General features: G+C 38.2%; 9 protein-coding genes, 1 long non-coding RNA gene and 1 other non-coding gene across 11 annotated transcripts in view; 9 read left to right on the plus strand and 2 right to left on the minus strand.

Moving 5' to 3' along the window:
• Positions 1–19105: 19105 nt before the first annotated feature.
• Positions 19106–37111, minus strand: LOC134679854 (epidermal retinol dehydrogenase 2-like). The gene is made up of 7 exons (XM_063538766.1): positions 36985–37111; positions 36673–36876; positions 32912–33135; positions 32309–32414; positions 32046–32175; positions 22813–22930; positions 19106–19926 (listed from the first exon to the last, which is right to left on the minus strand). Exons 1-7 carry the CDS (start codon positions 36985–36987, stop codon positions 19734–19736), a joined length of 978 nt encoding a protein of 325 aa, XP_063394836.1. The 5' UTR covers positions 36988–37111; the 3' UTR covers positions 19106–19733.
• A 2528-nt stretch (positions 37112–39639) lies between these two features.
• LOC134680494 (uncharacterized) lies at positions 39640–40657 on the plus strand. The gene is made up of 2 exons (XR_010100455.1): positions 39640–40055; positions 40220–40657. It is a non-coding gene; the product is annotated as an uncharacterized LOC134680494 (long non-coding RNA).
• Positions 40658–44268: 3611 nt separating this feature from the next.
• On the plus strand, positions 44269–46788 carry LOC134680495 (BLOC-1-related complex subunit 8 homolog). Its single transcript, XM_063539621.1, has 3 exons — positions 44269–44451; positions 44578–44755; positions 45243–46788. Exons 1-3 carry the CDS (start codon positions 44400–44402, stop codon positions 45526–45528), a joined length of 516 nt encoding a protein of 171 aa, XP_063395691.1. The 5' UTR covers positions 44269–44399; the 3' UTR covers positions 45529–46788.
• A 161-nt stretch (positions 46789–46949) lies between these two features.
• On the minus strand, positions 46950–87268 carry LOC134680428 (ABC transporter A family member 4-like). The gene is made up of 33 exons (XM_063539559.1): positions 87252–87268; positions 86121–86269; positions 85944–86083; positions 83295–83459; positions 82293–82475; positions 74484–74639; positions 73696–73912; positions 73037–73226; positions 71852–71999; positions 71450–71560; positions 71180–71303; positions 70012–70184; positions 69530–69703; positions 68917–68982; positions 68524–68659; positions 68110–68210; positions 65409–65566; positions 64700–64782; positions 63930–64045; positions 63228–63415; positions 60455–60530; positions 59453–59557; positions 58661–58813; positions 56027–56140; positions 54902–55055; positions 53080–53202; positions 52430–52624; positions 51302–51589; positions 50895–51136; positions 50269–50419; positions 49576–49786; positions 48839–49040; positions 46950–48241 (listed from the first exon to the last, which is right to left on the minus strand). The coding sequence occupies exons 1-33, from the start codon at positions 87266–87268 to the stop codon at positions 47921–47923; spliced, it is 5130 nt and encodes a 1709-aa protein (XP_063395629.1). The 3' UTR covers positions 46950–47920.
• Trnaf-gaa (transfer RNA phenylalanine (anticodon GAA)) lies at positions 75296–75368 on the plus strand. Its single transcript has one exon. It is a non-coding gene; the product is annotated as a tRNA-Phe (tRNA).
• A 1914-nt stretch (positions 87269–89182) lies between the features above and the next one.
• LOC134680496 (spidroin-2-like) lies at positions 89183–90320 on the plus strand. The gene is made up of 2 exons (XM_063539622.1): positions 89183–89276; positions 90033–90320. Exons 1-2 carry the CDS (start codon positions 89216–89218, stop codon positions 90317–90319), a joined length of 348 nt encoding a protein of 115 aa, XP_063395692.1. The 5' UTR covers positions 89183–89215; the 3' UTR covers position 90320.
• Positions 90321–94274: 3954 nt separating this feature from the next.
• Positions 94275–95883, plus strand: LOC134680497 (filaggrin-2-like). Its single transcript, XM_063539623.1, has 2 exons — positions 94275–94381; positions 94726–95883. The coding sequence occupies exons 1-2, from the start codon at positions 94309–94311 to the stop codon at positions 95838–95840; spliced, it is 1188 nt and encodes a 395-aa protein (XP_063395693.1). The 5' UTR covers positions 94275–94308; the 3' UTR covers positions 95841–95883.
• Positions 95884–108118: 12235 nt separating this feature from the next.
• On the plus strand, positions 108119–112644 carry LOC134680499 (uncharacterized). The gene is made up of 3 exons (XM_063539624.1): positions 108119–108186; positions 111392–111778; positions 112609–112644. Exons 1-2 carry the CDS (start codon positions 108120–108122, stop codon positions 111775–111777), a joined length of 453 nt encoding a protein of 150 aa, XP_063395694.1. The 5' UTR covers position 108119; the 3' UTR covers position 111778; positions 112609–112644.
• Positions 112645–130167: 17523 nt separating this feature from the next.
• Positions 130168–131539, plus strand: LOC134680235 (heterogeneous nuclear ribonucleoprotein A1-like). Its single transcript, XM_063539323.1, has 2 exons — positions 130168–130476; positions 130902–131539. The coding sequence occupies exons 1-2, from the start codon at positions 130410–130412 to the stop codon at positions 131537–131539; spliced, it is 705 nt and encodes a 234-aa protein (XP_063395393.1). The 5' UTR covers positions 130168–130409.
• Positions 131540–132334: 795 nt separating this feature from the next.
• Positions 132335–133646, plus strand: LOC134679859 (fibroin heavy chain-like). Its single transcript, XM_063538770.1, has 2 exons — positions 132335–132434; positions 132844–133646. Exons 1-2 carry the CDS (start codon positions 132365–132367, stop codon positions 133539–133541), a joined length of 768 nt encoding a protein of 255 aa, XP_063394840.1. The 5' UTR covers positions 132335–132364; the 3' UTR covers positions 133542–133646.
• Positions 133647–142913: 9267 nt separating this feature from the next.
• The window catches only part of LOC134680500 (uncharacterized), a 2360-nt gene continuing 1094 nt past the window's right edge, over positions 142914–144179 (plus strand). Inside the window, exon 1 of the mRNA XM_063539625.1 lies at positions 142914–143148. Within this exon, the coding sequence (XP_063395695.1) occupies positions 143064–143148 (85 nt within the window). The 5' untranslated portion in view covers positions 142914–143063. The remainder of the gene's footprint in view (positions 143149–144179) is intronic.

The following is a 144179-nucleotide window of genomic DNA, read 5'->3' on the forward strand; positions in this document are numbered from 1 at the left end:
AGCAAAAAGAAGAGGTTGACGTTTTAGCCCTTTTATATAATTTAAGATTTAACGTTACAATTGACGGGTAATTTAATCTTTTTAACGTAGCATAGGTATTCCTTTCGCGCGTGCTCAAACATTTTTTCTACGTTTTTCTTTAAGGGGCCTGTCAGTTATTCGGAGCTGTATCGTCCGGCGAACTGGTAATCAGTGGGCCCCTTTAGGCGGACAGCATATTCAATCCATCGACGGAGCGGCAGCTGACGTTCTCGAAGCTTCATGATTCATTTCTTTTAACCACTCACCACTCTTACCAGTAAACGTTCGAGAGAAAATGACTGACGCAATCTGTATCTGACCCGAGGTCTTTATTTATTATACACTGAGAAATGCTTTCAATTTCAATTAAATAACGATATATTTCAAAATAGCGATTATCGCTACACAGTTGTCGTTTCCTGAACGCGAAAGTATAATGGCGCTCGGAATTGAAATCGATTGCGATTTATAATCCAGCGAATCACAAAGCGGCATTCAACACGTTGTTCAAATCTTCGTTTTGCCGTGTCGATGTCGAACGCATTGTGAGTGGAATTGATGATTTTAGAACGATTATGATCGGTAATCGAATTTGAATTGGAGTTGAACTGTGGGATTTGTTTGTGGAAATTACTTCGTAATTAAAACTACTGTAAGCTAAATCCATTTTGGCCAGAAACTATGGTTTAGTAGAAACAGCACATCTATTCAATTCACACATAATTTTGTATCGACTGCGAGGCTAGAACTTATATATAGCCTCCTAAGTCCCTGCGTACAATTTTTTGTACGTATTCCAAAATCTATTTTAAACTTTAATTGTGTAGCTAAGGGTTCCAAATTCTAAAACAATTGCTTCTGGGACTCAGGAGGATAGAGCAACCCCGAGATATGAGTAGGACAACTATGCTATTAGCCAATAACACTTTTATACTGGTTGATTCGTACCCCGTAGTGTGTTAAAGCGAAGGCTGGAAACAAGGCTTTGCACTCATGGGGGGATGATTAATACGCTCCTATCGTCGTCATTTTTATTGATGCTGGCAATTTGGTACAGAGTGATAATTTCTGAAAATATTGTCAAATAAAAACAGTTGCTCTTTATTATGGTTTTACGTATACGTATAGTAGGAGAGAAGATAATTTAGTTGATAACCATGTTTATTATGGTTTTACGTATACGTATAGTAGGAGAGAAGATAATTTAGTTGATAACCATGTTTATTATGGTTTTACGTATAGTAGGAGAGAAGATAATTTAGTTGATAACCAATCATGTTTATTATGGTTTTACGTATAGTAGGAGAGAAGATAATTTAGTTGATAACCACAGAGAACAGAAGAGGAAAGATGCTTTGACTCCTGCTACGACACGACGAATTTATCAAAACATCATAGAAGCGAAAATTCTTCATCATAGAAGGGAGTCTCTTCCTTGTTTTTGATTAACAATTTAATTTATGTATATTAGAAAAGCTATTGGTCCAAAGGTAAACTATTAAAAAAATATGTAGCATAATAAAAACATATACAGCTACCTAACCACAATTACCAAAAAGCTTTCTTAATCCCAAATATGTACTTCTGTGTTGTTTTTTCCGGCACAGTATTTTGATTCCAGTGCATTTGAAATGTAGACTAGCTAGGGAATAAACAATGGTACCTATTGTTAGAATTTCCCTCGGCAATTGATGTTTTTCATTCTTTGTAAATAGGAACGTTAGTAGAGTTGTACACTTGGGAAAAAACTTTCGTTGTAACTCGGAAGTGCATATTTTTTGGTTGTTATAGGATTTCTTTGTTAGAACCAACCAAAAGCAATTCAAAATCTTTGTTTTAGTAACGAAGGTTGCTTTTTCTGTTTTGAAAACGTATAAAAATTTTACTTAGAAACCCAAACCAAAAAAACAATATTTACAATGGAATAACACATGACTGCAGAAAGTGCCAGAGAAATAACCGATATATTATAATAATCAAACTAAAATTTTGCATACATATATCCCTCCCACTGCTGGGCTCACGTCTCATCTCATGCCCGAAAGGTCTTGGTCTATAGTCATATTTATTTGTGCGACGATTTGATTTCGCGACGTCCGGATCTAAAATCGCCACTTGCCCACCAGCTTATTAAACAAACAGTATAAAATCACCCCTTCTTCAGTCAGTTGACAACAATATCAACGCGAAGCCATAAACGTGTAATCTTCTCCCGTCTACAAAGCAGGTATCTCATTTCCTGCTACAAAATACATCGCTAGTCAACCTAGTTTCATCTCGCCTACAACTCATCTCCTTGTATCCAAGCTGTTAAACTTTAACACACACTGATTCCTAGTAATATGTATAAAGTTTGTTATGACAAAAACAACCTATTAATGCCAACCCCTTAATCGCGAAAAAAAAATCCGCTGTTCAATATCAAACATCAACATATGATTCGTTGAAATGTATGAAACCTAGATATTAGAGGAAGTATGACGAATAGAGATTTGAAAAATACAAATAAGTGTAAAAGTGTACACTTTATAGGCCTAGACTTCACTCAGTCCAAAAGATTTATTTAACAGTTAAATGACATGCGAAGTTTATTAAATAAGTTACTATTAACTAAGAGAAAATGTTGTAAAATGAAAAGCCATAGTAGCTCCACACCGCCATTATTTCTGTACGTGATCAAAATATTGTGAATATGAACTCCATGAGATATATTTAGTATTCAGAGCAAGCGGGAATAATATAAGTATAATAAAACACTCAGGATAGAACTTCTTAGGGACTACGTTGGTTTACTTTCTAGCTTCCCTACCGAATTTCCTCACTTCTAATAAGATGCATTGGGTAACCCCTCTGATGCTGCAGGTGTCTATGGGCGACGGAAATTGCTTACCATCAGGCGATTCGTCTGCTCGTTTACCTCCTATGATAAAAGAAAATTGTGCGTTCAATAACTTTATGAGACCTATATTATCATTTTAACAAGGGAGATAAAAGTTCACTTTATCCCAATCGTTATCTAGTTTTTAAACCGTTTTGACGTTTGTTATTTTTTCAAAAGCGCTCTATTCAATCAGATTGATGCACTGTTCGTTAGTCCATCCATCTGGCACCGTCGACGCGAATCAAAAAGCCGCGTAATCCTCTCCCATTGTACCCAACCCATCGTTAATCAACCGAACAAACTTCCACTGCGGGACGTTTGCTCAAAGCAAATGGTGCCGTAAAAATGTTTAAATTTAAACAAATACCCGGCGTGGGAACGTATTTTAGCCCGGCTGTTGTCTTGCGAATCATATTACTCAGTGCAATTTTAAGCTAGATTTATATACACGTTATTTATTCCAGACCTTAGGCCACCTGCTCCTTTTCTTTAAGCTGAATTAATTTCAGGAAAGCCAGTGAATGGAAATTTCCTAATTAAATAACGAAATGTCTTTTGGAACGTCGCCGGAAAGGTCATTCATATTAATTATGGTGAATTTATTGGGGGAATGTTTAGGAAAATTAAGGAACAATATACTCTCATTTACATAAGAAAACGCGCTCGGCGACACCAATTAAGTTCTGTGGATGCTTCGTAACTCAGCCGTACTGGCTTATATTCATTGGGTAATACATAAATCGTTAGACACGCAGTATCGTTATATGCTCGAGCGAGCTTTGGAACAATTACAACGATATGCTGCTGCGATCGTTAATTCCACATAATAGCGCAGCTCACACCAAATTTTTCTGGTGTCTCTCCGTTCCGTCTGTCACAACGCAATGAGTTTCCGAAACCGAAAATAGTTATCAAAACATCTTGACAATACGAAAATGAAACGGTTATGTTTCTTTTCACAGAAAACTTGAAGCGACCTCTACAAAGTCGTGAATACTTTACCTTAACATCTTTTCAACTCGTACTTATCGCTTGCACTGTTAACTGTACATCAGTGGACCTTATGCCTTTTGTAATAAGGTCCACCGATGTACAGTTAGGAGTATTGCTGTTCGTACTTATCGCTTGCAATTGTTGCGAGCTGTACAGATAATTTATGCGAAGAGTTTCGCCCCGCTTGTCCGGAAAACGTAAAAGCTTTTAGCGTCATCTCTGTGCGCCCCGAGTAATTTCTTTTGCTGTTTAAATGCCATTAAAATGTACTAAAAGCGGTCGATTGTGATGATAAAAATATTCGAAAGTGCATCGCTTAAAGTATAACTTTTATGACTCATCAAATACAATGATATTTTTTTCTGATTTTATATACCAGCATAAGAAAAAGACAGAAGGTTTTATTCTTTCTACCTGTGCTGGACTGATAAGCAACACTTGCCGAACTAATATTCAACTTTCTATACATTCTATAGTCAACTCCTCAAATCAATAAATGAAAAAAAAAACTATCTATAAAAACCAATAATATCCAACACTTTACACAAAAAAAAACCTTTCCATGTTGCACTGCAATAAATATAAGCAATAAGGATCCTGGCAGAACTTTTAGTCACGTTTTTGGATCTTTTCATGAACGATTTATTATGCATGAAACTTCTATGAAATTATGACGTTGAAATAACACTTACACAGTCTGAGCCATCAAAATCGCTGCCAACTTAGCTTGGTATAACTCTAAATTGACGGAGTCCGGTGAATCGTTTCTGAAATCTGAAATATAATGGTTTGTTTATGTATCTTTTCATCAAGAACGGAGCACGGTGGGAACGTGACATTTTGAACAGAGGTAATTGGAGGGATGGAGGGTAATATAACATCGCGGAGTTTCGGGGATAAGTCGCCTCGTTTGCGAAGTGGCGGGACTAAAGTAAGAAGGTAAGTAATGTAATGTTAAAGTAAGTGGGTATTACTTATTAGGGTGTGGCCAATGTCTATTTTTTGATATTTTCCGTTCGAGTTTCTATTGATCGAAGTTTTTATTTGTTTAGTAATAATGTTGCTAGAAAAAAATTTAAACTACAGACTAAAAGAGGAATAGGTCCAGGAATATTTCGCCCTGATGTCATTATATTTTGGCATAAATCTGTATCACTTTGTTTCAGTGCGTAATAAACTATTATTAGAATTTTTAAGATGTCAGGATTCTTCCTGACTTGTCAGAAACTTGATACGAAGTAGCTAGATTAAAATAATTTTGCGACAATATCAGGGTAAACCACTTTGGTTGGCTATCCTTTCGTTTTAAAATTAACATAACTAAACCTCTAAGCATAGCATTTATGACAAACTACAAAAAATCTTCTTGCACATCCTTAACTGGGCGTCATCACTACACCTTATAAAACAAAGTCCCCCGCCGCGTCTGTCTGTTAGTGTGTTTGTTCGCGATAAATTCTAAAACTACTGAACGGATTTTCATGCAGTTTTCACCTATATAGTGATTCTTGAGGAAGGTTTAACTAGGTGTATAATTTGTTGATCCGTGTGAAGCCGGAGCGGGTCGCTAGTATTTTCTAAAACATTTCAGTAGACAGAAACTAGATGAAAGATAAACAGAAACACCTAGCAACAAAGTCCTAAAGCCCCCAAAAACTTAATAAACAAACACTTCAAATTCCGTACTTCAGAGGCTCTTTCACTTAGCAGGGGCTCGGCAACTATTAATCTTGTAGGTGTTCCCAAACAATTTATAACGGCGACAAAGGCCCGTGGTCTTGCCGAATTGTACGCGGGATTAAGTGGGACAAATAATGTTATTCGGTTAAATGTGGTTAAATGCAGACAAACGTTTGGATGTACGATGACAAGTAGGTTTTCCGATGGTACTTGGGAGACGTACTTCGATGAGAACAGAATATACCCACCCTTCCTTTCTTCCGTTGCTGTTTAGTGTAGGTATATCGGAAAAGATCTTACTTTTCGTACAGCCTTAAGCTTCATGAGAATATTTAAGAAGACGCAAAACCAAATTGCAATTGCAAGATAGATTAGAGTAAGACAAAGAAATTGTCTAGAATCTAGTCAATTGCTCCCGCAGCGAAGCAGAAGATCAAGAAAGTGTGCTAGAAAAACTTTCACAAAGAATATAAAAAAAGCACAAGGACCGACAATGAAATACTACCACTACCTACTATTTTTTTCCTTTCTTTCTTTCTTTCCTTTAGAGTTAAGAATAAGAACAATACAGCAGAAGCGGTATTGTTACGAAATTTATTCGAGCATAAAATACCCTGTTCAGAACTGTATAGCCCAAACTAACCAGAATGACTACGCAATGTTTCAAACACATGGCCACTAAGCCTATACTTACATGAGAACGTTCAAAAACCGTTACAAAGCGTTTCAGCGAGTCATGTGAACGTAATTAAAGTTTCCAAAGCGGGGTAGCGTTCTGAAACCGCGCTCAGAACTACCTATCAAAACTGCTGGCTAATAGTGGTTTAGTTTATTATGCAGTATAGTTAATGAGTAATGGCTGGCGTTAATGAATAATTAAGTAAGCGAGAGATTTTCCTCTTTGGGATTTCCTAGTTAATACGATACTTTCTCGGAATAGGGTGTGGAGTTAATGCCCTTTGCCTACTTAAGGCAAATATGTTCGGGCGGATATTGTGATAGCATTAGCCTGTGGCGTGCAGAATATAGCTAAAGCTTACTTGTATTATAAACAAACGAAAGAAAATACTAGCTTTGTATTTTCAGTATTCAGTTATGAGAAATGAGACGTGAATACGCTTCGGGGATGTTTATTTCAGCTTAAAGAAGCATTGTTATCAACTTTTCACATGTATAAAATAAAGTAAATCATTACTTTTCTTTACTTTCCTACGATGTCAAACCAATCACCAACTCAATTCACAAAGCGAACAAAAGAAAGTTTAAACAAAAGTCAAAGGGTTACAATATTCCAGTTAACCCTCTATTAAAAATAAGGCCCGAAAACGAGATCCTTAAAAGAAAAATCAGATTAAATAACAGCGAACAGAAAATGGAGACTCGCGGTGGTTTTGTCAGGGCTTTCAAAGTTAATCAAATGGACAATCTTCCAGCTCATAGCCCCACTTTGTATCCCATTACAAGGGAATTTAAAAAAGCAACGGAAATAAGCTGTTTAGTAAATAATGAACTAGTACAACGGTCTTTTTTAAACAAATTGCTATTGAATTATGGACAAAGTGAAGGGAAGTTTTTGATGTAATTTGTTCGGTGAAATTGCTGGACAGTTTTGCGATGGTAAAATTAATAGTTATTGTTTTTTTTCATGCGATGAGAATTCGGTTGATACAACAGCTCATGAAAATTATATTACCTGTTTGGAAATTTGAATACCACACCACGTTTTTGCTAATGTAAACTCATTTTCCAATAAATATCAAATTAATAAATGCAAAGTCCCATTCGATTCGTCGTATCGACAGGTCAGGACATAGGAACTAAATATATCGACTTTAATATAAATTTAAGAGAAAAGCGGGCTCATGTCGGCGAGTTACGATCTGTTATTCCGATGAATTAATTATATCCACGCCAACCATTAAGTATAGGTACTGTATACAATTCCAGTAAGAATACTTTTATGAGAACAAGGCTTCAAGTTATACAACTCCAAAACCTAATTCAATGTTCAGAGTTTGGAATATAACTTCGAAATGAAGGCCGTAACTGGATTGAATACAAGCACTCGTGCAATAACAAGAAAGCCCTGAAGTAATGGCTTATTCAAATTTAACGGCGGAAAAACCGCAGTTTGGAAAACGATCCGGAGAACACACCTGCGTCAAGCCTTTGAACGGGACTTTGTAGGGGCTCTATAGAGACATAGAGAGGATATTTAAGACGTACTTGGGAAAGGACCGAAGCATGCTTGTATTAGCGACAAGACGGATTAAAAATAGAAGTTTTTGTTATACTTAAATTTTCACAAGAATGTATTCATAGAGATGTATTCATGTATATTGATTATTGATACCAAATTTGTACATACACGACATTGGATACCAATATATTAAGGGTATTATTAGATAGAACTTGCAACTTTTAAGGGCAGGACAACTATAACGAGACGTGAGAAAATAATCACATTATATTTAATACTTTAGATAGCAATTTAACTATCGATATTTACAATAACGCAGAAAACCACATTAATGACACAACCAATCGAACATGTAAGCGGAAGAAAATGAATGACAATTTCTGTTTTAAGACAATTTTAAATTTGATTTTGTTTATAATATACCAATAAGAAAAATTTGCCTGATGTTGCAGCAATATTCCAACAAAGACAGCAGCAAGTTTATTAACTATTGAAATATAAACTATTCCTTTGTTTCCAGTGGAATTAAACAAAATACATAAATAAAGTGTATTCTGATGCTTAAAGGACAATCAACAAATGCTCTAAATATCTATGATCAAAAGTTCCAAACTACTCAAGGAAATTGTCAACATTAAGATATGGAACTTTTAAAGTTTTGCAAGATGCAAATATCCTTTTACAGTGTCGGTTTATCTTTGTATGTAGAAGCGAAGAAGGAGCGCTGCAACTTTAAAACTTTTCTATCCATGGGCAACATTCCAACCTGTCGGGTATAAGTGCTCGACAGTGTAAACACTATAAAATATAAAAGATTGTTGTTCAATATAAAAGATGATCTGTATCAATTCTATTTGATTTTCATTAGTCAGGTATCTTTTGGCAAAGTCATCTTGGTGACCCTTGTGGTTGTGGTGTGGCTGTGGACGTATCAGGTTGTACAATTTCGTTCCAATATCCTGGGTCCCTGGTTTGAGGTTTATTTGCATTTTAATGTGAGCTTCTTTAGCCTTCGTGGAATTGACATTGTTCCGACCATCGCGTTGGAAATAACTTCGTATTCTTGAATCCCTACTGCTTATTGTGCTTATCCTATCCCAATAAATGTTCAAAGTATATCTCTTAGATTTATTTACTAAGGTATAAAATAGGATCAACTCATGTTTACAGAGCAGACAAACCTCGTGTTTACAGGGCAGAGCATTGAATGAATGTCATGTCATGTATATGTCCAATCGACATTTATAGAATATCAATTATGTTATGTCCCTTTGTCAAACGTATTGATATATTTTGTTAATTAATAATCATCATGCCTATTAAGTATTCTGTTAGCATGAATTTTCAGTTACTTGAAACCCTCTGGTATTAACTAAATTATTCAAAATAACATGTTTAATTGTTTATCTCTCCGAGTATCAATGGTGGAACCGTTTGATTTCCGGTTCCTTTGATTCTCTGAATTTCGCGTTCTGGCCGAATCCGGAAACAACAAGGCTCCAAAGTAAACAAAGTTTAATTCGGAGGGTTATTCCGCCAATCAATATATTTTCATGCTAATTACTTGGTTATAAGTGGTAGTATTTTGAAGGTAACTATAGTTAGGCAGCTGCATGTTTTGCGAGTTTATTAACTTAAAAGTTTAAGAGAAGAACCAACCGTTCTAGCCTTTTTTCATGATACTGTAATGACGGTAACGGAATGTACAGTACAGTGTGGATTGAAAATGATTGTGATAATGAGCAAATATAAAAACACAATATAACGATAATTTTAAAACGGTTAAGAATATAATATCCCTGTGACCTCTGTAATCCTGACCATCAATTATTTTAGTAAGTAATCCCTCGAGTTGCGTGAGCGATTTACTTACGCTTTCAAACGTAGGTATCTTCTCATTTCAAATATATCATATCATGTATAAATCCTCAATTACCCCACCATTTTACATACATCCTCTATTCGATCGTACCGCACACGAATATTAATGCGAAAACAACGAATTTGTGGAACCAAAATGAAGGACGGTAATAAAATTTTTCGTAATTTGATTCCCATTACACGGTTATAATAAAAACAGTATCATGAGTTTGCGTGCGGCGAATTACGAGATAGCACGAGGGGTGGTTTTTAATGAGTTTCTTCATACGTGCCGTTTTTATGAGACAGTTTACAAACTGTTGAAGAATGTAGGTGTAAAATGAACATGTGGACAGAACTTGATTTGTATTATTTCTAGATAGATAATATTATAGATTACATGGGCATGGGCAAAAGGTCTACTTTGTCCGAGGACGTGGCGCGTATCGCGTATGGCGCTCTTAGCTTTATCAGAATTGTTAATAAAAATAGTGTACCTGACAATTTCCTGGAATTCCTCTTAAAGCGTCATCAACTTCATTGCACCATTGCAGATGAAGGGTAAAGCTGCAAAATAATCTACACTTCAACAGCGTCCGTAGCCATAGCAAGCACCCGAAAGCGGGCAATCTACATGTAGTTATAGAGCAAAGCTTTGGAACGCCCGCGGCCCGATACGCTGGTGTCAGTTACCGAAGTTTCAAATTTATCTATGCTTACACAAAGAAAACGTACGGACCAACGCAAATATTCGAATTTCATTTGATGCAGAGACCAATGCAAATATGTACTTCATATATGTCGTTTTGTTCTCATTCACTCGTATTTTAAAAATCGAGTGCATTATTCTCAATAAAGATAATTTCACCACAAAATTTGTAGAAGCAGTAATTCCATAAAGGTCTCAGTAATTTACTCCTTTCGAACTGTAATAAAAATGGTTTTCAACATATTTTCGGCAAATCTAGGTCGACCTCGTAAAAACATGAAACCTTTGAACACAGGTTTCAGTCTCATATTGCGACGAATCTCATCAAACCCAGAACACGAAATAAAACATGGCGACATTGGCAACTGTCATTAAAGTGTACCTACAACCCAAATTCAACTTTAATGGGTGATTCATTGCTACTCCGTACCGAGAAGCTAACGTAAATCCTAAATGAGAGAGAATAAATGAGACTTTAACAGTAATTCAGTAGCATTTCGTAGTTTAATTTATGACATTGTACCTCCTTCTACGTGATTTTGACGGATGCAAAATGTCTGACTTTCCAGAACGATTCAGCAACGTTTAAGGGCCTGCCGAAAAATCGAAATTTAGTAGTTGGTTCTCTGTTTATTCTCCGCATATCCCAGAGATAAAGAGACAAGTAAGAGAGACGAACGAAACAAGTGGTTTGCGGATATAGCACAGACACAGAGAGGTACCGCAAAAGTGCATGTACAGTCGACGTCAAAGATATGTTTACACTTTTGCACCTTACTCCTTTGTAATAAGGCGAAAAGTGTAAACATATCTTTGACGTCGACTGTACACTAATTGCATAGTCAGCAATACTATTAGCTTAGCACCTTTGCATACTTTCTATGTACTTTTTCATACTACAGTACTGTACATGCAATTCTGCAGCTCGCTTTATAAGCCTATGGGCAAAATGCAAGAAAGCATGGCTGTTACGCGTTTCAGGCTTGGCCCGGGTAAGCAGATGCAGAGAATAACGACTAACGAGTCATCCTTTATTATAGTATAGTAGCAAATATGTAAATGAAAGATTTAAAGAACTGCCTTTAAGGTCACTTAATACAGTTATAAATTGTAAAGAAAGAATTATTGGCGTGTTCCGAAAGTTGAGGATTGGATCCAAACATTTTTGGTTCGTTTGTAAACATCCGGATATAGCGTCGAAGTCGTCGTTTTTGCTAACATTTATCAATATTGTGCGTATCTTTCACAAATATGTCCCTATCAGCAACTGTGTACGACTAAAATATATTTAAAACTTAAAAAAAAACGGCCAAGTGCGAATCGGACTCGCGCATGAAGGGTTCCGTAGCATCACGCAAAAACCGACAAATAAATCACGTTTGTTGTATCCCATACACCAGCCCCACGAACACCAGCACAGCGAACGAATTTAAACCTATTGTATTAAACAAAGGATTTTAATTCCTGTGCACTGGCTTAGACAGATGAAAGGTTTATTAACTTGAGGACTAACGTAACCTTTCGCCCGGTCCTTGCACCTCAGTGTAAATACACGTGCTATCCAACTTTATTATGGAATCAATACGAGTATATCGGCTATTTGCTCTGTGTAACGCTACGTCTTACGTAGGCGAACAACGCGCGAACGCGGCGCGGCGCGGCGCGGCGAAAGCGGCCGCCGCCGCGCCGCGCCGCCTGACATTCGCGTGCAAATCGCGCCGCACCGCGTTCGCAACGAGATCGCTTACGTAGGACACTTCTATGGGCATCAAAGGATTGATTTCGCCGCGCCGCGCCGCGCCGCGTTCGCGCGTTGTTCGCCTACGTAAGACGTAGCGTAATGGTAAAATATCTCATGCGATCTCGGGCGTGCACCGGCGTGTTTACTTTATCTCAATTGAAAACTATGTTGTTGGGGAAGCATGTCTGATCTAGTTGGTGACGTTGGTGTTTAGATAATAATATAAGTTATACCTATAAAAAAAATCTAAAACTTTATTAACGACATTTAAGGTATTTTTTTCGAACAAAATTCTAATTTTCCAAAATCATCGAGTTGAAAACTGATTTACGAAAATTTGCTCAGAGGGCCTGCCGAGAAAAACGAAAATCGGAATATCATTCTGCCTCTCTGTCGCTCGAATATGGAAGAAAGAAATTTAGATTTTCGTTTTTTGCGGTAGGGCTTCGGGTTTGCTTTTGACGCTGCGGTAGTTTTAAACGATACATACGATAGGATAGTACATAACATATAAAATATACAGATATACTACTTATGTCATGACCTTTCTTGTAGCCGGGTCAAAATATTGGAGGATTTCGCTTGTTTTAGAAGTTACAAGCTACAGTCAAATGGGCCCCTGTAATCACTTTAAAATTGTAGTACAAAATAGAAAACACAATCAGCCATGCCTCATTCAATTGGGTACAATAAAATTTGGTTCGCAAATCATCATAAATTCAATTGATTAACGACCGTCAATCGGCCAGTTTGCGGTAATCCGTTACCATAGATCTGCCAACCATAGACTAAGCATAAAGCATCATATTCACGGCAAACAAACTTGTGTTGCACACAAGTTATATTGGAGAATATTCGTTTGTCGCGCGATCTTGTCTTGTGTTTTGTCATATCTTGGCTAGTGTGTTGTGTGCATCGTTAGTCTTGTCTAGATATCAAAGATATACAACTGCATCAAGAATGGGTCGGACCAAAATTTTACCGCGAATATGGAACCGCCACGAAGACTTATGGGCCACCACATATACTTTATTGCATCACAGGAGAAAGTATACGCTACAGCCTGACATTTAAGGCATTTCGCTTCTACGATATTGGTGCGCGAAATCGGTTTATACCTACTACAAGAAGTCATGTGCATTCCTAGATTCCCTAGCTGGAATATTGTTTTATTGACTACGCGCGCACAGGACGTAAGTGAAACCAACTTATCTGAGCTGACCCTCGGTAAGTGATCCGTGTCCGTTATAAAGGATCAATTCCCCGCATTTTCCTATAGAATTAACGATAAATTGCGCCCTAATGCCCATTGCCATTACAAAGCAATTAATCAAATCGAGAGAAATGAAAGTCCCAAAAATAAGGCAGAGCTGATAAACATCGTTAGGCGGCTAAGTATCCGGGGGCTGTGTACCTATTGTATCAAACAAATTGTTATTATTACGAATATTACGATTCCAGAGGAAAGGTGAGAGGTTTTGTGATACTTAATGATTTATTTAATTTTTATTGCATAAAATAGCGACGAAATAAACACGACGCTTTTGGTACATTTTTGACTTCACAACGCGCTCCACTGGCTCCACATGACTGACATTTTTCGGTCACGTATCACTAACGGCTCGGCCACATAACCATAGATTAGGATCGTTCTCACCTATCGTTGTCGCTGACGCCGTCGCAAGTCGTTCAATGTCGTCGCCACCCCATTCTAGCGTCTCCCGAGCGTCGGCGTCCAGTCAACTCTATAGCTGCTGCTCGACGAATGTTGGCACCACTGCGCAGCGACGCCATTTTCCATAGCGCTGACTAGACGACGACGCTCAAAAGACGCTAGTGTGGCTCTAAGTTCATCCCTCCTTCTTAAATATACGCCGCACGCAGCGTTGAATATTACCCTGTTAATACACAATTCGCGCTACTCAACAAAGTTGTGATTGGTAGTGAAGTGACTAGAGTTAGACCAATAAAAGTCTGCAGCGATTTTGACAGCCCTCGCAGTGCCAGTGTTATTTTAAACGTCAAACTTCTATGAAATTATGACGTATAAATAACACTTTCACTACTTGGACTATCAAAATCGCTGCAGACTTTTATTGGTGGAACTCTAAACTTAAAAGTTTTCATTGGCTAAAATAAAACTCTATTAAAACATCTTGAGTACAGACAAAGTGCATAATTGTTTTCCATCGTAAGTACAGTCAACGGTAAAAATATGGGTGTAGACAACTTACTCAAAAATATGTCCCATAGTTCTTAAATTCACTGACATAAGAGTTATGGGACATATTTTTGAAATGATTTGTACACCCATATTTTTACCGTTGACTGTACACATTTTGCGAGGCAGGGTTTATATGTGCAAGAACTAATTAAATCAATATATTTTAAACAAACCTATTTTGCACAGACGGTAATGATGCCTAGAATAAATTAAAACAATTTATTCTGCCCACCTGATAGTACAGTCGCCATCAGATATATCGGAGCGGTCAAGGTCAAGGTGCTCACAAATATCTCAACACGCCTCTATTGTCAGGTCGTTAGAGTGCGTGTTCAGATATTGTGAACACCTTGGCCGGTCGGATATATCTGATGGTGACTGTACAAGGATATAATGGAAGGATTGGAAGGCAAGATACACCAATGAATTATTTATTTGGTTTTTATCCGAAAAGATAGATTATTCATTTTACAATATTTACATTCTACTTCATCTGCATTGATAAATAAGTAAATATTAGAGGACATCTTAAATACACAGGTCAACCTAGCCCCTAACTAAGCAAAGCTTAAAATAAAAATTATCCTATAGTATGTCCTTCCTCGGCTTCTAACTATCTCCAGTTCAGCGGTATAGACAATATAGACATAGTTCCTTTCGCATTTATAATATTGTTATTAGTAGGGATTATCTTTTGCCATTGGCTTACATTTATGACTCCTATAATAAACCTACATCCCTAACCTGAGTTTAATAATTATCAACTAATTTTTTCAATATTATAGTTTTGGAATTTTTTTATGTATGTCTTTTAACAGCTGTTCTTAAATTTCAGACTTTAGAAACAAATTTGAAATATCTAGGTATGTGGTTAGATAGAAGCCTAAAATGGGGACGACACATAAATGAAACACGCGATAAAACATTGAAATTCCTAAATGTATTTAAGGTTCTAGCTGGAGCAAAGTGGGGTGTTCATCCAATCCATCTTAGGCGCCTATATATCTCTATCCTACGTAGTAGACTGGATTATGGTTGTTTTTTGTACGATGTTAGTGTTAAAAACCATTTATGCAAATTGGACAGAGTGCAAAACCAAGCTATGCGGGTTATTGGCGGATTTATAAGAAGTACCCCAATACATGTCATGGAAAGTGAACTGTGCATACAACCTCTCTTTGTAAGGAGGAAATACCTGGCGGCTAAGTTTTATTTAAGAGCCAAATGCTTGGAACATAATGCTACAATACATGTGTTAGAAGAACTAAATAGGGCATGTGAAAATAGGTATTGGAGAACAAGGAAAAAGCCGCTACTCATTGAAACTTATAATCAATTTTGTAACCTCCCAGTACAATCACATGAGCAATTACCTATGTACTCAATGAATAGTTGGATAAGTAGCTATAATTTATCAAATAATATATATGTTTTTGTAGAGGGTTTAGAGACCGCCAAAAAACATGTAAACCAAATAGATTTATATAGGTTATGTAATGATCTCGTAGAAAGTAAGTATAGCTCATTTTATAAGGTGTTTACTGATGGGTCCAAGGAGAAACAAGGATGTGGGGCGGCTTTTTTTGACCCTCAGGTGGATTTCCGGGGAAAGTTTAACGTACAAGCTGATATATCTATTATGCACTGTGAACTTATTGCCATAGCCGAAGCGTTGTCATATGTAGAGTCTATAGACCATAACAAATGTGTAATTCTGTCAGACGCAAGGAGCGCCCTTTCACATTTGGCTCGGTTACCCTCGAGCAGTCGAGGGCTTCCGATAGCCTACACCATCCTTGAATCCATCAACAAACTTCGTACGTTAAATAGGGAAGTGATTGTACAGTGGATACCTTCTCATGTTGGTATCATGGGTAACGAGGAGGCTGACCGAACAGCAAAACTTGCAATAACCGACGGTATTCCATATCATTGTCTACCAGTACACAGCGAAGTACTAGGTAAAGTTAGGATTAGTTGCAGGCAGATGTGGAGGGAATACTTTGATAAGCGGTCTCTCACTAAAGGAATCTGGTACCGAACAGTTCAATGTCAGCCCCCTCAGGTCCCGTGGTTTGATAAAAAGCTAAGCAGGAAACAGGTAGTATCACTCCTCAGACTTCGTTCCGGGCACATTCCATCAAACAAATTCAAGCACCTGATGAAACTAGCGGCTTCACCAAATTGCCAAGAGTGCGATAAAATAGAAGATGTTCACCATGTGTTGATGGAATGTGTCCGTAATGAGGCGCTGAGGAGTGACATGACATTTATAAAAACCACCAACATAGGTAGTTGCAACATCGTCCTGGCATCGCCACTATCAGACGAGGCCAGGTTGATGTGCAAACTATATTTAAATGTGATGTAGTGGTGTAGGTAATACTTCACTACTACATCATTATTATTATTAGATCTCATTACGGGGGTGACATTGTCACTGCGTGACAAAACCCTTTAAAAAAAAAAAAGATAAAAAAAAGAAACAAATTAACTCTAATGTAATTAATTGAAATTTGACTGCAATTTTTTCTTGCATAGTTGGCTAGAGGTGAAATCATGTTACAAAAGATAATGAGTATCAATTCTTAAATAATCTTGACTGCCTGTCACAGGGAGACTATTGTACTCATTCATAAATATTCATTAATAGCATGTTAATTTTATGCCAGTATCTTTGGCACTATGCCCCAGGACCCTCTTTAGATATAGATTTTTAGTTTTTTAGATATTAGTTTTAGTTTTGTAGGTAGTTTTAATTTTTGCATGTTAATTTAATCGTTGACTGTGGCATGTTTAAAATCTTAAGTGGGCTTACACTCATGGAGAGACCATGAGACGCCGAGAATGAGTGAGAGTGAGAAACTCGCTTCTCGTCTGATTGTTGTACATGTACATGTCTTAAAATCTTATTTTTATTTTAGATACCTTTAAAATAAGGTAAATTTCAAATTGTAACAACTTGATACCTAATATTTATAGCTTGCTGAAGTATATTTGGTGAAAATTGAATAAATCATACCAATAAAATAATTGTGCCAAGCTTATTTTCACGAAAGCTACATACGTGTTTCTCAAACAATGAATAAAACAATACAATGACATAAAAGGAGAAAAGGTATTCCTTACAACACTAAATTTGAAGGTAAATATATTAGTTGTGTTTTCCGACGCCAGTACACCCATTAATAAACAATTAAATTGTATAAATATGGTTACGAAACTTGTTTTGCAGTCGGATGTCTACTGTACTACGTTGCCGTAATTTTGCTCGTACTATAGAAAGTTGATCACTTATATACATTTCATAAATGGGTCAATGGATTTTACATGAGCACGAAGGCAGTATCAACAATTAACTTCATGAATATTGATATATTCCGAGTAAAATATGTTAATAAAGCAGTAGTTTTCTATAATATCGATCGGTTTTCTTAACGAATAGCATAATACGTACCAATAACCTCGCCGGATCGAAATCTCCACGATAATTTTCAAAAGTCTCAGTCCAGGTGTTGCACTCAAAAACAATAACACATTGCACTTATTAAAACTGCGAATTTAATTGTTGTTTTTTCACAAACTCCAAAAACGCGATAGGAAACGAAACAAAACTCTGGCGAACAACGAAGGCGCCACTGAGCTATTGGTATCAAAGTGACATTTGTGTTTGTGTTGCCTGAGTACAAATTGACTTTAATTGAAATGAGTCCTTTGACAAACTATAATTTTAGTTAAAAAATAAAAGTAATAATAGAATAAAACCCGCAAGCGCTTCGGAACAACTGCATACAAAAATTCTAAATAAGTTCGTTGTGCTTCGGTGTTATACTCTGGCACAGACTTTGTCAGTTGAAAAGGCGGCAAATTTAAAAATTCGCGAAGAGTTTCCCATAGAATTTTTTCAATGACGCCTTTTCTACATGGTAGGGTTAACAACGGCGCTTGCGTCCGCACTACCTAATTTGATCAGACAAACTGATTGGCGAAAAATTGTTCTCGTCTGGACTGGCTTTTATTGAATCAATAAAGTTCAGAACGTCGGTTTCACGAAATATCAGGACATCGTTAAAAATATTTTGAATGTTTTACACTTAAACTCAACTAGAAAAGTTGATTGTGGAAGTAGATTTTTTTATTGTCCTGATTTCACGTGGAACGAAAAACTGCTGTTAGGATGCACTAGGGTAGCACCCGTAGACCGGTCCCCTTTTATAAGGCACGGCAACAGTGTAGATCTAATACTGCTATAATCAAAGGTTATAAAAAAACACTGTCTTTCCTGTAAGTATAAATCTTTTTTAATAATATTACAAAAATACAATGCTCTTAGTAGATCAGTACTATAGCCTTCTGGGGTAATAGTAAAGGATATTTATGCCTGAAGGCTTCAAGGTAATCAATTTTAGTTTTCTTACAGTAAAAATTAATTATACATAGCTTGATTTATAAATATAAACTCTGATAAAGCTTGACTTAGTAACAAACATATCTAAATAGTTGGCAACATTATAACATAAAAAATTTGATACTCGTTTCACGCAAAAGTCGCTAAATCCACGCCCGGTTGCTTAGATCACGCGTCAGTACTGTGGCTTTCCCAGATATTAATCCGGAGCAAGTGCCCTAGGAACATTACTGTACACCATACACACAGAAACTTCAGCCAGAAATCTTCGGAGTAAGGGGTTGTGCACAAATCACGCGAGATGTTTTCGGCTACTTTTTGACCCCCCCTCCCCCTTGGTGATATTTGGTAAGGTTTTTGGCTACCCCCCCCTTCCCCCACACAACCTCACGTGTATTTTTTTTTGAATATTTTTTATTCGACCTAATTTTAAGATAAATAGTCTTGTATATAGAAAATCTTGTTTATTTTTATATTTTTGTTAAATAGACTCGCTATTTTGAAGTGCAGAGTGAAGATCTATGTTTAAAGAGACCGAGAAAAAGTATCTACTTATGTGGTAGGATTTTTTTTCTTAGTTTCGTTCACTGTAGAAAATACACGTGAGGTTTCCTTTATACCCCCCTTCCCCCAACGTGATCAATCGTGATTTTTTCGTGACCTCCACTCCTCGGACCTCGCGTGATTGGTGCACAAGCCCTAATCAAATATAGTTTTCTTACAATAAACCTTAATTATAACTTGATTTATAAATATGAACACTGATATCTTTCTTGCTTCGCTTGACTTAGGGTCGCTTGCAGCAAACCGTCTGTCACTGTTAAAGCGTTCGCAAAATTTTATTGTATGGGAAGTTTCATACTACACTGCTGATTGACGTCATCTAATCTAATCAGTCCGTTAGATGTGGTTGGTGCAACTGGCCCTTAGTGCTTAGTAAGAAAGATATTTAAATAGTTGGCAAAATCATAACATAGAAATCTGATTAACCAGATATTATAATATTAGTACTAGTATCACGCAAAATCCACGCCCGTGTCTAATAGATCCCGTATCAGTACCGTGGCTTTCCTGGGTAATATCCGGAGCAGGTGGCCTAGGAAGAGGAGGTGTTTAGGCACTGATGCTTCGGGGTAATTCCGACGGACACTCTCTAGTATACTGGAGGCTGCCACTTGAGGTGTTATAGTGCCGAAGTAGCTTGGTATCCTGAAACGTAAAAAAAATAAAGAATAAGCATTATTGCTTCGACAGCCTAAAGGCCATCGGAACTTGTATCAGCCCAGAACTGGATTTTAGTAATAAATTACTATTTTATAAGTCTAAAATTCAGCGGTCGGCAACCTTTTAGCAGCCAAGGGCCACATAGTAGTTAACGAAGTTGACGCGGGCCGCACTTTGTTAATATTTGTGACTTTATCAGATATTGTCGTTTGTCAATATTACATAAAAAATAGCCAGGGAGGCTCGCGGGCCGCAAGAGAGAGGTTTTCGGGCCGCATGGAGCCCACGGGCCGCTTGTTGCCGACCGCTGGTCTAAATGACTGGCAACAACGGTTAAAAGCTTCGAGCAACACGGAAGGGAGGCGGCATTCGCACTATTTCCCCTCTGCCGAGGTACAAGATTAGCGCGTCAATATAATCTACCGCGGGTAATAAAACTAGTTGCACTTGGATTTTTCACTAGACCGAGTCCAGACGCGCGCGTGAACACTGCTGCACAAAAATGCCTGTTTGCTCGGTTTTTTGTTATAAAAAGAGGTCGGGGACGTCAAATTTACAAAAAGAAAGTGTTACATTTCACATGTAATATTTTTTTTACATATCATACGTTTAATTACATTTAAATACAATTATTATATTTTAGTCTCAAGTAATTGTTGGATTTATCGATTTTGCTCGCTCAGTACAAATTGCGGATCGGTCGAGCGACAAATCCGACTTCTCATCTCTCAGAATACAATGACATACTTCAACGGAAATGTGTTAGTGTGCGTGTTGTGACACAAGTCACTCGTCCGTACACAAAAAGAGATCGAGGTTTGCAAGATTTGTCTTTGACGTGTGTCATTTTGTATGTATTTGTGTCGTCATTACAGAGGGCCTACCGCGAACCACGTTCGACGTGTTGCCTCCCTGTCACACTTACGTATGAATTTACAAGTGCCATAGAGAGGCAACACGTCGAACGTGGTTCGCGGTAGGGCCTCTGATTGGATTTTGTATGTAAGTGTGTGAGAAGTGCCACTGTGTGCACCTTCCCCCCGCGAAAAATGGCAGAAAGATTTGTACGGTGAGATATAGTGCGTCAAGCAAATCTTGTCAGTAGCAATGTAAAGCAAACTAAAGTAGGGCAACACTCAAAGAGTAGTATTGCGCTAAGAAAAGCAGCAATGTACAATGTACATCGAACCTAAACTTTTTTTCCGCTGAGCGCGCCCGTCAATTCAAATTGTCACTCGCGGATTCTCTATTGAAAATGTTTGAAATTGTTATTAATAGGTATGGACGGACTATTTAAATGCGGTGTGTGATGTTGATAAAAATGATTAACTAATTTGAAGATCTCAAAATAAAATAAGAGGTGGACTATGCCGTTAAACAAGAATGTATGGATAAAATCATTGCTTCAGCAGGTAGATGTCCTACTACTGGATTTTAATATTTTATTAGATTTCTCAGTTGCCACCGTAGGCATTGTAGGCATCTTAGCTTTGATTAAGCACAATCTTATTTAATATATTGATATTTAATGGTGACACAGCAGAAATATCTCTTGAAATAGAATCGATTCAGAATGTAAACAAAGATGATGGCTGTCATTCGCGATCCACATTCCACAGATAAAGCACAGATGACACGCGATTTTCGAATTATTCGAACACAGTGTTGCTAACCCGCGATTTTTCAAATTTGCCGCCGTTTGCTACTGACAAGATTTGCTTGACCCAGTATATCGCTTGGGCCCCTCCCTTCTGACGTGTCGGAAGCCGGTGTTGCTCGAAGGTTAAAAGGCAGCTTAACTGGCAGCTGTGAAATTGTATTAACTTAAAAAGCATTGGTTTACTGCCGTAAAGTTGTAGGTAACGTGAACTTATATAAAGGGAGATATAGTTGCACCAAACAAAGTCTGCAGCGGATTTGATAGCCCACGCAGTGTAAGTGTTATGTATACGTCATAATTTCATAGAAGTTTGACGTTTAAAATGACACTTGTACTGCGTGGGCTATCAAAATCGCTGCAGACTTTTTACGGTCTGACTATACCTACCTACGGATCTCTATAAAAAATTATTATGTCATTTTAATTGTAAAATGTCCCATTTCTAATTTCTATGCATGCTTTCCTTTGAATTTCATCTCGAACTGGCAAATATTGATAATGATAATAAATTGAGGGCAACAGATAAGCGCTAAGTACCTATATGCAATACGGATAATGCTTGACCTTGACTTTACCTTGAAAACGAAATCCCTGGCTTTATGATAGCAAAAAACAACAATGATAACTAACAGGTAAATTGCAATACCTACATGCATTTAATATCAACATTTTAGTACATTCAACCTTCACTGAATCCAAACAAGATTTTGTGTTTCATTTGACAACCGATAGGCACGGGCATATTGCATAATAGTATACAAGCATAATAATATACTACGTGATTTTACATACAAAATCACTAATAGTATTATTAAAGCTTCTATTTTATTATGCAATAGGCCCCAGGATGTTTTTAAACGTGTTAATATTATTCTTTGAGATTTGACTAACATTGTCATACTTACTGGACAATTTTTACTAAAGGATGGGTTTCTAGATCGTATTAAATAAACATAGGGTAATTCGCCAGTAACTGGCCACCCTAAACTAAAAATGAATTATATTTACTTATAAATAGAAATCATTTTAGTATAAGGTGGCCAGTTATTGAAACATTATACTAAAATGAATTCTGTTTATTGGTGAATAGCATTTTCAGTTTAGGACGGCCAGTTACTGGTGAAATACCCTATGTGCTGTCTAATAGAAAACATCCATGTTTAGCCAACATTTATGAACCTAAGTATTTAGATATTATACGATAGACGCACCTTAACCTCAATTCCGAGCTGTCTTCCCCTACGATGAACGGATATATGTGGGTCAGGGTCACGTGGACCCCGTCTATCCTGTTTATTCTGAGGTCCTCCATTAGAGATTCTGCCAGGCCTGGAATGAAACGGGAAATGTATAATATCGCTTTATCGACGTCAGTCAGGGTGCCTTTTATAAAAGTCAATGAAATGTGAACTTTCTCTACATTATTTTGGTACATTTTATAATTCCCGGGTTCTTTCTAGTTCTATTTCTAGGGTTCTAGTTTTATTTGTTTTAGTTTTATTTCTAGGGCCAGATAGCCTGGAAAAACTCCTTATTACTGGCCGCATGGCAAGGAAGCGTAAGGGTGGACGTATGGCCACGCGTTGGGCGGACGGAATAACGTCAGAGACAAACGCCACGTTGCAGGCTAGCATGCACTGGGCCCAAGACAGAGCGGCTTGGAGAGCGCTGGTGAAAAGTGTCCACATTCGGCACGTCCCTCAGCCATGAGGATACGACAAGGAAGAAGTTTTATTTGAAAATGTATTTTGTTTATAATGTATAATGTTCTCATGTTGGATAAACTGGCATTGTGGATGTGGGCATGAAGGCCGCTAAGCTGAAATGGGACTGGGCAGGGCACATCTGCCGAATGCACCAAGAGCGCTGGGCCAAAGTAGCCACCGACTGGATCCCACAGGATGGATCTTGGGGCAGAGGAAAACTCAAACATAGATGATACCTCTACCTCACCTCGATACATTCCGTGTGGAGTGGCGGGAGTGTGCATTAGACAGAGACAAGTGGCAGGAAAGAGGGGAGGCCTTTGCCCAGCAGTGGGACACACTAATAGGCTAAAAAATTGTTCTCATATATTTAAGGCGCTCTTATACTTGAGTTTTACGTTTCCGAGGGGGTGAAGCAGACGGGTGGTAGAACAGGCGGGCGGGCGCCCCGCGCGCCCCGCCGCACCATTCCCGCGCAGCCCGTCTACATCCTTATTCTGGCGCCATCGGTATTCTGAATATTCTGATTTGTAAGTTCCGGGATTTTTTCCGGCAATTAATATCGAATAAGGTTTATTAGCAAATTCGTATTTTAATGAGTACTTAATGAAATACAATATGGGAGGATACCCCGACAAACTAAGAACCTAATCAATCAAATTATACCCAATTATTATGAGACAGAAATTAGTACTTACTTACCTTAAAAATATAATAGAGTTAGACCAAGAAAATTCTGCAACGATTTTTATTGCACACGCAGTGCAAGTGTTATTTTGAACGACAAACCTTTATGAATTTATGATTAACACTTGCTCTGAGTGTGCAATCAAAATCGTCGCAGACTCGGTCTAATTCTAGAAGTCAATTTCGGGCAAGTAGGTATTGAAAATAAGGAAGAATACTGTAGTTCGTTTTTTTTTAGCATTAGAAAGTACTTGAAAGAAGGTAAGCGATCTTGACATGTCTTTTAATTGAAAAGCGCTTTTTAAAAATCAGTAACTATTACTTATGAAAGCTTATTTTATGGTGTACTTTCGTTTCGGCCAAATACATTTCGCCAAATTTCACTTCCCAACAAACTTATCGCAATAGTTTCATTTCCCAAAGGAACCTTTAGCAAAGTTACACTTCGCATATAATTTATTTGGTCAAATTATCATTTGGCATGATTTTACTTTGTCAAATGTTATTGGAACAAAAACTTATTTAGCAAACGTTTTTTATTGTCTAATATTATATTCCAAAAAGATGTTTGGTCAAAATTGTCACTTCGCAAATTTGATAGGCATCTCTATTTAAATTTGTACTTTTTGTTATCTTCTATCTATCTATATATATAAATGCAAGTGTCCTGACTGACTGACTGACTGACTGACTGATTCATCAACGCAGAGCCGAAACTACAAAAGCCAGAAAGTTGAAATTTGCACACCAGATTGCATTTATAAAGTGTACAAGAGATAAGAAGCGATTTTGAGAAATTCAACCCCTAAGGGGGTTAAAAAGGGGATGAAAGTTAGTATGGGGTTAAAGTTTTCTTTTAAGCTAGGAATTTGAAACTTCGTAAAAAGATATATTATTAAAATACAAGAAAACTAATTTCAGCGTTTTTGAAAATTCATCCCTTGAGGTGGTGAAAAAGGGGTTGAAAGTTTGTATATATATCAAAAAAATTTCCGAGTGGGGGACTTGAATATTTGTATTTAGGGATATTATCTGAAGACAGGAAAAGTAATTTCAGCGTTTTGTAAAATTCATTAACAGGGTTAAAAAGGGGTTGAAAATTTTAATCCATTACAAATGCTTTGAAACTTCTTAGAAAGGCATAATAGCCGATAAGAAAAAAAAGTGATTGCAACGTTTTTAGAAATTTTACCCCTAAGGGGGTTAAAAAGGGGATGAAAGTTCGTCTTCGGGTGCAAATTTTATTTTAAGCTAGGAACTTGAAACTTTGTAAAAACGTATCAAATTCAAAAATAAGAAAACTAATTTCAGCGTTTTAGAAAATTCATCCCCCAAGGTGGTGAAAAAGGGGTTGAAAGTTTGTATGGATATCAAAAATTTTTTCGAGCGCGGGACTTGAATCTTTGTATTTGGGGATATTATTAGAAGACAATAAAAGTCATTTCAGCGTTTTGTAAAATTCATCCCCTAACAGGGTTAAAAAGGGGATGAAAGTTTGTATGGGGTTAAAGTTTTCTTTTGAGCTAGGAATTTGAAACTTCGTTAAAAGATATATTATTAAAATACAAGAAAAGTAATTTCAGCGTTTTAGAAAATTCATCCCTCAAGGTGGTGAAAAAGGGGTTGAAAGTTTGTATGGATATCAAAAAATTTTTCGATCGCGGGACTTGAATCTTTGTATTTGGGGATATTATTAGAAGACAATAAAAGTAATTTCAGCGTTATGTAAATTTCATCCCCTAACAGGGTTAAAAAGGGGATGAATGTTTGTATGGGGTTAAAGTTTTCTTTTGAGCAAGGAATTGGAAACTTCGTTAAAAGATATATTATTAAAAACAAGAAAACTAATTTCAGCGTTTTTGAAAATTCATCCCCTAAGGTGGTGAAAAAGGGGTTGAAAGTTTGGATCCATTACAAATGGTTTTGAAACTTCTTAGAAAGGCATAATAGCCGATTACAAAAAAAAGTAATTGCAACGTTTTTGGAATTTCAACCCCTAAGGGGGCTAAAAAGGGGATGAAAGTTCGTCTGCGGGTGCAAATTTTATTTTAAGCTAGGAACTTGAAACTTTGTAAAAACGTATCAAATTCAAAAATAAGAAAACTAATATCAGCGTTTTTGAAAATTCATCCCCTATGGTGGTGAAACCGGGGTTGAAAGTTTGTATGGATATCATAAATTTTTTCGAGCGCGGGATTTGAATCTTTGTATTTGGGGATATTATTAGATGACAATGAAAATGATTTCAGCGATGTGTAAAATTCATCCCCTAGCAGGGTTAAAATGGGGTTCAAAGTTTGAATCCATTACAAATGCTTTGAAACTTCTTAGAAAGACATATTAGCCGATTACAAAAAGAGTAATTGCAACGTTTTTAGAAATTCAGGCCCTAAGGGGGTTAAAAAGGGGATGAAAGTTCGTCTTTGGCTTTAATTTTATTTTAAGCTAGGAACTTGAACTTTTTGCAAAAAAAGGTATTAAATTAAAAAACATGAAAACTAATTCAAGCATTTTTATAAATTATCCCCCAAGGTGGTGAGAAAGGGGTTGAAAGTTTGTATGGAGATCAGATATTTTATGAGTGCCGAACTTGAATCTTTGTATAAGGGCATAGGTACCTATTATGAGAATACAAAAAAAGTAATTTCAGCAACCAACATCAAAATCCACTTGACTTAAAACTTCATACCACTTGCATATGAAAATTATAGGTACTAAAGATGTAAAATGTTGAAGATAAGATTCCACGCGGACGAAGTCGCGGGCAACAGCTAGTGTTAATATAGGTACGTTAAATTCTATGTAATTTGGGTGGGTTGGGTTAGGGTTGAACTGCGATCCTCACAAAACGGAACCGCTATCAGAAAAGTGGGTTAGGTTAGGTTAAAACTGTGACTCTCACAGAATCGAAATGCTATTAGAAAAGTGGGTTAGGTTAGGTTAGAACTGCGATCCTTACAGAAACGAAATACTATGTACTAGAAAAAGGTCATCGAAGTGGAATAATTAATTTAATAGAATAACGAGATGTTAAAAAATTTGCTTGACATTTTAAACTAAAATGTGGTTTAAATATTGGTGTTTTTTACTATTTTTGGGTTATAATGAGTCATCATCATCATCATCATCATCTCAGCCATAAGACGTCCACTGCTGAACATAGGCCTCCCCCTTGGACCTCCATTCGTACCGGTTGGAAGCCACCCGCATCCAGCGTTATAATGATTGCTTTGGTGTTATTTGCTTTAATAGAATAGCAAAATGTAACAAATTTGGTTGTCATTTTACATTAAAATGGAGTTTTAATTTTAGTGATCATTTACTACATATTTTTGGCAGTAAGAATGTTTTTTTTGACGTTACATTTTACTATGTATATGTAATGATCAGTTAAATACTAAACAAATAAAATTCTGCAGCCTCCACTTTATTGGTATGTAAATTGTATGCCATGCAATATTTTGGGACATGTAAGTTATGCTTAAAATGATACATTTGACTAAATAATATTTGGTAAAATGAAACTTGTCCAAGTAATTATTTGCTAAACATAACTTGCCAAAAAAGACTATTGCTAACAGAAAATTTGCGATAAGTTGTTTTGCCTAACATTTTTTTGGGAAATGATAATTTGGGAAACATAGTTTGGGATGTGATACTTTGGGAAACGATTTTGGCCCATTCGTTAGTAAACCTTATTTTATACAGGGTGATTCATGAGACGTGAGCAGGACTAACACTGCGCATTTCGTAAATTATAAGCAACTGTTTCGTATCAGTATTAGTGAGGTTAACGTTAATTTTCTAGTCGTGTTGAAAAAAGAGGTAATTAATTTATTTACCGCATGCATGGTGACCCTAAAATTAGAATACTAAACTACCGATAATCTGTGTCAAATTGAATGTCAACACTGTCATTACGGTGTAGTTACTTTTGAAAACTCGTATCTCACTCAAGTTGACAGTTTATTTTCTTCGTAATCAAAATGCTGTCATTACGGTTAAAGAGGTTTTATGTTTATTAATTAGGTCTTGTAGGGTGACCATTGTTCTAGAGAATTAAATTTGCCCTCACCAAAAAGTTAAAAACTAGGAAAAAGTGTGGTCGTTTCACCTAAATACGACGGTGATCGATCAATTATCACTTACTGAGTATGCAGGATTATTCCTGCTCACGTCTCATGAATCACCCTGTATATTAGGACTTTTATTTTATATAAAATTAATCAACATTTGGCATGATGTGTCACATCCCCGTAGCTGCAGGCGTCCATAGGTTATGGTGAATGCGGGTCGTATGCTTGCTTGCCACCAGTGTGGTATATAAAAACAGAATTTTTTTAAATAAATTTCCATATAGCACGGTACGGACTAGGTGGAAATAAGGTAGAAGTACTAGTGCTCAACGCTGCACTAGTATTCGACTCGGGCACTTTATGTCAAATTAAATTTGAATACAAAAAGATCGTCGCCGTTCAAATTTAACCTATATTACTTTGACATAAAGTATAGTGTGTAGCTTTCAAATAGAGCTCAACGGCTAATCCTATTGTCTATTGTTAAGTAAAACAGCACGTGCTACTGTGTACCTGCAAAAAAGGGTCTTAATTATTTTATTTTGCACCTGAGGGCGGGCTAGGCCAACGCTCAAAAAACCAGTGTAGGTGCGCTCTTCGATAACGCGCCTTTGTTAGGCATCTCGATGACACATTTTAGACTGGTTCTGTAGCGTTCGACTCGCCGGCACTCAGTAACCGAAGTACGTATTTTTATGCAGGTGGTTGTGGCACGTGGCACGAGCGGTTTTACTTAATAATAGACAATAGGATTAGCCGTCGAGCTCTATTTGAAAGCTACACTCTATACCCATGTCGAATACTAGTGCAGCGTCGAGCACTAGTACTTCTACCTTCCCTAATATTAAACATAAAACCAGTTTAGGCATTTTTCGACCACTTCCCTTAAAACGCATGTAGGTATCTCGGAAACTAAAAGCGGTGAAATGGTTACCACCATACACTAAACACTCCCTCATAGGTATTTGAATCCCGTACACATATGTTTAAAAATGATTCAATTTGATTAATTTAATAGTACTGGAGTCAGTTACGGATCGCTGCCATATATGACCCAAATTTTTTTTATTAAGCTATGAGCTTCATCACATATGATCTCTGAGTAATTCTAAGCATTTCTAGCCTCGGAGGCGATAAGAAGCGTGCGTCTAGTCGAGGAGGGCGGAGTACAAAGATGGCCGCCACCCGTCATCATTCAAAAAAATCTGTTCTGGTCTTGGTGGCTACTAGGGCAAGTTTGGTATCATTTTCGTATAAACCGAAGACGTGGAATTCATTGCTGATATTTGTTTTTTTTCAGTTTGATAGTAATTTTGCAAGAAAAACGTAAAAAGATAAAAATTTGGGATGGAGGTTTTTGCTTTGAGAGCTAATAACTTTTGTATAGTGGCCAAAAGTATCATACAAAAAATACTATAATAAAGCGCAATTCATGCAGCTTCTAAACATATACATGTTTAGTAATATCCTACTGGAAAAAGATGGTGAAAAAAATATTAAATGACCGCAGCGCGGGTAGTTGGACTCTCGCTAGGCGGCGTTTATCTTACAAAATGGTCGAGTACGAGTATCAACGTAGGTAACTATGCTTACTTTGCTAGATTTTATGATGACGAATAAAATGCTTTCTGTATATTTAATGTCCGCAGTTTCCAGTACACAGACATAATTCTGGTATAGGTTAAAAAAATACACACAGGTATCCCCATGTCTAAAGAGGAGGGCGGCTCGCTTAACAAATAAGATCATGTACAACCGCAATTTCAGGTTGGGTTAGGTTAGGTTCGTTAGTTACCTTTTATCCCTCAGAGGGGCTTCGTTGGTTTGTCACCAAGTCATACTTGCATAACCTATATTAGTATGACAAATATACATAGCTGTTATGATTTCTAAATGTAAGCTCTCCGCATAATAGGTAGTTATTTGTTTTACAAGGGGGCAAAGTTGTTGTTTAACCGCTCGTGCTAATATTGATACCCGATCAAGCGAAAGATTTCAAAATTGAACCACGAGCGTAGTGAGTGGTTCGAAAAATGGAATCTTGAGCGTTGTCAGGGTTTCAAAGAACGAGGGTTAAACAAAATTTGCCGCCGAGTGAAACACATAATTTTTCACCGCACCAACCTGAAGCAAATATTAAATGTAAAATATCAAACAAAATCAAACCAAATCAAATCCAAATGAATGTTATGTGCAGGTTGAATTTATTTATTAAAAACAGCAAGTAAGTACCTATAAAATTACTTAAAGTGAGTTATAGCATGAAAATTATCGTGAAAAGAGGCAAAATATTTAGCCTCTTCCTAAGTAGTACAATTTCTCTCATAAATAGTGTTTTAATATTATCAGCAAAAATAAGAGCGCTATTTTATTAGAATAATTTCATTTATAATAGTTATTTCTCGGACCCGTGTATATCCTTAAACTACGTTCAAAAGAGAGGTATGGGCACTGTGAATGTCATCTCGCTTTGTGTGGTAGGGCACAGCACAGCGGATGTCATTCCAGATCTATCCGAGCAGAGCCCAACTGGGGAAGTACGTACTTACCTCCTCCACCTTACAGAAAACACCGGTCAAATAACACTAGGCCCCACTCAAATCGTTGCAAGTGCATTAAAATTAAAGTGCATAAAATTATGTCTGTATGATGAATTATGTCTGGATGAAAGTATTTTATTCGTCATCATAAAATCTAGCAAAGTAAGCATACCGACGTAGATACTCGTACTCGATCATTTTGTAAGATAAACGACGGTCCGCAAGATAAACGAAAGTCCAACTACCCGCGCTGCGGTCATTTAATAATTTTTTCACCATCTTTTTGCAGTAGGATATTACTCAACGTGTATATGTTTAGAATCTGCATGAATTACGCTTTATTATAGTATTTTTTATATGATATTTTTGGCCACTATACAAAAGTTATTAGCTCTCAAAGCAAAAACCTCCATCCTAAATTTTCATCTTTTTACGTTTTTCTTGTAAAATTACTATGAAGCTGAAAAAAACAAATATCAGCAATGAATTCTACGTCTCCGGTTTATACGAAAATGATACAAATCTTGCCCTGGTAGCCACCAGGACCAGAACAGATTTTTTTGAATGATGACGGGTGGCGGCCATCTTTGTACCCCCCCTCCCCTTATTGCTTCCCAGGCTTGAAATGCTTAGAATTACTCAAAGATCATATGTGATGAAGCTCATAGTTTAATAATTTTTTTTTGGGTCAACTTCATAACTGACTCCGCTATAGCCTTTAATAAAATATGTTTACACAATTTATCAATCGTGACTGAATTCCGGATTGGTTAGATGGGCGTGTGCCTTTGCTTCCCAACTTGTTATAAAATGACAATATGACGGGCGAATGTCTGAAATGTCACAGTAATTGAGAATTATTTTGCTTTTCTTCGTAATTATGTTGAAAAACATTGTGTGTATAACATATTTGCATATTTATACAGTGGTTACCCATTTTATGAAACGTCCACTAAACTAGCATAGGTCCGACGCTGGCAGTGGCCACGGGCGTACTGGCGCGGGGAATGGGCGCAAGGTATTGCCGCGTAGGGTGTAATTTAGTAGGCAAAAGTTGAATTCATAAAATTATGAATGAAAAGATTAACGTATCGATAAAAGGACCAGCAATAACGAAGATTTACTTAAAAGCTATCGAATGAGGTAAGTTTCATATCCATTTTCGTCGTAGTACTTCTAAAATATGGATCAAAAGACAGCTTTAAGCATGTTTTCAACTTAAGATTCTATCGAAAAAATAATGAGCCGTTGTGTTTCTGACAAGCAATAACGTAGTTCAAGGACTAAAGTTATACATACTAGAAAATAATGCATGAAATCCTTGTAAAAGTCTGTAAATATGGTTACAAAAAAGCGCATTTTACTACACACCGCGCCTTAAGTGAATTTGTAATTGTTATGAGAATAAAGATTCTTTAACCATATAATTAGTTACCTTGGACTGCAAACTGTGCGACACTCAACGGCATCTGATCCTTGATGTAGCTGAGACCAGCCACTGAAGTCAGCGCTACTATGTGGCCGCGGTTCTTCGCTTTCATGGCTGGGATGAACTGGTCTATGAGCTGAAATTAATACATAAGAAAATCTTAATTTTTATACCCTAGCTAGTTGAATGGGGAAAGCCACAGAAATATGATTGTAAATAATGTAAATGTCTGTAGTTGAAACGCACACCGCAGACTATTTATATCTTACCCAGAAAAACGATGTAAGTGTGAGATCCAAAGTTTCATGTATGTCTTGCGGAGGTTGCGTGAGCAGAGACCGAGGACTGGGAATGCCGCAGCAATTGAACAGCATGCTGAAATTGAAGAGTTCATGTATGCATTAATATGACAATAACAAACTGCAGTTTGTTTGTGTTTGCGATTTTAGGGTTCCATACCTCAAAACGAAAAAACGGAACCCTTATAGGATCACACGTGCGTCTGTCTGTCTGTCCGTCTGTCACAGCCTATTTTCTCGGAAACTACTGGGCCAATTAGGTTGAATTTAGGTACACATAATATGTAAATTAGTGACCCAAAGATGGACATGTAATCTAAAATTTTGAAAAAAATACACAAAATAGTTCTTTACCAATAGATGACAGGAAAACCTATTAGAAATATGCAGTCAAGGGTGAGTCTTAATGTATGGGACCCTTGGAAAGCGAGACCGACTCGCACTTGGCCGGTTTTTTTAGTAATTGTTTAGTTTTGATGATTCAGACAGGTTTGAAACTCCTTAAATACAGCTTACTACTCATATGGCGTATGTTTCACTTCTCAATTTTAAAATGAAATCTAGGACACTTACCTAACGAAACCTATCTCCTTCCGCACTTGCGCCGCCAACTCCTCAACATTTTGCTTCTTCGTGATATCACAGGTGAAGCTAAGAGCCGAGCCACCACGCCGCTTGATCGCTTCCAGGGTATTCTTGTTGTTGGCAATGTTCTTGTCTACACAGAGCACAATAGCACCTAGATCTGAGAGCTGGATGGCTAGCTCCCGGCCTACTCCTCTGCCAGAGCCTATGACCTATAAAATGAGAAATATACATTTTTAAAATATTGTTCATATCATGAGTATTTTTCCTTAATAATGCAATATAGTGCCATGCCTTATGGGAAACGATCGCAGAGATAGTTCAGAGCCGGAAACCGCTACCAACTTTTAGTATGTTGTTGGGCATGGCATTGGATCTCCAAAACTGTCGGGAGACGGCGGCGCCGGTCATCTACTTCAGCGGAATGACGTCATCAAAATGACTCCCGCTTCGTTGCGAATATTGCATACTGCACCCAAACTATGCATAGCACATACACCTGTGGGGTATTAAATGAAAGCCAATTAAATAAACTATACTTTATTTATACAAAGTGTATCAAAATATGCAACAGTTTAAGAGAAATTTACTAAATAATAAAAATTACGTAAAAAAATATGCGATTATTTGGGTTTTACAACCAAACCAAAAGTCGGACGATAAAGCAATGTACTACAACATTAAAGATGACGTTTCAAGCCATACACTGATATCAATAAAATCAAAATTGGACCAAATATGTGGAAATTATGCATCAAAATGTAGATATTTGCCCATACAAATGCATAAAAGTTAAAAAAATCCAAATTAGTTATTTTCAGGATAATCCGCATAAGCTTCTAGTATGTTATTAGCAATATGACCTGGATTCTAAAACTGCCGGGAGACCATCTCTGTTGTTCCTCAGTTACAAATAATGACGTCATACAAATAATCACTGCCGAATTTCGTAAAATGTAAATTATAGCTATACTATGAGTCACACATACATGTGTGTTACATGTAATGAAAGGTTATTAAATTTAGTATGATTCACCTAAACATTATTTGTAAAAAAAATGTACGGTTTAAGAGCTAGAAACAAAGAAATACCACTTTTTATGGAAAAAGTAGATGTATATCAATTTTATAGCTAAACTAAAATCGTCAATAAAACGTTGCATATAACATTTAAAAAACCAGTTATTCAACTATACATCACAGTTTAAATTTTACATTTCCGACAAAAACTGTGGAAGTTGTGGAAAAAAAACTAAAGCGCCCCAACAATTCTACCTTAATGCGCTCATATTATGCAAAGAATAGTTCTAATTATCGAGTATTAAATGAATGAACATTACATAAAATACATGAAAACGACATTTTCGAATGGAACCATAATTAAAAAAATAATAATTTACTTGATAAGTAAGCAAAATACTGTTTCTTTAAGTACCTAATCTCCTCCTTTCAAAGTCGGTTAAAATATAGCTTTTATGACCTGGGCTACAAAGACAAATAAATTGACACCTAATTTATCAAAATCAGTTCAGTAGTTTCATGCAAACGGTACCTACACATGCAATAATTAGACCTTTACTATTATGGCCTGGCGTGGCTTGGCATCTAACGTTGAAACCCTCAGGCCGTAGATGTTAGCTCGATGAGTTAGCAAGATGCCTTATGGAGGCTTCGAATGACCAGAGGGGTGACCTGTATTTCGGAGGATCAGAGGGAAAATTCTGCCAGCCTTCTCAGCTCAGCCTTGAAACCCTTACACCACTCAAGATTCCACTTTTATAAGAATATCCAACTGAACTGAAGAATAGGGCAGAGTGACGCTCTTTTGTGTCAGAGGCCAAGATCCTCTTTGCTTTGGGTCACTGAGCCAGTGATGTATGTATGTATAAGGCTAATCGAGGCTTAAGCTTAAATATATAATTATGTATCGCATTAAGTGAACTGATATGGCATTTACCTCGATAAGGCATTTTGTATTAGGCATGTACCTACTTACTGGCATGTAACTTTACATTTCTCTAATAATGTAGCGTTAGGCCATGACAATAAGAGTCTATTTCATGTTAATATTTACCGCGACTACAGCAGCAACTGCTGTCTACGTATGTAATTATGTATTTTTTACATGAAACAACTGATCTGATTTTGATAAATGAGATGTCAATTTATTTGTCTTTGTAGCCCAGGTCACAAAAACCACATTTTAACCGACTTTGAAAGGAGGAGATTATGTACTTAAAGAAACAGTATTTTGCTTACTTATCAAGTAAATTATTATTTTTTTAAGTATGGTTCCATTCGAAAATGTCGTTTTCATGTATTTTATGTAATGTTCATTCATTTAATACTCGATAATTAGAACTATTATTTGCATAATATGAGCGCATTAAGGTAGAATTGTTGGCGCGCTTTAGTTTTCTTTCCACAACTTCCACAGTTTTTATCGAAAATGTAAAATTTAAACTGTGATGTATAGTTGAATAACTGGTTTTTTAAATGTTATATGCAATGTTTTATTGACGATTTTAGTTTAGCTATAAAATTGATATACATCTACTTTTTCCATTAAAAGTGGTATTTCTTTGTTTCTTTGTAGCTCTTAAACCGTACATTTTTTTTTACAAATAATGTTTAGGTGAATCATACTAAATTTAATAACCTTTCATTACATGTAACACACATGTATGTGTGACTCATAGTATAGCTATAATTTACATTTTACGAAATTCGGCAGTGATTATTTGTATGACGTCATTATTTGTAACTGAGGAACAACAGAGATGGTCTCCCGGCAGTTTTAGAATCCAGGTCATATTGCTAATAACATACTAGAAGCTTATGCGGATTATCCTGAAAATGACTAATTTGGATTTTTTTAACTTTTATGCATTTGTATGGGCAAATATCTACATTTTGATGCATAATTTCCACATATTTGGTCCAATTTTGATTTTATTGATATCAGTGTATGGCTTGAGACGTCATCTTTAATGTTGTAGTACATTGCTTTATCGTCCGACTTTTGGTTTGGTTGTAAAACCCAAATAATCGCATATTTTTTTACGTAATTTTTATTATTTTGTAAATTTCTCTTAAATTGTTGCATATTTTGATACACTTTGTATAAATAAAATATAGTTTATTTAATTGGCTTTCATTTAATACCCCACACGTGTATGTGCTATGCATAGTTTGGGTGCAGTATGCAATATTCGCAACGAAGCGGGAGTCATTTTGATGACGTCATTCCGCTGAAGTAGATGGCCGGCACCGCCGTCTCCCGGCAGTTTTGGAGACCCAATGCCATGCCCAACAACATACTAAAAGTTGGTAGCGGTTTCCGGCTCTGAACTATATTCCCATAAGGCATATGACTAATACAATTATTTTGCTCATTTAATTATTACACATACGAAAAACCTTACAGTGCAAAAGACATTCTCTACCGGTCATTATGGCAAAGCAGAGAGGTTGTCGATGATTGGTGCTACTACCATTACAACAGCAAAAAAGATAACTAAGTATAAATATGTTGAGAAAAGAAAAAGAAGTTGTTTTTTGTAGGAATCATATGGATACAAAATTTATTGCCTCCACATTTGTTGGGGTATTGCTCTTGCTACAGAAGCATAATGAATGACATCCAAAACCATCAAAATTCCATTCTAAATTTAAAACCTCAAATCTTTCTTTGCTACTGGAACTCCAGGAGCAAAAAAAACAACTTCTAGGGCACAGATAACACTTACTAAAGCCGTCTCCATATTCAAGGACTTCATGGGAGGAGGCCAGAACAGCTCATATGTAGCCTGCATAATGGCCAAGGCTGCATTCACCCACACCCACATAAAGTCTATCATCAGGATGCCCAGTGAGTACACACGGAGCAGCAACTTGATGGGAAACATTATGTTCAGGATGATGCCAAATATTGTATCCAGCTGACGGTTCTCCTTAAAAAAAATGTAGGTATGATTAAAATTCAGTAAAAAAAGTTACATTTTTTTTCTATATAGAATTAGAGTCAAATTTTAGGACACAGAATATTAAATTCGACTTACCATTTTGCTAGAGGATATGAACTACATAAAAATCCGTATAATTTACTGAAAGTTTTTAAAGTCACTTGTATTCCAGAAATTTGTATGACTGACGAAATGAATCGTAATCAGAGAGACACGGTATTTGGTCACCTTATTGCGAAACGGAACTGAATTTATTCATTTACAATTTGATAATAAATAAACTTGATAACGGACCTTTCTGATAAAAGTTAAAAGTTGTTCAAGATCATTGTATTTTGATTAAGGTTGACAGTCAATTTTTTTTTTTTTTTTTTCTTTGTATGGACTTGGGGGCGGTGTTGCCCGTAGCCAACGTCAAGTAAAAGGGTAGGAAATTAAACGCGGAAAGGAATAAAGGAACGGAATTTGGAAAAAGTGGTCAGGTCAGGTATAAGAATACAATGTGATAATGGTAAATATACTTAATACTATACTTTTATATTATTATGAGAGATGAACCATGCTAAGATGTTATATACATCATGATTAATAAGCAAGGAAGGGATGTCTGTTGGAAAGGGAATATGTTTAGATTGTAAAGTTTCCATGAAAACAGTGCGATCGTACAAGGGACAAGAAAAGAATATATGGTTAATATCAGCCACCTCAGCACCACAGTCACATTTAGGATCATCAATAAATTTAAATCTAGCAAGATCAGAAGGAGTACTTGTATGGCCTAGTCTCATGCGTGTTAAACATGATATTTCGCGTCTATTGAAGTTTTTATTGTAAAACCACGGCTTTATAGGGATGTCGTTTTGGATCTTAAGATAATAACTTCCAGATTCTAAGCCGCTCCAAAACCAAAAGAACTCCCAGGCTAACCTGAGATATCTTTTGGGGAGCAACAGAAGATCATGGCAGTAATTTTTATATGGAAATATATCACCAGAAGCAACAGCATCTACGGCCAGACGATCAGCTTTCTCATTTCCGGAAATACCACAATGACTTGGCACCCATACAAAATTTATAGTAAACCCTTTCTTTTCGCATTTTAACAAGATGTTTCGGATTTCATATAACAAAGGGTAACTGTTTGTCATTTTGAAAGGAGATTTTAATAGAATTTGGAGGCAACTTTTAGAATCGGAAAAAATTACACATTTATTTAAATTGAACATGCAAACATACTCAACAGCTTTATAAATACCGAATAGTTCTCCAGTAAATACCGAAGATTCTGGAGGGAGTTTAATTTTTTGTACAACATTATACTGGTGATGAAATACACCAACCCCTACACAAGTATTTGTAGAAGGTTTTGATGCATCTGTGTATATGTGATGCCAACCAGACCAATTTTCGCCCACTAAGTTGTTAAATACAGGTTGAGCACTTATTATATCCTTAGAAATATTGGAGTCTAGAAAAACTTGCGGAGAAATAATCAAAGAGTCAAAATCTTTCTCATATATAGGAAGGTTAATATGTCTGACAGTAGGAGAAGATAGAGACAAAAATTTAAGGTAGCTATTAATTATACAAGGAGGAGATCTATTACGCCAATATGGAGACGACTGCATATGATCATAAAGAGTCGATAATTTTGTGATAAGAGGATGTACCGAAAATTGCATAGTCCTAAAAATGAATCTGTCGGATAAAAATTGACGTCTCAAATGCGCAGGTGGATCAACACACTCCACTTGCATGGCATTAGCCGGACTGGTTCGCATAGCACCAAGGATTGTCCTCAGTGACTTATTCTGTATGACATTGAATACTTTAAAGGCATCTTCTGTACCCGGTGTTAAAAGAAAAGAACCGTAATCAACTACGCTTCTTATAACTGCATTATAAATAAGCTTCAAATAGAAAGGATGGCTGCCCCACCATACACCAGCCAAGCATCTCAATATGTTTAATGAGCGTTCGCATCTACCTTTAACATAATTACAATGACCCTTGGCTGACAAATTGTAGTCTAAAACCATTCCTAAGTACTTAACTTCGTCACGAAAGGAGATTGTAGATCCATCATAGGATAATTTTTCATTAACAGTTTTTTTCCTTGGAGAGAATAAAATTGCAGAGGTTTTCGGAACTGAAAGGTCTAACCCATTATTATTTAAATATATATTTACCTCCTTCAAACTAGAATTTATAATTTCGCAGGCCTTTTGAACGGATCTATTTCTAGAGTAAAGCACTATGTCATCGGCATATTGTAAAATGGATATATAATCTGGCAAATTAGAACTAAGGTCGTATGTATATACATTAAAAAGTAAAGGGCTTAGAACAGAACCCTGTGGTAGTCCTTTCCAAACAGTCCTATGTAATACTTTATCATCTAAATCTAACCTAATCGATCGTTCATAAAACATAGCAGCAATAATATTACACAAGCGTACAGGAACTCCCAAGAGAAACAATTTATTTACAAGAATTGATATATTTACATTATCATAGGCAGAATTGATATCTATAAAACAGGCTACTACATATTCCCGTTTCGAGAAGGCTAAAAGGATATCCGAAACTAACAAACTAACACAGTCTAAAGTGCTTCGGCTTTTGCGAAAACCATATTGAATATCCGGTAATAGTTTCTTACTTTCAATAAACCACTCCAACCTATTTTTAACTAAATGTTCCAAAATCTTAATTAGAACAGATGATAACGCAATTGGCCGATAAGAATTTGGATCATTACGGGGTTTATTCGGTTTGAGAAAGGGTAACACCAACTGTATTTTCCAGTTTGGTGGAATGTCACCTGTCATAAAAATCCCGTTAATAATATTGAGAAAGTAACCTATAACCTTGTCACTAGAATGTTTCAAAAATGAATATGGAATACCGTCGCAACCTGGTGCGGAATCAATGACATACGATAAGACATTCTTTAGCTCCAATAACGAGAATGGATCATTAAAACGCTGCATGTTATCATTATCAATATTGGTTGGGGAAGCCAGTTCAATACACACGGGGGATGGGACGAATGGAGGAGCTAATTTATCTAAAAACTTCTCAGCTACTTTAGGATCAAGATTAAGGGTGTTATTTTCTACAAAAGCTCCTCTAAACATTCTAACCTTTCTCCAAACTTCTGACGGGTGAGTACTGGGGCTCAAAGATGCACAAAAGGCTCTCCAACTGTCGACTTTCTTCTTTTTCAAAAACTGTTTTGTTTCTTTTAATGTAACTAATAAGGAATTAAAGTTCTCTTCGCTCATATTATTATTATACTTTAACTCACTCTGTTTTCTCTTTTTAACAGCTTCTGAACATTCAGAATCCCACCATGGAGGGCTGGGAATATTGAATTTAGAGGACTTCTTACGCGGAAATACTTCATCAGCTATATTAATTATAAACTTAGCAAAAGCATCAGAAGTTTTAAACAAATGTTCCCGAGATACATCAGGTAATTCACTCAACCTCTCATCCATATGTTTGCGAAACTTATCCCAATCTGCATTTTGAAGTTTATATGCTAACAGTGGAGATCTTTTAAGTACTGGTTTATTTTTAATAGGAAAAGAAATAAGAATTGGAAAATGATCACTGCCATAGGAAAGTGGAAGTACCTCCCACAATAAGGAATGTGAAATGGAAGAACTACAAATTGATAAATCTAATGCACTAGGATTTTCATTGGGAGCAGACCGACGCGTGGGAACACCAGAATTTAATATACATAAATTATAATAATCAACTATGTCTATTATTTCCTCTCCTAAACTACTTGAATTTAAACACCCCCAAGCAGGGTGATGGCAATTAAAATCTCCTAATATTAAACATGGAGTAGGAAGAGATGATATGATTTTTCTTACTTCACTAAGTATGGAAAGTGAGGGATGAGGTATATACACTGAAACTATACAAATGTTATCTACAAGTGCTGAGATGATGGAAAATTCATTATTATGAGGTGCTAATGGAACATGAGAGAAATGATATGATTTTTTTACAAGGATGGCTACACCACCATGCCCGTCCGACCTATCTTCGCGGAGGCATGCATAGCCTGGAACTTTGAAACATGACTCAGACCTGAGCCATGTTTCAGATAAGGTAATAACAAAAGGGTCATACTTCTTAATTAAATGGATTAAATCGCTTTTTTTATTATTGATGCTGCGACAATTCCATTGAAGAATTTTGGAATTGTTGGCCATTATTGAAGGAAACATGAGAGTATGGACTGGTAATGTGAGCAACGTTGGACGGTTCTGAGTGATTATTATGTAAATTAAAACTTAACAATTGTATGAGTTCTAAGATGAGTTCATTGGTAGTTTTTTTGTTAAACTGTTGTGCAATGGCACTACCATTTCCAGAAGGAGACGGCATGTTATAATCTTTTGATAGATTAAAATGTGTGACAGTGTCGAAACCTTTCTGAGGTTTTGGCGGACTGCGAGGCTTAAGAAATACTGTTTTTTTATATGAATGTGAATGCTGTGTATTAATACCTAAATTATTGTTTTTAGTTGTCTGGGTCTGGGGAGATGACGGAGTGGCCATAACCACATCTGCATAGGGTTTGGTCACAGGAGGGTGCAATTTTGATGCCTCAGAATAGGAAATAGCACTTTGGGCCATAGATAACTTAATATTTTTTTGTCTCTCATACTCAGGACAACGAGCCTTATTGGTAGCAAAGTGAAGACCAGAGCACAGGCAACAAGATGCACTATCTTCTTCAACAGTGCAAGAGGAGCCCGTGTGACCCTGTCCACACTTGTAGCAGCGGGGTTTTGACCTGCATTGCACCTGTGTATGACCAAACCGGCAGCAATTAAAGCACTGGATTGTTGGATAAACATATAGGTCGACCGGCAAAGCGTTATAACACATAAAAATGCGTTTTGGTAGAACCTGTCCATCAAAAGTTACAACGACAGTTTGTGATGGCTTCCACACTGGAACGCCATCCACAACAACTTTATAATTGATTCTTCTCAATTTTAGAACTTCTCCACAACCTACTGGTACACTTATACTCTCTTTAACCTCATCTAAGGACATTTCAGATGGAACACCTTTAACTACACCCATTCTGATAACATTAAATGATGGGATGAATGCTGTATATCTATTCTCCTTCAGTCGGCTGTCTAGAAGAAAATGGTTGGCATCCTCATACTTTGAAAATGACAGTGAAACTCTATTGCGACCAATACGTTTAACGCTGCCATTAACAATGTTCTTAAAGTTGTTACGTTTTAAAAAGTTGCCAAAAGCAACTGAATGAATTGAAGTGCCATCATTTTGAGATTCTTGTTGCTTCTGTACATGTACAATATAAGGTGAACAATCTGAATGAATATATTGTTTCCTAACTGTGACTGTGGGCTGAGAGGAGATAATATCAGCAGGATTCACGGCTGGGGCCGGGGCAGTGGCTGAGGCCAGGGCCGGAGTAGGAGCAGAGGCTGTAAGCGGAGCATGAGAATGCGTACGATCATTATTGTTTGTGGAAACCTGACAATCGCAATCGTCCTTAAAAGATTCCCTATCCCTATTTTTATCTTTGTTATGTCGCTTTTTTTTATTACAGTGACGACATATCTTCCTGGATGCTGTCCTTTTTTTCCTAACTTCAGTGGTAGATAATACTGAGCTATCTGTATCCATACTGTGGTATTCTTTCATTTCTCTCTCAGAGCTATTGTTATCTATAGTAATTGTATGTGAAACCGGAGGCCCACCTCCCCCTGGGTCGTGAGGTTCACCGTCACCGCCCATGGCGGTGAATATACACTAAAAACTTACCTAGATGATGAATTTATATACACAAAATATAATAAACTAACTACTAAAGATATTTACAAACTATTTACACAGAGTTGACCACTATTAACATAAAAAATATTTAAAATTTGTTAAATGTAAAAAAAGACGCGCGCACAGGTCGAAGTTTCCCGCCCTTTTTTCAAAATCTGACAGTCAATTGATCAATTGACAAACAGTGACTTTGACAATATTAGGCAATGACAGCGTTTTACACAAAAATAAAACGCTAATTAAATAACTTACCCTATTCGGAACCATTCACCATTCAAGTCACCACCACCAGTCATCACCATTTAAGTGTTATACCTAATTTCAACAGTTATTATAGACACACAAAGATTTAAAGTAATTAAGTAATAAGACTCTGAAGAGACTTAATGTAGGTATAATATTAATTAAATTCTAATGGTGACAAGTGCACGCTTTACCAGCTCGATGTGTTTTCTACCATTATGTGTTTTAGTATTTTCATTAGCATAGCCACGGTGCGCGCAGGCAGCCTTTGAAAACTTACACATTACTATTCCGGATCGTTTTTATTTGCTAGATAGTTTAACGGACACTAAATTTAATTATTTATTTCGAACGGCAAAAGCCGTTAGAAACTGTTTTTCAATATAGTCAGCTAAACTGGGGTACAATTCAAAAACTCACCAGCAGTTTAGCTTCACGACCTTCCAGATGGAAAAACAGCAAGCCAATGAGTTGGAAATTTGTTTTTGCGACAACCGCCAAAAAGCAAACTGCTGTGTGGTGGGAGTGTGGGAGAGAGAGGGACGTATATGCTAGAAAAGGACAATACGACCGACAACAGGGTTGCCATTCTCAATATTATTATTAGGTTCCGAATAGCGGTACAGTTGTTTAATGTTCCAAAAGTAGTAAAGTTCTAATGCTAAGTATTGCGACACACACTTGGCCGTGTTTGTCTGGTTGTCAAAGTATTCTTTGTTACATTTATTTCCTAAGTAACGGAAAGTAATGCTGTATTTTTAGAAGGTTTAATTTGACTTGGATACAGCGTATGAAATAGAGCAGTGGTGGGCAAAGTACGGCCCGCGGGCCATCTGCGGCCCGCGAATGGATTTTATCCGGCCCGCCGCCGGTCCTATGAAATAATTAGTATATGGGCTTTATGGCATTGGCCCACGATTGTCACAAATCAAAATAAATTTTGGCTACAATTCTGGCCCTCCACTTAAATTTCCTAAACTTTCTGGCCCCCCATGAAGATAGTTTGCCCACCACTGGAATAGAGTGTCCTAAAGTATTATACTATAGTTGGTCAAACCAATTTGTCAGTCAGTAAGAACCAGGAAAACTATACTCGTCCTTTTATTTTGGGTGCAAGCACTAGTGTAAGACAAAGAAAGTATGATGATATGATTGAAATGAGACAATACTTTGACAATCTTTATCTTTTATGCAACTTATTGTTTTTGAACATACCCTTGTATTTTTTCATATAGCAACATCAATAAACGTCAAATTAAAGGTCAATGAACTTTTAAAAGTCAGTCAAAATACAATAGTACTAATTAATAAATAATTAATTTGTAAAAAACGGGAACGAAATTAAATAGTTATTATTCACGACTGTAAAAACTAGTGATACAAGTGATATAAGACCTAATAAAAAATCACATCTCAATAAAATGACGTTTGTTTATCAAGGAGATACCGATTTGGAAGCGAAAGCTAAAAAAGGTATCAAATATCTCTAAACTAATAACTTGTAATATCTCATCTGTACTTGCACAACGCTTTTTCACCTTCGGATGAATTTCAAACAAGCCTTGCAATCTGATTTTTGACAAAACACGGCTGTTTCAGCTGCTGAACGGATCTCAGAAAACATGCATATCGTAGCCAACGAGCCTTCCCTAGCCCTGTACAGGCTACAAGAGCATGTGAGGAAGGCCCTGCCGCCCATGGTGGAGCGCAGAGTCGAAGTCACAAAGCTACAGCATGAGCTTCAGGGGCGGTGCTATGACGTGGAGTATGCATTGAGGTAATTTCCTACATTATTTGTTCAGTTGCTCAAATATTCATTAATATTTTAACTATTTGGAAGCTATGAACACCTAAAAGCGTCATGAGTCATGCTCATCACAGCACTAAGGATGCTTATAAGTTTTATGTTATGGCAAATATCACTGTAACCTTCAGTCTATGAAATAATAAGGTTTACATTGACAAGGCCAGAAATCACTTTGATAAAACCTGAAATACATTATATTGTAGTCATTGATATCATGGTAATCTGTTTATTGCATTTATTCAAACTGTGGGTTGGGATCCCAAGGGGGGTCTCGACCCACAGCCTCTGCCAGCCTTAAAATTTTGTTCGTACTAAGGGGGTTGCATCATGAAAACGTTTGAAAAGCACTGGTCACATACCATATGGCCACGGTCAGCCCCAAGATTATGACAGTGTAATGTTGTAGATTCTTAGTCAATATGACATCTTTATTAATTTCCATATTTTTTTATTCCAGCGCAGTAAAATCAATGGACAGTGCAGCAACCAGCTTCACAAACATACAGGAGATGCTCAAACAATCCATATTTCTAAAACAACAACTAAAATACGAGGAGGGTAGGAGAAATAAAAAAGATTCCAGTTCCGTTTACAAACGTCTCTCTGCACACATTGTTTTAGACTTACCCGATCTTTCCGAGTTCTCTATGGTTAGGGAGACCACTAACCGGATAGAAAATATGATGGCGCACGCCAGAGGGTCATCGGCTGAGTTGCATAGGTCTCATACTACATTGCATTGAATTATGGTGTAGATCAGCCATACTCAACCTTTTTTAAAGGGCATCTTTTGCCTTGTAGCTTTGGGCCGCAAGATTAATTTGCTTTCAGTTGACGTTCAGATGGCAAAGTTATGTATCTATAGGTACTAGGATAGCCCAACGCCTTCGGAAACGAAAAAATATAGTGAAAAAATAGAGCATTCTGCGCCTAAAGACACACGTCATTTCAACACACCACATATTATGGTGTATTGAGACATCAGACATCGCAACACTTATGGAGATGTCATGGTACAAGTATAACTGAGCAAAACTGAGAAGTCCTGATTTAACACGTTAACTGCCCCAATCTGAATTGTTAACTTTTCGGCTCTGTAACAGAGGCCTCATAAACGGGGAACGGGCAGAGAACGTGTTAAAAGATTGGTAAATCGTGCAATGGCTCTCGGTCTGTAAATTGAGGACGCTAAGCACAAAAAATTTCGTCCATTGACCTGCCATTTCCTATCCCTATCTAGTTCCAGCCATAGGCTAGTTCCACTCGCACAGGGTTGAACGCGACCGACGGCACATGGGCGGGACAGCAATATAAATTATACCCGTACGTTAGAGTGGTATTCCATCTGTCCAATATACTTATTGTCATTGTGTCTCACTTTCGCGTTAAGCAAAATTTGAGGCAAAATACACATTTGACGGGTGGAATACCACTCTATAAAGATAGAGGAAATGGCGATTCAATGTACGAAATTCTTCGTTCTTAGTATCCTTACTTTAGCATTACCTTATGTTATGGGCGAGGTAAACGTGTAATTAATGGGGTAATTAATTGAATATATATTGCGTGGTCTAGCTACCAGTGGCGGTTAATTACGAAATGTTACTAATATTAAGACACACGATACACACACAGACAGACACTCTTGGTTGGACAGACGATCTTGTTAAGGTCGCCGGAAGACGCTGGATGCGGGTCGCTTCCAACCGGCACGTATGGAGGTCCAAGGGGGAGCCCTATGTTCAGCAGTGGACGTCTTATGGCTGAGATGATGACTAATATTAAAAATTCCGGATGAGTTTTTTTTTCTGCATATACCAAACTTATCCAATATAATATTTAAACGTACGCCCAGCCATTGGTAGGCACCTAAATATACAATAACCCAATTGTTGCCATGTCAGTTTGGTCCCTGATTAGGATTACACAATTTATTGGTGTGCTTTTACTAAATCTTCTAATGCTGTTGCTTTCTGTATTTGCTAACAATTTGTCCAAGGAAAAGTAAACAATGTAACACAAAAACGCTTTTATTTGCATGCACTAACATACGCCTACAGAATGAGAACAAATTTAAAAACTTATTTTCAAGACCTGACGGTCTAGCATGAGTTACGTTCTCGCGCGCATCTCTCCATAAGCCCCCTCCACGCTCATGCGCGAATCGTGGCGCGAAGCCGCGAACGCGAGTGTGGCGTCGATTTCGCAGACTTAGCGCGACTTCAAGTATGGAGTAGGACGAGTAGGTATGTAACGCAGCTCATGCTAGCCGGTCTGGTACTGAAATGATAGTTCGATTGCCCCAATTTGATCACACGATCTGTAATTTTTGTATGCGGCACATAATAATAATAACATAGCTTAGTAATTCTACAGATATAAGTAGTGCATAATTATTTTCCATCTTATTTTCACGGAAACGAACGAACGTGTCTTGCTATTTCTGTCAGTCTCGGGACAAAAAGTACTGACGTTGACGGAAGTAGCAGGACAAATACGAACGTTTCCAAGAAAATACGATGGAAAACAATATGCACTACATCTGAAAAATGGAGCATCTTCACGAATTCAAATAATAAAAAACGGTATGGAACTTAACAAAACAACTGCACTCTAACAGAAACTTAAAATTATTGTCTTATTCTTAACAACAAAACTATCTAGAATTCTAGATAAATAGGGCCTTCGACCAAAAAAACACGGGCATCTGTCTTTGTCGCTTGTGCAATATACCTAAACCTAAGGTGTATTCGCGTAATTTCGAATGTCGGATAATTCCGAAATTCAGATGAAAATCACCCAAAATTTCATCTTAATAAAAGTCTCTTTTCGGAATTATCCGACAGTTTTCGACATTCGGAATTACCCGAATACACTTATTGCCATCCCACTCACGAGTAATGTGTTGGTGAAGTTTTGACTAGAGTTAGAATTTTCGAATGCCTATTGCAATAAGTCACACCGTGATAGAGGTTGTGGTGGGAATGGCTTTAAATAAGAAAGTACCTACTTCCAGCGAAATAACATTCATCAATCTAGGGATAACTGAACTGCTTGAGCTTAAAAAGCAACGTCAAAAGCCTCCATTAAGCACTTGGTTAAGCCACTATTGAAATAAAGCCTTTCTTTCTAGAATTATCTTCGAAATATCACAGACCACGGCAACTCCTTCAACGTAACGATATCATACTTTTTCTGAAACTTCTCCAATTCTAATAACTTCTGTAAGTCTGCCTTCTTCTTCTTCCTTGATAAGAACTTTAGACAAGGCCAGTAGTACTGGTCAGGAGTGATTTGGACCTTATGACCTTCCAAGATGGCGCTGTAAATGTAGTCCATGGCAGTGACGGTGATAACGTAGGAATATACTGTCTGGTTTGCTTGTACTAGCTCCTCCATTTTACCAAATATCTCGGCGTAGTTTAGTGAATCTTTGACTTGCACGCTTGCTAAAACCTGGGGAGAAAACAAACTTTGTAGGAAACATAGTTATGCGGTTATAGAGTCAGACCTAGCTCACTGGGCAGCGATTTTGATACCGCAGAAGTGTTATCTTAAACACATAAGGCAAAAGAAAATATTAAGACGCAAAAAGAACAAGGTAAAAGGTACAAAATATGATTTGCATATGGCAATGGAAAATTCAGAAGTATATACGTAAAGCAGTGAGTACATACAAAATCTCGAGACACATCTACCAACTGCCAATCCTTCTAACGTACACCCATTGACAATATTTACATATACCTAAAAACTGGCCTTACGGGCACTAAGAATGGTGCTAGCAGCGGTGTCATTCACGAATTCAAGCCAATCGTGCAGCACAACGCAACTAGTTACCACCAATCGTGCGCGTGAGTCTAAATTCCTCGACCAATCGCGTTGTAGCGTTACACTGCACGATTGGCTCGAATTCGTGTGCGTGACACCTCTGTACTGGCACCATTCTTAGTGCCCGTTAGGCCCGTCTTTTGGTGTTTAGTCAATTTGTATAACAATGTCCCTATAATATTTATTTATTTATGTCCAATTGTCCAATGCTTAGTTGCTTACACCAGAGACATCGTTGACGCTGAAGTTCTGGAAATGTCGACCAAATATGGCTTCTATATCGACCTCGTCCTTCAGATGTACCACCACCGTGTAGCCTTCCGAGCTGTAGCGCGCCACTAGGGCGTCAATGTGGTCTACGTCGACCAGCTGCCCGCCGAGGAGGATCCCGAGACGGTTGGTCACGGCCATGTGGTTCTCGATGCTGTACAGAAAGGAGTTACGGCTATATCTTAAGCCCCACATTCTCACTCCTACCGTGTAGGCCGCCTCGTAGTCCGCCTCATTGGGTAGGATTGTGTATGGGGGTTGCGGACTACGAGCCGTCCTACAAACGGCTAAACGGTAGGACGGCTCGTAGTCCGCAACCCCCATACACAATCCTACCCAACGAGGCGGACTACGAGGCGGCCTACACGGTAGGAGTGTGAATCTGGGGCTTTAGACTGCCTTAGAGCAATAGCGTGCGGTGCGGCTTGTGCGCTAGAACCTGAACGCGAGTAGATCAACGCTACTGCACGCCAACTGTAACGTCGGCGTGCAGTTCCCAATCCCATACAAGTTGCAGTCAGGTTGCAGTCCGTCAGTATCGGCCGTATGGACGTATGGTTAATACAGAGGTAAGTATCTACACATCTGCAAGTTCGTTTGACTAGACATGTTTTAAACACTAAGTCCATCATTGAAATTACGTCTGATATGCTAAGCGCAAGCAGGACCTATTGTTACTCTTAACTCACCTAGCTGAACTAACTAGTAGCGCGTGTCCCTGTTTCCTCAGATGGTACAGTATGTAGAACATGGCACGGTCGACGGAGTACTGCTGGTACGCCGTGAACTCGTCTAGGACGAGAACAGGCGGCGCCCCGATCACGGCCACGGCGAAGTTTAGCCGCGTCTTCTCATTCTGGTGTAGCCGTAATACGTTCACGTTTGAAGCGTCGTCGAGTTCTGCGAATTGGGAAGCGGAGGTAGAACTATTCAGTCATCTGCATGATATTTGTTCCTTATTTCCAGAAAGAAGCTGCCTCTCAGCTAATTTGGAGCTGCGTGATGGCAACCGCTAAACTAAGAACGCGACAACAGAAACCCCCCAACTATCTCGGGGGTTTTTTCCGATGGGATGGGATAGAAGGGACTTCTTGGATAAGGCCAGCATGACCGGTTTGCCGAATTTGCAGTTTCTCGCCCGAAGAATCCTCTTTATGTTTGACAGTTTTGGATGGCAGATAGTCTTGGGTCGTCCCATTCGTTTTTATTAGTCAAGTTCTTATATTAGTCCTATTCTGCTTTCGTCACTCATTATACATTGAAAGCCACCGACGATTGTGATGAATGTAGAATGGGTGACGAAAGCAGAGGTAATTTAAGAACTTGACGAAAAACGAATGGGACGACCCAAGACGATACTTTTTGGATTGATGAAGGCTAACCTATGGCGTTCAGGAGATTGGTGACCTCCTCGTGGATGTAACGCTGCGGGATGCCGCGCAACACGCCCATCATCCACAAGGAATCGTACACAGTCATCCAAGGAGGCATGGGGCAGTACTCGAAGCAGCTGAACGCGACGTTGCGAGAATACTGTGAATGACACATTGGTATGAGTTGGTTAAACTGCCTACTGCTTACATGACGCTTCCATTTCAATCACTGTGAACTTGATAGTTTCCGATCGGCTAGCACCTCGACCAAGGTCAGGGTGTCCCTATGGTATGTAGTACGGGCTTAAGTCAGTGAGGGAAAGGTATTCAGTACTCAGTTGACACATACATGACAACTCAGGCGCCGGCTGTTGACCTGTGACCGTGCATTTTAATAACATTTCGTTTAGTGAGATGAGATGACGATGATAGGGGCGGTTGTTTTTTTACGTATTCTGGGCGGAATAAAAAAGACATTTCAATTTGGGATAAAAAGTTTTTCATATGCTTTAACGAAGTGGAAGATTTTTTTAATGGAGGCAGAACTCGTATCTACATAATCCGTCAAATTTCATCGAAACCGCGACAGCATAATAAAAATCTGTCCATTATCGTCGCTAAACAGGTGAGCTTACCTTATGTGGATCGATCGTGAGTGACCACCTCGACATAGCACTGATCGTCCCAGAACTCGGCATCTTAAACCCAGCTAATATCTCACAGAGATCCAGCCGACCAGCCCTAGACTGCCCGACGAGGGACAGAGCCTCGCCCTTTCCGATCCCGAAGGATATGTGGGAGAGTTTATAAACTCCGTTGATTCTCTTAGATAGATTGTTCACTAAGAGGTTTTCACCGAATGTGTCTGTTTTTATATCTGAAATCAGAAATTGGTAATGAGGTGTTAATTGATGTATAGACTAGACTTATATTACACTGATGATTACAAAGATTATCGCAAGAAAGTTATGTCTTAAAATATATCTTTCCATAGGTAGTTTAGTAGTAATCAAATAGTTATTTACGCGTTACCAGAACATACCCCTACTAATCCTTTTTTGCTTCATCTGCCTGCTTTTCGCCTCGACATCCCCCCTCTCCTGCGTACTTCCCGACGCCGACGCCTCCATCATTATAGGAGGCTCTTCTGGAGGAGAACATCGTTTCCGAGCGTAGTAACATAACCGCTGGATCACCCTGTACTCCCAAATGATGAGGAGACTGCTGAAGATGATGGAGTGGTAGATGGTCCAGAGAATCTCGTCGAGGATGCCGGCTTTTGACAGATAGGCTATGCGCTCGAAACAGCCTTCCATTATTCCACACTTTTCTGAAAGGCAAGAAGTGGATATCCTGGTATTGGCACAATGACGAACTCAAGATACATCAAATTCTACTTTTATTCACTATTTTCTACTGTAGGTTAGTGGTGCGTTTGAAGTTTATATCATCTACTTTTATTAGAAGATGGAATTCCTACTCTTCTAAATATTGGTTTACTCAGAGTGTAAACTGCTACCAGACAGGATGAATTCAGCAGCTACAGCTTTGCTAGTGGTCTTAGGCTGTAATCCCCGCAACCAGATGGTAAATATGTATATCTAAAGACATTTCCCTAATGCTACAGGATGATGCCAGGTAGAGTGGTGGCAGATGAACCAAATGTTAACGGATTGGTGCGGCCGCTTTGAGATGAATGAAGTGTTGGCGTCCGTTAGATCGTTGAGTGGACGACATTCGGAAGATGGCAGGGCACTTTTGGATGAGACTATAGGATCAAGATAAGTGGCGTACAGAAAGAGAGGCCTATGCGCAGTATTGGGCAACATGAAGAATAAGAATAAGAATGGTTTATTGCCACATACATGAAAATAACATAGAGTTAGAATTACTTACATAATAAAATACAACCGTTAAATTATCAAATTATACAGAGCAAAAGGTGAGAAGATTTTTGTATTAGGCAAAGGGTTCCAGTCAGCGTGTGCCAGGCCTAGATGCCCGGCGCTGGTTTTCAGACCGGTCCCAGACTAAGGACGGTCGGAGAATGTTACATAATTTATGACAAATTCAGTACTTTGGTGCTCGTTTAAAATTTTACTACTAACATTTAAAATTTAAACATGAAGATAAAATGATCGATGATGAAAAAAAGGATAAGACTACGCACTGCAACATTTATGCAGTACATTCGATTTGCAGAACTTCTTGGATTTAAAGATGACACACTCGCTATTGTAGACAAAGATCTTCGTAATCCGAACGAAAGCGTTGGCCACGTTGTACTGCGGGGAGAGGCTGAGACCCTTCTCGGCGTAGGCGAACGCGCCGCCTTTTATAAACTGGCTTATTACTGAGGCTTCACCTGAAACGCAAATGCAAAGTGAAACTGAAAATGTTTTAGGTATAATTAACATCAGAAGCAGGTAAAGCAAGCGAAGTGTTCGCAATAATTAGCTATAATGCCCTTGATGTAACGTATCTCATTTTAGTTGAAATAAAAGCTGGTATGATGGAGGGAGTCATTAATAGGGCGCCATGTAGTTTTACGAATCTGCCAATAACAACGTATATGAGCAGTTACTTATTTGATAATTTGAGACGCTTTGCCTATATGAAGTGGAGTAGAGTTAGACTGAGAAAAGTCTGCAGTGGTTTTGACAGCACACGCAGTGCAAGTATTATTTTAAACGTCAAACTTCTATGAAATTATGATGTATAAATAACACTTGCACTGCGTGTGCTGTCAAAATTGCTGCAGGCTTTTCTTGGTCTGACTCTATGTACTTAAATTGTTTTCCGTTAATCCAGTAAGCTCACCGAAAATGATGTTGAATATGACGAAGGACATAGAATTTAAAGCCCCACTGGGTCCCAAACTGAAGAGGTACGCTTGCGGCACGCAACTAAAGCCATACATTATGAGCATGAATGGGATCACGACTGAAAATAAAACAAAATTGTTAAAATAGGTAACAACTGCAGCATTTCCTGCTATTCAGTAATAGTCTGAGGATGGAGGAGGAGGACGCTGGATGCGGATCGCTTCCAACCGGTACGAGTGGAGGTCCAAGGGGGAGGCCTATGTTCAGTAGTGGACGTCTTATGGCTGAGATGATGATGATGATGAGTAATAGTCTGCATATTCTCTTGATAATTTTCTACAGAAAACTAATCTTACTTTGCGAAAACATTTCGCAACTTGCACCATTCCTGTAATCCTGATGGAAAATACTTGACTATACAGGGCGTCCCACGGCTTTGCCACATGGAGGGAAAGTACCCTAAATATTGTAGATGGAACATTTTACTGAAAGAAGACATTATTTTAATTTAAAAAACAATTTAAACTGCATTCATAGATTTTTAAATAATTACATGGTTGAACCGGGAATCGAACCCGCCGCACGAGAAAAAAAATCACCCTGTAGCTTTATCATACCGATCGAAAGGCTTGATCATAAGGATTATTTTTTGCTAAATAACATAGTGTCGGAAATAAAAGGAAGCCCATGAATTTTAACATTTTTAATTCAAAATTAATCAATTTAATTTATCAAATGCTCAAAATGTAGTCTCATTCTGTTGAATACAAAGCCGCACTCTTTTGATTATTTCGCTAAATTTCACATCAAATGTTAAAATTCATGGTCTTCCTTTTGTTTCTGACACTATGTTCTTTAGCAAAAAATAATCCTTATGATCAAGCCTTTCGATCGGTATGATAAAGCTACAGGGTGATTTTTTTTCTCGTGCGGCGGGTTCGATTCCCGGTTCAACCATGTAATTATTTAAAAATCTATGAATGCAGTTTAAATTGTTTTTTAAATTAAAATAATGTCTTCTTTCAGTAAAATGTTCCATCTACAATATTTAGGGTACTTTCCCTCCATGTGGCATAGCCGTGGGACGCCCTGTATACTTGACTGTATTGGTACCTACATAGTCGGTGTAAGTTAAGAAGTAAATTTTGACAATTATTATGAATTGTCCCTTATATGGATACGAAGCTAATAAGACCTACCGTTTAGCTGATATTAGCCTTAGTGTTCATAATTTAATGATCACTTCATAACTGTCAAAATTTACCTTACTCCGACTGGGTCAAAAACAAAACTGTGTTCGCGTCTTTCCTGTAGACATACACAAGAGTTAAGGGCTCTAAAAAGGTTAATTTTCTTATTTAACCCTTATCCACGTGAACCACGTTATTTAGAGAACTATGATAAAATCATTACTTACATGCCCACAAGCTGTTAACTATTGCCCACAGGAGAGAAAAATGTACAGTTCGCGCGAACACGCTAGTTTTCTCTCCTGTGGGCAATAGTTAACAGCTTGTGGGCATGTAAGTAATGATTTTATCATAGTTCTCTAAATAAAAGGAGGACCTTTTCACGTGGATAAGGGTTAAATAAGAAAATTAACCTTTATAGCCCTTAACTCTTGTGTATGTCTACAGGAAAGACGCGAACACAGTTTTGTTTTTGACCCGACTATATAATAGTAACCATGCCGTTGTACAATCAGCAGCAGAAGTTGCTAAGGGCGAGATGGTCAAAATGATCTTGACGCGACTTAGAACGTGTCAACACCACCTCGCCCACTTAACATCTTCCGCTGCTGACTGTACTTAACTTACTCAAATCCCTGTGCAAGAAATGCACCGGCGCCACCCAGTACATGACGCAGAAGAGAACCGTCGTGATGATGAACACCAGGGTCCAGTAGAGGATGATGTCGCAGCAGAACAGAGAGAACCAGTAGCGTACTGGGGAGAAATTCATTGCGTGCACCTGGAAGATAGATAACTAAGGCCCACTTGCACCATTCCACTAACCCGGGGTTAATCGGTTAAACCGTTACCGAAGTGTCTTAAATTGTACTGGTAACCATGATAACTCCATGGTTTAAACAGTTAACACTGGGTTAGTGAATGGTGCAAGTGGCCCTAACGAGAATAGGTTTAGGCCAGGGGTGCGAAACTCCTGACTTCGGTCAAACTGGGCTCCGCTCGGCTCAGCATTGCTCCGAGCAATTATTAGGGTTGGCACCACTTGACTTCCTTTTGCGTGCACGACCATAGATAAGATAATCACTTGATTTTTGACAACCCTAAATAGCCGAAAGGGACAGTGACATATATTAGAAAGGGACAGCATGATTCGACCCCGAACCGCTGTCAAACTTCGGTTTTGTAGGAAGTTTCCTTTCTGTACGGTAGTACTATTAATTATTCTGTGTTTAGGCATCAAGCAACACCGGCTTCCGACACGTCGGAAGAGAGGACCCCATGCGATATCTTACCGTACAAATCATCCTGTATTTTTTTGCGGAGGAAACATGCACACAGTCGTAATTCTCACTCATTAACATACAAAATCCAATCTGTAATGACGACACAAATCAAAGACGAATCTTGCACACCTCGATCTCTTTTTGTGTACGGATGAGTCACAAGTGTCACAACAAGTTGGATATGTGCTTCGGCAGAGGGGAAATAGCGCGATTGCGAACTCCCTTCTCGGTTCCGGTGAAGGGGATCATCACGAGGAAACAAGACATGCCTTGTTTAGTTAGTCCTCTAGTAGGATTGGATAGCTCTGGCTCAGAATGCACTGTATACAGACTACATACATAGATACCGTATAATGAATTGGAGCCTAACTAAAAAAAAAAACTTTTTTTCAAGCAAAATTTTGCTCGTATTTTTACATTATTTACATTTAGATTACACAACATTAATTAAAAATGACATTTAATTTACCTGCATGTGCCTTATAAGACCATGTTCCATGGAAGGCAGCAAGGTTATGTGTGCGATGGTTATAATCAACATGAAGTGTATAACGAGCGGTGGGACCTTTGTTTTCTTCTGAGTCTGTAAAAAAATTACTTATTAACCGTCGTGTCGATGACCTATACTGTGAGCGCTGGTGGACTTTCAATCCGATTGAGTTTATCGAAACTATTTTAAGGTACGAAATATCATTTGGTATTTATCAGTTGCTTTTTGGCGAAGGAAAGGTTTGGTGAAGGAAAACATCGAGAGGAAACCGAAACAATCCCAACAAGACCTAGCTACCACTCTGGGTTGGAAGGTCAGATGGCGGTCGCTTTCGCAAATACTAGTGCATACGCCAATTCTCGGGATTAGTTGCCAAGCGGACCTCAGGCTCCTATGAGCTGTGTCAGCAAGCTGGGATAACGCGCGGAAGATGACCAAACCGTCAAAACGATATCAAAGGTAAAGGGCCCCTGTTTCGGCAGGTTAAGGCTCTTGAGAGTGAGTTGAGAGTTTGTGTATTTTTTTTTAATATTACTAAGCATATCAATACCTTGAAGGTTTTGGATATGTTATATTAGTTCTTTGTTAATAATTTAATGTATAAACTGTAGGGTTTTACTTGAAACTTTTTTTTATATGAATTTTTTCGTGAACCTCTTATTTGGCTCCCATTTCGTGATACAAATTTAGGTCAGCTCCTAAATTCGTGAATTCGTGTCCCCTGTTTCGGCATAAAGTTTTCTTAGAGTAATTGGTGATAAATTGATAATTTGCTGTCTTTGCTGATAATCATTTTAAATATTTAACGGTCTTACCTACTTACGAATAATTGTAAGGTCAAATTAAAAATAATAATAATAAGGGCAGCTTGTGGCGAGCTGTTGGGGAGTAACGACCCCACGGACCCGAGTGCTCCCGAGAGTCGGTCAGGGTCTCCGTCTCCGGCGTGTCTTCGTCGGTCGGAGTGGACCCCAAGGGGACCCGCAGGACTCTCAGCTCTGGCTTGCCTTCATTGGCCGTCCAGAGAGGAGTCGCTAGAGCTATATGCTCCAGGGGTGGAAGTGAAAGATGCATAAGACGCGAGTTGGCACAGTGGCTGTTAACAGTCACTGGGTAGAAAGCGGCGCACACCTCTCGACACCCCTGAGCCGCTCACACCGATGTTGCTCCTGGTCGTCTTCGCGACGGCAGTTTCAGGGGCCCATCTAGTCAGCGGCGAGTCACCGCCTGCCTCGATGACGGTGTTAACATTGTTATGGCAGGTGTCCGGACCTCTTTTACAATAGCCCAGTCTCATTGTCCACCCAAACATCAATCCATAGACCGGAATACTGTTCACTTTTTCTACAATAGTCCCAATGCCTGCTGCGACCGGTTCATGGGTGTCTATTGTTGCGCCTGTGAACGGGTTCCAGCAGGCGTTCTACATGACATTAAAACTCTCCAAGGGGCCTCTACGTGTTGGATCTATATCCCCACGCAAGCCTATCAAAAGACCGGGATTTATAGGCCCGTGAAATCCAAAAGGAGACACAAAATAATAATAATAAATGTTAAATTGAGAGCTAGCTTAAAGTTTTTTGTACCTACTCGTCGACTTTAATGGTTGAATTAAGACTTAGGTAAACCATATGGGTACTTTAATACTTGATTAAAAGTCAAACTATTTAATTTAAATAAAAAATAAAAAAATAAAATAAAAAATAATTAAAAATAATAATTATTTACAAAAAATAATTTACTATCTTATACGTTAAAAATAAACATACACAAAAATAAATCAAATTTCAATAATAAATAAATTTTTGCTAGTAGTTAATATGAGAATATACGTGGAACATACCTTAAAATTTTTAACTCGGGTCACATTCAAACTCGTTTTATGAGAATTCTAGTGAAAAAAACATATACCGAATTTCGCTCATACGAAACTTCATGAAATACATTAATTGTTTTCTAATTTATTTTTTTAATTATCTTTGTTGTTATATTTAAAAACAAGCACTCAAAATGTATCTAGAAAATCCTTGATTCGTTAGTGGCACGAAATAGGAGACACACGTAAGATAAAATGACCGCTATTTCGTGAGTCGATTTATTGCAATTTTAAGTTATTTCTATGCATATATTCAATCTTTTTTCTTATCAAATCAATTACTAAGGAACCCACAGAAACACTCCTAAAAACTTTTATTCGAATGGGTTTAGCTTTTCCTTCCTATAAGCTTAACAAGTGAGAGCGCGCACCTTACGCCTAAAAAAAGTGCACGCATACAACACAGCTATTCGCGGCCGTCTAACAGTTTCAACCGTCGTATTACTCTTAGTTTAATCACTAAAATATTGGTTATCATTTTATTGAAGAGATTAAATAATACAGATTTTTTTCATATGTATAATTTGAATAAAAGATATTTGAATTCCTTATTATTTGCGCCAGAAAAAAAACTAACACGAACTTGGGGCCGTTTACCTAATATTTTGAGGGATCGTCGTGATGTTCCAATATTCATAACAATTCCTTTTAGATCTTTAAGGAATGGTGGCTAGGTTCATAATGATCTTATTAGAAGTCAAACAAACAATTCTAATTGCGTTTTAACAATAACTAACCGGAGAAGAGTCCAGCACGAGCGGGTCGTCTGTCACCTCAATATCCGCGTCAAGTCTTTTGGTGTAGTGTCGCAAGAGGGCCATGTACACACGGGCCAGGGACCGCGCCGCTGCAGCGGTGTCGTAATGGATCGGGCTGTATAACACGTGGATCTGAAAGTAGGTAGGAAAGGCCAATGTAGGGAAGACCGCCCATAAGGGAAGACCGTCTACATGCATGCTCTTTCTACTTACAGAAGGTCGGTAGAGCAAAGAAAATGAAGGAGGCCGTTAACAAAACTGAAGACCTTGCTAGGTTTCGTGGAGGAACTGGGGTGGGCTACTTGGTTTCACGCAAAATGCCTACAGTCGGACCAAAAAAAGCCTGCAGCGGATTTGATAGCCCACGCAGTGCAAGTGTCATTTATACGTCATACTTTCATAGAAGTTTGACGTTTAAAATAACACTTTCACTAGGCTATCAAATCCGCTGCAGACTATGCTTGGTCTGACTCTAGGCACAGGGGATGTCGATTTGCGGAAAATGGCCAGTAAAACTTACTAACTAACTAAGGGCCACTTGCACCATTCCACTAACCCAGGGTTAACCGGTTAAACCTTGAATAACCATGGTTACCAGTACAATTTGACACTGGGTTGACGGTTAAACCGCTTAACCCCGGGTTAGTGGGATGGTGCAAGTGGGCCCTAGTGTCAAATTGTACGGGTAACAATGGTAACTCCAAGTTTAACCGGTTAACCCCGGGCTAGTGGAATGGTGCAAGTGGCGCTAAGTAGGTAAAATATACCAACATCTAGGGTTCCACGTTCGTCCTCCAATATCATGCCGTATGCGTACGCGTACACGTAGCTCTGAGGAGAGTCAATCGCTCGCAGCATCAAGTACTCGGTCGAGCTCTGCATTAATAATTTTAGCTTTTAGGATTTAAGCTAATAAAACGGTTTAACTCACGTATTTTTGGTTAATCGCGCGACATAATTTGGAGAGACCTATAAGTCCAATTTCTCAAAAGATTTTTATCCAGAGCTGTGTTGTGTCTGGTTCAAGAAGGAGTCTAGTCCCGCATCTAAGGGCCTACCGCGAACCATGTTCGAAGTGTTGCCTCCCTATCACACTTACGTACAAATTTACAAGTGCGACAAAGAGGCAACACGTTGAACGTGGTTCGCGGTAGGCCCGCTAGTCACCCCCCATCGGCGGCGGGGTCTACCTGGGTGCGACTGCGTAGCCAACGTGCAATCGTTAACGCTCCGTAGCGAACGAAACACTGTCGCACTAGTGTGGAAGAGTCATAGAGAGATATGACTATGATATACGCTACGATTGGTTCGTTCATTCGTTGGCTACGCGCCCCGATTTCGAGACTCCCACTCATATCACCAGTGTCACCACGTTCTGGTCACGTCTGCCGAATGCCGAATTAGTTGTGAGGCACAATCACTACGGAGTGGGAGACTAGAAAAACCGGCCAAGTGCGAGTCGGACTCGCACACGAAGGATTCCGTACCATTACGCAAAAAACGGCAGAGAAATCACGTTTGTTGTATGGGAGCCCCACTTAAACATTTATTTTATTTATATTTTAGTATTTGTTGTTATAGCGGCAATAGAAACACATCATCTGTGAAAATTTCAACTGTCTATCTAGCTATCACGGTTCTTGAGTTACAGCCTGGTGACAGACAGACGACGGACGGACGGACGGACAGCGGAGTCTTAGTAATAGGGTCCCGTTTTTACCCTTTGGGTACGGAACCCTAAAAACTACGTTCCAATAAAAATAACAAACCCACTTCAGTGTGCGGTAAGGCTGTGTAAAACATGTTTTCCGTCTCCGCAGGTGTGGCTCCGGTAGTTGACATGACATAACTGAAACAATATGTTTGAATTTGTGCTTGTGAAGCTTGGAGATGGCCTAAGAAGCGCTGGTGGCCTAGCGGTAAGAGCGTGCGACTTTTAATCGTATTGATTATTATTAGTGTTAAATAGATTCCATAATTATTATTTACTATGATGAAACTAACTAATTAAGCAATACGTGTAATATGTTTTGTAAGGTAACTTTAAGTATTTAGCTATTAAGGTTAACTTGCCATACCCTATTCAGGGTCCATGTTGTACAATTCAATTTAAAATACCATCTGTAAATACCATGGAATGCAATAAATAAATGAAATGAAATGAAATCCGGAGGTCGCGGGTTCAAACCCCGGCTCGTACAAATGACTTTTTCGGAACTTATGTACAAAATATCATTTGATATTTGCCAGTCGCTTTTCGGTGAAGGAAAACATCGTGAGGAAACCGGACGAATCCCAATAAGGCCTAGTTTCCCCTCTGGGTTGGAAGGTCAGATGGCAGTCGCTTTCGTATAAACTAGTGCCTACGTCAAATCATGGGATTAGTTGTCAAGCGGACCCCAGGCTCCCATGAGCCGTGGCAAAAAGCCGCCAGCAAGAAGAAGAAGCTTGAAGGTACAAACAGCAACACTTATCTGTCCTTCGGTGGATCTTGTGGCTTTTGTAATAAGGTTTACAAACTGTCAGTTAACAATGTGGTACAGTCACGCTTTGTGATTGTTATGCCATTTAGGGTTCTAGCTAAATTGAACATCATAGTGGAAGTATTGAACAATCAATTTACCTAGGCCTAGGCGCTAAATGGCTCAACAGTCGTGGAACGTGATGGTACAATACGGTTGAGGATACAACTAGGTACCTACTTTCAGTGGCGGATTTGCCCTAAGGCCCAGTAGGCCCGGGCCTTTTTTTTTTACAAAAAAATCGCTGATAACAAGAAATAACTTAAATGTAGTCAATAATATGATGGGATTAATGAGTGCCGCGAAAGGGGCGGCTAATGGGCCTGGGGCCAAGGGCGGCAAAGACTGCAAATCCGCCACAGACTACTTTAGATATTGAGGCATTTATCAATATAGGTCTTATAAGCGAACACGACACTAAGCTGCTCCCATTCCACTGAGGCGGTCATGAGACTTCTCTCATCTCCATCCCGTATGTCTCCACGTACGGGAATCAACCAATAGCATTGATTGTTTTCTCCGCTTCGCTGGATTACAACCTCCTGGGTTGGTTTCCGTATACGTCTCTTCTAATCTCCGCTCATCTCCGCCTCAGGGAAGGCATCCTAAATAGTACGACTGAGAAGAAAAAGAAAAAGAGAGGGAAACTGTTAATCCTACATTCGTCAGACGATCTCTATCTCTGGTCGGTCCCTCATATCTGAGGACCATGGTAAGTATCAGAGTTGCATCTGGAGGGATGATCTGCCTCTACGGGTTTCTGTCCAACGCGTCTTTGATAGTTAGGAAGGCGAATAGGGGAATTTTAGGCAATACTCGAGCGTGGCAGTTTAAGATATGAGAGATACCTTAGACCTAATAGAACAACCTTGTAAAGTATTTAGCTCTATATGTAGTGACGCGCGCCTAGGATAGACGATCAGATTAGTAAAAAAAAATGGATAGTCTGAAATACTCGAGTGCGTCAGATTAAGATATTGGGGGTTGATTTTAGTGTTTAAAGACTAAATTTTACTAATCTGACGATAAGTCCTTGACGCCGCCGAGTTATAGGGTCGCGAACTTGTAAAAAAAAAACGTTAATCCGGCATTCTCGAGCGCGATTTTTTTTTTATTATTTTGAATAATATAATCTAAAACTTACTAAAAATACAAAATCTGCCGGTTTCCGCATGACCGGAAGTGTGGAGGAGCCATTTCGTCTTCCTAAGAACGCGTTGCGGCATATAAGTCGCGAACGATACATTTTACAAAAAAAAAGTTTAAATAAACAAAAAAGATAATTTTTATTTTACACAAAAAAGGTCTCTTTACATTTTTGTCCAAAGTTAAAACTTTTTGACTTGAAGCATCATAAAATCGGTCAGATTAAGAGAACCCACCAACATTTTTGTCAGATTAAAAAAATATGCTTTCAGGATACCGAGATAAACCTCCCCTATGAAAATCTGACGCGCTCGAGTATTTCAAAAAAACTTTTTTTTTTTGCATTTTCAAAAAATCATCGTAACTTATCGTCACGCCGAAATCGTCAGTTTTTTTAAAGGAAGCTTCCTTGGGGCCTACTTAACACCCCTTCCGAAAATCTGACGCGCTCGAGTAAATTTTTTTTTTTTGCATTTTTGACTACTTTATATGCCTACCCCCACCACGCAAACCGGCAGATTAGTATACCGTTGTTATCAGAGGCACTCGGGGCATACGTAGTATGAATATCTGACGCGCTCGAGAATGCCCAAGTAACTGTTTTTTTTAACATTTTTGAAAAACCGTACACGCCAAACCCACCGCTAAAATGGTTTTTGCCATACGAGCTTTTCTTTTCGAAATTATTTTATCTTTCGATTTTGATAGTTCTCGACGGCGCCGTTGAATTACGCCATTTAGCTACCTCGTCTCCCTAACTATGACGACCGTGTAGAAAGCAGCGGATGACGAATTTTTGACTTGATCGGTCCATCTTATTGGAGAACGACGGCGTGAACTTCTGCCTTCGGTATACGTTCGTCAGATGATAAACTAACCCAGTGGCGACAGAGATGGCATCATCCGACTTGTACACCCTAAGCACGAGCGTAGTGCTTTGATGCATGGCCTCTACGGTCATCTTCTCACCGAGCAGACGAGACGAGGATATAATTGTTTCCATCTCATTCAGTTGGTACGAGAGGTACACGCCGATTATGGCGCCTGTCACTATCGCTGATAACATCTGTAAAGCAAAATACTTTCTCAGAGATGTCTAAACTTCGGCTCGCGGCCACCTTGCAATACACCATGGCATGGTTTCCACTCGAAATCTGACTGAATCCGACCCACGAAATGGACGTGGGCCGGATTTGGAAAGAGTTAAAGGGACTGTCATGTTTTAGTTTTGGTCTGCTTTATCTAAAGTACAGGGGATTATCGCGAAAACTGAAATTAATAAGCACAGTTAACAGTGAACATTGAAATGAGATGAAAAAGAAAAAAAATATTTCAGGCAACTGTACTATATACTGTATACTATTATGTATATTGTACCTGTACTATATACTATATACATAAATACGTTAAAACTAGCATACATATTATAAAAAAAATATATTTTAAAACTAAACACTACAAATCACATTATGGCACAGTGTAACAGTGTTGACACTTACGGTGTTTTCCTACGCAGAAGAGAAACTTATAGAAATATCGACTCTATAATTGCTATTATCTAACTAACGAAATATACTTACCGTGATGATCAGAAACAATCTATAATGTATGTAGAAAGAGACGTATTTCCACACAGTCTGTTTTAGCAGGGTTATTGTCAGACACGGGGATTTCTTACGTTTCCACAGTTTCGGTTCTGTGCACGCAAATAAGAATTAATCATTACTAACACGAACACTATTTTACTGATCATCGGAGGGCCTTATAGCTTTGAATTAAGGTTTACGGATTGTCTATTCAGGACGAAATAGACCAAGATATTGCAGTTAAGGCAGTAGGTAAGGTAGGTAGGTAGGTAGGTAAGGTAGGTAGGCAGTTAATACGGAGAAAGTGCCTAAAATTATGTACACAGTTTACTCTACTCTAGCGCCACTAGGAACTGTTATTTTATATCTGACAGTGGCAACTGTTCTCCCATAAGAGAGATTTTTCCTTACCTCTACCCTCAATATCAAAGCAGGGCAGTGGCGGATTTGCAGCCTTTGCCGCCCTAGGCCCCAGGCCCTGTAACCGCCCCTTTCTCAGCACTCATTATATTGACTACATTTTGAGTTATTTCTTGTTATCTTCAGCGAATTTTTAGTCACAATTTGCCGCCCCCAAAAAACTTGCCGCCCTAGGCCCGGGCCTACTTGGCCTTAGGGCAAATCCGCCACTGCTCCTGGGCCTTGTTAATTGGCATGAAGTGTAAATGTCAACTTGTCAAGTGTTAATTTCGATTTAGGCCACAAGGTTACAGACCCTACAATACGCGTGGTCTTAAGATAGAAAATTGATAAATTTGACTCACTTGTTAATTCTCTAAGGGCCCGCTCAGAGTAACCACCATAACCAGTATAAGTCATTAATTGCCTTCTTGAATCATTTATAGCCCTGAAAAGTTGAAAACAAATAGATTAAACGGGAGCACACGGACAGTTTCCCATTATAAGCGATTATTACTGTCTTCATCTTCTTCGAGCTTCTTTCGAAGTCTCCTATTGGAGCATTCCATGAAATTGTCTACCGTTGTCCCGTACAAACGCGAAGTTTCTGAAGATTTAAGGTATAAGAGTTTCCTATTCTATGACAAATGGTCAAAAATATACACAGAAAAATAATCGCCTGCTTTAAATGCCGAGAAAACAGTCGCAACACAGCAAATAAAATGCGTTTGTACGGGACAGCCCGTGGAATGCTCCTATTACACCCCGTTTTAAGGAAGATTAGAATTTTTCTAATCTCAAAAGTAGTTAGTTGATTTGCCGCTCGCCGCGCCATGCGGTATTCATCCAGTCCGCGGGTTAATTTTATTGTATACGAGAGTAACTGCCCGATTCGAACTTTAAGATACGTCAATTAATAGATCTAGATACGATATGGATTAGAAGTGTCAGTGTCAAAAGTGACGTTTTTGTTTGAAGAAACGTCACAGTTGACACTGACTTATCAATCCATATCGTTTCAAGATCAATTAAAACCTCTTATGTATGGTGATGTTAACAAGTAAAAGGGAACACCTTTTATGAATCTCCTCGCTATCCGGCAGGCTGATGTTCAGCGAAGTGATTCCATAATTGTTGGCGTTTTCAGTGATTTCTTTGATGAATTCAGCAGTCACATCGGTGGGGCTGGTAGGCAGCCGCAGTATGAGAAGCGTGCCTACGTTGGCGCGCACCTGAATATACAGGATAGATTTTATAATAAGACTATTAGGGCTATCCGACCCCGTGCAGCTAGGTACGTCTCTGTTCTCTCAATTAACATCAATTTGCATCAAGGATGTTGCGGAAGCAGATTTTATGACATCCGCGGATGCGGATGCGGATATTTAAAGGCTCACATCTGCGGATGCGGATGCGGATATTTAAAGGCTCCCATCCGCGGATGCGGATGTCAAGATTAGGTACTTAAAAAAAAAATTAGGTGGCACATTTTAGATATTTTTATTAAAAAAACGAATCTTTTAGTACTTGGGCAAGAATATAGAGCGTTATATTTAATGAACAGTAACTTGGCCGACTTTTCTGGATCTAGACAAATTCGTTATTGGTAATCTACATCAGACATCTACATGTAATGTTCGACATCCGCATCCGCATTAAGCTCCGCATCGATTTTTTGCAGATGCGGATGCGAATATTCGCAATATCCCAGATTTGCATGTTGGAAAGCGAAGAAAACTACAAGTCAGTGACTAGAACATTTTTTTCCAGCTAATCGGTCTCTAAGCTATTAATGAGCTCTTGTAACACTATTAGTTGTGTTTGCTCAGAGCATAAAAAGGTCAACCACGGCGTTGCATGAACAAGAGATTTCCTTTGGCAGGATTGGTCCTTAGGACCCAAGGTTGGAATTAAGAAGTGGGGCCACCCAGATTTTTGCTGCAGGTGGGGGGTGGGAGGGTTTTTAAGCGTCTGCGACGTCTAAGGTTAATAATTCTTTAAGTTTAGGTTCTAAGTCAAGTTTAGTATCATTTTCAACTAAATCAAAGTTTTAGACATCGAAATCGGTTCAGCGTTTATTGATTTCCCATACAATCCTACACCTTACCTTTCATATTGAATCCCCATACGAATTTCCTCCTCCCTTTTCACACCCTTAAGGGATCATTTTTGAGATTAAATGTTTTCTATGTTATTCCCCGGGACTCAAACTATCTCTGTACCAAATTTTAACTAAATTGGTTCAGCAGTTTAAGCGTGAAGAGGAATTAAAAAAAAAGTATTTCTTTCATATTTTATGTATTTTTATCAGATATCAGAAATGAATTCGGCACACCCGATTCATACGAAAACGATACCAAACTTGGCCTAGTAGCTTAAATGATACAGATACCAAGATCAAGTTGAGAGCCCCCCCCCCTAAAAATTTACATCAAAAATCTCGGTGGCTCCACTTCTTGAATCCATCCTTGGGTCCTAAGGACCAATCCTGCCAAAGGAAATCTCTTGTTCATGCAACGCCGTATGTTAGCTCCAGCACCATCCGCTATATATGTATACAGGGTGATCAATCCAAATGGGTCAGTATGGAGAAGTCAGAAACTATGAGAGATAGCAAAATCTGTTCTTAGGAACCATGGCTTCGATTTTAGATTTAATAATAATGGCATTCAATTTTTTTTTAAATCTGTCATACATAACCGGGATTCGAACATGGTCAATATTCTTGTTGTTTGTTTGTATGGCAACTTTTAAACGATGCGTGATAGGTGGGGGGTGCTCGACCAAATATCACAGAGGGCCCCGAGACAAAACAAAGTACATAAAAAAAATCAAAATGGCCGACTTTTTTTTTAATTTTTTCAAGTTGGTCCGAGCGGGAAAAGTAAAATTTTCAAGTAGGTTAAGCGAGCCCGAAGGGCGAGCTTCATGCCGGGAGGCCGAAGGCCGACCCCGGTGGAAGGCCGAATGCCCTGAGCTTCCACCCCGACTCCCAAAACGCGAAGCCGAAGGCCGAACTGCGTGAATTCGGTGCTTCCAAGCGTTCTACCAAGTCAACTGTCTTGATGACCGAAGCCGGCGGGCCGAATGCCCCACGGCGAAGCGTCGAGGCTTGCGAAGGCCGAAGGCCGAGCTCTGCGTAGAGCCGAAGGCCCGAAGCGTCACACGAGAGGGGGAAGTTGGAGCTTAAACACGACCCAACACTTTTCCTATTGGGAGTCGCTTTTTGGGCGTCGGGGTGGAGGCTTCGGGCCTTCGGCCCTCCACCGGGGTCGGCCTTCGGCCTCCCGGCCTGAAGCTCGCCCTTCAGGCTCGCTTAACCTACTTGGAAATTTGTCTTTGCCCGTGTCCGCCGCCATTTTGGATTTTTCCAAAAATATTTTTATGACATTGTAATCTTGGGCCTTCAGGCTCGCCGCATGCCAATTCTCAGCGCGCTCGGACCAAATTGAAAAAATTAAAAAAAAGTCGGCCATTTTGATTTTTTTAATGTACTTTGTTTTGTCTTGGGGCCCTCTATGATATTTGGTCGAGCACCCCCCACCTATCACGCATCGTTTAAAAGTTTCCATACAAACAAACAACAAGAATATTGACCATGTTCGAATCCCGGTTATGTATGATAGATTAAAAAAAAATTGAATGCCATTATTATTAAATCCAAAATCGGAGCCATGGTTCCTAAGAACAGATTTCGCTATCTCTTATAGTTTCTGACTTCTCCATACTGACCCATTTAGATTGATCAGCCTGTATATTGATGATAGCAACGCACCTGCCCTCCCATTTCAATGGCTCGGTCCACCAACTCCTCCACTTTCTCGTTGTCGAGACTGCCTCGGACCCGAAAAGTCATACGTACTCTGTATTCCCGGCCTGTAAATTTGATTACTTACTCGTACATTTGAATCGATTTATTCACCTATAGCATTTTAAATCAATTTTTAAACAAGCAGAATACGTCTGCGAGCGATATTCCAAATTTTATAGGTATTAAAGGAAAAAATAGAAAAATGTACGCATATACGGGAAGGAATGGAAAGATTCGCGAGGTTCTGGTAAGGCTTCCGTAGCTCAATTGGTTAGAGATTGCGGAAGATAAGAAACGCCTGTTGTGGAGATCCTTTGAGGATGTCTGTCCTACAATTAACTTTTGGCTGTCATGATGAGTTGATAGAGAGATACTAGCCATATTTAAAGAACATGTAAGCCGGGGAGCCCCCAAACACGAGCACTTTACGGTCAAAGAGAAACACGCGGTCCGCATGCTCCAGCGCTGATGTCGTGAACGAGACCTTCACAATCGTCAGGTGCGTTCTGTACTTCTGAAATATTTGTCAAATTACACAATCTGTAGTACACGTCAGATACAAAAGTTACTAATAATATAGGTCATATTAGAAAAAAAATTAGCTGGCGAGAGCTATCGCAAGACCGCGAGGCATGGCGTTATCTCACTTTAAGGTCGTTGCGTCACCGTTGTAGGTAATGTAAGTAGTAAGTAGAAAAAAATCATAATGGACCAATCCCGATGTTTACTGCATATCTCTATAGTTGCTGATGAAGAAGAATGAATACTTACCACTATTTTGTCATTGATCACTGAGATGTATTTTGCACCATCAATATAATTTTGTATAAACACGATCTGAAAGATAAAACGTAAATTTTAAAGCAGCACGTATTCTGTTACGAAAGGTTGTTTTTTAAAAAAAATTACGATCCTTTGGTCTATATGAAGAATGAATGAATGAAAAACTTTATTTCAACTAGTGGCCCATAGATACATATAATACCTTAAAACTAGCATACCTGCGCATTACAAAAAATATATTTTAAAATGAAAAACCACAAAACACATCATGGTTGCGACTTGCGATATTCAATTATATTCCTATTTCACTCTAATGGCTTCTCTACATGATGGCCCAGCGCTGGACATGCGAGATGGCCATGCGGTATTTGAGAGCACGCACTATGGAATGGGTTACGTGTATATGCGTACGTACGAGTATCATCGCTGGCCCATGACCTTTGATGTGCGGACGAAAAACTAACACCGTAGCTATCCCATGGCCATCCCGCAGCGCCTACGCCTTAAACCATCCGACACCTACCCTCTCTACACGCTGGCGCATATAAGTGGACAAATATCATAGTCCATCGTGTAGAGGAGCCTTAATATAGAAACGTACGCGTGGTTCCAGTATCATGGCGATGGCCCAGCACAGCTGCGCCTTGTAGTAGGTCCCTAGATTGCGCACATACATCTCCCGAACATCTTCTAAGTCGCTTTCTTTGTACAATCTTGGAGTGTGGGTATGGATATAACTTTCGACTTCTTCGTCGCTTTGGTCCCAGAGGCATAGCTTAGGAAATAAAAGGTCCATATCAATAAAGTACTTATTCTAATATTTTCAAAAAAGGAATATTGCACGAGAAATACCAAAATCATGTGTGTGGGTTTTGTGTGTGAGAATGCGTGTAAAAGAAGATAGAGACAGCTAATACCTTCAGGTAAAGGACCTCAGATTCTCTTGCGACGTCAGCTTACCAACAAGGAAGCCCAGCATGCCCTGCTTGGAACCACGCGCTTGCCTGCTTTGCTAACGGCCTTTTGTGTGCGAGCGTGCATGAGTATTACATTGTACGTGCGAGAGATATAGACAGCTGATACCTGAATAAAGAACTGCAAAGTTTCTTGCACGCTAAGCTCACCAACAAGGAAACCCATGCGGTGGCAGTATCCAAGCATGCCCTGCATGGCTGTCACGCGCTTATCTGCTTTTATAAGAGTAGCCATATCGTTCCCTAACATGTTCACCGAACCGTCATCCGGTAGGGTTAAACCTGGAATGTCACAATTTCCGTCAGGCCTGCACGCTCAGCTCACCAAGCAAGAAACCCTCGCGATGGCGATATCTAAGTATGCCTGGCGGTCTGGCATAAGTAGCGTTCTCGCGCGCGAGTCCATACCTACTTGAAGTCGCGCTAGATGTATGGAGTGGTGCGCGAGAACGCAACCCATGCTAGCAGGTCTGGTTTGGCCGCCACGCGCGTGCCTGCTTAGCTTAGGTCGTTCCCTTACATGATCACTGAACCGAACCGTCACTGATTGGGTTAAACCTAGAATTGTCAAATTTATTATCCTGTTCCTGTACTGTAAGTGACAGACCTACCAACCTCTTTGCTGCATGCGTGCTGGCAGCCTGGCCGGTACGGATGCCGCGCGTCTTTTGTTTATATGTATAGATTTTTCTCGTATTGACGAATGATCAACAAATGTTTAAGTGTGCTAATCTTTTGTAAATTTAATGTGTATCAAATAGCTTTTTGACAGGGTTACCTGCTACCAACTAGGCTAGATTGATCGTCAAAATAATAAATTTACTAACACTATTTATCTATTTAATAAAACCGGGCAAGTGCGAGTCGGACTCGCGCACGAAGGGTTCCGTACCCTAATGCAAAAAAGGCAAAAAAAAACGGTCACCCATCCAAGTACTGACACTACTGACCTCGCCCGACGTTGCTTAACTTCGGTTAAAAATCACGTTTGTTGTATGAGAGCCCCACTTAAATCTTTATTTTATTCTGTGTTTAGTATTTGTTGTTATAGCAGCAACAGAAATACATCATCTGTGAAAATTTCAACTTTCTAGCTATCACGGTTCGTGAGATACAGCCTGGTGATAGACGGACAGACGGACGGACAGCAGAGTCTTAGTAATAGGGTCCCGTTTTACCCTTTGGGTACGGAACCCTAAAAATGACGATCCGTTAGGCTACCTACGCAACTGTTTTCTGTTTATTGATTAGACTAATTTGTTAAGAAATAACTTTACCAGTAATTAGATCCTCAACCCTATGCAACATACGTTCTTGAATCTTTTCGGCGAAAAACAGCGTGTATTCGCCTCGGTACACGTCTAGGGTGACTCTCCGAAGCATCGCAGTTCCCATAATACTCTGTATAAAGTACATAGATGGTGTTAATATTAATATTTAACAAATTGACACATATTAGTGAAAGAATAAGGATCAAAGTCAAATGGCGTTCTAACAGTTTTAATCTTCTGTCTTCCGCCTCTATTTCAAATGATCTTTGGTTGTACCTTAGTCACGTTATGGAAAGAGATAGCTTTGGCGACCAGCTCATCGACTTCTTGAAGTGGATCTCGCTCATTGCCATGGGGGTTATGAATCATGCGTAGTTTAGTCTTATCCTGAAAGAGTTTCAATGAAATTGTATCATGTCATCCAACGTAATTAATAATTATGGTTTATGTTGTATTATGTCGGTAATTCATATTTATATCAGGGATGTTGCGGATGCAGATTTTTTGACATTCGCGGACGCGGATGCGGATATTTGAAGGTTAACATCCGCGGATGCGAATGTCAAGATTAGGTACTTAAAAAACGTCAATAATTACATTCAAGTACTTTTTATTTAATAAAAACGAAACTTTTAGTATTTGAGCAAGAACAGGTGGCAGCTGTTCATCGGTGGGTACCTCAGCCTGCTTGAAGATGATGGATCTCCAGGACACCTGGCCTCCTATTGCGCGGTCACCCCCGATCGTTCGCTGCAGCAGCATCAGCAACCCGAAGTACGCGAGGATCATAACGATCCAGATGATCAGAGTATGGTTCTCGTATATTCTATATTTAGATTTGGTGTAATGCAGTGTGCGGTCACCTGTAAATATCAATATCTGGGAGACAAACATAATATAAAAACTCAAAAATGCGCGTTATCGCAGAGATGTGTACTAGGTAGATCGATTTTTTCCCCCCGAAATTTTTTCCCCCATATAGCAAATTTCATCGAAATCGTTAGAGCCGTTTCCGAGATCCCCGAAATAGGTATATAAATATATACACAAGAATTGCTCGTTTAAAGGTATAAGATATGCACAATTTAAAGTAAGCGATTATCTACTCGTACCTACGCGTTTTTTGGAAGCCCATCGTCAGCACATCGCGCAGGATGCAACTGGATATATATATATATATATGCTAAGATAAGAAAGTAGAGTTAGACCAAGACAAGTGTGCAACGATTTTGATAGCACACGCAGTGCAAGTGTTATTTTAAACGTCAAACTTCTTTGAAATTATGCCGTATAAATAAAACTGGCACTGATGTGTGCTGCCAAAATCGTTGCAGACTTTGATCATTTTTATGTTTATTTTTTGCATTTTTACGTTTTGCGCGTTTAGTTACGCGTGACTCCATTCCATATATCAAACGCGACTTCAAGTAATGGACTCGCGCGCAAGAACGCAACTGATGCTGGGCCGCCAGGATACAACCCCGATATAAAGATCCGAGCTATGATGTGAGATGCTCACGTCCAGTTTCCAGGAGGGCGAAGCCATGGATGTGCAGCAGCACGGTAAAGCTGGTGGTCCCGTCGAACCCGTGGTGCACCAGCAGGTCCGCCAGGAACAGCTACAGGACCGTGAACAGTGCGGACCAGATCGCGGCGATGTGGGCTGACGACAAAAACTCACGTCCAGTTTCCAGGAGGGCGAAGCCATGGAAGGTATGCACGAGCCCCAGCGGTGGCAGCAGAATGTGCAGCAGCACTGTAAAGCTGGTGGTCCCGTCGAACCCGTGGTGCACCAGCAGGTCCGCCAGAAACAGCTGCAGGACCGTGAATAGTGCGGACCAGATCGCGGCGATGTGGGTTGACGACAAAAACTCACGTCCAGTTTCCAGGAGGGCGAAGCCATGGAAGGCATGCACAAGCCCCAGCGGCGGCAGCAGTATGTGCAGGAGCACGGTAAAGCTGGTGGTCCCGTCGAACCCGTGGTGCACCAGCAGGTCCGCCAGGAACAGCTGCAGGACCGTGAACAGTGCGGACCAGATCGCGGCGATGTGGGCTGACGACAAAAACACAATATCTCATTAATCCTTGCGATATGGCGAGGCGCATCCGCTCACTGAGAAATTCGTTTGAAACTTTTTTGAAGCTGATTCTACTTCATTCGTTTTGATTTTCTTCAGGGCGGGAGACGAGTGAATTGATCAGATTTTAGTAGTTTGTGTTGTTCTTTTGAGGACAATTGGGACACAATTTTTTCGCATCAACATTGAAGCGACTTCTGACGTGACTTTCGTTCCACTGAGAAATATTTATGATAGATTATACGATAATTCAATGCAGACAAATTCGCGGGCAGAAGCTAGAACATTGGTATTATTGGGCATACGTATATGTGTCGTTTTCGCTTTCTCGTCCTTATGGTAAGCGACAAAATGGGACGTTTGACTAGACTTCGACACATGTAACTGATTCACTGATTTTAAAAATATTTTATACTTCTAAAGTATTACTTTTCTAAAACTTACATTTATTCTGAAACATACACATGATGAACGCCGTCATAGCCATCACAGTGATATAGATAGCCACGAACAGAAAGGCGACGAATATCCACACCCATCTGAAGATGAGTATGAGCGTCAGCGTGGCGGGGATGAGGATGGGCAGGGTCGTCATGTGGAGGTAGGACAGCCAGCCGAGGTAGATGCAGGCGGCGCCTACGTTACGCATGCATAAGGCTTGCTGGAGACAAGACAAAGAATTACATTCTGACAGCCTATTTATCAGGATTCATTTACAATTATAGTAAAGAATGACAGAGATAGCTCTATTGCTCTGGATAGGCTACAGTAAAGAGTGGCAGAGATAGCACAGTGATGTAAATAGCCACGAACAGGAAGGCGACGAATATCCACACCCATCTGAAGATGAGTATGAGCGTCAGCGTGGCGAGGATGAGGATGGGCAGATGGGTCGTCATAGCTTTACGTCTTAATATACTTAGTTTTGTTGGGTGGATGACATTCGGAAAATTGCGGGGCACTTTTGGATGAGACTAGTCCAGGACCGGGATAAGTGGCGTACACGAAGAGAGGCCAATGCTCAGCAGTGGGCGACTGAAGGCTATAATGATGATGATGACTTAGTTTTCGTTTGGAATTCGTCGATGTTTGATTGCCATCTTGGCTAGGACCGCGAAAATCGAAGTTCGCAAATTGCGGGCATCTTTGTCGCTCTAATTACGCCTTCATTGGAGTAAAAGAGAAAGATGCCCGCAATTTGCTAATTACGATTTTTGAGGGTCTGTATGTACTTTATATTGGTTGGAGGTCTCATGGACCACCAGCGCCGAGACCTCCATGACGGGCGGTATGAAGGCCACCGTGAAGCACAGAAGGATCCACACCATGGCCTGCCGCACCGCCTCCTTCCGCATTAGAGGGGATATTGGCATCGCTTTCAGTTTTATCTGGAAAAAAATAATTATTAATTAAATAACTGAACTTAATAACTAACTTATTAAGTAACATATCCGTATTGTATTTAGCAAGGTGTCATGCACCTACGAAGATTAAAATGTAAGACCTATTATTGTACTGTCATCAGTACAATAGGTCTTACATTGTTCTCATGCTCATGCATGAGAACAATGGATTAGATTAATGTGAATATGAATAAATATTTATTAAAAAAATAAAAAAATAAAGCCAACGTAATCGTAATGAATCGATTTTGATAAACATGTCTAAGAAATTGGACAGGTGGAATACCACCCTACGAACTAAGTACACCGCTAGAAAACCTGTGTTTAGGTAAGCAAATATAATATTTTCCAGCTAACCTCATAAAGTGCTAGCATTATTTTATATTAGAATACTTTGCAACTACCTGTGAGTTCCTGTAATTGGCTTTCTGTTTTAATCTTGTTATCCTATTGTAAGCTCTTGTTTTTCCATAACATAAATAAATAAATCATAATTTAGTATACCTAGTAATAAGTAGTGATAAATATATATTTATGTTCATACAATAAAATGAAGATAAATATTTTTCGCAAAAGCGATGACGTAAGAGGTAGATAAGCTTATCTTGAAGCAAGTGATAATTTCGCACGTATTGTCATCGGCCGAAATAGCTCAGTTGGGAGAGCGTTAGACTGAAGATCTAAAGGTCCCTGGTTCAATCCCTGGTTTCGGCAGCCAGATTTTTTTTGTATGTTTTTCTTTCTATTCAACAACTTGATTATTTCAACGCCAATTTATTTTACTTTGTGGCCAAGAGCGTTATAAGATTAATAATAGGAGGTATTACTGCAATGTTCTGCCGCCAGAGAGCAGCACTAGCCCCTCCAGTAAACCATAGAGTAACTTATACATAACCCATACATACATACATACGGGTTATATACATAGTACATACTGTGCCTTAAACTATTTACCGGTAAACGTGAAAATTGAAACTTAGTTATCTGCCTCTTTATCGCAAGAGTGATAGACAGGTTAGAGTCAGACCAAGAAAAGTCTGCAGCGTATTTGATAGCCCACGCAGTGCACGAGTTATTATAAACATCAAACTTCTATGAAATTATGACGTATAAATAACACTTACACTGCGTGGGCTATCAAATCCGCCGCAGACATTCTTTGGTCCGACTCTAGATAACGAAAATTCGATTTTATTTGTTTCGCGGTAAATCCCCAGATTGTGATGGATTGTGGTAGTGGCGCCCCCTACGCAGAGTTTCGCGTAATATCCCTATTGGACGTTCTCGATATAAAAAAATCATTTGCTAGAAACACTTGCTAGAAAAGATCTTTTGACCACACCAGCTTGGAAAGGCTTACTTTGCACTTCAAAAACTGATAGCAAAGTTGCATTTTATTCACATGTCAGGCAAAGTAATAAAATGCAAAATTTGAGTTGTTTTCTTATGTTTGCTGGTAGAATTGACATTTAAATGATGAGTTTGGATGATAGATATTTAATAACATTCATTTGGTTTGATTATATTTGATATTTTACATTTAATATTTACTTCGGGTTAGTGTGGTGAAAAATTCTGTGTTTCACTCGGGGGCAAATTTTGTTTAACCCTCGTGCTTTGAAACCCCCGCAACGCTCAAGATTCCATTGTTCGAACCACTCGCTACGCTCGTAGTTCAATTTTGGAATCTTTCGCTTGCTCGGGTATCAATATTAGCACGAGCGGGTAAACAACAACTTTGCCCCCTTGTAAAACAAATAACTATATTTCGTGCACGTGTACCTACTGTATCTAGGATAAATTGTTGTCGCAGGAGTTATGGATTGTAATTATTGTAAAAAAACGTTATTACCCCGCCTTCTTCTATTACTTTTATCTTATTAGAGCTGAAAATAAAGCGATGTACTACATATTGAAAAAAGTACCAAGCTAAGTCACGTCAAGTACCTACGTTAAAAATAATGTTGTAAATGAAAAATATACTATACATATAAGAAACTCAATTTATTAAGGAATAAAGACACTAAACACACTTAGTGAGAAATTACACTTGCAATAAGAAGTACCTACACGTACCTAGTGCATAATTATTTTCCATCGTATTTTCACGGAAACGTACAAAAGTGTCTTGCTATTTCAGTCAGTCTCGGTACAAGAAGTTGGTACTGATGTTGACTGAAGTATTAGCATGACAAATACGAACGTTTCCGAGAAAGTACGATGGAAAATAATTATGCACTAGATCTGTACATCACTATTAAAAAAAAACAGTTTCATATTGTTTCAATTAAGACACAAAGAAAAAATAAACACATTACTTCTTTCAAACTTGAAACATTTAAAGTCATTTAGTACCTAACTAAAAACATAATATACACTAATGAGTCACAGATTGAAAGTAGGTAACCAATCAGTTATTTTTCAATATTTGACTCTCCATCTCTAACCAATATGCACTTGTTACAGTATTATCCGAGGTTTGGAATAATACGGCTTTCATTAAATCAGGCATATTATTTTCACAAGCAAATTTGATGACACCTTCGATATCTTGCGGTTCCACCGTACGAACAAGTTTAGCGATACAATCAGTTTTAAGTTTATCTAGAAGGTAGCACTGAGCAATCAACAATAATGGCTCAAGGTTCTCTTCAGGCAGAACCCCTAAGTACATGTAAGCCTTCAGGTGATCCAAGGTACCCTTAGTCGCTCCATGAATTTTCATGCAGCCATGTTTGCTTTCCTTCCATTCTGCATTCCTTAGCATCGTTTTAACCGAATCACTGTGAGCAAGCAAAATTGATCTATGAACAGGCACAACGCCATCTGTTGCTTGCAGTTCGAAGTCTGTAAACTCCTCATCCAAGTAAAGTTGGTTAGTTACCATTGATGCTACAGGCGTCGTCGATATGGCTTGTACTGTAAAGTCTACCTCAAAACTATATACAATCACATTCTCTTGTTTATTATATCCATTTGATGAATATCCATTTAATGTTAAATTAATATCATGTGACTTTACTTTAATTTTGTTTTCTACCCAAATATCAGAGCAAAACAACTGTTCTTCAAATTCTTCGCAAACAATATTAACGGGAATTGTGAAGTTTTTTGCTTGCTCCTTCTTCTTAATTTTCATACTAATATGAAGATCTGTATTGGTATTGGATGTATTGGAAACCTTGAATATCATTACCACTACAGCCAAATTGTCAAGATTAATATGTTCCGTGACAATGTCACTGAAATCAGTTTTCTGCCTTATTACAGAAAATATTAGTTTCAATGTCGAACCGCGTTGCAGTTTCTTCACAGTGCTGTAAATTGAACAAATCAATGTAGAACCAGGCGGCGTAGCACGGTGGCGTTTTTATCCCTTGTCACCATGCCTGTCACGTTCTAACAAGTATGTGAGTGCGAAAGGGACGCGCATAGTGATAGTAGATAAAAATGGAACCGTGCTGCGACCGCAGGGCACTACACAATGCATCTGCACAATGGCTCGCAAAAAGAGTGAAGGAAGCGTAGTACTTATATGCAAAAAATTAGGAACAATTTACAGTAAGGACGATGGAACTCCCGAGCTGCAGGGTATATGGCGTGACGCTGAGGGCCACGCCACGGCCAACATCGATCACCGAAATTCTTTATTTGCCTCTCTATCGCTCGAATGCGCAAAAGACGCAGAGAGGCAAATAACGTTATGCGATTACTAGATGTTGGCGGCAGGTCCTATGCGTCGCACCACACACCAAGCGAGTGCAGCGTATGGGGGGTAAACCAAATTGTATTACCAGTTTTTGAGTTTTAAAGAAAAAACTAACAAAGATGCAAAAAAAAAATTTTGGTCGTAAATTTTCTAAGTTCTAAAATCGGGCCCCTTTTGCTATACCCCAACCGAAAACCTCACTGATATCGGATGCGACTTTTCGGCATTTGATCGATAGATTGAATTCGTTGTCCCTCAGTAGCCGGCAATATACGAGTATGTATTGTAAATCGCATGCAACTACCGCCGATATCTAGGTATGGTATGGATAGATGGAGGATTACTACATATATGATAATACGATACTTAGCGGCTGTTCTTAAAGCAAACTGTACTTACTATTTCTGCATTATGTCGGATATATCTATCAAGATTTTCTATATTTACGACGGGCACTAGTTCGTTTTAGTTAATTGTTTGACGTTCTGTCTTTATAATAAAAAAACATATTTTTTCATTTTTAAGCAGCCAGTACCTACCGGTTGGCTAATAAAAATGTTGATAAGCAAAAAGGATAATAACTTGTACTATCCTAGTTAGAAATTAAACGTAGACTATTCAATATCCTAATCACTTATCGCATCAGACGATTTATATGCCCGTTTGTATCCTATATCATAAAAGAAATGTGTGGTGTGTGGTGCGCCGTACCTACATCGCCTTGCATTGGCATGTTAGGTACTTATATCTTATCAAATTGTACGATTAGCGGCGGTTATGATTTAATTATCCTTTTGGCTTCAGTTCGACATTATTTTATTCGTGAAGTGCTGACTGGTAACTTTCCCTATGTCTAACGCAGTGAAAAAATAGTAAGTAATGTATGTTATTACTTATTACCGTAAATTGTTATAATTAGGTACCTTATAGATATCATTTAATTTTTACATGTTCGTCTTTGGCGAAGAAAAACATCGTCAGGACAGGAATTAACCTTCACATACTTATCAGCAAAGAATTTCAAACTTGTGTATGAGAGTCCCCATGTGTCAAGATCCTCTTGTAAGCCTCAGCGGTAGTGGGATGTACCTATAATTATTGGTTTGGTTGTGAAGATAAATAATATAGAATACTTATGGAATTCATCACTTACGGATTGTCTCACCCGATGGTCTCATCGGAAGATCAGCGCCGCGCCGCTGCAAGTAGCCAGCATCATGCTGAGATGAGACCATTCCGTGACACTTTTTTCCATTTTCTGTTCTGTGTTTGTGTAATAAATTAATTCTATTTCTATCTTCCTTCCTCTGTTGCCGAAGGTATGATGGCACTGTTTGCTGACGACACAACCGTGGTAGTGAGGGCGAATACATACCTACAGCTGGAACAAAAGATTGCAAATACATGCAGCCAACTCCACGAGTGGTTCTCGGCGAGCGGCCTCATCCTTAATGTCAATAAATCAAACGTATTGTTGTTTTCAGCCAGTAGCCAGGTTAATATTCCGCAAATGCAGATTCCGATACCGCGCTGTGATTCGTGCAAGTTCCTCGGGTTTACTATCGACGCCGGACTGAAGTGGAAGGAGCACGTTAACAACTTGTGTGAAAGGCTGGGCAGTGCAGTATTTGCACTGCGCAAACTGAAGCCAGTTGTTTCCAGTGACGCATTGCTCCAAATCTATTACGCCTATTTTTTTTCACTTATGTCCTATGGTATCGTCCTGTGGGGGAACTCAACACATTCGGACAGAGTGTTTAAACTGCAAAAGCGAGCCATACGCGTATTGGCAGGTGTACACTCGAGGCACTCGTGCAAAAACCTTTTTAAAGATTATAGCATTATGACGCACTACTCGCTATATGTGTATGAAGTCATAATGTTTACACGCCGTAATATAGACAGTTTCAAACGGTCCAATAACTCGTGCAGAATAACCCGCCAGACCGGGCGCCTGCTGCCTGTGCGGCGGCGACTAGCGCTGCTCGACAAGTCACCGCGCGTTATCGGCCCTGCATTCTATGAACGCCTACCCGCTAGTCTCAGAAATGAAACCTCCAATGATATTTTTGGACGCCGACTCAAAGAAATGTTAATCACAAAATCGCTGTATTCTGTTAAAGAATACACTGACATGAAACGCGATTAAAATGTAAATATTTTTCTATTATAATTTAATCTGACATTGTTATATTTTATGTTTTATTGTTTTTATTTCTTATTGTTTTTAGCTGTTTGTTTGGAATTTTATTTTAATTTGACTTTGCAATATTATTAGTTATTCTGACATTATATTAACTAGGGTGCCCTAGCATTATATACATTTTGACCGCTTTATTTTGACATACATAGGTAACTATTTGACATTGTATTTAGTATGTTTATTACGCTCTCTGACATTTTATTTTACTGTATTTGACTATTACTTTTAATTTTTATTATGATTATTTGATTGTTTTATATTTTTTACTTATTTTTTAATTATTTTATAGATTATTATTATTGTTTACAATCTGACGATCTTTTTGTGAATTCATGTTATTTGGAAACATTATGACATTTATGACATTGTTAAATATCATGTAATTTTCAATAAGAAATAAATTAATCTAATCTAATCTAATCTATCTCTATCATCAGTTGTTGTTTTTAAACCTGAGATCAATTCTAAAAACCTGTATTTTGTATATTTCTGCATAGATCCCTGCATTAAAATTCTCCTTTGTTTAATTTTCAGTACTTTGAAGGCATGGCAGGAAGGTCCAAAATCGAAGCTATGGTTGTGTGTCACAAAGCTGGCATCTGATTTGAATGTGACACAGAGCCTATTACATGTGATGATATGGCTCTGATAAAAATGACATTTAAGAATTCTGGTTCAGGTCTCCAAATAAACATGAAGATGAAGAGGAACGTACAAGAAAACAATTCAAAACTTCCTGTAAAAATAATTTGTAAAGAAATAGAAGGACAGTTTTATTGTTCTGACGAATGGTTAGAAGTCCCAATTACAAATAAAACGCCTGATTCTTTTGTACCCTGCTATTCATATCATAGTACTCGTGGTTATATATCAGATAATATGCTGACATACATGTTTGAGGTGAATATTGAAGTACAATCAATACCCACAACTGCCAAAACACCTGCAGCACCAATGGTGAACAATCAACTCTTTGAAGATGAAGAGTTCACGGATTTTCAACTGCAAGGAACCGACGGCAATGTCCCTATCCACAAAGCAATCCTGCTAGTTCACAGCGATATGGTTAAGACAATGCTGCGGGGTGGGAAATGGGAGGAAAATAAAAATAGCTGCATGAAGATAGATGGAGCTACCTTAAAGACCCTTAGTCACCTGAAAGCCTACATGTATCTAGGGATTCTGCCCGAAGAGAATCTAGAACCGTTGCTGCTGATCGCTTCTTGCTACCTGATGGATAAACTGAGGACTGATTGCATTGCAAAGGTGGCTAGTACAGTGAAACCACAAGATATTGAAAGCCTTATCATATTTGCATGTGAAAACAATATGCCCGATTTAATGTTAGCCATTACTTCAAACCTACGATAATATTGTCACAAGTGCTTTATCAAAATCAAAACATAACAATAAGCGTTAAATCATTTCCGTGTTATAACTGTGATTAATGTGTTGGTAAGGTGAAAATAATTTTATTGTCCGAGTAAAGCGAAGATCTCCATTTCAGTTTGGACAGAAGATAGCGAATGTGACTTTGATGATTTGTTTTAAAATTAATAAAAAAAATATTTCTTAAGACCAGCCGTACTACTACCTACTTACTTACTTTTAGTTTAGGTACAACAAGCATTTTAAGTTCTTATACAGACTCTGCCAAAATTGAATATAGAATAACTATATACACGAAATACGAAATAGGTAATTGATCGACTCCTAAGGTACCAACCCTGTGTCTCAGTCCCTCCTTGCTTTCCACAGCCAGAATTTCCTCAGAAACAGCCATCTGAACTGCCAAAAAGCCACTCATTAGGTGTCTGTTGCGCGGGAGCGATCTTGTCACTGTGGAGTTCACTTTTGCCAGGTGCGCTAGTTCTGTGGACCGAATGCTGAACTTCCAAGTATTGTTCTCCTAAGGCAAACAGTGGCAAGTGTTTTATCTTACAGTACATCTGGCTTATACAGCCATGAAAAACGTTGTCGCCCTGCCTGACACTGTTTGTATAGTATGCAATAGACTGAAAGGCCTATGAATCCTATGATGATGATGACAGTACATCTGGTACTCCATTACGATACCCTGTTCTATAATAAGCACATTACGTAACTACGTTGAAAATTTAGAGGGCCATATTCTAAAACGTTGTATTACGGTACACGACGTGTGAACAGGTAATTCTAATTTCCTATTCTTGGCACTTGTACCGTAAATAACTGTTAGTCACAACTATCAGACCGTCAAAGATTACCCCAAAGAATAGATATTGTATAAAATGAGAGTCACACTTCGATAGCGCAGTGGCGGCTAATTTCTTGCGACTATAAGCTAACCCCATTATTCATAAACGCGCTACAAACCTCAATTAGCTAATAATCGTTTGTTCTTATCTGTCATTTTAACTTATGTATTTGTAAGAAAGGGATAAAACATAATTTAACTAAATCAGGCCCATAAAGTGTTTAAGACTTTCGCTTGAAATGTTGATGTTGTCTTTATTTACTTTATTATTTTATAGTGCTCCATTCCGCGTGTAGCTCTAACGTTTAGACCAATTAAATTTATAAGAGTTTGCACATAATTATAATAATAAAAAGGCGCTATCCTACAACCTCAACTTACTAAATGACTAACGAAAGCTGCCGTGGGATCTCTATGAAAATACTGACAGATCTGTGCAAAAATCAAGCCAACTATATGATACTTATGTATATAAAGTTCCAGGATAGGTACCTTTTCTTTCCACACGACCCAAATAATGTGATGTTTCAACACCTTTCCTTTGGACTTTTCATACAATATTTCATTTAGCTCTTGTTCAGTGGAACCAGTCAAAAACTCTGAAATCAAAACAGGTTTTCCTTTCAAACTTGTATAGTATACACTACCGAGTTGTCTCTAACAGTCAAGCCGGTGAGAATGGAGATCTATAGACCACCGCCACTGCTACACTACCTTAATCGTTATGATCATAAGAGCGGGTACATTATTTCCGTCTTACCCGCCCGAGAACTGAGGGTCTACCGCGAACCACGTTCGATGTGTTGCCTCTCTGTCGCACTTGTAAATTCGTACGTAAGTGTGACAGGGCACACTTAGCTATCGTTACTACTACTGCACAAGTGCACACTGGGCTATAACCGCGAAAATCGAAGTTCGCAATTTGCGGGCATTTTTCTTTCACTCTAATTACGCCTTCATTGGAGTAAAAGAGAAAGATCCCCGCAATTTGCGAATTTCAGTTTTCGCGGTGGCCGCTCTGTGCATTAACCGGCCATTATTGAGAAAAGAATGGTATCTAGTTAATATAAGTACTTACTTATTAGGAGTATAAAGAAAACTACAATGCTCCTGATGCTAGAAATCTTACCTTTTTGAAGTTTCGCAGCCACTTTCGCCATGATAGCTTTGTAGGGATCCTTGTCGGGTGCATAGCCAAGCTGTATCAAAAACACAACAAACACAGTCAAAACGTGAAGCATAGTTTTTTTCTTCACCTTATCCATTGAAATTAGGTGTACCAATGTATAAATAGTATTTATAAACTCGACTGTATACCTATAAGTGTACATACACAACACACTACGGGCTACGAGTACCTACTCTACCGTTGGGGTTGGGAACTTGGGATAAAAGACAGTCTTCTGAGAAGAAAATGTAAAAAAAGTCCCTCATATCAGAGCGATGTTAACCGTGGGAGTTGTTGAGAAAGAAGAGATTGAGTGAGTCGGTGAATGGATACACGAATAAAACCATTCGGTCAATTTATAATATAAATGGTTGCGTTCAGAAACACCTTCTATGTTCTACATCGCAAAAGCAATGATTGGGCGCTTGGGCACATAATACTGGATCTATATCTGAATCCCTAAAGTTTTTTCTCCTATCTTTGCATTCCCTAATATTGTTTGTCATAATGATCAGTTGTTCTAACACTCGTATACCCTAATTTTGGTTTCCCTTTTATCGACTGGCCGATTTTTTTTGTCCTAATATGTTTTTCCCTAATGGCACTTTCCATATTGGGTATTTATCCCAATGTTATGTAGCATAATTCTTTTTTTGCCTAATTATTGTTAGGCCTAAAAATTATATATCCTAACCATCATGTTACCTAATTTTACTTAGCCTATCGTTTCTTGACCTAATACTCGTATGTCCTAATTTAAATTTCCCTCCTAACCTAACCAATGGCAGCATTTCATTTTTGCGAGGATCGCAGTTCTAACCTAACCTAACCCACTTTTGTGACAGCAGTTCGTTTTTTCGAGGGTCACAGTTCTAACCTAACCTAACCCACTTTTGTGGCAGCAGTTCGTTTTTTGAGGGTCACAGTTCTAACCTAACCTAACCCACTTTTGTGACAGCAGTTCGTTTTTTCGAGGGTCACAGTTCTAACCTAACCTAACCCACTTTTGTGGCAGCAGTTCGTTTTTTTGAGGGTCACAGTTCTAACCTAACCTAACACACTTTTGTGGCAGCAGTTCGTTTTTTCGAGGGTCACAGTTCTAACCTAACCCACTTTTGTGGCAACAGTTCGTTACCATTCATTATGGAAAGTAATTGTTATGATAATTGATCAATAGGAAAAGTAACTGTTATGATAATAGATCATTAGGGCAATAGCCATTAGGTCAAAACAGTTAGAGCATGTTATTTTATGCCAAACATTGTTAGGGATTTCGAAAATATGGTAAAATACTTTAGGGATCATGATAGTTATGGTATAAATGCTTAGGTCAAAAGATTCTTAGGCTAACCATTACATTATGGAAAATAATCGTTATGACAATTGATCGTTAGGGCATGTGCCCATTAGGACAAACCAGTTAGAGCAAGTGACTTTAGGACAAACGTTGTTAGGGATTCAGAATGACACCCCATAATACTAGTAATTTATTGTTGTGCTTACAACTGAAGTTAAAATAGAGTCTTTTCGGAAAGAGAAGAGTCGTTTTAACTATGTATTGGGCCCCATACATTCCACGACTCTTCTCTTTCCGCACAAACTCTATTAATCTGTATAGCTCTCGTAGTTCGTAGTATATCGTTGTAAACTACGTCTGTGCCGAGCCTGGAATAGTGTCGTCATTAAATCATCTTTCCTGAGCATGACACTAGGCGTCACCTGCGTGATCAAATCATACTTAAAAGCCATCTTCAGCAGCAAAAAAATCTTAACCCGAATGTCCGCCTTACTCATCCAAAAGAGAACATCGTAACCTGCTGCACTTGAGTGATGTCATAATATCGCCGGACATCAGGGTCGCTTGGGGAGCGTCCTGTAGCGGCGTGAGGAACACAGGCGTCGCCGCGAACACCGCCATGAGGAAGGGCGTGGTCAACACGGCCATCCTGTCTGTATATCGCAATAAGAGTAACCTGCGTCCCAGCACTGAGTGATGTCATAATATCGCCGGACGTCAGGGTCGCTTGGGGAGCGTCCTGTAGCGGCGTGAGGAACACAGGCGTCGCCGCGAACACCGCCATGAGGAACGGCGTGGTCAACACGGCCATCCTATCTGTATATCGTAATAAGAGTAACCTGCGTCCCAGCACTGAGTGATGTCATAATATCGCCGGACGTCAGGGTCGCTTGGGGAGCGTCCTGCAGCGGCGTGAGGAATACAGGCGTCGCCGCGAACACCGCCAAGAGGAACAAGCAGCCCGCGAATACGGTCTGAGCTGCTAGTATTGGCCATCGCCTCCTAAAAATAATTTAAGCAAAATATATATTAATTACCGTGCACGGTTAACTTGATTTTGAGTCTTCGCAAATGTTCCCTTCGTAGTAACATGACCGTATGCCTGGGATAAACCTGCAATAAGGAGGTATTCTGTCTCCTCTTTTATTAAGTACATATAGCTGTTCATTAATCTAATCGAATCTCATCCTGGCAGCTCGTATCATTAGACGGCCTAGCCAAGATGCCAGCCGTTTGCGTCTCTGATCTCTCTATCACTCTCCCTTATTCATTCGTGCAACAGAAAGACATTATTTAGCGTTTTGTTCACTACGGCCCAAACGATTAGCATCTTGGCTAGACACCCTGTAATGCAGACTATTTACAATAGTAGGTATAAAATGTTCTTATTTGTTCTATTTGCTGTTAGTACTTAATTGTAAGCTCTTCTTTTCTAAACGCCTCTCCTGCACCCACACTGACATTTTTCTGTTAGAATCTAATACATTTTGAGTCCTTTTTGGTGTCCATTAAAAAGTCCCCTTTTAGTCTGCCAATTGTGACGGACGGCCAACTATTACAAACCCCTACAATTTGCATAGCCCGACATGCTCTTGGCCCGGTTTTTTAAGAAGGGCACTTCGTACTTGCTTCATAACTATATACGGTGGCTAAAAAATAACTGCATTCCCGTTGCCAGGGAGGTTTTGGGATTATACCTACTGAGCATCTTTTACTATGGGACCAACCCCGAAATGGCAAAACACCCATATCACAATTGTATAACAAGGTAAAAAAATAATGGTGTAATTTACACATACGTTCGCTGTAGGTAGCTTTTCCATATTAACAATTTCAAATGCTTTAGGAATTTGAAACGATAATGCTTCTTTTCTTCCTGTATGGATCCCATTGATGATTATTTGCATTAATTTTATTTAGGTACTTCGATGTCGTACAATAATCTGCAAATATGACATTTGTCACTAATTTGACATTGACATACCGTGGATAAACCGTCATACAGGTGGTTTATTATTACAAGCTTTTATTTATATTAGTTTCACCACCGTTGTCTGTAATCAAATCTTGCAAGTTAAATTTGATCCACTTCCCAGTTTCCGATTGAGCTGAAATTTTGCAATTGCGTGCATGTATACATCGGATAACAATGCAATATTATGGTACCATCAAGCTGATCTGATGATGGAGACAGGAGGTGGCCATAGGAACTCTGTGATGAAACAACGCAACCTAATTGTGTTAGGGGTTTTTAGAATTGTCTCGATGAGTATTAGTTGTCTGTCATAAGAAAAGTACAGTCACCGATAAAAGCTTGTACCAAAAATGAATTTTTTGCCAAAAACTTATTTTTGTTCAAGTGATATAATCTCGGGATTTAATCAAGTGTACCAGTATGCAAACATTCCTAATGAGGCGGTAGTAAAACCGATAAACCTCCGTGGCTATGACCTTTGTCTTAAAGCCACTATGTAAATTTTAACCAAAGGCTATTAAACTAAAAGTGCTTCTTAGAATATCCGCATGGTCAGCGTAAATTCTAAAGTCATTGAACGCTTTCCTCATAGTGATTTGTTGACAATTCTATTTATACTTACATGAATAAAATATGCAAACATCTTCTGAACTGGACTTTGCGAAGATATGTGCCTGGTGGGGCATCAATGGAACTTGATTACCACCGGTTTGCCTATTATTAGATAAGACAGGTGAGCATCAATCCTCTAGGTATCGAAGATATATATGTATTTAGCTGTAGTCGACAATAGGCACCGTGCATGAACTTTAGGGGGCAGCATACGAGCCGTCAGATTTTTGTCGCGAGCCGTAAATGTGTCGTTTTTCGTTTATGCTTCCGATGCTGTAGCCCACAAGTAGGCAGAGCCTACCATGCACAAGGAAACGTACCGACGAGAACGGTATAGATGGTAGCACTTGCTTTGGCAATGTACATGTGCACATATGTTTCCGATTCAGGCCACAACATGGCAGACTCTATACCGCGCGCGGTCCCCATATCATCATCATCATCATTTCAGCCTATATACCTACGTCCCACTGCTGAGCACACAGGCCTCCTCTCATGCGCGAGAGGGCTTGGGCTATAGTCCCCACGCTAGCCCAATGCGTATTGGGTCCCTATATCAATCATATATAATGTATTATTGTTTCGACTTATGCCACGTTAAAAAGCATCGATCGTTGTTCAATTCAAGCATACGGTAGATATCAGTATAGTTTGATTAATAGTAGTGTAGTAGATTATTAACAGCCTAAATATAAGGAAGTTTATTTTAGCTAAAAATATTAGTGTGTAAGTATACATAATTGTGGTCGTATCTCAGCCACTATATGTATAAGTCTGACAACAGAAGTTGTTAAGTGGACGATGTACTGATTTTAAATTAATTTGACCGACCACAATTTTAGGAGACCCCTACCTTGTTTGATTTTGACCAATCGCCTATTGCTCACCCTCACCCGCTCACCTCTCACCCCGCTGAGCTTTAATAAAAATTACTAGGTAATATTAACATGGTGCCTTATAGATATGTTGAACTATTTTTAGTTGTTTCTTTTTGAATAGATGACCGAAACAAGGACCGAAATATCGATTGATCATTCCAAAAATGGTAAACGGTATCCGAGCGTTAGTGGTAAATCAACGATGAAAAACCAATATTTGAACAAGAACCGCGATGAAAATATCACGTAGGCAAGAAGGTAATCCCCCATTTGACTACCTACTTATGTACATAAACAAAGTACAACCAACCAAGCGACTTTAAACTTTATGTTGGTTACTATTAAGTTCCAAAATACTTCAAGACTTCGTGATGTTCACGGAATTGGTGCTAAAATTCGTATTTATCGTGTCAGTGGGAATAAGTTGGTATATTTATATGGCAGTATGTTTAGGAATTAAGCCAGTGATTGAACACCTTTGCAATGGCTCGACTGGCTGTGATTTGTGTGGCTTTACTGGTCTGTTTGGCTGGAGTATATACAGGTAAGTTCCCGATAAAAATTACTGTAATATGTAAGTGATGTGATTAACAAGACTACAGCGAAACTGAATGCTGTTTCAAGCATACACGCTTGATGGTCAATATACAAGGATCACTAGAACATTACCTTCTAATATAATATAAGTATAATAATACATAAGTAAATATATATTGAAAAATTTAGGGTAGAAAGGGGTTTCAATCGATGTGTGGAAGGGCGGCACCGTCGTCGAACCCGAGCCACCTGACAGTGGACTTAAAGCGGCGGCGTGTGCCTCGGATGCACATACGTCGCGCGTATAACGGCGATACTAATCCTGCATCTCAGCAGGATCACTAGAACTGTGTCGTACCTATGCATAATTATAAGACCGCAGGTTGAATTATGATCCTTGTAATGGTACTCCCCTAGGCTTAAATTTTTTTTACCACATGCATTTTAGCCACAAAAGTGCATGGTAAATTTATCAATAAATTCATTCATAATTTCTCCATGCCATTTCGCAGCTCACTGATGTACCTATAGTTTTAGTATGTGATAATACAAGTGTGTGATTTTTACTTTAGCAATATGTCGAATTAATCGGAATGTTCTCAACCTTTATTTATCTTTTTTGATTTTAGGATTGGTCAGTAAAAGTTTTTAACATAACCTACGTAGATACCTCTCAAAAAAATGGTTGAACGTTAGAATAACAGTGAAGAAATGAAAATTTTATATATTCACCACACCACTAACTTAACTCTGTAACTTCCAGCTCCCCAATTCGGCGGATCGTACAGCCAAGCGAACGCCCAGGCTGGTTCATTCGGCGGCGGGCCCTACGGCCCCGGCGTCCAAGGCCCGGTCGGACCCCCCGGTCCCCCCGGCTACGGATCCGGCTTCGGCGGCCCGGGCTTCGGCCGTAGAATCGGAAACAGAGGGAGCAGTGGGAGCACTAACATCAGTATATCTAAGAGTATCAGTATCAGCAGAGGCAGTGGCGGCGGTGGGGCGCAGTCAAGTGCGCAATCCAGTGCGGGTTCCGGCGGCTTTGGGAAGTAATAATTGAGAGAAATATTGCCTTTTTCATAGAAAATTTATAATCAAGAGTTAAAGTTCTGTATTGTATTTTTTTTACCTCTGTGTTTCGGAAAAATATCCAGTTACGGTGGACACTAAGTGGAAACTCAATGACTAGTCCAAAATGTCTGCAGCACTATGTATAATTGACCCATCCTCCTTTCTATTGAAAAACTTTAGTTCCGAAATTGCTGGCCAGTGAGATTAAATTTGTAGCGTTAACTGTTTAAAATTCGAATAGAAATTGTAAAGTTACCTTGCAGACCTCGCATCTAAATATATTTGGTCATGATATTTTGAGTTTTATTCACCAGTACTAGAGTTCAATTTTATTAGCGATTTCATCAAGGTGTAGCTTTATTGAATTATATTTGAGTGATATAAATAAAGTTAGAATGTAACTGTGAGATCCTCGTATTTCAGCCCGTACAAGATTAGAACATTGAGCTTTATTGCTTAATATAAAAGTCCAGTTTTAAATATTGACCTGATTATGATACGTTATGATTATGACTAAAGTTCTTTGGTGAAGAATAACATTGTCCGTGACACATGACCCCAGCGTTACGTTACGCGTTACGCTGAATCGAGTTTATCATTTTTTCCCCACCTCAAAAAGTGCTCAGCGCCGCTAAAGAAGTTTTCACTTCAAAAATTAATAATTTTGAAATTACTTTAGGTGCTGTAATCCAGAAATTAAACTATTTTTTTGCCTTCCTCTAATTTTTTCCATATTTTTGTACAAAATTTTACATTTATAATATTAGAACTATTAGAAGGGAAGCCGGCAGGCCCGCAATGGTTGCAGAATATAAATCTAACGAAAAACTTTTACTAGATATTGGTATCAGAATCAAATAAAACAATAATTTTCACAAAAATAATTTATTGCAAAATTACAAATGCTTAAATGTGTGTACAGTCAACAACAGAGCTATGAATACAGGCAAAGTGCCAAAAATATGTATACACGACCTTAATGTACAGGCAATAAAGTACTGTATACATATTTTTGACACTTGCCTGTATTCATAGCTCTGTTGTTGACTCTATACCTAAATAAAATTAATTATATAATAAACACAATAGGTAGGTAAAGTTACTTGTGCAACAAGAAAGAATAGTTCGTCGGGTGACAAGCAAAAGTCACTAAGTAAGTCATCAAAAAATCAAAGTAACAATGCACTTTATTACACTTATAACACGGTTTATTGTCCAATAATTTCAATGGTGTTAGTTAGTGACTTTTGCTTGTCACCCGACGAGTTATTTCTGGCATGTTTGAATAGCGAGAGACTCAGAAGATACAAGAAAGTTATCACTTTGGTCTCCTACAACTTCTCACCTTAGCAGCCGAAATACGATTTTTATGCCGAAACCGAAACTTCAATGGAATACTAATTTGAACGTTTGTTGCATGCATACCTCAATGACGCAAAGATCAGGAACAGATTTGGCTGAAGTGTGGCATATGATAGATACCGTAAAACGGGGTGAGTAGGTTTCGCGGGGCTGGGTGGGCTATGAATGGGGAGAGAAGGTTTGAGAGGGGGGTGTGAAGGGATTTTAAGGCTTCTGCTACAAAAATAATGTATTCCAATTTAAAATGGAGCTATAGTAATACGCATCGATCCAATAATCTTCCAAAATCACCTTTGTATGAAAACCCCTCTCACCCCAAATACGAGGCAGTACGGGGTGAGGTGGATTTCCTCTTTATCGTCAAAGTTATGAAATGGAAGTACCCAAAATAAAATAAAAACTAAAATACAAACGTCCGGAACACTTATTATATACATATACACCATTCAGTTTTCATATGAAAAAATAAAATATTATCGAGGTTTGAATTTGAGTTTTGACCCTACTCACCCCATTTTACGGTAGGTAAGTAGATTATGATACGGGACATTTTTATTCCGGGAAACATTCACTAAGGTGGTGAAATTGAATGAGAGTGAAATGAGCACAGACATACTAACATGGGAGGAAGGAGGGAGAGCGGTTACCACAAAGAGCGCGGCCACACCAGCGATAATTTGCGAGCGAGGCAAGCGGGCAGCGAGTTCGCTGCGAGCGCGCAACGATTTCGCCGCGAGCCCGTAACGACATCGCCGCGTGCATAAGCTAATAGTTGGTGTTTAAATATATAAAAGATAAAACCGATTTCAATGAAAAGAAAGACCAAAAAAAGAAAATAAATAAAGGAAAGAAAGGATTTCTCATGACAAACCTAGGCCGCACAACTACGATACCTACTACATCCTTCCTTCATAAAGTTTCGTTTAGCGCCACTTGCACTATTCCACTAACCCGGGGCATCCCGGGGTTAAACCGATTAAACCTGGAGTTACCATGGTTACTAGTACAATTTGACACTGGTTTAACGGTATAACCGCTTAAACTCGGGTCAGTGGAATGATATGTGGAACAGATTTTGAGCAAAAAAATATGTGTCGTTGAGAAGCTTCTTCATGTTCATGAGAATTCTTCATCAAAATTCATCTGAAACTTTTGTGATGCAAATGATTTGCTAATTTAAATACAAAAGGCGCTAAGACTAATCTAAGTCTAATATAAGATTTGAGGAGTTGCTAATGGTTCCCTTTATCAGAACTGGAATAGAAGGACGTTATGTCACATCAAAATACATAGGCACCTAACATCCTTTTTAGGGTTCCGTACCCCAGCAAAAAGGAAACCCTTTTATTATAGGATCACTTTGTTGTCTGTCAAGATCGTCTCTTTTTCTTAGGAACGCGAGGTACTCCTTAGAGCATTTTCATATAGTCCGATCCGATATCGGATGTAGGATCCTAATGTGAAAACGCTCTCAGGAGAAACGAAACCAAATCAAACTTCGAACGTGAACCGGGAGACAGATTACCTTGAAAATAATTCATGCTGAATGGTGAATGTGAAATGATCGTGCACGAGATGCGCGCCAATTACCAAGTCGTATTAAAACCTATGAATCTGTAACACGTCTTCATTGGAGTAAACGAGAAAGATCCCCGCAATTTGCGAATTTCAGTTTTCGCGGTAGCTCCGTTTAGGCTCCAGGAAAGAGTCGAACCGAGTAGATTAAGGAATATTCAACCCGCACAAAGACTTCATCTGCATGGAAAGTCCTTCCTCGGACCTCAATCTATCGTCATACCAAATTTCACCTAATTCTATTAGCAGGGTAGCCGGAAATGCTGAATTTGTAGTTACTCGAGAAACCTATTGGCCTGGTGCTCGACGCGGTCCCAGTAGGTACATGTCATCTTGAAACTTAAGTCATTGTTAAAAGAGGTGACAGCAAGGTGTTATCTATTGGGTATTAGCTTATAGAGCACTAGTACTACCTTACCTTACCTACCTTACAAGGTTTTTTAATGTTTTATTGACAAGTGATCAGGGAAGCGTCTACAGATTTTTATAAATTAAATATAAAAAAAGTATGTTTGATCAGTGTTAGACATGGCGTCGCTTTCTATGGGGACAAATAAAGGCCAATGATAGAAGACCTTACCTAGCTAGCAACTTAACCCCCATGTACCTATTTCCAGCGAAAATTAGTTTGTTATACCTTAGTCACATCTTAAGCATTTAAATACTGAGTGGTGGAAATGTTTTATGCACACCTTCAGATGGAAACGTTATTTTTAATTTATTTACAATCTTCATGAGATTCATAATAAGCGCGACAAGATTCAAATCCCCAAAATCCCCCGACGTAGGTAAACCCCCACAAATATGACATCATCTCATCTATCAGACTTTTCTATAAATGCACTAAAAGTATGACCACCGTGTGAATTTCCTGATATAATTGTGACTAGCCCAATATTGACATTACTGATTAGCTTATATACGAGTAGTAGCCGATCGTACCATTCTTTGAAACTGTTTTTCATTGGTTACATATTCTAGTATATATTGGGAGGCTGATAGCTCGATGCTTCAGAACAGTTCTGGGTCTGAACATGGCAAAGTCTTGTGTTGTGTTTTTAGCTCTCTCCGCTTTGGCGGTCCAAAGCGCCGTACTGAACACCGAAGGTAATTGTCAAACAATTTTGTCTTACAATTGTGCGGGGTTGATTATTACCACGCTTATTTAACTGCCCTTACAAAAATAAAACTCTATTAAGTTTCCTTTTCGAGTACCTGTTTATATTTAATTTTTTTTACTTCAAGTCCGTTTCTGTGGTCTCTAAGCTTTATCTTAAGTAGTACGAAATTCGTAAAAGCAATAAAAAGCCTTTTACCGCAAAATATCTGCCCGCCTCTACATTCTGATATAAATTTTGTGGAGAAGTTTACATTTTATTACCACAAAGCAGACCATCAACATCTTTTCGTGCTCTTTTAAAATTAATTTCTGTTGTTTATTTTATTTTCAGATACACTGCTCAAAAGGGTAGCGCGTTCTCCATGTGACGAATGCGACCGACATCACGGTCCTCCACCCCCACCGTTCTGGCCGCCGCCACCACCACCAAGGTTCCACACGCAAAACTGGAGCGGCTATGCCCGTGGATCTGATGGTGGGCAAGGAGTTTTCAGCGGAGCGGCAGCTTCAGCTGATCTTGGTGCCGATGCTGGCGGTCAGGCTGTTTCGATTGCTTCAGCAAATTCAGCAGCAAACACAGGAGCAAATGCAGCTGCTAATGCAGGAGCAACTGCAGGAGCTGCAGGTGGCTACGGATCTGGAGCAGGAGTTAAAGGTGGTTTTGGAGGATCCTCTGGCAATGGCCAAGCTCAAACTAACGTCTTCAACGGAGGAAATGATTTCCAGTCTGGTCATTACAAAGAATCTCATTACTCTTACCAAGGTGGAAGCAAATCCGATGGAAATGGAGGATCTAACTTCGCTGGACAGAGGGGAGATATTGGCGGACAAGGCTCGCAATCTAACGGGCAAAGCGGATCTTACGCCAGTTCAGGCGCTGCAAGCCAAGGGTTATCTGGAAACGAGCAGCAACAATCAGGTAATGGTTTCCATGGAAACGAAGATAGCCAATCACAGAGTAACTCGTTCTCAAGCCAAGGACAAGGGCTCTCAGGCAACGGCCAGCAACAGCATGCCAATCTAGACCAAGGTTTCTCTGGAAATGGTCATCAACAACATCAGGGGCAGTACTCAGGCAACGGACAGCAACAATCATCAAACTACGTCTCTGGATCTAGTTCTAACGCCCAGAGCAGTGCATCCTCTGGTCAGGGTGGTGCTAAGCATGACGTCGAGTACACAGGAAATCAGCAACAAGTGCAATCTAGCTGGCAAAAAGAAGGATACGGTTCTGGGAGTGCCTCGGGGCAGGCCGGTGGGTCCCATGGTGCATCTGGTTCGAACGGTTTCGGCGAGGGTCAATCGGCCTTAAACGGGGCATTGAACCTGGCTTCCCAGGGTCTTCAGACAGCTGAGGGATGCAGCACTTGTGGGAAAAGCAGCTATGCCCTGAGCAATGCCAAGAGCCACAGCGGTAACGCCGTCGCACTGTCTATTGGTGGTTAAATTATTTTAAATCTGTACCTGACATTTTCCCTGATTTTATGTTATTCTATCTAAAAGGTTTGTTATCAAATGAATAAATGTTTGTACACTGTTATAATTTTTTTTTATTTATTTAAATGTTAGGTTAGTGAGAAACTCTTTAAGTTTGTCTTTCTCTTTCCCTCTGTCGGTTTGTTAGAAAGACATATAATACCCTCAGTAGGGAACATAGCAAGAACATAGGTACCTATATAAAAGAAGGCTTAAACTAAAAATTACATAATACATTAGTGACGCCAATCACTTCAGCACCAGTGATAAAATAATTGATAGAAATGTATTAAAAATCAAGAACAATTTATATAGATTTATTTTGTAAAGAACCTCCTTCTTTTACCTTAATACTACTAATTAACTAACTCTACCTTGGCTCAGTGATACAAAGACAATCTTAGCCTCCGAAACAAGAGCGTGTTAATTCTTAGTGTTAAATTTGATCTGTATAATAATCCAATGTTATTATGGACTAATATTAGATAACATCAATAAATTGCTCTGATAATTAGATTAAGATTAATTACGATTCATAAGAGCTTGTTGCTAGGCCTACATGAATAAAGTATATTTTGAGTTTGAGTTTTGATTTTGAGCGTGCCACCTGTCCCGATCCTGCGCAACTTCCTGCGAAGCTGAAGTCCGCCGTCACAATGTCTTCCCAACCACATCTGGCCGCGTAGCCAAAATGCCAATCGCTTACGCTCCGTAGCGATCGAAACGCAACTGTCACTGTCGCACTAATATGGAAGAGTGATAGAGAGACACGCGTTTCGTTGTCGAAGCGATAGCGATTGTAACCTTGGCTAGGCCGGCTGGGTCGACCCACCAGACGGCTACCACTCGGTCGTCCCAAGAATGCCCTCTTGACAGCCCGATCCTCTCCCATTCTGAATAAGTAGCTGACTGAATCAGCGAACTTCGCCGTTTTCGTTTCGCCGGTGATATTGGGTATCATAATTTACAACCCTTTGAAATATTCCTAAAGGTATTATAGAAATGTGAACTTCTACCCCAGTGAAATACTCTAGTACTTGTCATTTTAATACTATGATGAAAAAAAAAAAAAAAACATTATGTACAGTATAAACATGTAATGTAAGAAATATACGAAATAACCTTTTAATATATAGGTAAGCTGTTAAAAGTGAAATTTCTGGTTAAAAAATAGACCTTGTTTTGTTTTAACAATCGACCACTTATTTATTTCAATTGTAGTAATATTGTTTACTTAGTGGTCTAGGTAAGGTACGAGACTTGAATAGTTACTGTATGTTACTGTACTGAACTGACTAATTACTTATGCCAGTTAAATTAGATAAAAAAAAGCGTTTTGAGGAATTCATTCCTAGAAATCTGGAAATCATTTTAAATATTTTAATACCTTCATTTGGTGCTAAATGCGTATATAATCCGAGTTGTTGTTGAAGTACCTATATTTTTCCTACGAGTTATTAGAAAAATTTAGAGAAACTACGAGTAGTACGTACTCATGGACAAATTTAGAGGAAAGCAGAAAAAAAGTTTAATTACCGGATTACAGTAGCTTAAGTACCTAATTTCAAAATTAGTAATTACCTAAACTTTTTAGGGTTCCGTACCTAAAGGGTAAAACTAAGACTTCGGACCCTATTACTAAGACTTCGCTGTCCGTCCGTCCGTCCGTCTGTCTGTCACCAGGCTGTATCTCACGAACCGTGATAGCTAGACAGTTGAAATTTTCACAGATGATGTATTTCTGTTGCCGCTATAACAACAAATACTAAAATCAGAATAAAATAAAGATTTAAGTGGGGCTCCCATACAGCAAACGTGATTTTTGACCAAAGTTAAGCAACGTCGGGCGTGGTCAGTACTTGGATGGGTGACCGTTTTCTTTTTGCATTTTTTCCCGTTTTTTTTTTGCTTTATGGTACGGAACCCTTCGTGCGCGAGTCCGACTCGCACTTGCCCGGTTTTTTTATTTTTGCGTTCCTCTAAATGTGTCCACGAGTGTAAACTACCTATATTTAGTAGTTTGTAGTCTGTTTTAAAAAACCAGTTGAAAAGAAATGTAGTACAGAGTGGCCCAAAAATACGTTGACAACGATTTTTTTAATTATTTTATTAAGTACTTACGTACTATTAGTACCAAATAAGTTAAGAATTAAAACTTATCTCTTTTTATGCAACAATAGTACATTATTGTCGAGGCTCGGAAGTAGCTGCTTGCAGGCTGAGGATTCGTTTTAAACGGACGACCTTGGGAGTCCGTTTTATTGAATCCGAAGCCAGCAAGTAGCCTTCCAGCCGAGTCATATATAGTGCTTTTCTCAAAAATGGTGCAAGAAATATAAATATCATAGAAATATTTTACAAAAGCAACGTTCTGACGTATATATTTTCACAGAAAAAAGCCCTTGCCGCCTTTTTATTTTTTTTATAAAAAAATAGAAGTATATTTTTCTGCCAAAAATACGCCAACCTATTTGAGACAGCTAAATAGTCGCAGTACTAATCATCTGTTTGGCTGTTTAATGGGCCTGTGCCTTCATTTGATATCATAGACTTATAATATATAAAGACGGTGTCTCAGCGAGCTGTCACTGTTGCCACTTTTGTTTAGTGTACGATTAACAATTTAACACCACCTTGCTGTAGCCATGTCGATAAAGTCATATCGATAAACTATCGACATTTCTTACAATTTGAATGTTACTTCAAAGGTTTGACGATATCTAAAATGTTCAAAAACACTTTTATTCTTTATTGTGGTTATCAGATCACAATTTTATCGTCACGCCCCAGCAGGGAACCAAGGGCAAGTTCAGATATTTAATTAAAATACATAAATACCTACTAAGATATGTGTTCCGCAATAATTGAAATATTTTATTATATTCTAATATATTTATTATTCATTAGCATTTCAATTATGTATATGTTTAACGAAGATATTGAAGCTTCAATTAATAGCTATTTCGTTCCGCTGTGTAGCGTTTATCGATATATAACATGATTAAAATCGACTTTTTACATCCCTAAAAGAGCACACATACATGTTTTTACGCACACATACACAGCCTGGATGCATCAAAAAAGGCAACACTTGATTTGAAGTTCACCTTGTCAGCAGTATGGTTGTCCTTTTTTGACAAATGGCATTTTAAAAGAGCGAGGAGAGAGAAATGTTACTAGTTGCTGCGCCGTCAAATAGAACAATAAACGTAGGGGTATCGTAGGGGCCTTGTTTGATATGGTCATTTCAACTTTTAAAAAGTTTGGAACTCGACAAATCATAGAAGTAGCATCCTATAGAAGTGGTGTGCGCGTGCCTCCGTGAGGGACAAAACATACGCAATGCGACAATATTAAAAACACGTTTTGACATTCCTGACAATATACCAATAACAATCTTCGTAATTCGGTCGGGTTATTTGTTGCCCACCATAGCCCATACTAACAAAAAGGTGGGGAACAAACAAAAAGTGAGACTGTGACAAGGACAAGCAATAGTACCGCTTTCTCTGCTACTCCTACTGAAAGTTCTATAAGTGTATCTCGTTCGGTCATTTGTAGACATGTGTAAGTAATGCTCGTAATATCACAAATGAGATATCTCTCGAACACGTAATATGGCATTACGTATCTCTCCGCGAAATCAACCAGTACTTCAAACATTACACATCACGCGAGCCGCACCGAGCGCCCGAGCGCCAACGACCGGCCGAAGCGCGCGAAATGGATTCAATTCCAAATACATTGACTCGCCGATATGAACGGTCAGTTCAAGTCTACACACGGAGCGCGTAATGTGTAATGTCACTTGTGATAGTGTCATGTTTGTTCGCCATGCCATGCCATCATTGCTTTGTTATCTCGCTCGCACTCGCACTCAGTGCTCGCTCGCTCTCGCTCTGCGATGCTTTCGGCTATCTTCGGAACCATTCGGATAGGTCCGCTCGGCCGATCGCCGAGGTTTAAGTTGTCACTCACTAATATTTTTACGAATATGATTTTCTGCAATAGATTTAAAACTCTAATGCGTCCGCGTAGAGCTTAAAATGTTTTCTTATAATACAAGAAGGACGCGGTCAAATGGAGTAATTTATTTGCGATTTTGAATTTGACGAAAAGAAAACCGTTTATTATTATTGTTGTGAAATGTTTGATAGTTTGCTTGACTTTCGCGGTTCGCGGCAAACTAAGTACGAGTTAATACTTGTTTATCCTTTAATTTAATTGTGAATTAGTGCATATCGAGACTGACTGTAGAAATTCGAGTTGTTTATAAAGACTGAGTGAACTAAATTGCAAATATATTTAAATTAAATTGTGAAAGGTGTAAATAATAGTTTCGTTATGGCAATATTCTGATAAGATAATGTATTAGTGCTGGTGAGTAATCGCTTTTTTAGGGACTATTGGTGACTTTAACTTGATTGACCTATTAAAAAAAATGGCTATAAACGAACCACTTTACGGAGACATTACCAAAGCGAGCAAAATGTACGCATTGTTATAGAATACTCGCCATATCGGGAAGCTCCATAGGCAATTATCTACCTCCGAAACTTACATACATATTACATAATTACATTATTTTATAATTTATAAGAACTAACAAAAAAATTTTCACATAAAGGTGACAAAACGCAACGCGTAATAAATAGATCGATCGCCGATACGGATCCGAGACGCCCTAGAATCACTAGAGTGCTGTAGATGCGCTGCGTAATGTAAGAGATAGCTGTAAAGTGGCCGTCTCGCGCGCGCCCGAGCGCTGTTTCACGGTCGGGTCATGTTTCGAGTGATGAGTGATGTGATATCTCAGTGTACCATTACGTGTTCGGAAAAGTGATGTGATATAGCATCACTTTTCGAAGCACTGTTTCGCGCATGTCTAGTCATTTGGCCCCTCCCCTGTGTCTTCTCTATATTATTGTACCTCTATGCGACAAATAATGGAATTTGTATGCAACATTGCAGTCCCAAAATCGAGACTGCAATGTTTTTAACTTTTTAATTTTTGACTGACCATAAACTATGCGCTTCGCGACCTATTTTTTAGACGGCAAAGTCGACTTTGCCGTCCAATTTTGAGAAATAGTACATTATTCTCAAGACTCGGAAGTAGCTGCTTGCAGGCTGAGGATTCGTTTTAAACGGACGACCTTGGGAGTCCGTTTTATTGAATCCGAAGCCAGCAAGTAGCCTTCCAGCCGAGTCATATATAGTGCTTTTCTCAAAAATGGTGCAAAAAATATAAATATCATAGAAATATTTTACAAAAGCAACGTTCTGACGTATATATTTTCACCAAGGCCTGTTCACTTCCTAAGAAAGTTATGTCCCCAAATAATTGCGCATGTGTGCGCCTTAAGCTTCTATGTGTGCGTTGGCCTCCGGGAAAAAGTTGCGAGTAATAAAAATAAAAACATTTTTCTACAGCAACATTGCTCCCAACTCTGATTTAAATTATCACGAATTTTATACAATATTAATCATAAAACGGGACTTAAAACGCTTAAAACTTAATTACATGCGATTAAGTGTAACTCCTTATAGGATCACTCGTGCGTCTGTATGTCTGTCTGTCTGAATACACAAAATAGTTCTTTACCTATAGATGACAGGAAAACCTATTAGAAATGTGCAGTCAAGCGCTTGTCGGACTTAATGTACGGAACCCTTAATACACGAGTCCGACTCGCACTTGGTCGGTTTTTTTTTTAACTCCTCTTGACGCTTAACCGCTGAACCGATTTCGTTGAAATTTGGTATAGAAATAGTTTGCGTCCCGGAACAGGACATAGGATAGATCTTATAACCAAAATCATCTTTTGAAGGTGTGAAAAGTGGCGTGGAAATTTGTACGGGAAATCAATAACCGCTGAACCGATTTATATTAAATTTGGGATGGTCTACATCTTTGATTTAGTTAAAAATGATAAAAAAAACATGACTTCAAACCTAAACTTAAACAGTATTAACTTCAAGAAGTAAATTCTGAATTCCCCCCTACACCTCATTTCACACCTTTGAAGGATGATTTTTGAGATAACTTATTATGTCCTGTCTCGGGACTCAAAATATATGTGTACTAAATTTAAATTAAAACTGTTCAGCAGTTTAAGCGTGAAGAGGAGTTTAAAAGAAAGTAAGAAAGTAAGTTTATATGTTTTTACTTTAGAATGGTGTCAATGTGATACCATAACTAAATTTGGTACTGCGAATTTATACGAAAACGATACCAAACAACCAAACATGGCCTCGTAGCTTTACTGTTGTAGAAGTCAAAATAAAATTGAGAGCCCTAAATTCTTATTACTTGACAAACTTGTGTAGAAGGAAAAGGAAAAATAAAAGTCTTCGATAGGAATATAAGACACAAATAAAATTTTTTTTGCGTTACTATTTCAATTATCAAATATAAACATACCTTGATTATATTATTCTAGTGAGATCCTCACAGATAAACAAAAACATTTACTTAAAAAATTACAAGGTCGAAATGTCACGGAACTTGTGAGAGTAATACGTGAAAAATAAAAACTTTTATGACAAAAAAATCTGGACACAATTTAAGAAGCATACAATTGCGTCGAGGAATCATCTGTATTTTTGCTTGTTTCATTACCTCCTCGCTTCTTTTTTTGTCCTTTGTATTCTGTAGCAATTTGTTAGATCTGAAAATAAAGGTAACTTGCGTCGTCACACACGTCGACAGCCATGACGACTTTAATGACATACTGCATGGCCGCCATTTTGGATTCCAAAATGGTCATCATTTTCGAAATCAGGGCCCCCTAAAACCTATAAAACGACATCCATGACGACTTTTATGACATAGTGCATGGCCGCCATTTTGGAATCGAAAATGGTTATCGTTTTCGAAATCTGCGCCCCCCAAAACCTATAAAACGACACCCATGACGACTTTTATGACATAGTGCATGGCCGCCATTCTGGATTCCAAAATGGTCATCATTTTCGAAAGCGGGGCCCCCTAAAACCTATAAAACGACATCCATGACGACTTTTATAACATAGTGCATGGCCGCCATTTTGGAATCCAAAATGGTCATCGTTTTCGAAATCTGCGCCCCCTAAAACCTATAAAACGACACCCATGACGACTTTTATGACATAGTGCATGGCCACCATTTTGGAATCCAAAATGGTCATCATTTTCTAAATCTGCGCCCCCCAAAACCTATAAAACGACATCCATGGCGACTTTTATGACATAGTGCATGGCCGCCATTTTAGAATCGAAAATGGTTATCGTTTTCGAAATCTGCGCCCCCCAAAACCTATAAAACGACACCCATGACGACTTTTATGACATAGTGCATAGCCGCCATTTTGGAATCGAAAATGGTTATCGTTTTCGAAATCTGCGCCCCCCAAAACCTATAAAACGACACCCATGACGACTTTTATGACATAGTGCATGGCCGCCATTCTGGATTCCAAAATGGTCATCATTTTCGAAAGCGGGGCCCCCTAAAACCTATAAAACGACATCCATGACGACTTTTATGACATAGTGCATGGCCGCCATCTTGGAATCCAAATTGGTCATCGTTTTCGAAATCTGCGCCCCTTAAAACCTATAAAACGACACCCATGACGACTTTTATGACATAGTTTTTTTTTTTAATAAGTTCTTTATTTAACATAATGTATTACAAGGTAATTACTAAATCTAGTGTACATTTGCATCCTAAACAGTCATATCAATAAATTAATATAGTTTAGTGAGCTATAGGCGCTCATTACAAACTTTTTAACAACTCAGTGTTTATGACTTTGACATAGGTAACATCATACGTATACACTAATGCTTTTATAAGTAAACAACAGCATAACTATTAATACGTTCGCATAGATAGCTTACGTTTTTTTGCATACACAATAAACACTTATCACTAAAACATTTAACCTCATCTAGAAAGTTAGATATATGTTATAATTATAAAGTAAACAATAAGCCACCATTTTGGAATCCAAAATGGTCATCATTTTCTACGCCCCCCCAAAACCTATAAAACGACACCCATGACGACTTTTATTACATAGTGCATGGCCGCCATTTTGGATTTCAAAATGGTCATCATTTTCTAAATCGGGGCCCCCTAAAACCTATAAAACGACATCCATGACGATTTTTATGACATAGTGCATGGCCGCCATCTTGGAATCCAAAATGGTCATCATTTTTGAAATCTGCGCCTCCTAAAACCTATAAAACGACACCCCTGACGACTTTTATGGCATAGTGCATGGCCGCCAATTTGGATTCCAAAATGGTCATCATTTTCAAAATTGGGGCCCCCTAAAACGTATAAAACGACATCCATGACGACTTTTATGACACAGTGCATGGCCGCCATTTTGGATTCCAAAATGGTCATCATTTTCGAAATCGGCACTCCCTAAAACCTATAAATCGACACCCATCTCGACTTTTATGACAAAGTGTTTGGCTACCATCTGCATGCAAGACATTTCTATTATTTTTACGTACAAAAATAATAGAAATGTCTTCTTCCAACCCCCCCCCCCCCTTCCTTCCTTCCTTCCGGCCCCCTGTCAACTTCCAACCGAGATTTAATCGATAATTTATTCGATTAATGTTCAGATTAATTCAATTTCAATCTATGTTAGGTCGACTAAACTAATCGTGATTAAAATTTGAGGATTAACTTTTTTTATTCCATTAATTAGTCGAATAAACAGTTAATCTATTAGGTCCCATCTCTGACCACGTCATTTTTACACTTTGAGAATATCTGAAAACAAATGAACACAAGGAGCCATTTTGCAAATCCAGTAACTTTGTTATTACTTTTGACAGCGCGTGTCATGTGTCTACACAGAGTCGACACAAAGTCGAAACATTTGCGACTACTTTGTGACTGCAATATTTCTCAGCCTTAAACCATATTTATACATCATAATTAACAAGTTTCGTAGTATGTAAAGCGTTATTTCTGTTATTTAAGTATAGTATACGCATCGAAGTACTAAAAATGCATCAAATAATATATTTATGAACACAAGCACTGAGAAGTAAACAATTTCATTTCCGGCTAAACTAAAACAATGTGGTGGCGCGTTGATTATATTACACTTAGTTTATCAAATCACTCGAGCAGTTTAATTCCCCATAATAATTTAAGTCCTATTGTAATATAAATGCAAACAATATATAATTACGTCTTGTAATCCGTTTTAGAGATGGCGTATTAATGTCACTTATTTTTATTTAACTATTTTTCCATCTGACAGTTTCCATTTGACAGGAACAAAATGAACGAATGAACGAATGATTTTGGCATAAAGTAGTCGCAAACCCGAAACAATGTGTGCACACGGCGACCACACTTTATGTCACTTTGTGTCATGTGTCGACCCTTCCCCATTTCTGGTAACTGTGTCGACACGGCGACGACTCTGCGACTGGAATTGTGACCGAAACAGACGGTGTCGACACAAGATGTGTCTACACCGCGTCGTAACGGCGACTGGAAATGGTTGTATGGGCGCTACGTACCACTTAAGACTGTAAGTCTGTACCTACATGGATTACAGCAATGCACATGAGAAAATGTGCTAAATGCGGAGCAACGGCTGTTGAAGCAGCCAGGGTGAAATTTACAACTTTAGTGGGTTCAGAAGGAACCGAGTCATAACGCATCTGGAAAGCGTATTAATTAACCGTGAAGAAATGTATGACTACAAATTGGAAATCTGTGTAAAATGCCGTCTGTAAAGTGTAGTGTATCTGTGTGTAAAGTGTAATAGGTAGGCATGCCTAATGTTATTTGTATAAAAGGTACTGAAAACTTTGTGAATGCGCTTTATTAATGTCTATTTTTTTATTAAGTTGCCAGTTGCCAGTTTTCAGTGTATATTTTTATATGTAAAACATTTTTTAATAAATAATATATATAATGTTATAAACATAAACATGCCTTTTATTTAAATCAATTGATAATACCACAAACAAGGGCAATTTGCATCTTGCATATATTTCGTGATATGAACATAACAAATATGTTTATCAACAGAATTACTACCTACCAATACCCGCCAGGCTAAACCGGTTGTCAACTTTAGTTCCATTGGTACACAAAGACGGCGTCACTAGTATAAACGTATAAACGGTTGGGGACATTTTTTTGTATGGAGTTACCGTTCTTCTCCTAGTGAGTATTATATTCTTTGATTTTCACAGAAAAAAGCCCTTGCCGCCTTTTTATTTTTTTAATAAAAAAATAGAAGTGTATTTTTCTGCCAAAAATACGCCAACCTATTTGAGACAGCTAAATAGTCGCAGTACTAATCATCTGTTTGGCTGTTTAATGGGCTTGTGCCTTCATTTGATATGGTCATTTCAACTTTTAAAAAGTTTGGAACTCGACAAATAATGGAATTTGTATGCAACATTGCAGTCCCAAAATCGAGACTGCAATGTTTTTAACTTTTTAATTTTTGACTGACCATAAACTACGCGCTTCGCGACCTATTTTTTAGACGGCAAAGTCGACTTTGCCGTCCATTTTTGAGAAAAAATTAATAGTCAGCTCCTCCAAGCATATTTTGTCCCATTCTTTGGTAATTATAAGTGTTGCTTTTAGAGCGTTTACACTTTTGTGTTTAGTAGCACAGGCCCTTGTCCCCGAGATTCACCGCAAACTATAATCCATTGGATTTAGATCAGGCGAGTAGGATGGCCAATCTTTTGAACTTATGAATCCGGGGAAATTAGCAGTGGTGCAAAGATAATTTTGTGTAATATGGACGAGTGGACATGGAGAGGGACAGAGAGGTAATTAACACTCTATGTTACTGAGCGTAAACGATTGGCACGTTGGCTAGGCACCCTGATCGACTAGAATGGTACCTACCTATTAATTATCTCGGATAACATTTAATGGAAAATACAACAAAAAACATTTCTCATCCGCGATCGCGGTTAGCCCAGTCAACAAAGCCTAGCAAATATAACAAGCAAATGTTATAATGCCATAACATTGCATCATTGCGGTTGGCAGCAAATAAATGTATCAAATTTTTGTAAAATCCGTAAATTCATAGTTGATATGGTAACACGTGAATTCGCATGTGATTTACTCATTAGCACTGGTGGAAGAATTTTTATGACAACGTATGTGGACTTTAAGTCAAGGTATTAGAGCGTATAATAGTTTGGCGCTGATGTTGTTTTCAAAGCAGTGGACACAGATATATTCCTGAATAGACCACATACTCGCACCTATTGGGTTTACGTTCCAAAGTCTCAGCGATTTGGTTCGCAGACTATAGTATTTTTCAAGTTCGATAGTTACGCTGGCTGGTGTCATTTCAATACAATATTGCGAGATTTGGGTATCGTCTTGGGTCGTCCCATTCGTTTTTCGTCAAGTTCTTAAATTAGTCCTATTCTGCTTTCGTCATCCATTCTACATTCATCACAATCGTCGGTGGCTTTCAATGTAGAATGAGTGACGAAAGCAGAATAGGACTAATATAAGAACTTGACGAAAAACGAATGGGACGACCCAAGATGATACCGAGATTTGACGTTCGTAGGTTAAACATTATATTGAGATGACACCTGTCACCCTACCCATCGAGTTTGAAAAACACTATAATAGGAAGAAGTGCCAAGTCTAATGGCACGTAATTGGTTTCATCTCTCTTAATACCTACATACTGACAATGGGGTTGGCCGGTGGAAGTTTTTAGCAGATGGCGCCATCATAGCTTGCCCTGTCAATCCCTAGAATTGTGTAAATTTTTTGTTTTTTTAATACCCTGGATGCCAGCCCTTTAAGCGAAATCTCATAGAAAAAGGGGCAAGCTATGATGGCGCTATCTATGCAAACGTTTGACAGTTGCCAACCCCATTTATTAGGCATCAAAAGTCCGCAAATGTACTCAAGGGCCGCATGTTGTCTGTCTGTATTTATATCAATGTCAGTGGATTAAGAATGGTAATACGCAGAGACAATGTTTTGGTCTCGACGCGCGACCCCTAAATAATACTTAATCAGCTCCTTTTATAATTTATCCAGTTCGGGGCCAGCTACAAATCGACAGACTATACCAGGCACATGCGATGTCTATTTTAACATACATGTCTGCGTCAATTACAAGGAACTGGCGGGAATTTTCTCGCGATATTTGCTGTTTATATTTCAGGTGTATAAAAATGTTCCATATGTCGGTGAAGTCACAAATTACACCGACAACATGCGGAGAGGTGTTGTGCCTGTGCTTATACTTTGTTGGGCTGGAGTCTGTTGGGCTGATGTTCAATGTAAGTTAAAATATGCGCATTGTTAAAGAAAACCACTATAATACAGTCAGCAGCAGAAGTTGCTAAGCGGACGAGGTGTTCAAAATTACCTTGACACGCTCTTATTCTCTTAACAATAAAGTAGTCGCGTCAAGATCATTTTGAACACTTCACCCGCTTAGCAACTTCTGCTGCTGACTGTACAGTAAAAATTAAGTATGGTCCCATCAGTGATTGAAAATTTAATAAAGAACAGATAGTTCGTTTATAGTTGTTTTGTAAGCTAAGTAAAAGTACGATTCGGGGCTCAAAAATAAGAGAAATAATGAACAAAATAAACGTATTTCCTACAAAGTATGTACTAGTATATGTAGTACACTAATGTAGTTTTCACGCGACTGTTCGGAAATGTGGCAATAGATGGTCTAAAACCAAGCTGGAAAGTAGGCAATAGCTGTAGCACCTGAAGCACCACTACTACAATGTTTCATTGTTGTCATCATCTGTCATTGGTGACAGTTCGCTACAGCAATGAGTATCATTTAAAACATAAAAATCAATAAAAGGTCTTTTTATGCGCAACTTTTTCCTTCAAAAATAAAAATTAGGTTATTTATAGCACCAATTTCTTGATAAAAAAAAAGAAATATCAAAACCATTCACTTCATTTTTTTAAAAAATTATCCATTCAATTCACGCTTAAGGCGTTTTTTACTTTTGTAGCTGTTTGTGGTTTTATTAGCAAAAACGCTTCTAATTTTAGAGTCGGTTTGAAGCAAATAACAGAAAAACGCCTCTTAAAAGTGGTAAAAAAAGTAAAAAAAGGCGGGATCTGAAAATACCTACTGAATTGGATAGTGTAAATTATGTTTGACTAAAAAATATAAGAAACGCGTATCTACGCTCGCTATAAAAATGAGTTCTTCTAGTGAAGAAAATGATATCCCATCAAAAACATAAATGTAAAAAAGGAGAGCCAAGTTCAATACAAAAATTATGCTTGGCTGTGGGGTTCGCCGCAAAAAGAATGGAGATTTAAATGAGTGCCAAGTTCTATGCAAAATCCAAATATGTATTTATAGGAACAAAATAACATTATAAACAAGTATTAAACTCTATTTCTTTGCTTTATTGGATACCTATAACAATTGCTGTTATTTGAAAAAAATGCGAGATCTTAAAGCAGGTTAGATTTGACTTGGCCAGTTTTTATTACATCAGTCATTTTATAAACTTATTCAACATATATATTTTGTAATTCTGATAAAAACTGGCCAAGCCAAATCTAACCTACTTTAAGATCTCACATTATTTTTAAATAACAGCAATTGTTATAGGTATCCAATAAAGCAAAGAAATAGAGTTTAATACTTGTTTATAATGTTATTTTGTTCCTATAAATACATATTTGGATTTTGCATAGAACTTGGCACTCATTTAAATCTCCATTCTTTTTGCGGCGAACCCCACAGCCAAGCATAATTTTTGTATTGAACTTGGCTCTCCTTTTTTACATTTATGTTTTTGATGGGATATCAATACTTTTTGTAAAGAAAACTAGGCAGGTATTGAGATTTAATGTTTTTTCTTGTGTTTCCGCTGCATGTTTTTTACTTCTGTTCTTTGTATTAATTATGTGGTGCCGCGCGCCGCCAACGACACACCGTGGGCCGGTTGTTTAGCGCGTATTACAGGTTTTTTGTATGGGGACCCCCCCTATTTTTTAACTTTTTTTATTTTTAGATTTTTTCCTACGCTTACACACAATTACCGAGCTGGATTCCAAATTTCATCCTTCTAGGTCATCTGGAAGTAGGTTAGGTTTAGGTACTATATGTCAGTCACAATAAAAAAGAAATTTGTATGGGAACCCCTCCTATTTATTAACTTTTTTTTGTTTTTAAATTTTTTCCTACGCTTACACACAATAACCGAGCTGGATTCCAAATTTCATCCTTCTAGGTCATCTGGAAGTAGGTTAGGTTTAGGTACTTATATGTCAGTCACAATAAAAAATGGTTTTTTTGTATGGGGACCCCCCCTATTTTATAACTTTTTTTAATTTTTAGATTTTTTCCTACGCTTTCACACAATAACTGAGCTGGATTCCAAATTTCATCCTTCTAGGTCATCTGGAAGTAGGTTAGGTTTAGGTACTTATATGTCAGTCACAATAAAAAATGGTTTTTTTGTATGGGGACCCCCCCTATTTTATAACTTTTTTTAATTTTTAGATTTTTTCCTACGCTTTCACACAATAACTGAGCTGGATTCCAAATTTCATCCTTCTAGGTCATCTGGAAGTAGGTTAGGTTTAGGTACTATAGGTATGTCAGTCAGTCTTAAAATTTACGACTTTTTGACCTTCATATCTTTATAACCGTTTGAGCTAGCTTCATGAAATTTGGGCTTCTAGATGTCCTTATGGATATAATTAAACACACGTAGTTTTATGTGTTTACGTTAAAGATGTTTTGAGTTATAGAAGGGTCAAAAGTGGCACCAAGTGGTTCGTGTAATATTACACTTGGCGCTGGCTAGCCAGTTCCTTTGCTTGAACTTGGCTTGACACGCTGCCGCGTGTCTAGATTCTTACGCCTACCGAAATTCAAGAGACAGTACAGGCAGTGGCTAGTAATTTGCTACCAGAGAAATCGCGGGCTAGTACTTATAGTTATGCAAATGTTTTCTTATTTCCTCGCAGTAGTCGTGAAAAGCACTATGTAATGCCTCGGCCGGAAACGCTAAAGATGGACTCGTATTATTCGAGGGCCTCCACTAACGTGTCGGCCCTCGAACTCACTCGTCCATCTTTTAGCGATTTTCCGTCCTCTCCTACAATGTACTATAGTAATACAACCATTCCAAGATTTTAATCTAATAAGGTCATGTAGGGAAACACATAGTATATTATGCTCGTGACCTGAGAAACAGTTTGAGGATTCCCTACAAGTGTTCCTTTTTGCCCTATTGTTTCTCTTACCCCATCTAACTTTATTTCATATTCTTTAATACGTTTTTGACTTCACAAATAAAATATTGGATTACAGGCGTTGCCTAGTGTGCAGGTCAGTAAAAACTGTACCCTTGTGAATATTAATTAGAAAATAAACATCTTATCTTATCTTATCTTATCTTACATACTGCATATCTAAGCTAAGTATCTAATCTATTTGTATATTAAACGTAAGCAAGTTGCAAGATACTTAAAACCTAATATTTTCAGATGGCGAATCACCTATAGCACCTACACAGCGCCCGAAACGCTCACCATTCGAATACTACCCCGACTGCCCGCCCGAATATGGCCACCATCACCACCACCCCCCTTATTGGCCACCACCGCCCCCTCCACCTCCACCACCACCATACTGGCCACCTCCACCGCCACCGCCGCCACCGCCGCCGCCACCACGTCAAGAGGTCGTCTACTACCAGGTTCAGCCACAGAATCAAGCATACTCCCAATCGGAATCCAATCAAAACCAACTGGAGTCAAATCAACCTTGTACCACTTGCCAGGGACAGTCAGAGAGCAATGCGATCAGTAATGCGAAGAGTGAAACCGGGGATGCAGTCGCTATCGCTGTCGCAAGGGCTAAATCTAACTAAAGTGTAACTATATAATATTTTAAACTTTCGCGTTTTGAATACATATTAACTCACATTATAGACGGGTCTAACGCGAATTATATTCAATTACCTTTATTTACCGACGTTTCGACACAGGTTTCACTGGTCGTGGTCGCGGCTGACTGATTGTCCCAGCAAAATGTCAAAACAGAGATTTGTGCATCTACCCGACGAAAAAAAACTCCAAAAAAAGTAACTCCTGTGAGACTCATAAGTACTAAGGTACATCCATGTCCTCTTTTTCCAAGATCAACAACAGAATCAAGCATACCTACTCTCTATCCGAATCTAATCAACAGAATATCCAGACTCTCAACATTTGTACCACTTGTTAGGGACAGTCTGGCAGCAATGCGAAGAGTGAAACTGGCCGCGTAGCCAAGATGTCGATCGCTTACGCTCCGTAGCGATCGAAACGCAACTGTCACTGTCGCACTAATATGGAAGAGTGATAGAGAGACATAATGCTTGTCGTTGTCGAAGCGATAGCGATTGTAACCTTGGCTAGGCCGGCTGGGCAAGCAGTCGCTATCGCTGTCGCTACGGCTAAATCTAACTTAGCACAACTTCTGCAAGACTCATAATAGGAACTACATATACCTACACGTCAAGATGTTGTCTATTTCCAACATGACCAACAGAATCCAGCTCCCAATCGGAATCTAATCAACAATATAGCCAACCGGACTCTCAACATTGTACGGATTGTACCACTTGTCAGGAACAGTTTGGCAGCAATGCGATCAGTAATACAATGGGAAACTGGGCAAACAGTCGCTGTCGCTGTCGCAAGGGCTAAATCCAACTAAGCACAACTCCTGTGCGACTCATAAGTACTAAGGTACACAATTACACATCGAGATCTTGTCTTTTTTCTAGGTCAACAAACCTACAAATTCATGGAATTTTCTGTTGGAATTTTCTGTGATCTGTCAAAGGCATTTGATTGCGTTGATCACGAAAATTTAAAGAGAAAATTAAGCCGCTATGGGATAAAAGCTAGTGCCCTTGACCTGGTCTCATCGTACCTTTCGGATAGAACTCAGCGAGTAGTTATTAATGGAACTCAATCGGCGGGGTCCCCGGTAGCCCTCGGAGTGCCTCAAGGTTCAATTCTTGGTCCCTTCCTGTTTTTGGTATACATTAATGACTTACCAAAAGTTGTGCAAGATAGACATGATATAGTGTTATTTGCAGATGACACTTCCCTTATATTTAAAGTGGACAGAAAGGAAAATAGCTTCGAGAGCATTAATGACGCGCTATCTACCATTGTAAACTGGTTTACGGCAAACAATTTGCTTTTGAACGCCAAGAAAACCAAATGCATCAAGTTTACGCTACCTAACGTCAAGCAGGTAAATAACGGCAAGATTAAAATAAAAGGTGATACGCTGGAATTTGAGGACCGAACTGTTTTTCTGGGAGTCACTTTAGACTCCAAACTGCAATGGCATGCACATATAGGCACTCTAGCCGGAAAACTTAGTTCAGCAGCCTATGCAGTGAGGAGAATCAAACAGCTGACAAACGTAGAGACGGCCAGGCTGGTATACTATAGTTACTTCCATAGTGTTATGTCTTATGGAATTCTGTTGTGGGGAAAAGCGGCAGATATTCAGACAATATTTGTGCTGCAAAAACGAGCTGTACGTTCCATCTATGGACTGGGCGCTCGAGTATCCCTAAGAGAGAAATTCAAAGAAGTTAACATTCTTACCGTTGCATCTCAATACATACTAGAGAATATTATGTATGTTCGGAAAAACATCCACGAATTCAAGGTTAACAGTGATATCCATAACTATAACACTAGAAACAAACATAAACTTGCCGTGCCCGCCCACCGCCTCCGTAAGGTTAGTACGTCTTTCGTCGGGAACTGTACACGTTTTTATAACAAAGTCCCCACTGATGTAGTGAATTTACCACTTCATAAATTTAAGTCGCACATTAAGCACTCCTTGTTATGTAAGGCGTACTACACTGTAAATGATTTTATAAACGATAGAGATGCTTTTAAGCCGGTAGCTTGATTGGTTTCATTAGTATAATAAGAATTAAATAAATATTGTTTTTTTTTACACTGAATTAAATATGCTAGTGTCCAGTAGAATTGACACATGAGACAATGATGTTCTCGCTTGATTATATTGTTTAATTTAATTTTAGTTTTGGACACTTGGAGACCTTATACATCTCTAAGTACATATTTATTTATTTGATTTTTATTTTTGATTGTACATACTTACCTATATTTTTAATGTTTCTGACACTTAGAGACCTTTACATCTCTAAGTCAACTTAGGCTAGTAATTATGTGAAGCTATATTACTGTCTTTTTATGTAACATATGAGCACAAAATGCCGTGTCTTACAGCTACATGTTATTACTATTTTAATATTAATATAGGCCGGTAGCTTGAACATGTCATGCTCGCTTAAAAGTCTTTGCTTACGGTGGCGTTGTTGATCGGGTCGCCACTTTCCCGAATGAAGGTTGAGGGAGGCGATGGCTGAGATACGCGTCATACTCGTGAACGGGTGCTGTTTGTGGAGACTGGTCTGTTAAGCTAACACGAGCTATTATACTTAGTAACTTTTATTAATTAATTACAGTGAGACGCCTCATTCTGTTCTCGTATGTTTCTTTTCTTTTAATGAATGTATTAATTATACAGGATATTGACTCTTGGAGACCCTATACATCTCTAAGGATAACTTGATAAACTATATAATCTTATAGTTCTGACACCTAGAGACATTTACACCTCTAAATATTATAGATTTTTTGTGTGTGTTTTTTTATCTGTATTTTGTATGTAATTCGACATTAAGAGACCATATACATCTCTTAGTAATTGTAATACGTTAGATTGAATTGTTAGTTTTAATTTATAAAATTGTTGATGTTATTATTTTTGCTTTTATGTAAATTCAATGTTGACGTGTAAAAGTGCCCTTGTGGCCTATTTGCTGAATAAATGTTGATATTTGATATTTGATATTTGATATTTGATATTTGACATAATTGTGCCTAGATATTCTTTTATGAAATTGTACAACGGGACTTTATTGCGTATTTAAGTTTTAAGATTTACCTCCGACGTTTCGAGGACGGCGTTGTCCCCATGATCTCGGAGAAGACCACCGTTGGAGTCCCGTTGTACAATTTAATAATGTTTAAAAATCGTGAAAGCTTAAATCAGTGTTTAGATATTCTATTGTTAAGTTTTTAATTATGAATAAATTTTTAGTCCTTATTTTTTGTTTTACCATCATACTAATATTTATTTTATTCGGACATTGATATAGAACCTACTACAGAATAACGACTCTAAATATCTAAGATCAGTATCAGAATATTTAAATGAGTTTTGTAAATGTAACGATTTCCTTTTACCCCCTAAAACTAAAGTTATGGGCTCAGCACGCTTCCACTGGTCAAATTGCAAGTGAATTTATGCATTTGAATAAAATAAACTGTCGTATTTTTTAAATAAATTGATAGAACGTCAATTTACTGGAGCTTTCTCTATTTATTTAAGTGACTACGGTCATACATATATAGTGTTAACAAAATCATGTTAGACTAACACTACACCGTCAACTTGTAAATTTAAAAAACCTACCTATTTGCATCTTGCATTTAATTTGATTGTTCATTCCAACGAGCGGTAATAATCGAAACAACCTCCTTTACGGACGTCAGTTAATCATGTCGGCCATCACTCATCACTTTCGTCCCGATTCAACGATAATATAACACTACGTTGCAAGTTCAATTCGCTAACCTAGCTTATTATTATATAGTCCGCCTTAGGATTATTTATTACTTCCTGATTAGCTCTTGTATATATTTTAGACCGTTACTAAGTTTAATAATTTTAATATACTGATTAACTGTAACTGTTAGGTGAAATAGAAGTCCGTCAAAAGCAATAAAATAGCCCAATTTCATTGCTTAACTATACAAACGAAAACGCAAATCGATTTATTTATTTATTTTAAACTTTATTGCACATACAAAAAGTACAACAGGCGGACTTAATGCCGGTATAGGCATTCTCTACCAGTCAACCATAGGGCGAAACAGAAAAGCGTCCATGTGGGTGCAGTGAGAAATAAACAGAAAAAAAAAACGTAACTTTTGAGCAAAGTAAAATATCAACATTCTAAATAATATATTATTTAATGGTACCGTAAAACTAAAAAAGCTGTCTAAAACCAGTACAATTGGAAATAGTCAGCTAATGGTCAGGCGTATTCGGAAAACGAGATAATTGCAAGATTAGAGACGAACTAGAGATTTTTGGGATCTACATTAGATATCGACTAGATGTGACTTGGATATCTAAGTCATAACTTGTGGAAATCGTTCAAGAGGACCTCCAGAATCGCGGAAACGTCAAATTTGAAATATCTACTTTACAAATATCTTTTGAATTACCCATATCGTAACTTTTTGATGTCTAATAGATATCTAGTTCATTTTCCGAATCGAGCCGGGTGTCTGTTGATCGCAAATCATTTTTACGATCAACGCCCCTCTATCTCAATCTATACCACAGATCAGTCTCATGACTCTCCAGATAGAGCATTCGATGACTAAAAGTGACATTCCATTTCCAACTGCAGCTGCAATACTGTTCATTTTACTATGGAAACGCGTCGCTGTCACAATGACAAAAAATGATGAATGATGTGTGTGTGTGTGTACAATGACAGCGACGCGTTTCCATAGTAAAATGAACAGTATTGCAGCTGCAGTTGGAAATGGAATGTCACTCTTACGGTCGCCACACATGGGCGTCGGGCGCTCTGCTTTTAGACCTATTGACTCCGTACAATATGACATTGACAGCTTATTTCAGTCAATGTAACAACTATGTATCCTATGTCAAAATCATTGAGTTCGAAAAAACGGTTTGTCATCGTCATCAGTCGTCCCTGAGTATCGCTACATAATGTGTCATAAACCGGGTTCCTCTAATGCTGAGCAATTTATGGTTTTCCGGATCAATTCGCACAATATTAAAGTTCAGTATATATATCAAAATTTATGAATATGGCATTGATCATTTTAGGCATGTTTGTATGTAAATTGGTAGATTAAAAAAGGTGTATGCATGTCTGCTTTCTTACCCACCAGATCTTACATTAGGCATCTCTTCCCCTCGCCTCGTGCGTATTGTTGGTTAGTGTATAAAATTACGTAGGATGCAACTGAGGTGTGACCGGGTGGCGTAGTGTCTAGAAGCACTTCATAAAGCGATATCTATTGGTAGAGGTCTGTAATTGATACCTATTCGTATACATATATTGAGGTCCATACGAGAGTTCAAGTTCTATCGTTCAAGGCTACGGTTTAATAGGGCCTGTTCACCAATTCAAGCGAATTGGGAAGCCAATTAAAGCCCTGATATAATTTTCTTTTTGCACTACAAAATTCCAAGGAGGATCTGACTTTGTTTGGGTCTATTTTTTATGTTTTCCGATTTCTCGTAAACGACTGTACAACAACGTCGTAAAGTTTGAATTTATCTTTACAGTTCGTCATGGGACCAATAGTCACTGACATTGGTGTCTTGATCGGATGTTGGGGCCTTGCAGAACTGTTATCGAAAATTAGTGGAGAAATTGCAATCTGTTATCGCTTTTTAGCCAGTTATGAAACATCATCCACACAAAGACTGAGTGACTCATATTAGCATCTTTTAACCTATAAACAACTATCAGGGCAATACAACGCTATAGTTTATAGCGTATCTCTCACTGCTTCGCGGACAGGGTCACCGCCCACGCCTCTCCTTGCCGGCTCTTTTATAGTAAAATTCGCGGATTATGCTAATAAACGAATTAAAACTTTATATTAGCAAATAGGAAGTGGAGACTTCCGGGCTGATGACACTGGCAGACAATATTGATATTATGGGAATTAAAAGGCCTTGCATTATGCTGTTTTCCCCAATAAGGGCCGGTATGGGAATATTCAGGAAAAATAGGAAGAACAATACACATATCGTAGAATTATCTTTAGACAGGTGAAAAGTACACAATCGTTGACATTTTTGAGTATTGGCTATTACGCTAGTACCTACAGACAAAAAAAATAATTTCCGTATGATTTCGTACATTGTCACAGTGACGATCAATATGAAAGTCGCTAGAAATATCATACTATTTCTTAATGTGACAAGGTACGTACTTACAGAAATTAAATTCCTTGACCGTACCCCATAAATTAATTATATCCAGTAGTGTGTCCAGTAGCTCAATAGTGGGACCGGATTTTTGCACTAAAAGTTTTGATAATTCTAAAGTTGAAAAAGTGATACTTATCTGATATAGGACATATTTTTAAGCATATATGCTATATATGATGAAAAGTTAGAACGAGCGTTAGATATAAATTAGGTATTTATATATTTTTAGTAATGATTTTTTAATATTGAATTAAAGTGCAATGTTTAAGTTCCATTGTTTATAATATGTATGACGCTTTATAATGTAAAATTATTAGAAATTTTTTTAACGTGCTTCTTTGTCAAACTACAATTAGCTTATTATTTTGTCGATATTGAATTAAAGTTTAATAAATCCACAACAACATATCTAAATTTATAAGTTAATAGGCAAGCTAAAAAGCTAGAAGAATAAGATATATGCTTTAGAATTAATATACGTTTTTTGTCCTATAAGATCTAATATTGAATTAGAGTCTGTAAAAATAAGTCTATTACTATAAAATAATATACGCAGCCATATTATGGAAAGTAAGAAATTTCTGTGTGTAGCTTGCATTGTAATAGTAAAATCTAGTTAAAAAGGCGCGAAATTCATACATACGCCGCGCTGGTCCGTCAGTCGCCGGCGCGGCGCTCGAGAGCCTATAATAGCCTACCTATACCTCGCCCCTCGCCCCACCTCCCGCTCAGTAACACTGTCTGTCTTTTCTTATCATTCATTTGTTTGTTTACCGTGCACATATATAAATTAGATGCGGACATTACGTGAAATTAAAATATCTTATTAAGTAAAAATACCTACAGCTGGTCAATCAGATCTTGTCAGTAGAAAGAGGCGGCAAATTTGAAAAATGTAGGTGCGAAGGGATATCGTTCCATAGAAAATTTGAATTTCGCGCCTTTTTTTAGTGACAAGATTTGCTTGACCAGCTATATTTAATTATCTTGACTAATATTGTAATAAAAATGTACAAGATATTCACAACTATTTTTTACTATACATAGTTTGTCAAAGGACTGTCTCATTTCAAACATAGACAGGGAGAATCATCATACTATCTTTGACTTACACTAGTACTAGCACCCAAAAGAAAAGGATGAATATAGTTTTTTGTTTTTATTTACTGACAAATTGGTTTGACCAACTATACCTATTTCTGGTTCCTATTGTCATGTCCTGTCCTATTCAACGTCAATATCATAATATGTATATTATAAACCAACTGATCAATATTACACGGTATACATCCTGAATATACAATAAGGTAAGTGGCCTCACTTACCTTATTGTATATTCCGTGTGGGCCGTATATGCCTATATACAGCCCACCTTAAATTAAAATGTTTTTTTTTAATAAACAGGATATGAAGTATGAAAAACTCACTCAAATAGGTTTCTCATTTATTTAAGTTTCTTCATTATACCAAAATAGTTATAAAAATATTACGATACTCTTGGAAAATATACCTTTTATAAAAGTCCTATTATGGGCCTTATTGAACACTACCAGTGCATTACTTAATCCCGCAAAAAATAATCATTTTGACAGTAGGTAATAACAGATTTTATTGTTTTTAACTTAAGACTTATACATATACAAATAACAATATTTGATACTTCATAACAGGAGGATTTATTTATAATAAGTGAAAATAATTATTTTGGGTCTTAATAACTAAAGATATAAAAATTGTCTATTTTACGCGAAAATAGTAGGTAACTAAACATAAATCTTTATTAGTTACAGTAGTCTCATCCTTTAACATCTGGGGGCACGGCAGTGCCCCCGCCAAGACGAGAAAAGCGCAAGGGCACTATCTACCTTTTCTCGAAGCGCTTTGTCGTTTTTTGGAACCCTCATAACTTGGGGTTGGATTATACCAGATAAACAAAGTTCTCGGACTTATTAAGCATATCAATTGCATAGCTCTTATACTTTAGATTTTATTCATATCTAAAAACTTCGATTTCGTCACTGACTCACTCACTTGATGATCATCAATACCGGGTACTTCCTGAAGTCCTCTAAGAAGCTGAAATTTGGTATGTAAGATAGTTTTAGTACACAAACAACAAATAAATTCAAAAAAAATTTATCCCTAAGGGGATGAAGATGGGGTTTAATTTTGTATGGGAAATCAATAATCACTGAACCGATTTAGTTGAAATTTGGTATGTAGATAGGTATTGTTATGGGGAAGGATATAGAATAGATTTCAACCTCAAAGTTTACCCTTACGGGGTGAAGGCAGATTTCAACCCCAAAGTTTACCCTTACGGGGTGAAGGGTTTATATGGGGAATCAGTAAGAAGTACATTGTGTAACAGATGCCCCCAGATACTTATTTCAGGATTTTTAATATTAAATCACCCCCAACCCTTTAAATTAGGGGATGGAAGATTGTCATAAACAACTTACAAAAAGAAGTGAAATCCCATCAAAAACATTTTGATGTAAAATGTTGCCCAAACGAAACCATAAGGCTCGCACTGTCAAAAAGTTATCAGATCTCTTGCTAAGCTTCTAACTCTACAAGCCCTCTAACTTTACTAGCTCTACACCAAAAGTGAGTGGCTTGGCCGTTTCGTTTCTACAAGAACTATTGTATGTAAGTATAATACAAAAACCGCCCAAATGCGAGTCGCACTCGCGTTCCAAGGGTTCTGTACATTACACAATTTTTAACAATATATTTTTTTAAGAGAAAAGTGAGTAGTCTTTAAAAAACCCGTAGGTATCGGAAAACTAGGTACTTAAGTCCGACTCACGCTTGACTGCACATTTCTAATAGGTTTTCCTGTCATCTATAGGAAGAGAGCTAATATGTGTATTTTTTTCATAATTTTAGACCCAGTAGTTTCGGAGATAAGGGGGGAGGGGGAATGGTCATTTTTTGCGTATTTTCTTAAATAACTTCTAAACTATTTATTTTAAAATTATGAAAAAATATATCTGAGATTTTTACAATGAGCCCCTTCGTTTGATATATATATATATATATATATATATATGACGGAGGCACCACGGGCAGCATGGGTTTGTACACAGGATGGCGGGTGGGCGTAGTATCTCAATGTATTACTTCACAGCTAACTCAGTATGCTACCAGTGCATGAAATAATCTTTCGGACTTGTTAACCATACTAGTGCCTACTAAAATATCTAGTCGCTATTGGGATGTATTTGGATTGCACTCAAATAAAAGGATCGCATAAAATCGTTCAAGTCTTTATTCAAATCAAGCTAGGCCGGCTCCAACCGTACACCTCTGACCCGAGAAGATTTAATTCCTTCTCAATTGGAGAAGGGTATCCCAATATGGGACCGGCAACAAACTCGGCGGGACACATCTTTTCAAAACAACACTTCTTCTCTTCATTTTACAAAGGTAAGCTTCTAATCACACGTAAGAAATCAAAATAACACTTGGAATAAAACACTTAGCTAAATGGTTAAAGAACGTTGGATTCTATAAGCTTTCAGAATAATCCTTCAGGTATAAGCCTTCAAGAACGTGGCGAATTAGGCACGAGGTTGGCTAACGTCCGATCTCTAGCGCGGTCCGATCAAGTCTGATCACGGAGCCTCACCGCTCCCGCCTTTTAAGTCAAGCAGGCACACCTGCTCGACCGGTCCAACAACATAACGACAAAACTACCAACTCGTGCCTACCTTCACCCAAGAGAACCCTCTTGACGTTCCAAAGCCTTCTACCTGTCATTTTAGTTCAACAACACGCCAATAGATGGCGTTACTCTCTACGCAACATTATGAATTTCGTTACAACCCAGTAATACGTAGCCAAACATTGCTAATCGACTTTATACAGGCGTCTTTAACTATGAACTGTAACGCTGCAATACGTCCTTCTGGAGTCACGCTCCGACACGGCCGTCCTGCGGTACACACGTCCTCGTGTGTGGGTGTATGCATTTGCTTCTGAAACAAGATACACAGCACAGTATCATATCGCTCGGTCACTCCTGACCAACAATTTGGGTCTCATTCATCATCGAATAAAATCAATGATCACATTTGATTCTTATTGCTCGGCTAACCTGACCAATTATACGGTCGGGGTAGATAAAACAAAAACAGGGTCACCAAAGACAGTCTTTCAATCAATCTAGATCTAATGATGGCAACAGCAATGGTACAAATGTACTGTGTCTAAATTACACTCGTTAAGTCTATAAAGCTCACAATGACCACCATCATCATGAACTCATGTTCGGACCACCATCCGGTCATCTCGCAATACTACACTCGCAATGACCACCATCATCATGAATGCATGACCGGACCACCATCCGATCATCTAGCAATGCTTCACTCACAAAGACCACCATCATCATGAATGCACGACCGGACCACCATCCGATCGTCTAGCAATGCTACACTCACAATGACCACCATCATCATGAATGCACGACCGGACCACCATCCGATCATCTCGCAATGCTACACTCACAATGACCACCATCATCATGAATGCATGACCGGACCACCATCCGATCGTCTAGCAATGCTACACTCACAATGACCACCATCATCATGAATGCACGACCGGACCACCATCCGATCGTCTAGCAATGCTACACTCACAATGACCACCATCATCATGAATGCACGACCGGACCGCCATCCGATCATCTAGCAATGCTACACTTAGCAACACCAGCCGATGACACAGACCAAACGCACGCCACCACGTGTGGCCGCACAGCAACGGAAAAGAACATAAAAATCTACTTCCGGTGTTTTACGCCTACGTCTACGCTTGGTAAGTGTAATCTGACTGACTGTAACTGAACATTATGAATTGCACGATAACACATTTTAATCATTACAACTACAATAGACAATACCTTCGCTCGGTTATTCTGACCGTGCGCACTTGAGACCTTGTGACAATGTGTATTGAAACTCATAACTCCAAACGATCGCATTTAATCTCTATTCAAATGGTATACCAACTATACCATACACATTAAATTTCAACATCCATTGTCACAAAATTATCTTAAATCAACATCAAATAGCGCCGCACCAACGGCTCATCTTACTTTCGCTTTCTACTTTAGCTTTAAACAAAAACTCGCTCAAGAATTCTAAACAGAAGTAAAACAACTCAAAATAACCCCAACAAAATGTGAACTGCTCACCAGATTGTTCAGGTGTCTAAATCAAAGGTTGTGGTGGTGAAGACCAACCCAAGCACGAAGGCTGATGCTTTCCGCCTTGCAGTTGCCGTTACTGTGGCAGATGGCGAGATGCACGATGTGGTTTATCGTAGCTGGCTCTTACTGAAATCATCATTTGTACGGTATCAGGTTTATCATGTATGCAGGTTATACTCCAAGATTTGTGAAATGCCCTAGTAGCGGACACAAAAGACATGTTACCAATGAATACAGGACTTTAAAAAAACTCAGAATATGATTTAAACTTCAATGAGTGTGTTTTATTTTACTCCATGAACAAACACGTGTTCCTAAAATGAGTAAAAAGGTAAAAGGGCCAATACGAAAAGTGACAGCTAATTAGTTACGTTCGACTGTTATGCTTCGCCATTACACTCAAAATAAAAATCACTAATAAACAATCAGAACGAAACCTGTCCTTTTATTTCCAAATCTCCATCACAGAAGATTCTGCACAGCTGCTTCTGTGTTACAGGCGTGATGGCATCTGTAAGTTGTCTCTGCTCAGGTTGCAGCACACTGTAACATTAATTTTCACATGCGTAGCTCATGTTTTCTAAGTATGCACGATTTGTTATCTATCACGGTATTACGGGCAATTACTTGTCGCAGCTTATTAATTACAAAACGATACAAAGGATGTCATAATTCTTAATAGAACATTTTCTACCAGTTCATTTCTATTTTCATTAAAAATCCATTTTTGAGGGTAGATTCACAAGTGACCGATGAAATAATATCACGTCGTGATAGCCGATAGTTGGTTTTAATTAAGAATATGGATTTCACAACAAAATAACTCAAGATCACTTTGATTTAAATGGATTATAAAAAAACAATTATAAAGAAACGTGGCGATACCAGAGATAACGTCACGTCACGACTGCTCTGTTCGACTGTCTCAATCATAATTCACAATTTCACAATAATTCACATCAAATAACATAATGAACTGCACTCACCTTTCAATTAAGGTTAGACACGTGAGCTTACCATTACCACGTGTCTCGATGTAGGTCACCAAAAACACACCGTAAATACACCGCACTCCCACGTGGCTCTGTTAGCAATACATGAGACTCGGCATCCCACTTCTGATGACGGAGTCAGCAGGGGTGTTTACACAGGATGGCGGGTGGGCGTAGTATCTCAATGTATTACTTCACAGCTAACTCAGTATGCTACCAGTGCATGAAATAATCTTTCGGACTTGTTAACCATACTAGTGCCTACTAAAATATCTAGTCGCTATTGGGATGTATTTGGATTGCACTCAAATAAAAGGATCGCATAAAATCGTTCAAGTCTTTATTCAAATCAAGCTAGGCCGGCTCCAACCGTACACCTCTGACCCGAGAAGATTTAATTCCTTCTCAATTGGAGAAGGGTATCCCAATATGGGACCGGCAACAAACTCGGCGGGACACATCTTTTCAAAACAACACTTCTTCTCTTCATTTTACAAAGGTAAGCTTCTAATCACACGTAAGAAATCAAAATAACACTTGGAATAAAACACTTAGCTAAATGGTTAAAGAACGTTGGATTCTATAAGCTTTCAGAATAATCCTTCAGGTATAAGCCTTCAAGAACGTGGCGAATTAGGCACGAGGTTGGCTAACGTCCGATCTCTAGCGCGGTCCGATCAAGTCTGATCACGGAGCCTCACCGCTCCCGCCTTTTAAGTCAAGCAGGCACACCTGCTCGACCGGTCCAACAACATAACGACAAAACTACCAACTCGTGCCTACCTTCACCCAAGAGAACCCTCTTGACGTTCCAAAGCCTTCTACCTGTCATTTTAGTTCAACAACACGCCAATAGATGGCGTTACTCTCTACGCAACATTATGAATTTCGTTACAACCCAGTAATACGTAGCCAAACATTGCTAATCGACTTTATACAGGCGTCTTTAACTATGAACTGTAACGCTGCAATACGTCCTTCTGGAGTCACGCTCCGACATATATATATATATTTTAATTTATTGAACAATAAGCTAAATAAAGTACATTATTATTACAAGACCCATCGTGGGCAAAACCTTGAGGAGGTTTGTATGCCGATGGGGAGTTCGAGAAAATAACATGACAATATACATATCTATCTTATACTAATTAAAATTCTAACAAAATTCTCTTATATTAATTCATATTCTAATTCTCTTATATGTAAGAATTATTTATTGATAAAAACAAAGAAAGGAATAAACAAACATAATAAAACTTACAAAACTAAAGATAAAAAATTATATTAATTATAACAAGATATAGTTTTTTTTTCTTCTATTTATCATTCATCTCAAAAGTGACCCCTTTATTTGAATTTCTATTATTTACTTTACGTGTATGTCCTTGGGCTAGAGACTTACATGTGTATACCAAATTTCAACTTATTGGTGCAGTAGTTGCGGAGCAAATAGGCTGTGACAGACGGACAGCCAGACACACGAGTGATCCTATAAGGGTTCAGTATTTTTCCTTTTGAGGTACGGAACCCTAAAAATAATGAATTTAATAAATTTTTCACCTTATGCCCATGTGGCGGTAGCGAAACAGCCAAGCCACATATTTTGACTAAGGTGTAGAGTTAGTGAAGTTAGGGCTTGTAGAGTTTGAAGCTTGGCTCGACAAGAGATCTGACAACTTTTTGACAGTGCGAGTCTTATGGTTTCGTCTTAGCAACAAAATTTACATGAAAATGTGTTTGGTGGGATATTTTTTTACAGTAAAAATATTTATTCGTAACAGTAAGTATTATCTTTTAACATAATTTTTACAGTACATCTGGTGCTACATTACGACCGGTGCTATAATAAGCACGTTAAAACACTCCCTTTGACCGTGTTTTAAAATTCGTCACTCGTTGCAAAATATCTATTTTTCGCAATTCTATCGTAAAAGAAAAGAAAACTAACGCAGAGGTTTTACGCATACGAGGGCCGCACTGAAAGTTTTGCGTAACTTTTGAATAAAATCATTTATAACCATAATAATACATTTATTGCTTCTCAAAATGTTTCCCTTTACATTCTATGCACATATTCTCTCGCTCAGACCATTTTTGGAAGCATGAGGCCCAATCACTTGACTGCATGTTTTCGACGTGGTGATGAAACGTAGTAACTGCCTTATCCGGGGTCTTAAATGTCAAACCCCAAATTAAATCCTTAATTTTGGGAAATAGATAGAAGTCACAGGGTGCAATGTCTGGATTATAATCCGTATAAGAGACATTTTCCACGTTTTCGTAATTAAAAAATGTTTTTGCCTTTATTGCGGTATTGGTGGACGCATTATTATGACGCAGGAGGATGCGGCTTCTCGGTCGTCTCTCGCGGTCTTTTTCAATGACTGCGGGCACACAAATGGTAGTGTACTACTCAGTATTTAACGTTCTTTTATTATTTAAAAGTACGGTACAAAAAAGTCGCGTTTAAAAAAAACAGACGATCAAAATGTTTGGCAACGCTTTTGGCTTGTTGAACTTCTATGGGCCTCCTGTCACCTTCGAAAGACCCATTGACTGGACTAATGCCTTTTTTCCGGATCGTAGCAGTAAATCCAGATTTCATCTCCTCTAACGATGTTATATACAGCATTTGAACTTTCTTGCTTGTACTTACGCAGCATTTCTCGGCACCAGTCAAAAAGTACCTGTTTTTGGACTGAAGTTAATTCGTGAGGAATCCAAAGACAACAAGGCTTCCCGACTTTTAAATATTCTTGTAAAATCTTTTGTATTTGTCTCATACCTATCCCTAATTGTCCTCAAATTTCGTCATAGGTGATTCGTGGGTTTTCTTCAATGAGTCGTCTCACAGTAGCCACGTTTCCTTGAATGATCGCCGTGGACGGTCGACCTTCACGAAAATCATTATCTAGAATAATACTGTCTCTACTAAATTCACCATACCAACGCCTCACGATGCTCAGATGTGGTGCTTCAATCCCAAAAGCATTTTGAAGGCAAGCACTACACTCTTGCGGAGTAAGCGAACTTTTAAAATCATAACAAAATCATAGCTCTAAAAATATTTTCGCGTTAAAGCCACGTTCAACGCACTGACTTACTTTGACAAGCCATTAAAAACAAAAGACGATAGATTTGTCGCCAACATTTGTCACATTCCATAATCAAAAGCCTGTATTTTTTTTAAATATACAATTCATAATTTAAATGTTTACCAGTGGCCAGTAGTGCAAAACATTCAGTGTGGCCTACGTAGTAGGAGAGAGGAGGAGTTTGTTAAGAACTATAGACAATAGAAGAGGAAGGATGCTTGGGCACCTGATACGACACGACGAATTTATCAAAAATATCATAGAAGGGAAAGTTGAAGCAAACAGGAAGAGGGGAAGACCAAGGAGAGCGTACATGGATCAAATAAAGGAAAAGATCAAAGTCGTGTCGTATCGGGCTGTCAAAGAGAAGGCGGAGGACCGCCAAACATGGAATTTGCTCCACCGACAAGAGTCATACTCTTAAATATATGATGATGATCGTAAATATCTACCTATGTATTAACAAAAAAAAGTCACTTGTAATTAGTTACTGCCTTTAAAAAGTATAAGTGCCTCAATGTTATTAGACTTTTTGATTCTTTAAAACGTCTTTAGGTCAATAAAGCAAGTGAAAAATTATTAGAGTTAGACCAAGAAAAGTCTGCAGCAATTTTGACAGCCCACGCAGTGCAAGTGTTATTTATAAGTCATAATTTCATAGAAGTTTCTTCAAATCGACCTTATTAATAAGAGAATTAAGAGATTAAAAATATTGAAAATTATCTTAAAATATTTTAATCTAATATTTCATCTCATACGTTCAATAAGGCCCGGGACTAGACCTTTTTACCTGCACTGACAGTGGGCCTTCTTAGCAACAAGTACAAATTCAGAATAATTGGGAATAATAGGGAGCAACTGCTATTTTTGAATGCTGGGCCTTGTTACCCGCCGGGCCTCATATGCCTGCACCTCGTCTACCTTATTTATTTGTTTTACAAGGGGAAAAGTTGTTGATTAACCGCTCGTGCTAATATTGATACCCAAACAAGCGAAACATTTTTTTTTATTAAATAGGAGGCAAACGAGCAGACGGATCATCTGGTGGTTAGCGATTACCGCCGCCCATGGACACCCGCAACACCAGAAGGGTTGCAAGCGCGTTGCCGACCTTTAAGATGGGGGTCTTTGAAGGTTTGAAGGTCGTATCGGACAGTTCATTCCACAGTTTGGCTGTTCGAGGCATTCACAAATTCAAACATTCTAAAATTGAACCACGAGCGTAGTTAGTGGTTCGTAAAGTTGAACCTTGAGCGTAGTGAAGGTTTCAAGGGACGAAGGTTAAATAAAATTTTCACCACATCAGCTCGTAAAGGCCCTCTTGATTGTTCGTAACGGATAAGAAAAGTGGCATTTAATTGGATGCAAATTTTGAGTTGTTACCGTAGGTAAATTGGATCAGTTGGTTGGTAATATTGACTTTAAAATGATAAATATTGAATAACGTCAGTTTGAAATTGATTTTATGATAAAGTAAATATTATCGGAGATGATCGCTCTTAAAAAATATATGTCGCTAGTCATTTTTTTTTTTTTATTATTATTATGAATGGGCTTACTCATGGCCACAGACTAGCCGAGGCGTAGACGTGGCCTACGATGGAGCGAGCTCGCCCAGAAGGTGCCTGTTCACTCTTGATTTGATACGTAATTATAACCACAAAGTACATTTATAACCTAAAAGCGCCAAATTACGCAAAATTATATTGAAATGACACCTGTGTATTGAATTTGAAGAATACTTTAACAAGGGTAGTTATCTGTATGACAATGCACCTAAAATAATTTTCATATGTATCTATTATTTCTGTACTTAACACGATAACGAATTCTACGTAAACGAAACCGCGGGCAATCCCTAGTATATATAGAAATAAATAAGGGAAGGTAAGTTTCCATTAGTGTACTGTGTAAAATAACTATTTACCATTGATAATAATTTTATAAACGCTTTGCGTATTTTTAAGGGCACCGCGCTAACCGCTAGCCCGCGACCGTCGATCGCTGCCTCCTGCCACGGCGCACAGCGCGGCGCGCGCAAACGCCGCGCGTTTGAAATGTAACTTAATATAAGCTCGGAATGCATACTTACGTATCAGTATTTAGTGTCGCCGTGATTTTATATTTCTAATCTTTTGTGTGAGAAGTAAGATCTTTATTATGACCGTGTAATATTAACTCTACAAACTTTAATTCAATATTGGCTATACTGCTTAACGAGAAATCAATATCTAGACAAGCACATTGTCTACATTTCTAACTTTTTACATGTATACTAAGTTGATAGATAATATCGTAATTTTGCAATATCAGCTACTCTAATTCTGTATTTTCATAATAATTCCTGTTTTTACGTTCACCAGAAAGCAGCTGTTCCAGATTTCTAAAAACCGAATAGTGTGAATAAATTAAAGTGTTATTGAATATGTTAAAGTTTTTTGTAACTTTAATTTTATATTTACATAGTTATTTAGCAAAAATTAAAAATTTAAATATGGCCGAACGCTCCACCTAAAATTTTCTAACTTTTTACATGAATGTTATTTAACATGCTTACAATAACATATCAAAAAAGAAAAAACTTTAATGTTATCAAAACCCATTTTTGTTCCACCGCTGGTCTACAGTGTTAGTTAGTGTGTTAGTAGTAAGTAGTTAGTGTTAGTGTTAATGATGTTAAAACAAAGAACTTCCTAAATTAAAAACATTTCGCTCCTCTTTATCTCCGTATACGCTCCGTCTATCACACATTGTCTGCATGGGCCAGCCAAGCCCCTAAATAAGAGCTTCCGGTGCATTGTTTACAAATTCGCGATATTCATAATTACTTCCGAATCCGTGAGAATCTCCACTGTTATCATCAAAACTAATGACCAGGCTGATACATAAAACCAGTCTAAAGACAAGTTTAGATTAACCGTAGTTGCTACATAACTCGGGTTCAAGATATACAAGTTGTCTGCAAAATAATTTGTGAATAAATCTGGTTTTGCGTATTCCGAGTTTGCGTGGGGGTGACCTCGCTCTGACCTATAAAAACTATATGATCCCGCAAAAAAACTAACACATCAACAAGAAGTATCGGAAGAAAATGGCGGCTGTGAGAGTACTTTTTGTCGTCGCCCTTGTTGGATTCTTCGGGCCGGCCCTTACTCAAGGTTACTGGCTTGCTGCTACCTAAAAACCTACATTCATATTGCTTAACGCGTGTACATAGTGTCAATATAAACTTAATCTGCTCCAACGTTGAGGTGGCAAAGTGTGGAAGTACAATTGTAAAAGTAATATAAAACTATTGAAGATCACATTTTACTGTGATATCTGATTTGAATGTTTGCTTGTGGTTAATTGTGGCATAAAAGCGAAGGCCAAATCAGACAAACTTATCTAAACAGACACATCAAGTTCGGTGTATGATTACCCCTTGTTCTACTTTTGCCTGTGGGCTTTAGCTAGCCACTATAATAAACTTGTTCGATATTATCGACCTGCCATGACTTCGCGATAAATTTCGCTCACCGATTAGCACCGTTATTTTATTGTTCGTAATAGAACCCTTAGTATAACACTTTTTAAATTACAGATGCGGTAAGTGGGGCTGGTGCGACTTTGGTGAGAGAACCCCGCGGGCATAAAAAGAGGTTATGCAAAAAGTATGGTATTTGCGGCCAGCAGGGTATCGGAGGTTACCAGGGGTACCAACAAGGCCACCAGGGGTACCAACAAGGCCACCAGGGGTACCAACAAGGCCACCAACAGGGGTATCCGCCGGTGATTAACATTGGTATCAGCCAGTCTCAATCCTCAGCAAGCGCTGGAGGCGGTAGTTACAGCCACGGGTACTATCCTAATAATTATCAATACAACGGCCATCAACCGGGATACGGCGGCTACCACGGAGGCTTCGGAGGTTTTGGAGGTCATCAAGGGTTCGGAAGACCAGGCTTCAGTAACGGCCAAGGAGGATTTAACAACCAGTTTAATGGGAACTACTACGGCCCAGGAGCTGGCAATGGATTTGGATTCCCTGGACAAGGTGGATACTTCGATGAAGCTCACGATGAGGGATCACATGATGGTCTGAGTCAACAGGAGCAGAATGACCAGGCAATTTTCGGTGATGATCATGGTCGACCAGATGGTCTTCATGAACATGGACAATATGGTCATGATTATACTGCTTCCGGTTCATTTGCTTTTGCTGGTCGCAAAAATAATTAAGTTCAAATTATTTGTGATAAATATTTATTACTTTAAGAAATGTAGGTAATTAAGCACCCATCTGTGATAAGATAAACGATAATTCACCATGACATGACTCGATGACTCGATGATGACGATAATGTTGAAAAAATAAAATTGTTTACAAAATCTAGATGCGTTTCTTTAATTTGTCACCATTAATACAGTCAGCTGCAGAGATAATTGATCCCGCCTGCCATAGAAAAATAAGTAGGTAAGCTTACTTATATTTATGTATGCCCCTGCATAGAAATTTGTTTGCAGGGGGTCAACTATCTCTGCAGCTGACTTAACATAAAAAAACATGTCGTGTTCGATTAAAAAGCATTACTCAGCTCACCTACAGAAAATGAAACTACAGATTTAGAGTATCACTGTCTTACATAATATGTATATCCAGTGCCTATAAAAATATGTTAAGTTTTTATCATTTTCAGGGGACCTCTATACGATCATACTCAGTCAGAATAAATCGCACACTCTAAATCACTTTCAAATCTCTGACCCAGCCGACCCCCGATTCGCAAACGGGCAATTAAGTGCTGCTCCCAAAATTTACGATAACAATCATTGCAAACCCATCTTATTTTACCGGTCCGTGTATTTACGACACATCGTCTACATGTAAACCTTATATCTAAGACATAAGATCTACCGATGGTCAGTTCAAGGTTTGCAGTTTGTAGACTAATAGAAAGATAGTGGGGAACTTTCTTCGTATAAAAGGCCAGGGATGCTAGAGAGCATCATCCAGTGTCGGAGAAAGGTGTGAGCTCGAGTACTAACAATTAGCTAAGATCTAGAATGGCGGCTAAAGTTGTTGTTTTCGTTGCGGTGTTGGCGGCCTGCAGTGCCGTGCCGGTCATCATTGATGGTAAGCGATTTTAATTTTTAGTTTTCTGTGTGGGAAAAAATGCACTGCAGCTGAGATTGTATTTAATATTACTATAGGTACTCACTCAGCTCCAAAAAAAAAAAATTTATTTGACGGAGAATTTTCCAAAATGAAAGCTCCCTATTATTCTTGTGATTTATTTCATATAGGTTACTAAATAATTTTCACCGTTTGGAAAGTACATCTATGTCCTCTTACCAAAATTAAATAAAGAAACTTAAATACAGATACTTCTACGTCCACAGAAATTGAATTTAATCTATTGCGTATAAGCAAGTTCGTCGACATCCAAACCATATAAGACTTAATTCTTTTAAATCTTTCAATTTTATACTTAACATGGCAAAGATTGTCTTAAGTTGTGTAATGTGTATGTTTTTCCTTCCAGACGAATACATCCCCGGAGTAGTAATGCGCATCGGTCGCTCCCCCAACGTCGCCTTCGGTTTCGGCAGCGGCTTCAGCAGCAACATCGGCGGCATCAGCCACTCCACTGGCGTGGGCACCTCCTTCCAGAGTGGCGATGCTCAAGCCTACGGCGCTGGCTTGGGAAGCAGCAATGGCAATTATGCCAGCGGCGTTGGCATGGCCAGCGCTGGACCATCCTACCCAGTCTACCAACAACAGCCAGCCTACGGAGGACTTCGTAACAACTTCGGCTCCGCTGTCTCCTCAGCTCAAAACTACAACGGCCTTAACTCCGCCGTATCCTCCGCTCAAACTCAAAACGGACTCCAATACGGAGCAGCGACTTCAGCCGCCCAGAACAACCCTCGTTACCAATCCGCTGTGGCGTCCGCTCAGAACGTGAGGGGCTTAGGTTATAATAACGATTTCGGTTCAGCGGTAGCTTCTTCTGAGCATTCTGGAAACTACGGCTCAGCTATGTCCGCGGCTCAGAATCATGGAATGGGACTCTTTGGGTCTGCTGTTTCGGCTGCTCAGAACAACGGACACTACAGAGCTAGCACTGCACAAGCTATGCAAAACCATGGAGGTGCTGTTCAGCACAGTGGAGCCTCCAGCGTTAATGCGCCAGGGCTCCAAGCTGCTCAATCTCATGCCGTTAACAGCGGCTTCTACTAATTATAAGGAAATTGTGAAAAGACACTGAGACGACTTGTTAAACTTGTCTCAGTGTCTTTTGCATTATTGTGTGATGAATCTCAATAAAAGTCTAGTTCTTAAATACACACGTTTTTATTGTGACATCTGTTTCTCCTTGGTATTTCTATTTCTATCTACAGTCCTACCAGTCATATACATATAAATGAATATAAGGTAACGGCGGCTATTAACGCGGGTATCAAAATCGACGTCTAACACCGCGGTGTTTACAAAGACGCATTTTGCAAGCAAACTGATCTATTCCCTAAGAAATAAAGCATACACAAAACAAGCTCATTCATTGGTCTATCGTGCCCATTAGTGTGCATTTGTGTAAGTGTATCAAAAAACTCGCGATTCGTCAGTTTGTGCGACGGCGGCGCAAGAACCGTTTATTCCATACAGACGCGTGACGCCACAGGTAAGTTTACTCCAATCTTACTTAGTGTTTTACGTAATAGTTATGGCAAATAAACTAGTGCAATGCCTTTTAAGAGGTTGTGTATTGTTTTCTACACGATTTTGAATTACTTTTAACTTAGTTTTTGACAGGGAAATACGTTTAAAATGGAAAATAAAATACAGCGGTGATAGGCGCCAATTACTTCTGTGGTAAGTAATTCCGTGGTATGCCACGGTAATAGAAAAAGTGGTAGTTTTGTTATTTACTCTTTAGTTTTGGTACAAATTATCAGTTTTATAATTTCTTTTATTTATTCCAATCTTGATCTATTCACGCTACTAAAGAGCTATTTCCGTGGTATGGGAAGTATTCAACTAACCCTTAATTTTTAACAAAAACTTCAGCACCGATTTCCTTGATTCTATGGGAACCCTTAATCTGTCAACTTTTTTTTATTTTGAGATAAGGTAAAAGTACGCTTCACCGAATGATTAAGAGCTAGACTTACGTTTATTTTTTTAATTAGTTCTGGTATTTTCATACGAATATGTTCAATACTAAAATTGAAACTTAAATAAATTTGTCCTCATTTAAACATACCTATAAATTACTGAAATGATTGGACGTGTATTAAAAATATTTTTAAAGTAATTTTGTCCAGTTTCCTTAATTGTACCATTTACCGAACTAAGAAACGTGATTTGCACATTATACCGAATAGGGAGGCCGCATTACCGAACTAGGAAATAATTGTATGAAAATATGGTGTTGAGTGGTGCTCAAACTTTAGTAGTTCAGTATTAAATTAAGTCCCTACTATAATTAGTTTTTTAGCATTAGAAAGATTTTCGGAATTTCATAACAAAACTAAAACAGTTAAAAAAATCACAATCGCTCAGGACGAGAGGAATCTAAAAAAAATTTTTGGTCGTCTAGGTTTGGACCACCCTGCATAAAATATTATTGCTTTATTATTTTTTATCTTATTGGCTTTTTTGTCCACATTCAGAGACTATTATCAGGCGTCCAATAAGTATGTCTAACATCAAACATCAAACATCAACATTTATTCAGCAAATAGGCCACAAGGGCACTTTTACACGTCAACATTGAATTTACATAAAAGCAAAAATAATAACATCAACAATTTTATAAAATAAAACTAACAATTCAATCTAACGTATTACAATTACTAAGAGATGTATATGGTCTCTTAATGTCGAATTACATACAAAATACAGATAAAAAAACACACACAAAAAAAAATCTATAATATTTAGAGGTGTAAATGTCTCTAGGTGTCAACTATAAGATTATATAGTTTATCAAGTTATCCTTAGAGATGTATAAGGTCTCCAAGAGTCAATATCCTGTATAATTAATACATTCATTAAAAGAAAAGAAACATACGAGAACAGAATGAGGCGTCTCACTGTAATTAATTAATAAAAGTTACTAAGTATAGTATATATAGCTAATAGCTCGTGTTAGCTTAACATACCAGTCTCCACAAACAGCACCCGTTCACGAGTATGACGCGTATCTCAGCCATCGCCTCCCTCAACCTTCATTCGGGAAAGTGGCGACCCGATCAACAACGCCACCGTAAGCAAAGACTTTTAAGCGAGCATGACATGTTCAAGCTACCGGCCTACCGGCCTAAAGTTTGAGAAGCGCTGGCATTGAAATGATGGTCACAAAAAATAAACATATAAATATAGACCTAGCCGTTATCGTAATAAGGATGATATTCTAATGAACATCGAATAGAAACATGGCCAACGCAAACATGTGTTCGGTAGTAGAGACCATGGGTACCATTCACCGAACGGCCGTTCGGTGAACGAAATATGGAAAATATGTGGAACCTATTTCGCGAACAGGTTTTAAAAATAGTATTTAAATCGTAATCAATATGGTATTACTACAAATCTATCATTAAATTTAATACTTGAATCCATTACAAAACCGTACATGTATAAAGTTCTTGCTAATACTGACGTAAAATATCTAAAATTATTGTTTCATAATAGTCTTGCCAAAAACCTTATTTTGATGCCAAAAAGTCGTAAAACATGAACATTTCAAACGCAGTTTTATAATAATCTATATAGGTTTTTGTTGTTCGGCAATTGCTCATAAAATTACAAATACATTAATTTATTTGTGAAATTACTTAGTTAATCTAAATAGTTCGTAATCCACCACTAGAAAAATAATTTCAAAAACATACGCTTTCCCTGATTCCGGACGCTGTTCGATAATACCTTCCAATCAAATTGTCGGTGTACTCATCACCGTACTCACATTAAGCTTAATTTCTGGTAATATAACTGCACTATATTAATTAAATTTACTAAAATACACAAACTAATTAGGTAATCACACTGTAAAACCATACTTTGAAACACAGAAATAAATTTAAAAGGTTTTATGACCTTAACAAATATACGCAACTTCTTAACGATTTCTTTAAGGTTGCCCATACAAAGTGACAATCGGCAGCGACGATCCGTTTCGATCAGTTGCCACGTCCCAACTGCGGCACAAATTGGCCGACTCTGAGGCATAATGGAAGGGATAGGTATTTAACTCGTGGAAAAAAAATACGCAAGTAAATATCAGCTGTAAGTAATAGACTTATAGCCTAAAATAGAAGAAATTCGGTGATACGGACGGATATTGAGCGTTCGGTGAAGCGTACTTTTACCTTAAAACCTAAAATTTACTTGCCGGTTATGTGATTTTGTCTTTACAAGAAGCTTGTAATATACGTGTTTGATTTGATTTGAAAAACCGTCTGTGTTTTATTCTTTTTATGGGTCGGAATTAGGTTTAATCAAACTCCAAATTAAGCCTATTACCGATGGTATGATGAGATTACCCTCGGTGATAGAATGTATAGAAATCGATTACCGACCCAGAGAAATATCGAATGGGTCGGTAATAGGCTCTTAAAGAGTTATCTATTACCGAGTGACTATTTGGTATTGTATTTTTGGTATTTTTAAACATACTCCTATAGTTTTATTTTTTATTTTTGTGTCATTATTAAACTTAATGACACAAAAATAATATACAGAACCCACGTCGTTATTATTGTTTTAACCCTCGGTATTAGGTTTCGAATTTTGAGTTTGGTTTCTATTAACGAGTGCAGAAAAATCATGCCAATTGTACCCTCGGTAATGAAAGCTCAATTCGCGATAGTAGAATCACAGCCTGTCCCTTGCCACGGTATTAGAAGATTTGGTCATTTTGACTTCAAAAAATATTTTAATACATATAATAACCCAAAATGAATCCAAAAACGTGTGAAACGGAAAGTTCATTAAATGCTCTGATGAAAAAAAATATTTCTGGCTGTTAGACAGCATTGATACCCTTAATTTTTGGATCTCTTTTGAAAAGTTCCTTAACTACCACGGTAATAGGTGCCTTTACCTTAACAGTAAATTTGTACAAGCATCTAAAAATAAATGAGCTCAAACTTCTTTGCATAATACATGAAGTAGGGACTATAAATAATATCGAAGTCTAAACCTTTTACAAAACTAAGTACCCTTATTGTCTGTTTTTGGCGTTGTCAAAGTTAACTCCATTAATTTTACCATAAACATGTCCATTATCATTGACAGCTGTGTAAGATTTTACTTCCCCATTCCCAAAAGAATCATGGCTTTCAACGCCTCTCAACCAAGGTCCAAAGTTCAATCCCTCAAAATTTAAAGGGAAATTGAAAAATGGGAGTAAAAACGGATTGAAGGATGGAAAACCTCTTCCAGTTGTTGTATGGGTTCCAGCTAAAGCAGTGGTAAAGGTTTTTTGAGATAAATCTGAAGGGTTACTGTTAATTCTTTCAGGATTCTCTCCCTGGCGAGGAAAGTTGAATGTTAAATACTTCTCGACGTTGGGATCTGATGATGATATAGCAATGACTGTATCCCCGGATGGTGACGATCCTGAAAAAGAAAGGATAATTTGAATCTATTAAAATATTCTTCAGGCTGAAGAAATTATGAGTTGGCATCTTTAAAAAGACTTAATTATATAAATAGATTAGACACACACAAAAATTTATACATATACATATACACCGTGTTTTTTTTGATTTCCGTTAATTTCAAGGGTGCATTCCTGAGCTTAAATCAAGTAACTTTCTCAAAGACACCGATATTCTAATTAACTCCATTTCGGAGATAATCAATAATTTATTTTTTTCCTCTAAGGCCTCTACAAGTGTGTACACTTGCCTTAGGGCCGGTTTACATATTGATTAGTGTTTAGAATGAGTTCATACATTTGCTACTAAACTTAAGTACAATCTCGGTCGATCGATGTACGAAATGACATTGATATGTCACAGATTTCAATTGTTTAGTTGAGTTAAATGTAATGCCCATGTTACAACAACGCTATATGCTACATTTAATTAGTATTTAAACATATTTTTTTTTCTAAAAAAAGCAAAAAAAAAATTTTTTTTTGAGGTGTAACTATGCCATTTAGTTCTCTTAAACGTACTTAACCATACCCCGAAGTTAACGGAATTCAATAAAAACACGGTGTATATCCTCCTCCTCGATCCTCCTTTCTCGCGGTCATTAAATTATGAAGCCTTTATCACCCAGCCTACAAAAAGGAATCTATTCTATCTTTGTCATTAAAATCGACTCAGCAGTGTCTACGCCCCAATAAAGTACCAAAAATATGTATTCACGACCGCACTTACAGGTAGTGTGTATATATTTTTGGCAATTTGCAAGTTTGCATATCTCAATGATTAATACCTTGACTGTACCTGTGGAGCTTAACTTTTCAATGAAGTTTAGGGTTTGTAAATTAAGAGTGATACATATAACTACTAAAATGTTAACCCTTCCTTTTCACTCCGGAGTACATAACAAAAAAGAAACAAACCTTTGAGAACTACAGGAACCGTCGTCATAACGGAAAAATTGGCAAACGCCAATAACAATTTAAATAAAGACATGGCTGCAAAATTTCAAATGTTGTATCCTCACTAGCACTTACTAATATGAAAACGTAATTCATTACATCTTCTTTTATATAGGCCTTAATGCTATATAATATCCGTTATTACTTAATCGTATGTTATTAAAGGCAATGAACCCTGAAAACACACCCTTAAAAAAATATTTGATACTTGATAGACAAAAATCTAATAAAATTACAGCCTAAATTCAACCTTAAGGCTGAGCCGTAAAGATACAAAATTACTTACCGTTATTCGTTATTAACTCCTGACGAAAAAAACATAGTCCTGCAAGCACTGTAATTATACTAATTATGATATGAATTGTCTGAGTCTGAACGTAGGCGGTTAACTGTGAAGAACCATAAAATCAACTCTGCGGATAGACAGCTGAACTTGAAATCGTGAATGTTTTGCGTACAGAGGGCAACGACCTAGCTAAGCCCCTATTAGACCCAAGAGAAAGACAAAAAGCTCGACTTATTGTAAGTATATATAATATCGCTATTTTTAGTGTACCGCACAAAACTTTGTTCGCGGTACACTTATTGTTGTGACGGATGAACTAATTAACACATCTCGTAATTCCACATGTCGCCAGTTTTTAAGATAGTTGTAAGAGGCAAACGAGAATACGAATCGCCTGATAGTAAGGCTACCGTTGCCCATGGACACTCGCAACGCCAGAGGGGTTAATCGAATATAACTGTCGTGATCGATTCACACAATCACTAGGTAGTAATTATAAATGGTTTAACTCACGTATTTTTAGTCACTCGAGCGACACGAGACGCGGCACGATCACAACTTACAGGCGCTTATAAGACGCCAGACGACCATACTAAACTATATGTAAATATGTACGTAGATGTTTCTCATTTCAACTTAGCAACCAAGACAACCCAAATGGCCGACTTTATCCACACTATCTTTCATCTTCAAGTACAGTTACCTCAATGTATTGATCTTCACACCAATCAATAATTCAAATAATTACTTTAAACAATTGCTAGTATTAGGAAAGCTATTATGGTTTTTACAAACACTTTTATATAAGTTAATGTCTCAACTCAACTCTCACGTCCAAAATGTAATGACGGAGAAATTATACACATCACACGGTTGAATAGGAAATTGATCTGCCAACGCGTTCCATTAATATTGATTAAGAACCGTTTTAAATAATATTAAAGAAAACTTGTAATTTTATCTGGGTAAATATAAATTGGGGATGCTGTGAGTTGGTTGCATTTGGCTGTGGTCTGTCAAGATGGCGAGACTTGTGCGGTTATTCAATCTGGTTGCACTTGTGCTGTTCGTCACAGTTGGTGCAGGTAGGATATTGATAGTGGATATTTTATTGTAGGTGTAACTATTATTTAAATTTGAATTAGGTACCTAGTTCTGAGACAACATAAATGGCGAAAAACACCCAGAAAATACTAAAAAACATTGGTATTTGTAAGAGATTGAGGTCCGAGCGGAAAAGATCACCACACTATAGATTTAGCTTTGCTGTATAATCGCTGTGGTACATGACATGCCATTCAGATATTTGTACGGGACTTTATCTGATTTTTTTTTGCATTTACTCCACGTAAATTCAAATTTTCATAATTTGAGGTTAACTGTGATTGCATACCTATACTATTTGAATCAAAATCAGAATGCCTTCAAAACTTTCCTAATTTTTCAGGAGAAACCGCCACCAACTTCAGATCTGAGCGACAATCAGACGATCCAAACATATTCGGCGTCGCTTCCATCGCAAGGGTCACCTCCAGAAACGGCCGCATATCCTCCTCAGGAGGCATCCACTTCTACCCTGGACCTGGAGCCAAAGAGTTCTACAATCCTGCCATGTTCATCAAAGCAATCAACGGCAAATATGGAGCAAGCAGCGTTCAAATACACCCAGGCGCTTTAGGCGTTTCCTCCGCTCAAGCGGGTTTGGACCCAGGGTATTTGCCAATGGAGTGGCCAGGACTATGGCAGAGGCCGATGCAGAACCAGTATGTGTTTGGAGACCCGTGGGATAGGGTGAAGGAGTTACCGCAAACAAAAATAAGACAGTTCGTGTATCCCAGCTTTAATCCGTTTTTAAATTTTTGGCGGTGATTAAATTAGTTTGTCCATATTTATGGTTTTATTTTGGAAATGGTAGATATAAACTATGTTTAGTGTACAAATCGTCGGTACTTCTTGTTTATATTTATAAATGCACTGATTTTTGTAAATTCTGTCTGCGAATCACGTATTTGAATGGCCCATTTATCAGTTCCAAAGCGTGATAGCATCTGTCTTACATTTTATGATCATTTGGCATAATATTGTCAAATAAAGATGCTAAAAAATATGTTACAATGTTACATGACTGTGATTTGCATCCTAATCCTTGTAATAGTAATTTAATTCTAATGAATGGTCGTAATAAAAGTTTTTGTCACTTTTAAGACTTAATAAATCTCCATTAAGTAGGTGCCTATGATCTTTCCTCATTCGACTCGTAGCTAAGTTTTGGCAAGGTGCGAATGCGAAGATTGCGAAGGCGGTGGGGGAAGGTGGCGCCACAAACTAAGTAGGTACCAGCTAAAAGTTAGAATTTTTTCGATGTCCGAAATGTAGGCAGGTCGGAACGGAAATATATGAAAAATCTAAATTCAGGTACCTGCGTGTTTTTTTAGCTCATCTATAAGTACTTGCATTTAATTAACATATTTACGAGTTACGACATAATAGCGGTGACATAGTTAGCACATCTTTGACCTCTGAAGGTTGTCGGGTGGCGTGTGGTTTTGCTACATAATTATTGCATTTAATGTCAAGCACAGCACAGTAGGACCCACTGTACCCAGAAATGGACAGCAAAGGTGTAATGCCTTATAGCCCACCATTTATGATCTTTAATCGTTATTAAACTTATTAATTACATTACATTATTAATGTTATTGTATTATGGTCATCAGTTACCTGAACATAAGTGTTGTTAGTTTAAAAATAGGGTGTCTGTTTCTTAATAATTGATTTTACGAAAAAAAATGTCCATAATTGATTCTTGTCCATTACTGGTGCCGTCACTTATGTGTTTTTTTTATTAGATACACAGAGAGGCACAGCGCTTAGGTATATGTATGTTACAAGCCTTTCATAAAATGCGACCGGTGTGCAATATTGGCGAGTCGCGGTGTGTAGGTTGCGCGGGAGTGGATTGGAAATCGCCCACTCGCGAACCTTATGCAACGCGGCGGCCATTCTGCAAATATTGTGCAAATTTGCATTGAGCTAAATTTTATTTCCTTTAAAGAGTATAAAGCACAAAATGACAAAATATTTAGTGCATAAGATTAAGTTTGATTTTTTCTGAAGCTTCTTTATTTACAAGTGCGACCAAAGCACTTTTGCTATTAGCTTTTGTTTTTATTTCAATTAAGTATTTACTTCTAAAGTGGTTCAGTTTTTCTAAACAATTGTATCTAAGCTCTATTTAACTGGCGAACATTGCGGACTAGGTACAACAAGTTCAATCTATCGAATATTTTAAAAATTGCATGCTATTACGATGAGGTCGATGAGGTTTGTAGAACCCATAAGATTAAGATGAAATTTTGACTAAATAGTTATTAAGGTTTAACACAGAGTCATCAAGAGTATCTTTAGTTTTCATGCACTCGCAGAAAGTTATTCATGATTATATTTCATTGCCTAATAATTACAGTCTCTATCTAATCTAAAAAGTTTACCGATTCGATTGGTTCAATGTAATTAAATCCTAGAAACTTAAAATGATGCAATTCAAATAAATAATTTTAATATCAGATTTTTTTTACACACAACCATTCATCATCTCCACCTTTTAAACTTTAATAATATGTATTTGAATCTCGCTGCAGAATAGACCACAGACGTCGACGACCGACTCGGTGACATCTCACCCGCAGTGCGCTAGCGGCACTCTAACCTGTCACTTTGATCAAAACGCACTGGCCACTAAGAACAAAATAAATATACAACGTACTGGCCACTAAAAAAGAATTGACTCATTTACATATCACACTGGCCAAAAACCGCGTTGTCAAAGTTTAAAAAGTGAAACCATAGAGCCATGAGAGTCTTGTTGATTTTTTTAGTGGTGTTGGCGGCGGTGGCGGCGGCACCGCAGAAGTCTACGTTGCAAGCGGGACCAACAGGTGAGGATTTTTCTTTATTTGGTTGTTTTTGTTTATCGGTTAAGCACCACAGGGGCTCTAGCCAAGTTCCCCTGATGATATAATTTACTAAATTTAGTTAAGGATTTGTTAGCAGTTTTTACAAAACTAAAATGATATATAATAATATATAATAATATAAGCCTTTTATTCAGACAAATTACAGTTTAAGAGTTTACATATTATTGTACATAACTTATCAAAATATATAATTTAACTTATTACTATTTCAGACAACATCGGTTTGGTCTGTATGCCGTTTGGCAAAGGCATCTTCCATCCCTTTCCATTTTTCCCTGTCTCTCGCTAGTCTAGTCCACTGTCTCCCTGCGAATTTTACAATTTCGTCTTCCCATCTCATTTTTGGTGGTGCTTGTTTTCTTTTTCTATCTTTCAGGAACCACCATATAATTCTCTTGCTCCATTTCTCTTTGCCTCTGATCATATGTCCTGTCCACCTCCATTTGAGTGATTTAACTTTAATGGTTACATCCTCTACACGTGTTTTAGATCTAATCAACTTATTTCTAATTCTATCTCTCAATTTGTTAAATTGAGAGAAAATGATATAGGTTAATATAAACAACAATTAACTACCTAAAACTGCGTTATTAAGACATTATAACATTTAACATGTTTGAAATAAAATACATGTAAAGTAATATGGCCAAATAGCTATCAAATCATCAAATCAAACATATTTTTTTCTCTAAACCAACAATCATTACCAGTAACTGATGGGCCGTACGAATCAGTTTTGTTGGAAACAAAAAAAGATGATAAGAGTTTTTATGATACTAATAAGAAGAACTCGCAATTATAATACTTAATTAAAATTATCTATTTATAGACGGAAGACCACTTGTCCTTGACCTCGACAGTTATCATAAACGTGTGTGTGTTTTTGTTATTTCTCATTTCTTGGTAATGTTAACCTATATTATTAAATCTTCAAATAAGAATGGATCCATTTTCCTTATGTTGTGCAACTGAGTAGAACACGACTTTTGAGG

The sequence above is a fragment of the Cydia fagiglandana genome, chromosome 3 (assembly GCF_963556715.1).
Source record: "Cydia fagiglandana chromosome 3, ilCydFagi1.1, whole genome shotgun sequence".
In the NCBI taxonomy this organism is placed as follows: Eukaryota; Metazoa; Arthropoda; class Insecta; order Lepidoptera; family Tortricidae; genus Cydia; species Cydia fagiglandana.

Excerpts from the sequence above, each read along its gene's own strand:
- LOC134679859 (XM_063538770.1), top strand. The coding sequence starts at position 132,365 with ATGGCGGCTAAAGTTGTTGTTTTCGTTGCGGTGTTGGCGGCCTGCAGT. Across the intron at positions 132,435-132,843 it reads CGTGCCGGTCATCATTGATG|ACGAATACATCCCCGGAGTA; the intron begins GTAAGCGATTTT and ends TTTTCCTTCCAG.
- LOC134680428 (XM_063539559.1), bottom strand. Across the intron at positions 65,567-68,109 it reads CCATTGAAATGGGAGGGCAG|GTGCGCGCCAACGTAGGCAC; the intron begins GTGCGTTGCTAT and ends CTGTATATTCAG. Across the intron at positions 52,625-53,079 it reads CATATTCAACATCATTTTCG|GTGAAGCCTCAGTAATAAGC; the intron begins GTGAGCTTACTG and ends TTTGCGTTTCAG.
- LOC134680235 (XM_063539323.1), top strand. The coding sequence starts at position 130,410 with ATGGCGGCTGTGAGAGTACTTTTTGTCGTCGCCCTTGTTGGATTCTTC. Across the intron at positions 130,477-130,901 it reads CGGGCCGGCCCTTACTCAAG|ATGCGGTAAGTGGGGCTGGT; the intron begins GTTACTGGCTTG and ends TTTAAATTACAG.
- LOC134680496 (XM_063539622.1), top strand. The coding sequence starts at position 89,216 with ATGGCTCGACTGGCTGTGATTTGTGTGGCTTTACTGGTCTGTTTGGCT. Across the intron at positions 89,277-90,032 it reads TTTGGCTGGAGTATATACAG|CTCCCCAATTCGGCGGATCG; the intron begins GTAAGTTCCCGA and ends TGTAACTTCCAG.
- LOC134680495 (XM_063539621.1), top strand. The coding sequence starts at position 44,400 with ATGACGTTTGTTTATCAAGGAGATACCGATTTGGAAGCGAAAGCTAAA. Across the intron at positions 44,452-44,577 it reads GGAAGCGAAAGCTAAAAAAG|CTGCTGAACGGATCTCAGAA; the intron begins GTATCAAATATC and ends CGGCTGTTTCAG. Across the intron at positions 44,756-45,242 it reads GACGTGGAGTATGCATTGAG|CGCAGTAAAATCAATGGACA; the intron begins GTAATTTCCTAC and ends TTTTTATTCCAG.
- LOC134679854 (XM_063538766.1), bottom strand. Across the intron at positions 33,136-36,672 it reads TGAATATGGAGACGGCTTTA|GTCATAGGCTCTGGCAGAGG; the intron begins GTAAGTGTTATC and ends CTCATTTTATAG. Across the intron at positions 22,931-32,045 it reads CGCACAGTTTGCAGTCCAAG|GCCTGGCAGAATCTCTAATG; the intron begins GTAACTAATTAT and ends GTTTCATTCCAG.
- LOC134680497 (XM_063539623.1), top strand. The coding sequence starts at position 94,309 with ATGGCAAAGTCTTGTGTTGTGTTTTTAGCTCTCTCCGCTTTGGCGGTC. Across the intron at positions 94,382-94,725 it reads CGCCGTACTGAACACCGAAG|ATACACTGCTCAAAAGGGTA; the intron begins GTAATTGTCAAA and ends TTTTATTTTCAG.
- LOC134680499 (XM_063539624.1), top strand. The coding sequence starts at position 108,120 with ATGCGGAGAGGTGTTGTGCCTGTGCTTATACTTTGTTGGGCTGGAGTC. Across the intron at positions 108,187-111,391 it reads CTGTTGGGCTGATGTTCAAT|ATGGCGAATCACCTATAGCA; the intron begins GTAAGTTAAAAT and ends TAATATTTTCAG.